The 119,083-nt window shown below is 39.0% G+C and overlaps 3 protein-coding genes across 9 annotated transcripts; 2 read left to right on the top strand and 1 right to left on the bottom strand.

Moving 5' to 3' along the window:
* Nucleotides 1-3,528: 3,528 nt before the first annotated feature.
* Nucleotides 3,529-6,693, top strand: LOC129731722 (uncharacterized). The gene is made up of 3 exons (XM_055691946.1): nucleotides 3,529-5,352; nucleotides 5,939-6,108; nucleotides 6,172-6,693. The coding sequence occupies exons 1-3, from the start codon at nucleotides 3,879-3,881 to the stop codon at nucleotides 6,295-6,297; spliced, it is 1,770 nt and encodes a 589-aa protein (XP_055547921.1). The 5' UTR covers nucleotides 3,529-3,878; the 3' UTR covers nucleotides 6,298-6,693.
* A 6,989-nt stretch (nucleotides 6,694-13,682) lies between these two features.
* LOC129727908 (ubiquitin-like protein 7) lies at nucleotides 13,683-15,152 on the top strand. The gene is made up of 2 exons (XM_055686185.1): nucleotides 13,683-13,982; nucleotides 14,037-15,152. Exons 1-2 carry the CDS (start codon nucleotides 13,838-13,840, stop codon nucleotides 15,038-15,040), a joined length of 1,149 nt encoding a protein of 382 aa, XP_055542160.1. The 5' UTR covers nucleotides 13,683-13,837; the 3' UTR covers nucleotides 15,041-15,152.
* A 4,090-nt stretch (nucleotides 15,153-19,242) lies between these two features.
* On the bottom strand, nucleotides 19,243-77,045 carry LOC129727359 (tyrosine-protein phosphatase 10D). 7 transcript variants are annotated; one of them, XM_055685133.1, is made up of 14 exons: nucleotides 76,079-77,045; nucleotides 28,623-29,148; nucleotides 28,129-28,173; nucleotides 26,773-27,873; nucleotides 25,552-25,983; nucleotides 24,054-25,487; nucleotides 23,958-23,975; nucleotides 23,629-23,866; nucleotides 23,373-23,559; nucleotides 23,057-23,314; nucleotides 22,733-22,991; nucleotides 22,552-22,671; nucleotides 20,011-20,823; nucleotides 19,243-19,801 (listed from the first exon to the last, which is right to left on the bottom strand). In XM_055685133.1, the coding sequence occupies exons 1-13, from the start codon at nucleotides 76,157-76,159 to the stop codon at nucleotides 20,411-20,413; spliced, it is 5,112 nt and encodes a 1,703-aa protein (XP_055541108.1). In that variant the 5' UTR covers nucleotides 76,160-77,045; the 3' UTR covers nucleotides 19,243-19,801; nucleotides 20,011-20,410. The 7 variants fall into 7 exon arrangements, with proteins under 7 accessions (XP_055541108.1, XP_055541112.1, XP_055541109.1 ...); XM_055685137.1 differs by lacking the exon at nucleotides 20,011-20,823; XM_055685134.1 differs by lacking the exon at nucleotides 23,958-23,975.
* Between the last annotated feature and the right edge of the window lie 42,038 nt (nucleotides 77,046-119,083).

Raw genomic sequence — 119,083 nt, 5'->3', positions numbered from 1 at the left:
GAAAATTCATTCCGTCCATTTTCGTCGAGCAGTTCATACTGGTGTTGGTACCGGGTGATGTGGGGCAAAGAGTACCAAAAAAAATCGCCAGTGTTACGTATGTTTAAGTATGTGGTATTATGTAATACAGAGAAGCATTAATCTAATGTAGCATACATAAACGTTTTGCACAACAGATCAAACATTACGAAATATTCACGTATGTGCAATTATTACAATGTCAATATAGATATGGAAGATGTAATGATTAGGATATGAATAAATATTTTGAAAATTGCACGATGAAAATTTTTAATATGAAAAATGTTGAGAAATAAAAATAAGCAAAACTTTGTTCAAAATAATCAAAAATTTTGGTTATTATTATCAAAAAAATGTCAATTATAAACAACAAAATTGATTATTTCCAACCAAATTTTGTTTTCTTAAAAAAACGCTTTGGGGCTTATACAGTAAGAATACCGTGTTTTTTATAAACCATAAAAAACACGGTATTTTAACTGTAAGCTTGCAAACGATTGCTGACATTACCATGTTTTAACAACGTTTTTTGTTGTTGAATCTACCACCGACAATAATTTTACCATGAAAAACATTGTCAGTGACTTCAAAATGTATGGGAAAAATGCCTGAAAAATTGATACATAACGACCCCCCTTTTTCATTGTAAAAATGGCAAAAACGATGTTTTTTATTGTTCTGGACAATGATATGTAATGTAAAATTGATGTATCTACAATGAAAAAGTAGGAGGGTGGTATTCAAGACACGACCGCATGACGTTGGACTACGGTATTCTTATATTCCATCAAAACAAATAATAGAGAGAATTGCAACTCTAGTATTTGCTGCAATTTTATCTAACAGTGCATTTCTGGATGCTGAGACGTTAAAACGTTATAAAAAATAATATATACTAAAAGAATGGATATTTTTTATTTAATCGCTGTCATTTCATACATATTCGAATCAACCCTTTGTTTGCTGCACTACCAAGACAATCATTTAATTGAGCGAATTGGTAAAATTTTCCTATCTAAGCAAAAAGCAAACTTTACGAAACTATCTGAAATTGGAGCCCAGAACGATTCAACCGAAAATTTTAAATTTGAAAATTGTTTGACATTTAATCGATAAAACTCATGCTAGGTTAGTTCCAGCCCAGCATATAACTTCATGTATTTGAAAAAAAAAACGTTTGGTTCAATAACTCAATATAGCAAGAGCTCAATCACACGTTTTTCGGTAGTTGTTATCAAGGTTTGGGCGAGTGACAGGAAAATATCTTAACTTCTTCAGTTGTGATTTAGAGCATTTCTAATTGTTTTGTTATTTTTCACGATAGCGACAAGTTTGTTTCTTTCTCTGTGTGCGAGAAACAAAATCAAAACCGCGCACCGAGAAACAAAAACGAAAATTTAATGAATGCTCATTGAGAAAACTTGCAACTCTTTTTACCAATAACTTATGATACTCAACAGAACCCGTTTTGATCTAAATCAAATTTCTAGTAAATAAGTGTTGATAATTCATAGGTAGTAATTTTTCCTCGATGAATAAAGACTGGCTGAAGAAGTTAAAATCGCTGCTGTAAAATCAAATTCACAACTGTGTTCGTTAAGACGTTTTAATATTTTCAATGACAATAATAATCTTTGATAAACACCCGCTATAGTTATTCACACACATGCTATAACTATCTAAACACGCGTTAAAACTATTCATACACACGCTGTAGCTATAGCTATCCATACACACGCTATTCCTTTCCATACATCCGATACAACTATCTATACACACGCATAAGCTATCCAACCATGTGCTATTACTATCCATACATACGCTATAACTAATCATTACACACGCAGCAGCTATCCACACACAAGCTATAACTATCCGTACACACGCTGAAGATATACACGCAATAGCCATAATATGCTACACATGCTAGTGTCTTACACACGCTATAGCTAGCCATACACACGCAACAGCGCCATCCCTATCATCGCAAATGTCATAGCAATACAGATGCACATACGCTATATGCGCACACTGCACACACACCCAACGTTTTCACCCAACGATATCTGAATTGGATTACCGCTGGTGGGGTCCAACTCAGATCGAAGGAGCACCGAACTTAATGAAGAAATGCAGCTTCCCACTACCTCCGCCGCTGCTGCCTGATACCACCGCTCTGGTTCTGCTGCAGCTCAGTTTGGCCGCTGGAATCAGCCACAGCTGCTGATTATACAAGACCGGCCTGGTGGCCTTCCACTTGTTAACTGATGAGGCCTTCCACTTGCTATGAGACGACACAGGCTATTATATAGCCCAAAGCAAAAATCCATCCGCGAGCAAACAAGAAGCGAGCTTGTGATTGGTTGAATGTGCACGACTTTTAACACAACTTTTAACTAGTTTAGTATCGAAAACATATTTAAATTATTATATGTCAATCTTGCGCAATATTTCCTCTATCAATCAAGCCATTGGTGTTTAGAATCTGTTCAGTGGTAATGATAAAAGAAGCATTTTAAAACGGTGTTGAAACACCTGTTGCAGCTACCGAAAGCGAGCTCGTTATTGGTTGAAAGCTGCTCGAGACTGTTTACAAAGTCAGATAGGTTGTATCCGTTAGTGTCGACTGTGCTTGTGAAGAGAGGTGGTGATTGGTTGCACGGTATGATTTAGACAATCGATGTGATTTATCAATTTTTCAATAGTGTATCTCGAACAATAGGTTATTTTTGTTACATAAATTCAACCGTAAAAGAATTTCTGATCGGTTGATGCCAAAACCTCGAAATTCTGAAAAGAAATGACTGATATATAAACGCTCAAAACCTGACCACTTTTCCCTGGTTTTCCCCGGTTGAATTACTAGATTTTCAAATTCAGGTGCCTAACTTCGATATAGACGTTAGTCCAACGTCAAAACATAGTTAAGTTATGGTATAACTATGTACAGTTACAGCAATTTTTAAGGTTTTTTTTATGTTTTGTTAATGTTATTTTTTTTTTTCGGGGTATCATATACGGAAGGCTGAATGTACGAAAGGTTGAGACTTTTGTAACTTAAATCATTATCATTGAAAAATTCGAACACATGAATAACAAATCACACGGTGACAAAGTTTAATGTTTGAGTAATAACTGGTTTGTGCAATGGACAGCATACATTTTAGAAAATCGAGTCGGCCGTAGGCTGCGAATGTTTTTTTTGGAATGAATTTGTGAATTTTCAGTCTTATGATTTTTCAGCTTTTCGTGTTTTTCAGCCTTATATAGCTTTCAGCCTTTCGTGATTCCCACGACCATCCGCTTGACAAAGCGGACTTTGTAACCTTGCGGCCACACAGCTCCCAAGAAACAAACCTTCCTCTTACTGTCAAGTATCTTTTCTTCTCTCTCTCTGTGACGTCATCGTTCAATGATCTATTACGACGATTACGACCTTTTGTCATGCTGCTCGTGAGGGTTTTATACTCAAGTTTACGTACAAGAAGAACAGCGTGTTCTCACATGTTTTGACAATCTACATGCCATTATCACGGCAGAGAAAATATTTTTCGTTCGTTTTGTGTTTTCTAAAATTTTGCTTTTCGCAATAGTTTTCTATGTTGCTAGACTGTAATCTATTCAAATTATCGCATTACAACCAATCAGAATGTCAACAATAGAATTGTATTATTTTTTTAATGCTCGTCCTCAGTTCTGTAACGAGAACACATTCTAGTTATGTAGAGGAAAGGACATAGGAGAAGTGATTAATTCAATTTGTGAAGTTATTAGTAATATAAAATTGACCAACTTATAAACTCATTATCTTACTTAACGAGGTATCGAATGTTATCACTAAAGTCCAACGTAATAAAATGTCAAGAAGCCCACCCAGCTTCATGGACGGGGTCCCGGTGAAGATATCGGAGAGTTTTAAACCTCCTCCGAAAATTAGCCTTCCACAAAGTGTGACCAATCGATTAGCTCAATTTGAAAATGGTGCTGACAGTGTTCGATATTCTCACACTTATGATTTTATGCTAGAAGAAACGGTATTAAAACGGATTACCGAATGGCGTGCTGCAAAGGAAAAAGAGCGATACGAAAGAGAAGAGCGACTTAGATTGAAAGAACAAGAACGGATACGTTTTATTGAAGAAGAGCAAAAGCGTAAGTTGAATCAAATTTCGTATCCTAATACAGATGACTTATCGAGTGCAAGCGATGAAGAAGAACATTCGGAAGAAAATGATGATTCGAATCCGTCAGGATCATCCGAAGAACATGTTCAAACGGTTGTGGCTGGTCAACATAGGCAGATGACCAATTTTGATTCTATTCTGATTCCCACGGTACTCCCAGATATGTCCGTAACAAAAACTAGTGACAAAACGATTGATCTTAATTCACACATTAGTTATAGCATTCCAAAAAAGACCAGTCTTATTAACAACAACAATAACAACAGCAGCAGTGGATATAATAAAATAAATTATTCGGATTTTGAAAACGATACATCAAGTCCGTTTGATAACATGGAGTTGAAAACAATAAACGATTTGGATATATTGGCACAGGTACTAAATTTAAACGTTTCCGATTCTTGTCCAGAAATGAAAACTGAAGAAGCTGTCAAAAATGAAATAGAAATCATGGACCGAAAGGTACACGTTCCTGAACCGAAGGCAACAATAGCAGAGCGTCCACAGTTAAACTATGATCAACAAGCACACTATCAGCATGTAGCCTATCCTACACCATTACAGCAACAGCAAACGTCCTCGTCGAATGATTACTATAGTGCGTTGAATAGTTACCACTACACATATGGGCAATATGGTCAATCTTCAATTGTCCCTTCCGTTTGTTACGCACCTACAACAGTCAATAGAACGTTGCTCAATCAATACCAGACAGTTACTAATACTTCCTATCAGTCAGGGCCACAGTCGCAATATCAACCCTACACTCAGAGCAGCGGATCCCCAGCAGCATATAACTATTACCCCTATACCAGTTTATCAGTAAGCTCTGCATCCCAGCCTACGTATGCTCCTTCGTTTCTTTACAACGCATATGCCCAACAAGTTTCATCTGGTGGGAGCTACAGCTATGCAATGCAACCAAAGACAGATGTGACAGTTTCAACTGCATCAATAGCTTATGGTGCTGGTAATGTCAGTGAGCATCCAACAGATGCATCGAGTTCAGCGGCAACGGCTATGAGTAAATCGAAATCCAAAAGCGTGCCCGATATCGTGCGTCAATTGGATGAAGAGGTGAAGGATTCTGCCCAGCGAAGAACAAGAAACAACAGCCAATCGATTGATGTACAGAAACAGGATAGTGGTAAGTGTGTTTTGCTTCCGTGAATATTGTTCTCAATAATAGATGCACCGAACAGAACATTATTGATCGAATGAGAACAAGATAAAATTTTAGGTTGTTTCATTCATTAAATTGTTCATATGCGAATATGAGTAAAAATTGTTCGAAATATTTCTGTCACATCCACTCTTGATTGATTGATTTCTTTTGAAGGGACTTCAACCCCAAACGGTCATTCGTCCCTAATCCACTCTTGAACCAATTCGTAACCTTTTTAATCGCTCAAAATAAACAAAATAAACTTGTTTTTGATGGAGACTGCACCGTAAATTCGTGCGCAAATCGTAGCACCTTTTTCTTTTGTTCCTATTTAAGTTCAGTTTTTTTTTTTTTTTTAAAGATTATCAAAAGTCATTACAACTATATTTGAAACTTATTTGAGTTGACAGTGAAAGGCCACACCCAAATTTTTACGCGTAAAGTAGGTTAGAAATATGCGCACGGTTGAATGCGATGGAAATCTTCAAATTTTAATTTTCATCCACACTTGCGTATGAGCAAATGATTAAAAATGTAACTAAATAGTCAATTTTTGTTTCTCTGTCAGGAATAAAATCGGAAAAATCATCTACCGTAACACCAATGGAGCAAGATTTCACAGTTTATAACCAGCTCTCGTTAGCGGAGCAAAACCTAGTCAAAAGTATAGGTTCAATGGGTTTTCCGTTGGAACGTGTTGCAGCTGTACTAAAGCGAATAGGTAGCGATGATAAAAAGGTATGCATTCCATTTTATGTTTTATCACATTTTATAATCAGTTTTTCTTTTTGTTTTTTCAAGATTGTGGAGCACCTAATACCGTTGAGTGAGCTGCTGGATCTTGGTTTTGAGGAAGCGAAAATATCAGAGGCGTTACTCAAGTTTGAAAATAACAAACACAAAGCGTTGGATTATCTAATATCGTAGTATCTGATTATCTTAGCACTCCGAATGCTGTGCACATAGAAAACGCATGTACGAAATTAACCTTGCCGAAAAATCCAAATAATTGCAAAATTATAATATAAAATGCTTGGCTTTGCTTTGTTGATGGCTTAGTCGCGAATAAAATCTATAAAGAAAAAAATCTTTAAAAATTGCGACATTTCAATAACGGATCTGAAAGCCGTAATATGTAATTAGTTCACTTTACATTATATATTATTACCGCGGATATTTTTTGTTACGGTCAGTGATGCTTGGTTTGAGAAAAATAAATATCTAGCTATTTTTGTATATACTATTCTCAATTTCTGAAGCGTGAAATATTAGGTGTATACGCAAAAGAAAAATTATCAGAAAATATGACCTTTTTCAATTTCATCCGGTTGTGTTGAATCGTTTTTTCTATTATATCCGATGTGAGCCGGTAACAATCAGTATTGTAACTTCAATCAATTGTACTTATCTCCCTTTTGTTGTCATTTTATCTGCCTTACAGTGCATGTAAGTCTGTCTTACAAAGTCTTATGCTTTTCGATGAGAATAATGTAATTCAATATGACGTCGTTAGTTTACTACGAGAGGAAAGTAGTTCTCTGTTGTGATCTTGAATATTATTTAATTTATCTATCAATAACCTGACTTCAATTGGAGTTGAGATTGTCATGAGTTAACATGAGATAAAAAAAAGAGGCTGATAGCAGGATATATTTCTAGAAAAAGATAGTATAACAGAAACAATTTGGCACATATTTCTTCGGACTACTAAATATGCTTGATAAATTTAAAAGTAAATATCGTATGCAATTGAAAACCCTAGATAAAAACTCGCAATTCAAATTACAAAAGCGTAAACATTATAGAATAAACTCGAAAATCAAAACACTTGAGCTTGAAAGAAGGAAGTGTTACAATCGTTGTTGCCAGAGACCGACCAATGTTGTTACGTCAATGTTTTAAAGTGCCTGTTTTGGCACTATAAAACTTCGATCAAACTAATTTTGTTACTTGGGGAGTTTACCTCTGCATCTCTAACGACTGTTACGGAAAGCCACGTACACCAGCGAAAAAAATGTCTGAACGTCTCACAGTGGTCGGAGGCCGGAAAAAACTTCGATTTTTCATGTCAATATTTTTGATGTTTTGCATTTTTCCGAAAATTCTCAAACTGTAAATGGCCTTTTCCCAAAGTTTTATGACAATCGCACTTCGAATGTTGCTATATCGGGCAATTTCGTAGTTTAGTAAGTTTGTAAATCGCTTTCAGTACTACAAGATGTATAAACTGCCGGTACCCGCATAACTGTCCCATAATGATTTTTGTCACTTTTGAGTTATCATCGGGAATCGACTTAATTGTTATCATATTTTCCGAAGAAAATCTGAAATTGATACTTTCGTATGGAAAAACATGGAAAAAATACCAAATTGTGTTTGTCCCATATTGAAAGTACCCGCATTACAGTACCACTGCATAGTGGTACAAACTGCGAACATATAATTTTGCTCCAGAGTATTGTATATCGGATAATTTTAGGCATATAGAAGTATATCATTCAATTAACTATACTTATGTTAAATCTAGAAAATCTATAACGAGCGTCTTAGCAGAGTGATTGAGATCAATCAAAGAAATAGTTATCGGTTTCCGTTATACTCTACTAAATTTTTTGGAAATAAATATTGAAATTCAGTCCGCAAATATATATTTCGACTGTGACGTACAGTCTTCCTCAGTGCTTTTGTGGACTTTGGGACCAGTCCACAAAAGCACTGAGGAAGACTGTACGTCACAGTCGAAATATATATTTGCGGACTGAATTTCAATATTTATTTCCAAAAAATTTAGTAGAGTATAACGGAAACCGATAACTATTTCTTTGATTGATATACTTATGTTGTTTTTCTGTAGTACAATCTACGTAGCAAGTGATACTGCCGGTTGCTGGTTGAATTTATTTGTGATGGGACAAAATATGTGAGTACTTTTGAAATTTACCCGCATATTTTGTAACGTAAAACCAGTTCCATCCATGGCTTTTTGCTCTCAACGTTGAACTTATGGTACCATGAAACTGTTCTGGTCATTGGTTTTGGATGTAATTGCTTAAAATAGCTGGAAATCAGAAAATTCACGGAGAATATTAAATCGCCGTTTTCTCAACGTGTTGTTTTTCATTATGGGACAGTTATCTAGGTACCGGCAGTAAAGAGAGGATAAATAGAATTGATAAGAAAAAAATTTATCATCTTTTATATTTCAAATGACGTTGAAATAAACTACCGTACGATCTCATAATTTTCCTTGAAAGAGCTCTAAGCTGTCGCAGAAAGATCTTGAATTGGTCAAATGGCTTAAAGACTAAAATAAAAAATTCAAAATGAAATAAATAGAATTGCACACTTAAAATTTTTTGCCGGGTCTCGGTAACTTATTGCCGAGAACGGCACCACTGAGTGCTTGGTTGAAAAAAAAAGAACAGCTGTCATATTTTTTCGTAAATTTACGTAAAAATTTTCGTTTTTCGATGAAGAACAAGTAAGGGAATCACCCCAATATTCATCTTAGCACCTATATTCTCGTCGCTTTTATTTCGCTCTTCTCACCGCTCTTAACTTCCGACTACTCGGCTGAATCGAGAGGTAGAATAAAACTACTTTTACTTAAGAAATAGTAAAATTTTACAGTAAATTGAACAAACAAAAGCAATAAAAGCAATATGTTATATTCATCTCATTGCTTTTATTTGTCCATTTGTTATATGAATGTGTTAAGATGAATATAAGAGCGGTTCCTCTATAACAATTTTAAGCATGACTGGAGCAAAAGAAACATCTGATTATGAGAAAGGCCTAACGGCACTCTAGGCGCATAAATTGCTATTTTCAACATTTTCCGACCTCAGAAATGAGTTCACCACCCCAAAATTGTAATAATATAAAATTTTCAATCATTTAAAAAAAAACATTTTGGTTTTTTCCGACTTTTGTTCAGAGACCTGCCACTGTGGCTGGCGTCTGTCTGTGGCTTAACTCTACTGCTCTTTTTTACCGAGCCTCGTTGAATATTCTATAATTACCTGACGTGGTCCCCGGGGTTATGTGGTTGGCTATGTCGGTTGGCTAGCTCTTCCACACGGTTGTGATATCGGGTTCGATTCCCGATCAAGTCGAGGATCTTTTCGAGCTGTAAATTTTCTCGACTCAGCACTGGGGCACATCGTTGTACTTATCCTACAACATGCAAAACGTGCGAAAACAATATCGATAACGAATTCTCTCAGCTAATCTAGTTGATCGAGACCGTATTAGCCCCCCAGGCTAGCGTGTGATATTTTGTTTTTACCTGGAGTGGTGTGCATTCTTTCAACTGTGTGTCGGGTAGATTATTCAAGATCCCCATGGTAGTGATCATTTGCCAATAAGTATTTCGATTATGAGCAGGCTCCAGTCTGTTACCACAGTCGAAGTAGAGTTTGATCTCACCCGGAATATTGATTGGGAAAAATTCTCGAACATGATATCCCAGGAGCTCGAAACAACCGACGAGCTTTCTCCATCAGACGAATACAACTTCCTTGCGACATTAGTTTTAGATAGCGCGTTGCAATCTCAGACGAGGCCCGCCCCTGAGAACAAGTTGAAAATTCGCCGCACAAACAATGGTGGGACAAAGAATGCACCGAGATGAAAAAAACTCTGAAAAGAGCATACCTAGCATTCAGGAAAGATCATTCCATTCAACTTTTTGATCAGTTTAGAGAGCTGGAACTGGAACAGGCTAAACTGCACAAACTGAAAAAAAGATCATACTGGCAAAATTTCATAAGCACGTTACCCAGAGATGCTTCTATGAGCTATCTCTGGAATACGGCTCGAAAAATGCGCAATAGGTCCGACAGTAATGAGGCTAATGAATACTCTGAACGTTGGATCTATGATTTCGCGAAAAAGGTATGCCCAGACGCTGTCCCATCACAGCAAAAATTCAGCGATACAACGGCTATTGAAGAACCAGAATTTACCATGTTGGAGTTTTCAATTGCCCTCGCGTCTTGCAAGAATAAGGCTCCAGGACCGGACAGGATCAAATTTAATTTGATGAAAAACCTGCCGGACTCGGCCAAGCTACGATTTCTTAAACTGTTTAATAAGCTTATCAGGAACAATATGATTCCGGAAGCTTGGAGACAGGTTAAGATTATCTCAATCAAAAAGCCAGACAAACCTGCCGCAGATCACCGCTCGTACAGGCCGATTGCGATGCTCTCATGCATACGCAAATTGCTTGAAAAAATGATCCTGCGTAGACTTGACAACTGGGCAGAAACAACTAACCAACTATCAGAGACCCAGTTCGGCTTTCGTAGGGGCAAGGGCCCTAACGATTGCCTGGCATTGCTAGCCACAGAAGCGGAAATGGCTCTTGGCAGCAAACAACAAATGACCTCGGTTTTCCTGGATATCACAGGCGCATTTGATTCAGTTTCAATCGAAATTCTTTCCGAGAAACTGCATCAGAGAGGATTCTCCCCTATATTAACAAACTTTTTGATCAACCTGCTGTCTGAAAAGCATTTACTTTTCAACCACGGTTCTTCAACAATAACACGAACAAGCTACATGGGTCTCCCCCAAGGCTCTTGTCTGAGTCCGCTGTTGTACAACTTCTACATCAGTGACATCGACACATGCTTGACGGACGGCTGTACAATGCGCCAGTTAGCTGACGACTGCGTTGTATCAGTCATGGCGACTCTAGCTGTAGACATGAAAAACAGCTTGCAAAATACGCTAGATAATCTGACCGGTTGGGCCAGTTGTCTTGGAATCGAATTCTCGCTTGAAAAAACGGAGATGGTAGTCTTTTCAAAAAAGCGACCACCTCCTCGCTTCGAGCTAGTTCTGTCCGGAATACCCATCACTCAGTCACCTAGCTTCAAGTATCTAGGAGTATGGTATGACTCTAAGTGCACATGGGAAAAACATATCAATTACCTGAAGCAAAGATGCCAACCGAGAATTAATTTTCTTCGGATGGTAACAGGAACATCATGGGGAGCGCATCCAGAGGATTTAATACGACTCTACCAAACCACTATTCTGCCCGTAATAGAATACGGCAGCATATGCTTCAGAGGAGTCGCAGCCTCACACATGCTGAAGCTAGAGAGGATACAATACCGTTGTTTGCGTATCGCTCTAGGCTGCATGCAATCGACACATACCATGTCTCTGGAGGTCATTGCGGGAGTACTACCACTCAAAGAGAGGCTATTCGAGTTGGCTCTTCGTTTCCTCATCAGATCGGAGATAGCAAACCCAATGATAATCGAGAACTATGAGAGGTGTTTTGAAGTTGTTCAGAAACCCTGTATGTCAGTATACCAGCGGTTCATGACCATGGAGATAAACCCTTCGGTTGTTGCTCCATCCCGTGAGATTTCAACATCGCTCAACAATTCTTCTGTTGTATTTGATTTGACGATGAAACTAGAAATCCATGGAATTCCCGAACACCTTAAACCAACAGTTGTGCCATTAATATTTTCGGCAAAATTCGGCCACCTCCCAGAACAGAACTCCTTTTTCACGGACGGATCTGTGATGGATGTACAATCCGGATATGGCGTTTTTAACACAGATCATCACATATCCCGCAAACTGGCACAGCCTTGCTCCATATATGTAGCTGAATTAGCTGCCATACACAATTCGCTGCGAATTATCGAGCTCAAGACACCAGGCAATTATTTCATCTTCTCGGACAGCCTCAGTTCTATCGAAGCTCTCCGATCGATTAAACCGGTCAAGCACCCGTCCTATTTCCTTCTAGAAATAAGACGGATATTAGAAGTGCTGGTTGATCGGTCTTTCATTATCCGCTTTGTGTGGGTCCCCTCTCATTGCTCAATCCCAGGCAATGAAGAAGCTGATTTATTAGCGAAAAGGGGTGCCATAGAAGGAGATATATTTGATAGACCGATCATCTATACCGAGTATTTTCACTTGCCTCGACAACTGGCCCTGGCAAACTGGCAGGAAAAATGGGATAAAGACGATCTTGGGCGATGGATGCACTCGATTTCGCCCAAAGTGTCTACAAAAGCTTGGTTCAAAGGGTTAGATTTAACTCGAGATTTCATTCGAGTTATTTCGCGCCTAATGTCCAATCACTATGTTGCAAACGCACACCTTTATCGAATAAACTTAGTCGATAGTAATCTGTGCGAATGTGGAGGGTACGAAGATATAGATCATATAGTCTTCGTATGCCCTAAGTACCACAGAGCAAGGACCAAGCTTATTGATTTACTCCGAAAACAGAGAGTGACATTTACAATGCAAGTACGGGATGCACTTGCTAGCCGCAACCCAGCGCTTGTAATACCTATTTATGACTTTTTAAGAGATATCAAGTATCGAGTTTGATTATCTCCTTGCTTCTTCTTCTTATTTTTCCAACACAACCTCCATAAAAAAGTTTCACACTAATTCTGTTCCTTTTTTTTTCTTTTATTGATCTTTTTAGAGACACATGAATCATCGCTTCTTTCTGAGAGACATGATCCACCAAACATAGATATAAGTTTTGATTTCTAAAGATATAAGGAACCATCACACCTTAACGAATAGTATTAAGAATTGATATTTACTCATACAGAGACTAACTTCATTTATTATTGTTATTGTTAGCCGTAGGTTTAAATGATATGTATTTTTAAATTGTATTTATAAAAGAGAAAAGATGAGAGGGTTTTTATGCCTGTTTGAGGAGGAGCAGTCGGGATACAGGCTCTACTCAAGCTGGCTTTTCCCTACTCCAAAAGATATTCGGCCCCGTTATGCTTTGCGGTTGGGCCTAAATAAATATTAGAGTTTAAAAAAAAAAACTGTGTGTCGGGTGTAACTTTTTTTAGCGTTCATCAATGATGATGAGAGGGAACCTGGGATTAAATCCATGCGTAAAACTTCCTCTGATTGGTCTGATTTGGTCTAGATTTTAACTCATGACCATTCGTTTGTCAAAGCAGACTCTGTAACCTTGAGGCTACAACATACAGCATAATTAACGGCAAAACTGTATTTTCAATGCCAGTTTAGTAATTTAATAGCAAGAATATAAAAAAATGTACATGAATGTTTCTCTGTTCAATAATTGCATCTGAATCAACTGCATCGTTTTATAGTAGGATTTGATGATTAGTTTTTTCTAGGAGTTCTAGTTCGACCAAACTTGATTCTATCGAAAATGAGTGGTATTTTATTTATTTTGGGCTTGAGATTGGAGAGCGTGTAAGTAGAGGTCAATAAAACCTAAATTTAGAGATTTAATTTTTTCGTGCAACTTTTTGTTTACGCAGCACACAGTTTGACATATTACTTGCAAAAATATGAAATAATGATGAAAAATTAGTAGGTAGGTTACGGGTAAAGAAAATTTGTTGTTCCTGAATTTTATTGTCGGCGAATTTGTTTCCAATAAAGTAGTGCAGTGCTGTAAAAGTGCACTACATCGAAGAAAATGTCATTTGTCTATTTGGGAGTGCATTTACCGTTTAAATCATACCGAAAAATAAAGCTGGACAACTTTGAAATTGAAAGCAAAACTGAACAGCTGCGTCAAGAAGCTGGTAAAGCAATTAATGATTTTCCAGCTGAGGAATTTGGTTTGTTTTTGATAACTTTATAATTGTGCCCAAAAACTAATTTGTTCGTTGCAGATTTTATTTATTGCGGTGATATACTGAGTGATGGGGACGTGCTAAAGGATAAAGGCGTACGAAATGGGTCAGTGATTCAGCTGATTCAGAAGAAAAAAGAATGCTCTTCGTTACCAGAAGTGCATAGTTTTACTGAAGCGGACGTGCAGGAAATTCTCGGTATTTGGAAAACTGTAGATTCATCGAACTTTCAGAAAGTTCGCCATCCGGAGTTTATGAAAAACGTACTTGATGCTAATCCAGCAATACGGAAGGATTTGTGGGCTTTATCCATTTTGAAAGATCCGATCCTATTATCGTCAATGCAACAACCAGAAACAATTCGTCGTGTTGCCGAAAAACATCATATCCTCATCGATGCATCCCGCTCAATTGTACAACTACTTAATTCAAAAATGATATCAAAATCTACAACATTCTCACCCACAATTGAAAGTGCAATAGATGATGCTTTATCCGATTCATCGTCTAGTGACGACAATACTTCTCCGACTACATCCACTGGTGTTCGTTCTGCTCGACGCATCACTGCTGATCAATTAGCTTCCGCTTTGGTTTTTGCCGGGTCTTCCTATAATTCATTGTCCAGTATCTCGCAACGAGACGCAGATAACCGAGAAAGTGCTGACCAAACGAATCAACCATCCACGTCCGGCAGCAACAACACTTCGAACCGTATTACACCGTCAATGTTCATGAACGCTTTATCCGAGGTGATCCAATCACAACGGCGTACCAACGAGCCAACAGAACCAATGGATACTTCGCCTCCTCCCGTGGCGTCTTCTGCACCAGCTGAAGCTGTATCGGACAACGATATGGGGTCGCAGACACAATCGCAGCATTCAACAATGGAAGCTAGTCTTAATCAATATAGAGCTGAGCTGGAGCAAATGAGAGAGATGGGTCTTACCGATACTGAGACTAACATTCAAGCACTAATTGTGTGCAACGGAAATGTGGAAGCAGCAGTCAATCTTGTGTTCAGTGGAATGACGTATTGAGTTGGTTGACCAGATATTTGTAAAAACATTTTCGATTGTACAACAAGTGAACTGTATGAGCGTATATTCAATGAAACAATAAAACTTTTTTAGTAAGAGTTTTCTGAGATTCCTCCTGATGGTACTATTTCTATGCTCAATGTCTCAATGGATTGAACCATATTCTCAGTAATTTTACAAAGGAATCACATATTTTGTAATTCTCAGTGACAACCAAAAAATAGTCAGTCACCGAAGTAATAATGAGAATTACTAGGATGCAAGATGTGATCTGACTGTGAGCATCATTCAATTTCTTGTCTCACTCAATTTAGCGATTCTCATAATGGTGACTGACTTTTCTATAGAGAGAGACTTACCCCTCTCTGGAGAACAACAACAACGGCATTAGTATCCATGAAGGGATAGAGCAGAGCTGGCGAACTGCAACCATAGACCGAGTGGAATTGAGACGACTCTTACGTATGGCAAAGGCCACACCACGGCTTGGGACTCTTTGGTAAAGTAAGTAATTCCACCGTTTTGATTTGGTCAACTCTGTATTCTTTATAGTCGCAACAAAGTGGCTCTGGGAATCCAAAATTTTCCTTGGTAGAAATTTTCGCTTCGCTTTTAAAAAGGTTTTTTAAATCGTAAAAAATAGTCCTTTACAAACGTACACTAAGGTCGCTTTTTACGCGGGGGATGCGTTCAAAATTTGTATGGGCCCGCGTAAAAAAAGACTTTTTTGAGTTGCAAATATAACAAAAAAAAACCGTCCGAAAACGTTCAAATCTCGTTTGAATATGATAGTGGCCAATCTAGAGACCAAAATGCAATATTTTAAATTTTGAGTATTTACACCAAAAACACCAAACTCGTGGCCTAAAACGGAAAACGTGATTGAAATGAGGTCGATATCTTGTACCGTTTTTGAATAATGGAGGAAAGCAACCCGCGTAAAAAAAACCGCGTAAAAAGCGACCTTACTGTATTACAATTGTTTTGTGCTGGAGGGCCATCCACATTCCAGGTGGACAGATTTTTGACGATTTTATCGAGTCATCAACAATGAACCCTGCAAGAAGTTGACAAACTTGCGTCCTGTTCCTGGCTTACTTCGTGTGTGTGTGGACCCGCTAGTACGCTTTCTAATGCGATAAAAGCACATCGAACAGGCTACTGGCTTTTGAACGCTCGATCAACAATTCTGCAGATTACGCGCAAGTGTTTTAGATGCTTCCGGATTAACCCAACAAACAAACTCAACTGGTGGGAAACTTGCCAACAAGAAGAAAGGAAAAGCTACACTCGAATAACGCTAATGATTTCCGAAGAGCCCATCACGAACTAAATGAGTTTTTTCAACAATTTCGAAATCAGCAGTATGTGGATGCCATTAAAGGTTATTTCTCGCATAAAATCGAGTGGCATTCCATTCCGCCGGACGCACCAGAATTCTCAATATACCTACAATATCCTTTTGCGCTACCAGATGTATAGATTACCCTGACATTCCGTACTATGCAGTAACACACGCCTTATGAAATCTGGAAAACAGTTAATAATATTCACAATGCGTTGATGTCTTCAAATGGTGAGTTGGCATAACCAACGAGCTTGTATAGTGCTGGGTAGGATGCGCCAACGCGTGATCGGGTGCCAGTCGATCAGTGCGAGGATGTGTAGCTTGCTGGTTTTTCAACTACAGCATCATCAACGTGGGCTGTCCACACGAAGGACGACGATAAAGAAGCGTTCTTTGCGCAGCTGGAGCAGGTGTGCGAAAGACACGAGAAGCTGAACAGTTCCCGCATAGGCTATGTGCCACAAACCGACATGTGCAGAGACCTGAACGGCAACCTTTTCACGAACAAGTGTAAGGTGATTGAAAGGTGGAATCAGTACTACGATAAGTACCTTCAATGGCGATGTAGCCAACGACAACGACGGAGTAGTAGCAGATCTCGGTGTGTGCGCAGATGATGACAGAATTCCGGCCCTTGACTTCCAAGAGGTTAAAGAGGAGATCGGCCTGCTGCAAAAAGAACAAAGCAATTGGAGCTGATCAACTCCCCAGCGAGCTGTTGAAAAACGGTGCTGAATCACTGAAGGAGTGGATGGAGGGTACATTGTGCCCTATCTATCTACGAAAAAGGGGACAAGTTGGATTGCTACAACTACCGTGCAATCACGCTGCTGAACGCCGCCTACAAAGTACTCTTTCAAATTCTGTGTCGTCGACTATAACGTTTGCGAGAGAGTTCGTGGGGCAATACCAGGCGGGATTTATGGGTGCCCGCGCCATAATGAACCAAATATTCGCGGTACGGCAGGTCCTACAGAAGTGCCGTGAATGTAATGTGCCCATACATCATTTGTTTATCGATTTTAAATCGACGTACGACACAATCAGTCGAGATCAGCTATGGCAGATTATGCAGGATTACAGTTTCCCGCATAAACTGACACGGTTGGTCAAGTCGACGATTGATCAGGTGATGTGCGTAGTTCGGGTTTCAGGGAAACTCTCGAGTCCTTTCGAATCTCGAAGAGGGTTATGGTATGGTGATGGATTATCGTGCTTGCTATTCAACAACGCTTTGGAAGGGGTGATATGTAGGGCTGGTATCGACACGAGTGGCACGATATTTAGAAGATCTTGTTCGGAAGTAGTAACGCCACCCATAACTTCAACCCTTATGACAACTAAAGATATCACAAACTCTCATCCGAAACCGTACGCGAGAACGAAGTAGCCGATTACCATCCCAGCCAGGCCAAAAGTGATTCATCCGATCATCATCAACTGCTAGCTGCCCGTGGGAGTGATAACGATCGCTGATAGGAGAGGATGGGAGCTGATACGAGATCATTCTCAACTCTAATTGGATCGGAAAACATCGCCGGAGAAGAACTCGGTTGCTGTTTGACCTATAAAGTTAATCTGATAAATCTTAGAGTCGAGTCACATTCCACCTCGCCAGCAGAACGGATCGCTGAAAAATTATTAAATTGAACCTAGTGTATTAGTCTGAGCTTGAAAATAAAATTAAAATAAGCATCCAGTAGTCTCCTTAAAATAAAGTGTTCTTAAATCTAATTAAAAGGCATGCATTTGCCTAGAAGCTAAATTAAAATAATAAAAGTGTTGTGATATAATACGGCGCGTTTGGTGATTTTATCGGACACTCTCCGAGTGGGACTTTGGATCTCGCTCAAACTGGATACTATTTTCCGCGTCTACCACCGAAACGAGTGTTGGGTTGGAGGCCCTCAACGCTATCGAAGAATTAACGGAAGGCAAAGGACCTGTACCCAACAGATCTGTTCAGCTCTTCGGCTTCCCCGATGACATCGATATTGTAACCCGTACATCAGAGTGAAGGCTGAAACCGGACGAAATGGACTGACCGTAAACGCATCGAAGACTATGTACATGAAAAGAAGAGGTTCCAGAGAAGACAGTATCAACCTCTCACCACGAATTCATATCAGCGGTGATGAAATCGAGGTGGTAGACGAGTTCGGGAGCCTGGGCTCACTGGTGACTGCTGACAACGACATCAGCAGAGAAATTTGTCGACTGCTGCAGCTCCGCTCGAATAAATTCCGCCGCCGCACGAAGTTGACCATCTACAAAACACTGATCAGACCGGTAGTTCTCTACGGCCACGAAATCTGGACCATGCTCGTGGAGGACCAACGCGCCTCTGGGATTTCGAACGAAAGGTGCTGCGTACCATCTGTGGTGGAGTGCAGATGGAAGATGGATCATGGCGGAGGCGGATGAACCACGAGTTGCATCAGCTGCTCTTAGAATCACTCATCGTTTAAACGGCGAAAATCGGGAGACTACGGTGGTCTGGGCATGTCTTTAGGATGTCGGATGACAACCCGGTTAAAATGGTTCTTGATAACGATCCGACTTAAACGAGGCGACGGGGCGAGCAGCGAACAAGGTGGACGACCTGCGGGGCCTCCGCAGACGACATGGCTGGCGAGCTGCAGCCATGGACCGAATTGAATGAAGATGACTTTTTCGAACAGCAAGGGACACTCCGGCCTAGGACTGACTGATAAGGTGAGTAAGCGTTGCTTCTGCGCTGCATTGTTCATTGACCTGAGTTGAAGAATGTTGTGAGTTGGAAAATTCCATGGAACTATTAAGTTTTATGAACTGAAAGGAACAGTTTCGGAACAAATGTTGAAGTAAAATTAGGTTTCAGCTGATATGATATTTTTATTGTAAGATTTAAAATATCGTGTAACTAAAATTGCCATGATACTTCTTACATTATGTACAACGAAAAAGAGTTAAAAGAGCTTGGTTTGAGTGTCCATTGCACATGCATAAATACAATAAAATTCACATTTTCTGCGCTTCGTTTTACTGTTTTGATTTCCGGTTACGTCAAAAACGTAAATTCTAAATTACATACATATATGTAGCGCATGTACTTTTCATATATCGACATTTAAAAGGTAGATTGCGTACTAGTACATTGACAACATTTCGTTTTTTTTCTACGAAAAAGCAAGAGGGTTTTTTCCTGATATTTACAATTCAAAAACTTTAGGTATGATTTTCCGAACTTTCGATGAGATTATGCTAGTTTAAATTTTGTGTACTTCTTTGTTCTGTCTATGACCGAATTTTTACTGACGAATGTTGTTAAGATTCTTCTTTGACTAAAGGACGTGATACTGTGTCACATCTTCGATGGCGTAAAACTGCTTTTCTTGGCCGTTACATTCCTGATTCAGCGATGCCCTCGTCATCTGTTGATATAAATATCCATAAATAACATTAGTTATTGATCGAATAATCTCGTCCACGAGCACATGGATGAATGTTAAAATTTATGTTGTTAATTTATGTTGCCACACCGGGAAGATAATTTAAAAGATGATGTAGACAACTAAACCACAGTTAGTAGGAGTTTATATTGAAAATGTTAGATAGTAATATAGGAAAATAGACTACCAACCCATTTCTCTTAGCTTTAAGTAAAGCTCATCGCTTACACCACCACCACAGAGATTGCTATCTTCGTCTACGATAACAATGATATCATCGTCCTGCTCATCTTCTTCGTCTTCTACGAAATTGTGCTTGTATCGAAAGCGTTCGCCGCCCGTTTCTGTGCTAAGATTGTTTCTTTCATTCTTTTTGTGCAGTAGCAGTTCCCTTTGTTCATTGGAATCGTCTTCTTCTTCTTCATCGGAATCGATGCCAACATCGATCTCCGTTTCATCGTCTTTGCGATCCTCCGCATCATCGCCGTCGATACGAATGATGTGCGCACTGTTCGCGTGACTATCTTCATTGATAGCGATAACAATACTGCTTCGACCGCTGCTTCTGTTATCGCTATCGTTTTCTAACTGTCATCTTTCTTCTTTCCAAAGCTTATTTCCAATTGACTGATCATTGCTATTATTTGTAATACCTTCTGGTTTGCAATCGACAGTTTCTATTAAATGGCAACTACCACCTTGGCTAGCATCCTGCCCCTGATCAGTTTTATCATCGACTGTCGGTAGCTGCTCTTCACTATTACTTTTATCGTGCGCTTGTACTTCAACGGCTATCACTTCTGCTTCTTGGCAATGAATTTCATCAATTTTGGCAACATCAGTCCTGCTGTTATTTGGTTGTGCTTCGGCTTGTGTACAATCGTTATGTTCGTTGTTATCTGCACCGTTGTCGAGCATGCTTGGGTCACTATAAACGACACCATCTTCATTTCGATCAGTTTCTATGAGCTGCCGATCTTCGGCGACTTCTTGATCACCAGGCGCTGATGTGTTTTCCGGGCAGCGGTACACGTTTAGTAGTGGACATGATGTAATTGTTCCCGTGGATCAAGTGCAGTTTTGTTAGCAGTTTGCAATGTTTTAGTTTCACAGTTTGTCCAACACCAAGTTTCAATGTTTGATAAATTTCATTGCATTTTTTGTTCCATGTGTGAAGGCGTGTTTAAATGAGAGGTAATTGAAAGAAAAGAAACACGAGTTTTACAATATTATGTTACATATACTTGTATACTCTCCTGGACAGTATACATTCAAAAATAATTCTATCGGTCATGCTTCAGTAAGCTTTGTCTTAGAATCGCTCAAAATGTGACTATCTTCCACTTGGTTTAGTGTACTTTCCTCGAAAACTTAGGGAGAAAAGAAAACAAAACTGCGTTCAGTATATTCACAGGATTGTCAACAAACAGCACAAGTTGCACACGGCTCGCACATTGCTAGATTAAGAGCATATGAGATGTTTTCATTAGCAGATTATGTACATAATAAAGTTGTATAGATGAGAATTAATCCCTGGTTAATTTTTTTGGAAAAAGGGGGCAGGGAAATGTTTTGTTTTCTCCTTTATTAGCACTGTCCTAGTAAATAGAGCTGCTTTTCATGTTTTTGGCTTAGTTCTACGTTCCCATACCACATGCATTTTAAGATTATTTTGCATTAAACCCCAGAGAATTTCGTTTTAAATTCTTTGAAAATTTGATGGACAAAATTTGCAATACAATACAGAAGCAATGAGCCAAAGCTTTTGACACGACATTTGGAACAAACTAAAATTGTAGAGACTATCGAATCACCCTATGTTTGCTTGAACTTTAAACGTTACTTGCAAATAACTGAATTATGAATAGTTTCTATGTATAAATTGATCGTGTTTTATTCACCACTTCCGTCAAGATGGTAAATGCCAATTCACAAAAAAAAAACAAAAAAAAATCTGTTGTAACCATTATTTTATCATTTCCTCTGTGTTTCAAATAAAAAGAAAAAGTGGAAGGTTCCAGTTTTCATTCTCACTGAGAAAACCCTGATTTTTATTTAGTTCAAAACAACAATGATTTGTAAACATCAATTTTATTTAGAATGTATTATGTAGTATGTGCAATGTTACTGTGCTGTTGAATACCTACGGCATGGATACGACTTTTAATTCTTAATAATTATATTTATCATGGATGTACAGCGTGTGAATAAATTTCTGTACGATTCTAACGGAGAGCACTGTTATGAGTGGTTCAATTGCAGCTAATTTCCGATTTTTTTTATTTTAGTGAAGTTTCCTGATACAACAAAAAAGTAATATCAAGCATAGGTGTTACTAAGATGCTCCTTGTTTGCATCTTGTTCACAGCGACTTTTAATTTTGTTGAAAGCAAAGTTTTTTCTAACGTAAGGTAATTTAACTTAGAATATATAAATTGTTTGATGCAGCTGGTTGATAAAAAACTGCAAGTTTACTAGATACGTAAATAAATAAATTGATCTTATTTTATCTGATAGTGCAAATCCTGAAATCGTATTGAGAAATAACAAAACAATAACTACAAATGTTAGTTAACACCCGTATATGATCGAGAAGCCACTAAACCAATCGAAAGCATTGTAATTAGTCTGAGAAATAGCAATTACCGAGCGTATTAAATTTACAGTATATACTAATAATTTGGAAGCCACCGTCATATTAGGAAAAACGGTAATATTAAACAACCGCTCACCTTCGTATCCCTGATTGTCATGGATTTCGCGCTCAGTTCCTTCCTTACCCTCTAATACCACCAGCAAACACTGATGAATGCAAATGTATTGCTGCTCTGTTTGCACCATCCAGACACGTTCTAACGGAGAGAAAACGATGTCATTTCGTAGAAGAAGACAATGAATTCCATCAACGTTTACCTTTTCGCATTGCCCATACAATACCGAAGATATCGACAAAATCCGATACCTGTATTTGTTGCAGTATTCTATCGAGTGTAATGAATGTCCCTGAGCGCCCAACTCCAGCACTACAATGTACAACGATTGGTCGCTGGTCAGGTCCGACGCGTTCGCGGAAAGCTCGCACAAATCGTGCGAGTGTTTGAGGAGGATTTGGCACACCGAAATCAGGCCATGTGGTGAAATGGAAGTGACGAATAATGCGCTGTGTGTCACCCTAGAAAAAAAAAACCCGTGATATATTTCGTGTTCAATTTAGATTTCCGATTAGCAAGAACATACTCTTGTCATCATGAATTCAGTGATGACCCAATCGGGATAATGACTGTCATTCAACAGCGTAACTTTGATGTCACCGTAGTACACTGGAACGGTATCATGAGGCCAGTAGTGGTCACATTTTTCGCGCCCCTTTTCGAAGGTTCGCGTTAACATAACGATCGCTCGTGAGTTGCTCTCCCAACACATGCGCCAGAAATCATCTCGTGTCGAGTGCAGTGGCCCTTGTGTAACGATAAACTCTCGAGGTGAGTTATGACCCTGCAGAAAAAGTAAGATGTATTCAAGGAATTCCGTAAATCGTAGATTTCAGTTATACCGGAACGTAGTTAGCATTAATATAGTCAGAACCTTCCTCGTCGTCCACCGGCTGTAATTTAAATCTAGAATGATCGTATGGTAAAATGTTGGTGAAACGGTTCTTAGGTCTATTGCACGGTAAATCCGCAAATGTGCATGGTTGGTCTCGACCCACATGTTTGAGTTCCTCGAATTCTTCGCTAAATCTACAAAGGAAAATAAAATAAGTCTAATTTTCTTTTCGTTATTCACCCTTTCAATTCCGCTCGACATGCCTAAAATCAGAATCGGCTGCCATGAGCCGGTAATGTTCGGCGAAATTTTTCACCAACACAGGACGGCTTGTTTCCATTGTGCTATCTGGTAGCGACATATTGTCATTGGCTCGTTGCTCCGTAGCTTTTTTGCGCCCCGTGTGTCGTCGACGGCGCAAAAACAGCAATGTACTAACCAGTAGAAGGATGATGAATAATGGGACTGTTATTGATACGATTAGCGATGTGTTGTCTTGTGCTGAAACGAAAAATCGAATCATTCAAATCGTTTGGTAAGTTTAATAGTATAAAAGATGAATGTTTTAATTTGGATTTTTTTGTTTTCTTACCGTCCACTGATAACAATCCTAGCATGGCAAAGACATGTTCAAATGACAAATATTAAAAAAAACATCAACCTGTTACGATGATGTTACCAAACTCACCTGTTCGAATTGAATAACTGTATGCTGTATCGGTAAACTTGTCTGGTGCAGTAAATGCTCGGACTTTAACCTTGTACGTTGTGCCAGATTTGAGCGGTCCATTACAGTACCCTGACTTGCGTGTATCACAATTTTCTGTTCCAATTGTAAAATCTTCTACCGAGCTATTCTTGAAAGGGTAATATGGCTCGATAACCTGATACGGGGGCCAAACGCTGTAGGATTGCACATCGTACCAACTAGGCATTTCCAGGCCGGAAGCATTTTTGCTGTCATCTTCTGCAATAATTATTGTGTAGGTAGTAACCACACCGTTTTGGTCGCTGAAGTAGTGTTTGCGGAATCGAATCTCAATGGTGGAGGCACTACTGCCAACTTCCGTAGGGACGACTTGGGTTTCAGGTTTTGGAGGCGCCAGGATAGGCATTTTCTGTTTCCACATTTGCTCTGGACCGTACCCGATGGTAGTTTTGGCTTGAATGCGGAATATGTATGTTTTACCCGGTAGTAATGTCTTGATTGTGCCACGTAGTTCGGTAGGTTTAAAATCTTTTGCTTGCGTATGTTGTGATCCATCTAATCCGTAAGTGATAGTGAATTGTCTAATAATTCCATTTTGCTCATTCGATGGAAGAGACCATTCGAACGTGATTTCGCTGGGCTGAATGTCTACGGGTGCAAATTTATCAACGCGTCCCGGTACCGATTCTTTGGTCTGGAAATTAGCAGAAACTGGAAGACTACTTCGTAATACGTTAGATTCGGTGCCGGACCGGACGACTACTGTGAATGTGTAGTTGCGATGGGGTTTAAGATCGGTGATTGTGATGTGATTGTTAACAGTGAGATTCTGCACGTAGTGGGAATCGTTCTTGAGGTATTGGATTTCGAATGCATTGTATTCACCCTTTGGAATATCCCATTTTAAAACAATATCGGTGTCGGTGATGTTACTGGCGTTGAGCTCAGTGATTGGGTCTGGGTACATCCGATCTTGTCTTTGGATCGGTTGACTTGCCACTCCACCACTTACCGTCCATACCGTGATGTTGTAGAGCCGTCCCGGTATGAGACCAGTAAAGGTTACTTTTCTATCTGTATCATTCGCAAGTTTCTCCTTGTCAGGAATGTTGACATCTCCCAAAGAAAACCTATAGAGGTCAAATTTGGACGATTGCTGAGGAGTGGGAGTGAAGCTCAGTGTAACGGTATCACGCATCTGTACATTATTAACGACCAGTACTTCGGACTGTATGAGTGGCATTGTGCGTGTTTGTAGTTTTGTGACATCACTCGTCAGACCATACGAAACCGTTTGAATTTTAAAGTTATACATCACACCCGACTTTAGGTCTCCTATAAGGATTCGTACGGTAGGTGGTTCTTCGATGGGCTTTTCGTCTTCATTTAGCCCGCTTCCTGGATAAGGAAAGACTAAAAATATACATTCATTCAATATGTTTTTTTAACGTAATATTTTCTTTCAGATACTACTTACTTGTATTGAGTTCTGACACATTGTTGCTAAAAACCTGATCCGGGAATTCTGTAGGCCACCAATGAATAATGTATGTTTCCACGCGTCCTTCAGGTCGTGGCCATTCGAGGGTTATGTTGTTAGAATCAACGAGTGGAGCAATGTTAGACACGGGATTTGGCCGTACAGTTTGATTGACCTGCTGGGGGTTTGGCGACTCCACACCATAACTGACGGTGTTTACCTGAATGGTATATTTTTCACCCGGTGTCATATCAGTCACGTCTGCATCCGTTGTTTTTACCGAAGGCAACCTTATCCATTGTTTTTCACTTTCTGTGCGATACCGAATCGAGTACTCGGTGAATTCGGACCGTTCTGGCGCTTTCCAGCGTACCAGAACCGAGTTGCTGGTTACTTTTTCTATTGTCATATCGCGCGGTGGGTTAGGATCTAAAATCAGTTTGTATATCAGTGTTTTTTTTTTGTTTCAAATAGAAATACTATTCATCTATCTAGTTTCTAATTGTATTTATCGTTTTACTTCAACAAAAAATCCGTGTAACATGTCGTAAAATCATGTAACAAATACTATTTGATTTTTTACTCCAAAAATAAATGATAAATCCTATCCGATTTTTAAAAATGTTAGAATCTAACGATTTTTAAATTTATCTTGTTCTAAAAATGTAAACTTTTCAACAAACTTCGAAAGCTTTTAACACCTTTCATAAAAGTTAAGTTTTTAAGAGATACAGTTAGGTAACATTATCAACAGGTTATCAAATTGCGGTGTCTGTTTTGACTATAGCTTTCAATCATGAAGAAAAACCAATTACACTAGGGTCGCTTTTTACTAGTTTTTTTTTCACGCGGTTTTTTGCGCGGCTATTTTCACGCGAATTCTGGAATTTACGCGTTTTTTTTAGGCGGATTCCGGAATTTACGCAATACTTTTTTCTTACGTAGAGATTTTTACGCGGTTTCCTTTTACACGGCACGTATCCCCCGCGTAAAAAGCGACTCTAGTGTACGCTTAAGTTGAAAATTACTAAGCTGCCTGTTTTCATCAAAGTCGATATTCAATAAATGCAAAGTTCCAAGTTTAGAAGATTTGTATTAGGTGCATTTGTCCAACTCATAATGAAACATAAAAAAAATGTTGCAGCCAATGTGATATGTAAAACAGCTGGTTTTAATTGTCATTTTAAATAATGTCTTTTCTGAGGTATTTATACTTACAAACTGCTTGAAAATAGGAATGCGGCTCGCTCCTTAGTCCGTGGCTAACAGCAAAAACTTTTACCTCATACCCAGCTCCGGGGTATAGGTTTGTAAACACTAGTCTAGATTCGGTGGTAAGTACTATTTTTCCATCGTTGGTATCGTTGCGGGTGTACGTAACTTCGTATTTCTCCTGACGTGAGTTAACATCGCTCTTCCAACTGATGTTCAGTCCTTCGCGTATCGATTTCAGATCTTCTATTATAGGCGACGATGGCCTCGTGACGACAAATATCACCGTTTCGTTAGACTCCATCTTTTTAGAGATGGCTTGCACAGTAACGGAATAATTACGGCCTGGTAATAATGATTCCAGCGCAAAGTTCGTTTTGTCTGTATTCATCGTGCTCGCATCACCATTGTTTGTTTCAAGTTCATGATAGCTGACTCTGTATTCATCTTGTGTGCTGGCATCATCTGGAGCCCAGGATATAGTGATGATTCCGGTTTTGCTGTCGGTGAAGGAGTATAGATTCTTCACCGGTAGCGGCTTGAGTGTGACCTCTCCTGAAGCCGGCCAGGAGGTGACTTTTCCTGACACGGTTTTTACAACTACTTGATAAGTTTTACCAGGGTCCAGATTATCTTTGAACTCAAGCCATGCCATATTCTCATTATCATTACGAATCACTGCCTGCTGGCGTCGGGTTGTGGCGATCGATACTTGATATTTGTCAAATTCACTGATACCCTTGGGGGCTTCCCACATTACTTTGAAGGAATTTTCCGTTATTGCCTTTTTGTCAAACGTTACGTTCATAGGTCGAAGAGGAACTGTCCGATATTGTGCAGTTGTGGGCAGTGAAATTTCATCTTCAGACATTGTTTGTACGGATATATTGTATGCTCGGCCTGGTACGAGTCCTTTGAAGGCTGCCTGTGCCGGTCCTGGTGGCTCGCCTTCCTTCTGAACGTACAACACGCTACCGAGTGCATCTGGAGGTTCGATAGAAACCTTGTAATGAGTGTAAATCCCGGCAGGATACGGCGGTTGCCATAACACAAGCAGCGTGGTTTCGTTTCGGAACCACACGATGAACTTTCCCGGTGTGTTGGGTTCTGGTAGAAAAATAATTATATTTATTAATTAAAATAGTGAAAAAAATATTTTTCGTGTTCTATTGGTTTGCGTTAATTATAAAATGAATGCTACATTTATTTGTACATGCATTAGCGCTTCCCAAGAGAACCATTATGTCATAAATGTGATATGTAACAATAAAAGCAGTCAGTAACGACAACACCAGCTCTCTCAGTAAATTAATGATTCTCGAGTGAATGCTGTTCGCTCAAACAAGTATCTTCGGGTGTTACCTCGTAGGATCTTTATTTCCAACAGATCCTTATGCCGGTAGCGTTCTACGAATTCCCAAGTGTGTTAATTTTACGGTTAGTCAACATGTGAGTAGTGCGATAAGCATTTATGAGTTAGGAAGAAAAGAAAGAAACACAAAAATTGCGGCTGAGTGAATCTGTTAACCATTGTCCATTTAATTTATGTTGTGTACACATTTATACGATATAAACAAATTTGTGCATATGCTATTCAATTGAAACATCCGCTTGCTGGCTGCTGACTTCCATAAGAGATCTATTTGACGGTCACTGATTCATCTTGTTCGCTGATTCTACCATCATCTCACGTATGCTTCAATGTTTTCTCTGCCACCACGCTCCAATATTTCGTATCAAATGCTATGTTTAATCAGATACAGTTTATTAGAGTTTAAGTTATGTTAGTTGAATTAAATCCTTCCACCTTGACGAAATTAAAAAACAAAATTTTAATTTCAAAAAATAAAACTTACTTGTGGTAAAGTTGCGGCTGGTGTACGCAACCGATTCTTTTCCATCGAAAACGGTGTACGCTTGCACCTGATAGGTTGCGCCTGGCGTAAGATCTCGTAGCGCATGCTGAAATTGATTGTCCTCGACGACAACCGTTTGATTGGTGGCAAAACTATCCGACAGCCCAAGGATTTTCAGCTTGAATGTCGAGTAGTTGCCCTGCGAAGGGGGGCTCCAACTTATGGTGGCAATTTTGCCTGAGCGAACCGCCACAGACAAATTCGACGGTGGATCCGGGGCGGTCGTTATTGACACCGTCCACGTGAGCCAGTCGTGGTGTGTCGAGTTGGTGTAGTACAACCAAAAGTTGTATCGCGTACCCGGCTGTCCGTTAGAGAACTGGATCTCGTCGCCCACGTCCCGCGATGCAATTGTTGCATTTGGTGCTGGATTACCCACCGGTGGGTAGTAATCGAGGCGGTAGTAAGAATCATCTAAGCCGAGATTTCCGGGAATCTCTATCACAAGGTCGGCACCGCTACAGATCTGGAACAAAATAAAAAAAAAAAACATAATATAATTATTGTAGAAAATTGATATGATTGACTGTTCACGCACGCAGACGAAAAAAAGATACACACTAGATAACAAACTTAGTTTGTTTCATAGCAGAAAAGCAGTCTAGTTTTGCAGTAGTATGAAGGCAGCTCAGTGCAACGGAATTGAGCTCTTCAAAACTCATTTGGTACTCTATATTCAACACGTTGATTGGCATATTTGAAAACGGAACTAACTTGATGGATGGTGCAAATTAAGTCTACATAATCAAGCCAATATGGCGCTCCAGTTTTCATTGATCTCGAAATCACTATTAATTCCAATCCAATAGTTTACCTGGTTTTGTACAGCACAGCAAATAAGCTGCATTAAATGAAGTTGAACCACAATTTGAAGATGAAAACATTTTCATATCCATAAAAACACAATTCAAACATTTAAAAATTTATCAACGCTGGCTGCAACTAGAAATGTTTTACTTTCTAAAGGGAGGCTAGTAGAGTTGTTCATTACTTGCTGCTACAAAAACCGTAACTACCGCTCGTCCACAAAGTATAAAACAAAATTGATCTAGGTTGCTGATGTGATCTTACGAGATTCAAGTATAAATTAGATAGGACTTAATACTCGCTGTACAAAAATATTTAGAAAATGGTATATTATCATCAAAAACACAATTTCAAATTTAGAAATTTATTAACGCTGGATACGACTAAAAATGTTTTGCTTAGGGGAAGGTTAGGAAGTAGTAGGAGAAGTGTTTAAAAGAATTCATCTATAGCGAATTTCTTTATTCCATCAGCTCACCTCGTTTTGACCTGGAAGCAACCTAACTGCTGTCAAAACCGTCAAAACCCTTCTTTATTCCCTCTATTTTGACCTATAGGTCTAAATACTACAGTATTGACTAGAGATCCTAGAGATACTCAGAGAGAGAGAGAGAGAGAGAGAGAGAGAGAGAGAGAGAGATAAGCGATGAAAAAAACCGCCAATTTGGCAACTAGGTTTCACATGTTAGAGGTGCCAGATCTTTTCTCAAAGCGCAATGTTGACTAAAAAATAACAGCAAGTTATAACAGAGGAATGGAAAAGTACTAGAAAACAAAAGATACGATGCAAGCAAAAACAGACATACTTGTTAACAAACTGAAATAAAACTGAATCACTGTAGAAATAGACTAAATTTCAGTAGGATTAGAAAGTATAATGACGTAAAAAATAATAATAAAAAAATGTAGCAGCGTGACAAAAAAACCAGGAAAAAAACAGGAAACAGTATAAAGATAGAAACAAAATAAAAAATAATAAAACACATATATTTTGCAAGCCCTGATCAATATATACAAAGTTAACTGAACTACAATGTAACAATTGAAAGTAATGAGACGTTTCAAATAATACCAGATATTTAATGAAAATTTAAAAATGAAGGAGCATGAGTATTAGGGTGGGGGAAAGTCATCGATTTTCCAGAACCAAGTTTTTTTTGGTTCTTTTTGGGGCCCCAAACAACCCCAAACTTACCGGAAGACGATTGGTTTTATCTCCGCTTGGTGCATTGCATTTCAAATTTATATGAAAATTTATATGGGAAAACCTACTTTTTCACATTTACCTTTCTTGAGAGCTCGATAATGCTCGAATAAGGCACTACATTATGTTAAAGTATAGTATTTTAGATGCCTAACAACTTTGCAGAGGACACTGAAGAGCTAGAATGTCCCTAAGAAGAGCTATAGCAGTTCAAAGTTGAGTATGTCGATTTATATGCAGAAAATCTTGTTTCCTGCCAACATTACCAATGTACCGGCGTCAGTAGGATTCCCATCAGAAGTAACCTATCGTTACGAGTTTGTACACTCAGCTGGATCAAGCAAACACATTTAGGTCAATATTCTAGGCGTAGAAAGAATCTACAACGTGTTTCAGAGGTTACTTTTGATGGAAATCTGACTGACGCCGGTACACTGGCAGTGTTGGCAGAAAAAATGATTTGCAACATAAATTTCGACATACTCAACTTTGAACAGCTCTAGTATTTTTTTGGGACACCCTAACTCTTTAGTGTCTTCGGCCAAATTGTAGTGTCTTTCGGCCAAACCTATCATTTGAAGTTATGAAACCTATGGTTTAAGCCATTTCGAGCTCTTTAGAATGGAAAATGCATAAAAGTTGTTTTTTCCATACAAATCTCCATATAAATTTGAAATGCAATGCACCAAGCGGAGACAAAACCAATCGACTTCTGATAAATTTAGGGTTGTTTGGAGCCCCAAATAGAACGAAAAAAACTTGGTTCTGGCTTTCTGCTATCAAGTTTCGTTTTTTCCATATAACGATTCCCCACCCAAATGAGTATACAACCGAGATAAAATTATTACAGAAAACGAAACGGTTGAACGGTTAAAAAAAAGTTCTAAAAATAGAAGATAATTGATCAGACATATACGTGAACAAATATATACGCTTAAGCAACAAATTACAGTAGAAATAAGTCGAATTAATTCCAAAGATTATCAGAAAAAGGAGAATAAGTAAACAGCGAATAAAAATATTTGAATATTTGAACAATAAAAAAAAAAAACAAATAATATGTAGTCGACAAAGTTAAATCACAGAGTTAAATTATTAAAAATTGTGGGGAGCTGGTGGACGCAAGTTTACAGAGTCCGCTTTGATAAGCAGATGGTCGTAAGTTCGAATCTTGTAGAAGCAGGCCAGACTTAGAATCGTGATATGTATATACGCATCACAACGTTGACCCTTCCCTACGAACAATCTTTGTCGTAACGCAGTGGTAGACGCGGTCTCCAAACAGCAGTCTCGCTAGAATATCCCTTTCCTCTTACCACCTGATTGTAAGGACGTGGCCGGCGCCGTTGACGGATGAAGATATATATATATATATATATATATATATATATATATATATATATATATATATATATATATATATATATATATATATATATATATATATATATATATATATATATATATATATATATATATATATATATATATATATATATATATATATATATATATATATATATCAGGCTCTCTACATGCTTCGGTCCTCCGTCGATGCTGCGAAGAAGGAGCACGCCGAGCTCAAGGCAAGAGCGGTGGCTGCAGAGAAGAATGCAACGGAGGTGACCGGAAGGGCGACGAAGTCGGTCCAAACGGACACCTGCACGTTTGCAGCGGTTTGCGCCTCCGGGTCAGCCGCAAAAAGAGCAAGGCAGTCTCCGGGGGAAGCCCCCGAGAACAGCAAGAAACGGTTGGTTGTGCTAAGCCCGCGAGATAGCACACCAACGGCCTCCAAGTCCGCCGAAAAGTCTGCCGAAGTGGCAGCTACGGGAAACCCTTGGGTTACCGTGGGAGGAAGGAAGCGCCAAAAAGACAGCAAGCGCAACGACGAGAAGGCGACAAATCGTCCAAAAATGGGAAAGAAGGCGCGAAGCAGGGGCGACGCCCTCATACTCAAGACGGAGGGGTCCAAGTACTCCGAAGTCTTGAAGAAAATGAGAGGCGAAACCCAGCTCAAGGATCTGGGAGCGGATGTGCGGACCATCCGTCGTTCTCGCACCGGCGAGATGATCCTTGAGCTCCGTAAGGATGCTAAAAACAAGGGCGCTGCCTACAAGACGGTAGCCGAGCAGGTCCTCGGGAAAGATGTGCAAATTCGGGCACTCACCTCAGAGGTGACTCTCCAGCTCAAAAACCTGGATGAAATCACCGAGAGGTGCGATATTGCACAGGCCCTCAAGGAGAAGTGCGGAGTGGAAGTAGCCACCGAGGTAATTCGCCTCCGAAAGGGTCCAGCGGGGACCCAGGTGGCCACTTTCCGGCTTGCATCGGCCGATGCAACTCTGGCCCTGAAGACAGCCAAACTTAAGGTTGGCTGGTCAGTATGTCCCCTGAGCATACTCCAGCAGCCGGACGTTTGCTTCAGGTGTTTCGAGGGAGGGACAAGTCCTGGACCTGCAAGGGGCCCGATAGGAGCCAGTTATGTAGGCGTTGTGGTGGTGCTGGCCATAAAGCTAAAGACTGCGGGGAGCCTCCCAAGTGCTTGGTATGTACTGGAAAACGGGACGCCAAGCACTTTATGGGAGGCCCACGGTGCCCAGCCGGTAAGGCGGCCACGAAACCACGGGCGTGAGAGTGACACAATTGAACCTGAACCATTGCTATGCGGCACAGCAGCTGCTATACCAAGCAGCGTCTGAGTCGCGGTCGGACATCGCAATCGTATCGGACCCCTACTGCATTCCTCCCGGAAACGGTAATTGGGTTGCAGATAAGTCCAGTACGGCGGCCAGATGCACGACCAGCAAGTTCCCGGTTCAGGAGGTTGTGTCAACCTCAAATGAAGGATACGCGGTTGCCAAGGTGGACGGAGTGTTCTACTGCAGTTGTTATGCTCCGCCGCGTTGGTCTATCGAAAGGTTCACCCAGATGGTCGATTTGTTATCTATGGAGCTGACGGGACTAACACCCTTAGTAGTGGCGGGCGACTTCAACGCTTGGGCTGTTGAGTGGGGAAGCCGCCGCACGAACCGGAGGGGTCAGATCTTGTTGGAAGCTTTGGCAAAGCTCAACCTAGATCTGGCCAACGTTGGAACCAAGTGTACATTCAGCAGAAATGGTGCGGAGTCGATCATCGACGTGACGTTCTCCAGCCCAGGACTGATCGTGAACTGGAGGGTAGACGATGGCTACACCTATAGTGACCACCAGTCGGTCTGCTATAGCGTAGTCCAGAACGTGAGGCGGCAGGCGACGGGTAGAGCCAATACTCCGACCGTCCGCGTGTGGAAGACATCGCATTTCGATGCCGAGGTATTTGCAGAAGCAATGAGAAGAGAGCGCGAGGGGGGCAGTTGGCTCCGCCCGAGTGCTGACCAATTAGTTGCCACATTATCGCGGGCGTGCGACGCCACCATGCCTAGGACCCGCCAACCTAGGAATGGTAAGTCACCGGTATACTGGTGGACCGACGCGATAGCGGACCTCCGTAGCGCGTGCCTCCGTGCAAGACGGATGTTGCAACGTGCACGTACCGATGCACAGAGGGTAGAGCGCCGTGTAGTATTCGGATCTGCAAGATCGGCACTTAAAAGTGCGATAAAGGCGAGCAAAAGGGCCTGCTTCGATAGGCTTTGCGCGAGTGCCAATACGAATCCGTGGGGCAACGCCTACAGAGTCGTAATGGCGAAGACCAAAGGCGTGTTGGCGCCGGCAGAGCGATCACCAGCGATGCTGGAGCGCATCATCGAGGGACTCTTTCCACGACACGAGCCAAATCCTTGGCCTCCGGTTGCTGAGTCTCACGTCCGACGTTCCAGTATCTCAGACACAGACCAGGGATGGTCGGCCAACCTGCCGGGCATCCAATCCGTGAGAGACGGCAGCCGTGCAGAGGTTGTGGAGGAGGTAAGGGTTACGAATGAGGAACTCATCGTGATCGCCAACTCCCTAAAGGTGAGCAAGGCACCGGGACCGGATGGAATCCCGAACTTGGCCATCAGGACGGCCATGAAAGTGGCCCCTGATCTATTTCGAACAGTCATGCAGAAGTGCCTGGATGACTGCCTCTTTCCGGACAGGTGGAAGCGACAGAGATTGGTGCTGTTGCCGAAGGCTGGGAAACCGCCAGGGGACCCATCGGCATACAGACCTATCTGTCTGCTGGACACTACGGGCAAGGTGCTTGAGAGGATTATCCTCAACAGACTGGTGAAGTACACAGAGGGTGTAAACGGTCTGGCAAGTAACCAGTTCGGCTTCCGGAAAGGTAGATCCACGTTGGATGCTATTCTCTCTGTCACCAAGACGGCAGAGGTAGCACTCCAGCGTAAGAGTTGGGGCATCCGCTATTGCGCAATCGTCACGCTTGACGTGAAGAATGCATTCAATAGCGTCAGTTGGGACTCCATAGCGCTCGCGCTTAGGAGCATCCACGTACCGGTGTCGTTGTACAAGATTTTGGAAAATTATTTCCAGAATCGGGTACTAGTTTACAACACGGAGGAGGGTCAGAAGTGCGTCCCAATCACCGCAGGGGTACCGCAAGGTTCCATCCTGGGCCCGGTGTTGTGGAATGTCATGTATGACGGAGTGTTGAAACTAAAGTTCCCTGTAGGGGTTGTGATCGTCGGTTTCGCAGACGACATCACGCTAGAGGTCTACGGCGAGTCGATCGAAGAGGTCGAGTTGACGGCCGCGCACTGCATACGCAAGTTCGAAGACTGGATGCACTCTAGGAAACTGGAGTTAGCGCACCATAAAACGGAGGTTACGGTTGTGAACAACCGCAAATTAGAGCAACAGGCGGTGGTCAGAGTCGGTGACTGCACCATTACCTCAAGGCGTTCCTTGAAGCTCTTGGGGGTTATGGTTGACGATAAGCTCACATTTAAGAGCCACGTCGACTATGCCTGTAAGAGGGCTTCAACGGCCTCTGCAGGACTATCTCGAATGATGTCCAATAGCTCAGCGGTATATGGCAGCAAGCGTAAACTTCTTGCCAGCGTGGTTTCGTCCATACTTAGGTATGGTGGGCCAGCGTGGTCCAAAGCGTTAGGTACCAACAGTCATCGTCGAAAACTGGAAAGTACCTACAGGCTCATGTGCCTGAGGGTTGTGAGCGCGTACCGTACAGTGTCATACGACGCAATCTGCGTCCTGTCCGGCATGATGCCTATCAGCATAGCCATTAAGGAGGACGTAGAATGCTTCGATCAACGTGACACAAGGGGTATACGAGGCACCAGAAGGTCATTCTCGATGATCAGATGGCAGCAGGAATGGTCCAATTCCGCAAAGGGTAGATGGACGCATCGACTTATTCCGGACGTATCCGGATGGGTCGGGAGGCGCCATGGAGAAGTTAACTTCCACTTGACACAGATTCTGTCAGGTCATGGTTGCTTCAGGCAGTATCTACACAGATTCGGGCATGCGGGGTCCCCCATGTGTCCCGAGTGCGCGGATGCGGAAGAAACTGCTGAGCATGTCTTCTTCGTGTGCCCTCGTTTTGTGCATGCGCGGAGCGACATGATGGTAGTGAGCGGGCCAGACACCACTCGGAGGATGTGTAAAGACCCAAACATTTGGAGGGCGGTTTGTACAGCCGCCTCTCAAATAGTTTTAGAATTGCAAAACAGGCGACAGGTTGACCACCGACACGCCAGTGTTAGCTAACGGCCAGTCTCCAGGTTAGTTAGCTAAGTTAGCAAAGAGATCTATAGAACCAAGAGGGTGCACAGAGCACAAAAGCCGCTCCCCGAAGCAATACCTAGCGGTGGTCCCGGGGAGTATTATGGGCTGGAGACTGGAGGGGTTTTAGTGGGTCCGGTCACTGATTCAAACCAACCCCACACTCCCTGAGGTTGGTCACCTCAGGGGTTTGGATGCAAATTTCCCCTCCACCTGAAACAAAAAAAAAAAAAAAAAAAAAAAAAAAAAAAAAAAATATATATATATATATATATATATATATATATATATATATATATATATATATATATATATATATATATATATATATATATATATATATATATATATATATATATATATATATATATATATATATATATATATATATATATGAGAACCTATTGACTGTGAACTGTGGAAAAGTCACTTAACACAGGATTACAAATATTTAGGCGAAAGAATTGAGAGCCTAGAGATTATTTACTTTTCAAGCCTGGTTTGATAGATCACTACAACCCAGTTAGTTCCTAGAGCAAAACGCATGCTAGAATTCAACCGTTTCTGCTATAATTTTTATGAACTATGCGTAATTAAAACTTCATGCAACACTGGAGTATTGCAGCGTAGAAAGGCGCCATTTTTTAATTACATACTAGTAAAGATTAAAATCAGTACAAACGCAGTTTCTATTACGTATGTAGGTTCGACGTCATTTCTTCGACAGCCATATAAACGATAATGATAAACACTCAAGCATTAAACAATCGTCGTGAATATTCAATGGTTGCAATGGAAATATGTTTTAATGTTAGATTTATTAGATACCATTAGCGGGAATTTAGTCTCTATTCCTAGTTATCATAGTCAGCCGTAATTTTAAACCCGAAATTGCATGTTTTCACCTTTATTTGTGGTCGGAAATCAATGCTAGGTCGAACAGGATCGTAAAATAATTGACTAAAAAAAGTTGAAATGAAGGTCAAGGTATTCAAGTGATCGCAAAATTTGAAGTCGCATGGTAAGGCGGAAAACGATTAACCTTGAACTATAAATATTCAGGTTCTCAAAGATCAGCTTCTGCAAACATATAAAAAATCAATTTCAATCGAAACCTATAAAATATCGATTTTTTTCTGTTCCGTTATTTAGTGTTTAATAAATAGATTGACAGAGCAAAGTTTCCACATTAAAACGTGGATCCCACGTTTTTTCTCTGGTCACATGTACGATTTTGAATGAGTAGCAATGTTATTAGATCACGATTACTAATAGACAAGTGAAGGAGGCATTTTTATGTCACAACGTCTGCCTGGCACATGTTAAATCTCCAATGAAAGTGAAATTGTGGATAATTGACATCCCGTGTACCAATGATCGACATAACGCACCAATTGTACCGCTATCTATGCAAATCAATGAAAATCAATAAAAAATGGATGCAATATTTTTACGCTAGAGTGAAAGTGCTTGGTAAGATTTCGCTGTTTCTCTGTTTTCGCTGTTTTTCACTCGCAACATTATGTACACCGGAGCTGTCGAAACAAAACAGAAACGATTGGTATACAACAGTACGCATTGTTTCCTTTTCATTCGTAAGTGACCGTAAAGATAAAGATGCAACATTTCGATTCCACCGATCGATGCTTGGTTGAATGGACGTTAGAGTAAAAAAAAAATGGGTATGGAATGGACCGACGGCTGATGGCGTCAGTGCATGACAACCCGGTCATATGTGCATTATTGTGTATTTATCAGAGTACGGCATTTTTTCGGAGGGTTGTATAAGATATGTGTCGTCTTCTCAGTGTTGATTGACGAATTGAACTGTTGTTGCATGCTATATATGTAATTGCAGTAGGTGGATCATCTTTTCGTCCACGAGATTTAATATATAAGTTAACGAGATGGGCACAAAGCAATTACGAAACGTTAGATATTAATGTGTCTTGATTTGATGAGTTGTTGATGAAGGTAAGGTGTGGAAATTGTTTATACTTGCAAGCTTTCATTGTCAGTAAGGTTGAAATAATGTGGGATCAAAATTGGATAACAATCACAAAACGAGGTCACATTGTGGTCCAGTTAGTTGAGGGATTATTTTCCAACTATCTTTGCTTCACACCAGCATAATTGAAAAAAAAGTGAAAGTAAAAGTTTTTTTTTTAATTTTTCGACTGTCACACAGGTGACGATAACCTTTACTTGGTGTTGCGTTTTCATTCCATTTCAACCTCTCTTGGAATAGATTGTAATCACTGTTGATACACTTTCAAAAGAAGAATGAAATGAATAATATTTATTTAATTTATTATGCGATACATTTGCATAGTCGACTGCATAAGAATTATAATTAGTTTATATGATCGACTTCACCAATTAAATTGTGAAAGTACAATGACACAAACAACACAAACAATTCATCATCATTTTTAATATAAGACTACCGTATTAATAATCAAGGAGCGCACCAACACGTCAAAATGCAGTGTACGAAACTTAACACAGTATAGAAAACATCATAAAATATTATGAAAATCTAGTTCTTCATGTGGAACTGTAAAATAATGACTCACTATTGTTTCGAAAACTTTTGAAACTGATGCTCACACGGAATCTTTTTTTGTTTTTTGGAGAACCAGCAGCATTAAAAATTGCTTCTGAACATCTGATTTCTATTTTTTGCGACTGGTTTATATAGCATAATATAGCAAATAAATCTGCATTTAAATTTTTTGCAATATCGATTTTGCATAAAATGACATGATTTTATTAAGCTATGATAATATAGTAGCGTAGAAAGCTGTCCACAAGCGGACATAGCTTATGATTAGCTTCCCACGTTAACATATTAATATAGTATCGTAAGAGAGGGGAGTCAAGTTGATTATTAGGTGAATCAATAGTCAACAGGCTTCTTACGATGATCGAGACTATATCATTGGTTTTAATGTGGGGAATTCAGTATGTTGAAAGGATGTGAAGGAGTCGAGGATAAATCCATACCAAAAATTTCCTTAACTTCATATTTGAGGAAAAAATTTTACTTGAGTTTAAAATTTTAAGCTTGAATAGTTTGCTAGTGCATGATCACTTTTACGTACATTACACGTTTCAAAACCATTAAAATTGAGAGTAATTTGTGTCATAAATGTAGTCAATATATCGCAATTATTCTTTTGATTATGTATTCTAAGATCCATAAAAAATGTTCGCCAAACATTCACTTCAAATAGTTTATATACAAACGGTTAACCACATCCTTGACAGTTGAATAAATGAATAGCCAGACACCATGAAAATATATTGTTGCCGTGAATTATGAATGTTTTAATTTGACTTCACAGCTGGTATAGCTTTGGACTTTGGTAGAGCAGTGAAGGGGATGGAAAACGAAGCTAGTGACACATGTAGCCAAAATGGGGGAACTGGTGAAATGTGTAGCAACACGCAACACGTAGCCGTAACCTAGTAACGAGGTTAGACATGCAAAACCGTTTTTTGTGGGAATGTGTGAACTCATATCAATATATTTTATCGGCATATGACTATAAGCAGAGATTGTACAGCGTCTTAAAATAATTGAAATTGAATTGAAATAATATTGGTTTGCACGAAATTTTCATTTTAGAAGACGGTTCTGCCCTGTTCTGCTCTACAGTTGACTAGGTGATACCGTCAAACCTGTTTTTGTGCCAGGGGAATTAGGAACGTACAGAAAAATCGAATAAAAAATCATTCGAAACTTCGCGAGTAGCTACATAAAACAATATTTCCGCTAGTCGGATATGTTCGTTTTTTATATACTGCACAAAAAATCACTCAAAAGAATCGCACAAATAAATAATAACAGGTTTGACTGTATGTCAAACTGTAAATGCATGTCTTTGAATCTATTTGGTGGGCAATATATAATTTTAGAAGAAATTGGCCAGGTGAACACCCGAAGAAAAAAATTAATATTACTGTTAGATAATATAATACATAATACATATTATTAATATATTATAATTCTCTAGATATAAAAAAATAACAAAAAAAAACACAAACTCGACTTCATTTGTACTCCAAATACGCAACCCAACGAATCTACCTCAGTGTCGTACAATCGAAGATTTCTTTATGATTTTGAGTTCTTTTGATGCAAAAATAACTGAAGAACAACGATTTGCGTACAGTTGATTGGTAGATTTAAGTTTATCTATTTTGACAATAGAAAAAAATTCCAAGTTTTTAGTCACCCGTTAGTGCCCAAATTAGTTTTTAGACCGACTACGAAAAAATTACTATGAAACTTTATAAACATTTTTTAAAAGTTCTTATTGAAACTATTTAGAGGTTTAACTGAAGACCGTCTAGAGGCGGCACTGGGCACTAAAGAGTTAAAGCTATTTTTCTTATAAAAAGTGTCGTGCATTTTTTTTTAATTCGCTGAGAATTTCTTTGAAAATCCCAACTAACAGTATATTTGCTAGTAATTAATTAACTCGAACGGGTAGAAATAATGTACCTCTTCTACCCAAATTTCACCAGTAAAACATCCTTGAAACAACGTGTTATGCAATGGCGGAGAAAACCGATTAAAAGTGCTAATTTGACGATTCCTCTACTTTCTTTTTCTTTCACGGTCAAAGGTGAAGATAACTAAAATTAATAAATGAAAACAGGTTTCGACTGTCTAATGGGAGTATCACATTCGCACGTTAGTTTAAATCTAGCACATTAGGCCTCTGAGCAAACTAACAGCATTCTTAGTATCAAATGACACAATTTGTAAATGGACGTTTCGTATTGACATTAATCTTACAACTCAAAATACTTCCATATTTCTTCAATTTCGGAAATTCTTGTTCCAGCTAGCTGAGAATGCATTCAATTTTTAGAAGAGAATGTTTTATAAATTTATTATTACGACTCCGATAATCAAATGTCATATTGAGATATGATATAGCTGGAAGCTTACTCTTCCAGAATACAAGCTTTAAATCGCAAGTAAAAAACCCAAATTAATCCACCTAGCACTGATTCAGCCTTACTCATGCAAACTTATTGTTTGTTTAAATAGATTTACACGAACACTTTAATTTTTAGAAAAAAATACACCTTCATAATATTTGCTGGATTTATTTATTACTTTAAATAACTAATTTTTGGTAGACAACACCTAAACTATAACGAACATTTTAAACATAACATTCAAACACATATGAACATACATTAACACATGCAAATAACATGAAATAATTATGTTTCAAATATATGACGCGAAATATTGTTTGATCGTGTTGTAATCGAAACGTCACTGTACTCATATTGAGGTTAGACTTGATTAAAACGAATTGATTGAAAATTATACAAAGACTTGATTATATATCATTCGATAAAATATCATTTTTTATTCGATTATTTACATTAGGATTTTTTTTCTATTTCAAATATGACAACTTTTGAACCATGTGTTCAATCATTATATTCATCAGTTAACCCTTAACTAGCCCGTTCATCTGATATCAGTATTGTTCAAATCGGTTATGTAGTTTCTGAGACAATGGAGTTTCGTGATTTTCACATTTTGATACATTACAGACGAAGTTACAGTCCGATTACAGTAAAATTCAATAGGGTGTTATGAGGCAGCTAGACCTTTCATTTGACACTAATTTTGTGGAAATCGGTTCAGCCATCTCTGAGAAAGCGAGTGAGTTTAAGTAGTCTTCGGAATGTGTTTCTTTTCAAAGCTGGATTTTACATTTTTGAACATAACAGGCAAAGTAAAAATCCGATTGCAAAACAAATCAATAGGGTCTTATGGGGCATGGGAACTCATATCAACATATTTTATTGGCATATGCCTATAAGAAGAGAATGTACAGCGTCTTAAAATAATTTTTTTTTGTTCACACAACATTTATTTGACACGGCACAATACAAATTAATGTTTTACGGAGCCAATTAAATCTAATGCCTTATGGTCTAGAATATCTTATAATCTAAAGGCAAATTTTTTACCCTCGCTGCCGACTACGAGCTGAAACTAAATCTAATACTAAAACTAACATGTTTTTTTTTGTTTCGCTGTTAAATTGGCACCTTGATGCTCTTCAAGTAGCTATAAACATGTAGCATGTATGGCAAGTTTCGCTGAGCGAGAATATCACGAACTGGCACATAGGGCTGTATTCCTCGGGCCCTGAGGGTATCCAAAAGTAGAGATCTGGCGCCGCAGAATTCAGCACACACCCGAACCACGTGTTCAATGTCTTGATACCCCAATCCACAAACGCAATGATTACTGCTCGCCAGCCCAATACGCAAGAGATGTGCATCTAGCCCGTAGTGGTTGGACATAATCCGAGACATCATGCGAATGAAATCTCGTCCTACATCCAACCCCCGAAACCAAGGTTTGGTGGAAACCTTGGGGATGATGCTGTGTAGCCACCTCCCCAGTTCTCCCTTATCCCACGAGGCCTGCCAGTTGACAAGTGTACTCTGACGTGAAAGTTTTAAAAATTCATTGTAGGCAATTGGTCTGTTATAAATATCACCGTTTGTTGCGCCCACCTTAGCCAAAGTGTCCGCTTTCTCATTGCCCGGAATGGAACAATGAGAAGGGACCCACACTAAGGTAATCTGAGTAGATTTTTCGGATAAAGCACTCAGATGTTCCCGTATTTTCCCCAGGAAATACGGAGAGTGCCTTACATCCTTCATCGATCGGAGAGCCTCAATAGAACTGAGACTGTCCGTAAAGATGAAGTAAAGTCCGTGGGCATTTTTTCAATAATCCCTAAGGTATATACGTACGTAAAGTATACAGAAACATCAAATTTGTTCCCATTACAGAGTTCATCCAACGGGATTTGGTTGCCATTGCGGTGGAAGTCCCGACAACCAACGGCACTCAAGAAGTGGTTGTTGCCTCCGCTTACTTCCCGGGGGACGAGGACGATATACCGCCATCCGAAGTCGCAGCACTTGTGCGATACTGCCGAAGCATCAACAAGCCACTCATCGTCGGCTGCGATGCCAACGTGCATCACACAGTCTGGGGCAGCTCGGATGTCAACACTCGAGGTAAGTACCTACTTGAATACCTTACTTCTAACAATGTTAATGTATGCAATGTGGGAAACGAGCCAACTTTCAGTAATGCTATTAGACAAGAGGTCCTAGATCTCACTCTATGTAGCGCCTCGATAACGGAGAAAGTCAAGAACTGGCATGTCTCTGATGAACCCAGTTTATCAGACCATAGACACATCAGATTTGACGTCGAGACTACTCCTCTGAGAAGAGAACATTTCAGGAATCCTAAGAAAACCAACTGGAACTCTTTTAAGGAACATTTGGTCAATTCGAGAACATCCTGCCACCAAAATATTAGAACTCCAGGTGAACTGGACATCGCAGCAAGTGACCTACAGCACAGGATCACGGAAGCTTTTATGTCAAACTGTCCGTTAACAAATCGAACAGTCTGCCGTGATGTGCCCTGGTGGAATGAAACTCTCAGCAACCTTCGTCGGGAAGCTAGACGCTTGTTCAACAGGGCTAAAATCACGTCCAACTGGGAAGCCTATAGAGCATCCCTTACAAAATACAACGCTGAGCTACGCAAAGCCAAAAGGAGGTCTAGAATTCGATTCTGTGAAGACATTCAGACTCCACCTGAGGCAACGCGACTGCAAAAAGCGATGTCCAAAGATCACACGAATGGTCTTGGGCAGTTGAAAAAGGAAGATGGTAGTCTGACTGTCACCACCAAGGAAACGCTGGATGTTCTTATGAACTTTCACTTTCCTGGATCGACAGCAATCTCCGGTTCGAACGTCGAAGAGTTACAGAGCCTCGAATCCAGACGCATAACGTCACGTGACTCCGCAGCGCTCGCGCGTAGAATTTTCACGGAGACTTCTATCAACTGGGCACTAAGCTCATTTGAGCCTATGAAGTCACCAGGACCGGATGGCATTCTACCAATCTTTCTACAAAAATCGGACGGAGTCGTTATGTCCGAACTCATCAGCCTCTTTCGAGCCAGTTTTACTATGGGACATATCCCGGTCAACTGGCGGAACGTTAAGGTGGTGTTTATACCAAAGCCGGGCAAAAAAGACAAAACATTGCCCAAAGCTTTCAGACCTATAAGTCTGACGTCAACTCTTCTCAAGTTGATGGAGAAAATTACGGACAACTACATCCGCAGTGAGTTTCTGAAGGAGTTACCCTTACACAAGCATCAATATGCTTATCAACAGGGTAAATCTACTGAAACCGCTTTGCCTTGCCTAGTGACGAAGATCGAGAAGTCCTTGAAATATAAAGAGACAGCGGTCTGCGCTTTTCTTGATATTGAGGGAGCTTTCGATAACACGTCCTTTGCATCAATTTACACGGCTCTACAAAATAAAAGAGTCGACGATACTACAATGAGCTGGATCCAAGCAATGCTTTCGAGCAGGAAGATCACAGCTGCATTGGGGGATACGTCTGTCACAGTAGGGGCAGTGAAAGGGTGTCCTCAAGGAGGAGTTCTCTCTCCACTGCTATGGTCACTGGTGGTAGACGTTCTCCTAACCAAGCTATCACAGCTGGGCTTCGAAGTCATTGGATATGCTGATGATATAGTCCTTATTGTTCGGGGAAAATGTGATGCAACTCTATCTAGTCGTATGCAAACGGCACTTAACACCACCTCTCAGTGGTGCTCAGAAGAAGGGCTGAACATTAACCCCGCTAAAACGGTCATTATACCATTTACAAAGCGAAGAATGCACACAATCATTCCTCCGCTACTGAATGGGGTAAGACTATGTTTCAGTAATGAGACCAAATATCTTGGAATCATTCTGGATAAGAAGCTGAACTGGACTGCTCACCTAGACTACGCTATCAAGAAGGCAACTTCAGCTATCTGGGCTTGCAGTACACTGTTTGGCAAGACCTGGGGGCTAAAACCACAATTAGCGCTCTGGTCTCACATCACCATTGCTCGGCCACGTATAACCTACGCAGCCCTCGCATGGTGGCCTAAAGTAAATGAAAAGACAGCTCAGGCGAAACTTACCAAAGTCCAACGATTGGCCTGTCTCTCAGTTACCAGTGCCCTGCGCACAACACCGACAGCAGCCTTGGAGGCCTTGCTTTGCTTACTTCCTCTACATCTCCATGTGAAGAAGGAAGCAGAGCTTGGCGCACTAAGGCTGCAAAGAAATACAACGATGCTCGAAGGTGACCTAACGGGTCACCTAAGCATCCTAAAGGAGTTTAAGCTGACACCTTTAGTAACAACAGTCTCGGACTGGATGGAAGCGAAGCTAAACATGGACGTTCCATATATAGTGATCGACACAGATCGCTCCATGTGGAACAATGGAGGGCCGAGTCTTCCATCGGGCACAATCCGCTTCTACACGGATGGCTCAAAAATCGGACCCCAGACTGGTTCAGGGATCTACGGACCAGGTATAAAGGCCACTATCTCAATGGGTAAGTGGCCAACCGTCTTTCAGGCGGAGGTATACGCAATATATATCTGTGCTATAACATGTCTACATCGCAAATATAGACATGCGAAAATCGGAATCTTTTCGGACAGTCAGGCGGCACTAAAGGCATTAAAGTCTGCTACATGTGTCTCCAGACTAGTCTGGGAGTGCATCGCAACACTCAGGGAACTCTCCCGCCTCAACAAAGTTATGCTACTTTGGGTACCCGGTCACTGCGGAATCGAGGGGAATGAACATGCCGACAGCCTCGCAAGACAAGGATCTGCTCAGCAGTTCATTGGACCGGAACCGTTTTTGGGTACTTCCACATCCGCCATTAAAGGCGAACTAAGTACATGGGAAAAGCTAAAGATAGCATCTCAATGGCAACATGCGCAGGGTTGCAGGCAAGCTAAACAGTTTATCTACCCTAACCCTACGGTTACCAAACGGCTACTTAGTTTAACTCGTAGTGAACTACGCATCATCACGGGATTTCTCACTGGACACTGTCCTGCTCTTTATCATTTAAAGAAAATCGGCAAAGTCCTAACCGACTATTGTCGCTTTTGCAACGCTGAACCTGAGAGCTCAGCGCATTTGCTTTGCTTTTGCGGGGCTCTTGCTTCATCGAGGTTTAACTTCTTTGGAAGTTACCTCTCAACTCCATACCAGGTATGGAGCACCAATCCCAAAACGGTCACAGGTTTCATCAACCATGTAGTTCCGGATTGGGGCACAGGCTTACAACCAACTAGCTCAACTCCATCAATGAGTTCGAGCATCTTGTAATCTGTGTAAAATAATCGGGACCAGCCACAAAAGACAAACATTCCTGTCGCAGTGGCGCTTTCTACCCAATGCCCTTCAGGCATACAAAAAAAAAAGGTATACTGAATTGCAGCCAATTCTGCGACGTCAACAGAAGCAGGATTATCGAGCTTGTAGGAGGCGGTAAAATTATTGTTGAAGATACCGAAGCCAGTGGACCCGTTGGGAAGTGATCCATCAGTATAAAACGCATTGTCACAGTTGATGTTTTATATTTGTTATAAAATATTTTAGGGATCTGCTGCACGCGTAAATGATCCGGGATTCCACGAGTTTCTTCCATCATGGATGTATCGAAAAACACAGTAGAAACAGAAGTATCTAATAAGTTGACACGATTGGAGGTGTATGAGGAAGGATTTATACTTTGAGACATGTGATTGAAATACGCAGTCATGAAACGGGTTTGAGAATCAAGTTCAACTAGCCTATCGAAATTTTCAATTACCAAGGGGTTCAAAACCTCACATTTGATGAGAATACGAGTAGTCAGATCCCAAAAGCGATCTTTTAATGGGAGAACGCCCGCCAAAACTTCCAAACTCATCGTATGGGTCGAATGCATGCAACCTAAGGCAATACGCAAACAACGATACTGCAATCGTTCCAGCTTGATCAAATGGGTGTTTGCAGCGGAGCGGAAGCAGAAACACCCGTACTCAAGCACCGACAATATCGTTGTTTGGTAAAGCCTTATGAGGTCTCCTGGGTGGGCGCCCCACCATGATCCAGTAATTGTCCGGAGAAAATTCACTCTTTGTTGACATTTTTTCATCAAATACCGAACGTGACATCCCCAGGTGCCTTTCGAATCGGACCAGACACCAAGATATTTAGATACCAAAACCTGAGAAATCGTTTCACCCATTAACTGTAAGCGGAGCTGAGCAGGCTCGCGCTTCCAAGAAAAAACTACTATCTCAGTCTTCTCCGGAGAGAATTCGATACCTAGCTGTAAAGCCCAAGCAGACAAATTGTCCAAGGTATCTTGCAATGGTCCTTGCAAATCGGCAGCTTTGGCTCCTGTAACAGAGACCACGCTGTCGTCTGCAAGTTGTCTTATCGTGCATAAATTTGCCAGACATGCGTCAATGTCATTCACATAAAAATTGTAAAGAAGGGGGCTTAAGCATGAGCCCTGGGGAAGACCCATGTAGCTAATACGAAAAGTTGCCAAATCGCCATGCGTAAAATGCATATGCTTTTCGGACAACAAATTATGCAAAAAATTGTTCAAAATTGGTGAAAATCATTGTCGGTGAAGTTTGCCCGAAAGAATGTCAATAGAAACGGAATCAAAAGCCCCCTTAATGTCCAAGAACACAGGTGCCATTTGTTCTTTGCGAGCATAGGCTAGCTGAATTTCTGTAGAAAGCAACGCAAGACAGTCATTCGTTCCTTTGGCACGGCGGAAGCCAAATTGAGTACCTGATAGTAGACCGTTTGATTCGACCCAATGGTCTAAACGACGGAGTATCATTTTCTCCATCAATTTCCGGATACAGGATAGCATTGCAATCGGCCTATAAGAGTTGTGATCAGAAGCTGGTTTTCCCGGTTTTTGGATGGCGATCACCTTCACTTGCCTCCAATCCTGCGGTACAATGTTTTGCTCCAGGAACTTATTGAACAAGTTCAACAAGCGCCTCTTGGCATTGCCGGGTAGATTCTTCAACAAGTTGAATTTGATTCTATCTAACCCAGGCGCGTTATTGTTACAGGACAGGAGCGCAACTGAAAATTCTGCCATCGTAAAAGGTTATTCTATCGCATCGTGGCCCGGAGACGTATCGCGAACGAAGTTTTGCGCAGGAACAGAGTCCGGACATACTTTCCTGGCAAAATCAAATATCCAACGACTTGAAGACTCCTCGCTTTCGTTGACCGTTATACGATTTCGCATCCTTCGGGCTGTGTTCCAAAGAGTGCTCATCGATGTCTCCCTCGACGTTTCGTTTACGAACCGGCGCCAATATCCACGTTTCTTTGCTCGGACCAAGCTTTTGAACTTGGTCTCAAGCTCCAAATACCGCTTAAAGTCGTCGGGTTGACCTTTCACCCAAAAGAAGGCCTTAAACGCGTCGGATTTTTCCGTGTAGACATCGGAGCACTCTTTGTCCCACCACGGAGGCCGTTCTTTTATCGTCACGCCGGGATATTTCTTCGTTTGGGCTTGCAACGCGGCGTCGAGAATCAAGCCCGCGAGGAGGTTGTATTCTTCAATGGTGGGTGATGTTGAATCGACTCGACAGCTTCTGATATCATTTCCTCGTATAATTTCCAATCGATATTCCGTGTGAGGTCAAACGGAATATCAACTGATCGCGTGCGAGTTTAACCATTATCAATTGAAATTTGAATAGGCAAATGATCGCTACCGTGGGGATCAAGGACTACCTTCCATATGCAATCCAACCGTAGCGATGTTGAACATAAAGATAAATCTAAAGCACTGGGGCGCGCTGGAGGTTTCGGAACGCGTGTCATATCTCCGTTGTTTAATATTGTCATGTCGAAGTCGTTGCAGAGGTTATAGATCAAAGAGGAACGGTTATCATTAGAAGGGGAACCCCAAGCCACGCCGTGAGAGTTAAAATCTCCCAAAATCAAACGTGGCGAGGGAAGAAGTTCTATTAAATCAAAGAGCAGCCGTTGCCCAACCTGTGCTCTGGGAGGAATATATATTGAGGCAATACAAAGCTCTTTACCTTGTATTGTCATTTGACATGCGACAGCTTCGACGCCTGGGACCGTGGGGAGGTTAATACGATAGAAGGAATAGCACTTCCTAATCCCTAAAAGTACTCCTCCGTAAGGGGTGTCTCGGTCGAGGCGAATTTTATTAAAATCATGGAAGCTAAGATCTACATTTGAAGTGAGCCAAGTTTCACAGAGGGAAAATGCATCGCATTTATGCTTATTAATCAAAACTTTAAATGAATCAATTTTGGGGATGTTACTTCTACAATTCCACTGTAAAATAGAGATAGAATCCTTCATCTCAGCCGATGAATAAGCCATCGAAGGATACGATCGCTGCAAGGAGGGGCCATTTAGCAGTCAACTGCTTCAAAAACGTTTTAACTGTTGGTAGAAATGCCAGCAGAAGACTTTTAAGAGGATCAGTTATGTTGAAGTTTTCAAAAATCCAGTCCACAATATCTGAAAACTTCAGCAGTCCAGATTCTGGCTGAATCTTGGACGAAAAAGAAGGAACAGTTGGGTTTTTTATGTTCCTGGAAGTGCCGGAAACTCCTTACTTGAATTCAGTTTTGCCAATCCCGGAGGAGTTTGCTTCGGATTTTCTACAGCACTTTTTTGTTTTTTAGTATCAGTCACTTCAGATGGAGACCTTCTCTGTCCTCTCCTAGGAAGCCTAGGAGAAGAAAGGTTTTTCCTCTTCCTAGATTTCCCGGGTTCAACAAAAGAAGATTCCCCAACTGAATCGTCAGAATCAGACTCATCGGATGGCAAGACCTCGAAGAGATTCGGGGAAACCAGTTTGGTGGCAGCGGCCTCTTTGAGCATTTCTGCGAAAGTGCGCTTAGAGCGCTCTTTCAGAGACCGCTTGATCTTGTCTTGGTGCTGTTTGTACGCGGGACATGCAGACAGCTCATGCGGTGTCTGTCCACAATAAAGGCACTTTTCAGCACCCTTATTACAGGCGTCATCCGCATGTTGCTCTCCGCACTTGCCAAAACGTGCTTTATTGCCACAGTGGGAGGCCGTATGGCCCAACTGTTTGCACTTGAGGCAATTCATTACCCGCGGTACAAACAAGCGCACGGGCAGACGCACCTTGTCCACGAGCACATAGCTCGGCAGAGCAGACCCGGCGAAAGTCACGCGAAAAGAGTCTGGAGGGGTGTAAGTTTTTACACCCTTGTCGAGCGATACTGAATGTAATTGCTTACATTCAAGTATCTTGGCAGGTTCAAGGCTAGAATCCTTGAAAAAGGCCTTTTCCAGCCTTCAACAGGTCCTCGACAGTCAGACTCGATTCGCTGACCACACCGTCAATCTCAACTACGCGGTACTCCCGCGTGAAGAGCTCACAAGCATCAATCTCGTTTGCTTGCTTGAGGTCGGACACCAAAACACGCAGCTTATTCGGGCGTACTTTGGTAATTTCAGTCACGGCTGTAAACCGTGCCAGATCTTTACATATTTGCATTGTGTTCAATGCTTTCACTTTCGGCCGGAAAAATACAGCCCCAATACCAACTTTGCCCTCCGGATACTGCTTAAGCCGATGGGTAGCTTCCTGCGGGGTTCCATTCTTAACCCTTGGAACTTTGTATCCGGTAGGGCTAGGCGGTAGAACGAGCGGGTTTTCATCCCCGCGTTCGTCGTCCATGTTAGACGCGTAAGCCACACACGCAAAATGCCAATCAACAAATAATATTGTAGAAAAAAAAAAACAAGAAAAAAAACTACTTATCTTCTGCAGCCGCTCTCCACCGCAATCAGCGCACGGGCGATGCCAATCTCCAGTCCTTCACACAAGAGTCCGCTAGCAAAAGCTGCAGCCGCTCCAGCCACACAGCAGCACCAGTACAGCCAAACAGCAGTACGCCGGATACTGGATCTCTCGCAGTAGCGACACAACGTACAGTCTGTGGCGTACGGTAGCAATAGGCGATGATGCGTTCTTTTGTCTTCAATAGACGACGGCAACGAGCAGCAATACAATGCACGGTGACCTTGAAGGCGATTAACTGGTCGGCACTATCGAGATCGAAATGAAATTGCGACCGAACACGACGAGAGCACAACTCGGAATGTCTTTAAATAATTGAAATTGAATTAAAATAATATTGGTTTGCACGAAATTTCGTTTTTCGTACAAAATTCGTACAAATAAAAAATAACAGGTTCGACTGTATGTCAAACTGTAAATGCATGTTTTTGAATTTATTTGGGGGGCAATATATAATTTTAAAAGAAATTGGCCAGGTGAACACCCGAAGAAAAAAATGAATATTACTGTTAGATAATACAATACATAATACATATTAATAATATGTATTATAATTCTCTAGATAAAAAAAAACACAAACGTTTTAAACAACCACTCGACTTCATTTGTACTCCAAATACGCAACCCAACGAATCTACCTCAGTGTCGTACAATCTAAGATTTCTTTGTGATTTTGAGTTCCTTTGGTGCAAGAATAACTGAATTCCAATTTTTTAGTCACCCGTTAGTGCCCAAATTAGTTTTTAGACGGACTTCGAAAAAATCACTATGAAGCTTCATAAACATTTTTTTAAGTTCTTATTGAAGCTATTTAGAGGTTTAACTGAAGACCGTCTAAAGGCGGCTTTGGGCACTAAAGAGTTAAAGCTATTCTTCTTATAAAAATTGTCGTGCATTTTTTTTTTTAATTCGCTGAGAATTTCTTTGAAATTAACTCGACCGGGTAGAAATAATGTACCTCTTCTACCCAAATTTCACCAGTAAAACATCCTTGAAACAACGAGTTATGCAATGGCGGAGAAAACCGATTAAAAGTGCTAATTTGACGATTCCTCTACTTTAACATCTTTCACGATCAAAGGTGAAGATAACTTAAATTAATAAATGAAAACAGGTTTCGACTGTCTAATGGGAGTATCACATTCGCACGGTAGTTTAAATCTAGCACATTATGCCTCTGAGCAAACTAACAGCTTTTTTAGTATCAAATGACACATTTTCAAATGTATTCCCTATTTCTTAAATTTCGGAAATCCTTGTTCCAGCTAGATAAGAATGGATTCAATTTTTAGAAAAGAATGTTTTATAAATTTATTATTACGACTCCGATAATCCAATGTCATATTGAAATATGATATAACTGGAAACTTACTCTTCCAGAATACAAGCTTGAAATCGCAAGTAAAAAAACCCAAATTAATCCACCTAGCAGTGATTCAGCCTTACTCATGCAAACTTATATGGGTCATTCCATACGAACTTATATGGGTCATTCCATACGAAAATAAACTTGAACACGACCATCACGGATTTGGCTCAAAGCTGGGGGAATTATTCCAATCCAATCTCGAGATATAGCATTTTTACGAAAAACTAATTACGAAATTTGAAACCATTTTTGTAAAAATGCTATATCTCGAGGTTGGCTCATATTACCACGGAGTGGCGTTTCTTATGTAAAATTTTCCGAGAAACACGATGAAACCTTCAAATTCAAAATAAACTCAGCTACATTTGCCGAAAAATGCAAATTTAGTTTCAAAATAGAAAAATAATCTATCTGGCAACACTTCCGGTCAAAAATAATATTTTTTCTGGATTCCTTGGTTTATTTTCTTCAAAATTCACTCATCACTATTTTTCGGGTGTCTTACGGCTAGAAACTATAAAATAAATTAATTACGAAATTTACAACTATTTTCGTAAAAATGTTATATCTCGAGATTGGCTCATATTTCCTCAGGATGACAGTTGTTTCTTACGTGAAATTTTCCAAGGAACACGATGAAATTATCAAATTTAAAATAAAAATGGCTGCATTTGCCGAAAAATGTAAATTTAGTTTTCAAATAAAAAAATAATCTATCTGGCAACACTTTCAGTCAAAAATTACACTCAAAAAAATAGGCACGTAAAATCCACCTGGAAAATCACGTAATAAATAAATAAATTTCACGTACGATTCACTGTCAATTCACGTAAATCGGTCAAACTATAATGTAAATATTTTGAGCGCGTTGGTATTTGTGTGTTTTGACTCTGTTAGTGTTAGTGCGACTGTGGTGTGACGTTTCCGACAACGGAATTTACGTGAATTTTTAGTATGCAAAAAAAGTCAATATGGCGTCCAAAAAACTCCCAAGTTGCTTCAGCTAGTTTTATATTGGAAAATACGCAATGTAAGTAGCCAGAATAATATTTAGATTAACAGGGGAAACATATACATTTTTCAAATTTTCAGTTAGTGAATTCTTTCCGGACGATTGGAATCGTCAACGGTCATTTTCGAGCGGAACACCTCCTGCCGGTTGAACGGTCGACATCTTCCAGGCCATTCCTGTTTATTTTCGGTTGGAATCTCGACTTTAAACAAGTAATTATTATTAGATTATATATAATAATATACTAAAATATTTGAAAATAAATTATATTTTTTATATGCGCTGTCTAGTCTATTTACTTAAAATTCACGTAGATTCCATCTGAATAACACGTAAAAAGTACGTGAAAATCATGTGGAGTTTATGCGTTCTGTTTATGGTTTCACCGAAATATCACGTAAAAAGGTACGTGAAAATCAGGTTATAATTACTTGACCAACAAGTAGACGTTTGACACTGAAGTTGACACTAACACACTAACACATGAACGGCTTTCGAGAAATCGGCAAAAGTTACGTGAAAAGAAGGTGGATGAGAATCAGTCACTTTTCCCGGTAAATTTTACGTGCATTTTTTTCAGAGTGTATATTTTTTTCGGATTCCTTGAATTATTTTCTTTAAAAATCATCTATCAGTATTTTGCGGACGTCCTACATCTATGAATTGTAAGAAAAAGAAAAACGGAATTTTGAACAAGAATTGCCTGACTTTGTCACAAAAAGGGGGGTCCCACAGAGCGGGGGTATTCCAATCGACACCAAAATTGGGATTTTTTCATAGTGAACCTAGATGAATATTTCTCCCAGCTTTGAGCCAAATCCGTGATGGTCGTGTCCAAGTGGCATGTACACTTCGTATGGAATGACCCATATCATTCACCCATATATCATTCGATAGAATATCGTTTCAGATTCGATTATTTACATTAGGATTTTTTTTCTATTTTAAATATGACAACTTTTGAACCACGTGTTCTATCATTACATTCATCATTTTGATACATTACAGACGAAGTTACAGTCCGATTACAGTAAAATTCAATACAGTGTTATGAGACAGCTAGACCTTTCAGTTGACACTAATTTTGTGGAAATCGGTTCAGCCATTTCTGAGAAAGTGAGTGAGTTTAAGTAGTCTTCGGAATGTGTTTTTTTTTTTTTCAAAGCTGGATTTCATATTTTTGAACATGACAGGCAAAGTAAAAATCCGATTGCAAAACAAATCAATAGGGTTTATGGATCAACTAGACCTTCCATATGACACTGATTCTATGAAAATCGATCCAGCCATCTCTGAGAAAAATGAGTGAGATTAAATAGTCTTCAGAACACGTTTCTTCACATAACTTTTGAACCACATGTCCAATCTCTATAAAATTCGAAAGTTAAGGGTTTTTAGGTAGCCCGTTCATTTAGAACCAATTTTGTTAAAATCGGTTGTGTAGTTTCTGAGACAACAAACCTTCGTGATTTTCACATTTTGTTAAATAAAACATACAAACCAAACATCCGATCAAAATCAAATTTAGGGTTTTATGGACCACCTAGACCTTTCATTTGAGAATAATTTTATGGAAATCGGTCCAGCCATCTCTGAGAAATTCGAGTGGGATTGAAAAGTTGCACAAACCAACAGAAAATGCTCAGTTCGTCGATATATGCCATTCTGCCCTTTGGAGCACTTTGATACCTTCTATTTTGCCAGTGATTGCTAAACCTTTCTAGGAGAAAGGCAAAAAGCACACAGCAAAATAGTCAAAAGCAAAGAATCACAAATCTTAAATCCAAAACACAAAATTCAAAATTTAAAATACAGAACCCACAATCTAAAATATAATTTCTCAAATCAACATTCCATAAACCTAAATATAAAATCCAGAATCTTGAAACCTAAATCCTAAATTTAAAGTTTGAATTCGAAATCAGAAACTTGAAATATAGTTGAAATATAAAGTAGGCACGGTATATTTTATACATTACGGACTGATGGTCAAACAACAACTGGCCATCATAACGACCCGTAAGTAAGTCTGATTATTTTCGATGGAGATCAATGCCTGCAGTTTTAGGTACAATTGAAGCCCTTTGGGTGACCAATTCCGAAATAGAGTGTTTATGGAAAAATGGTTTTCTTCGAAGGAATTTATTTTCAGAAATAACTTTTGAACCAGTTGATCAGTTTTCGATGTTTTTGGTTTTTGGTGATCATTTCGAGTTTTAGGAAAAAATACTGAATAATCAATTATGTGTACTTTTGAATGCAAAAATTTAAAAATTATCATAATTTTTATCATTTTTTTCAAATTGAGTTTACTCAAATGTAAACAATAACACTTTCTTTAATTTTCAGCATACATTGAGTCAAAATGAAGCTAACAGGTTGATTTTTATATTTACTCCTGAGGAAAAAATAGACAATGAAAATGGTGTATATTTTGATGAAAAAATTCAATAATTTCGGACAGGATTGATATATAACAAAGTTAGACTTCTAATTTCACCGAAAATGTTGGTCACCCTAATTTTTGATAACAAGAAAATAAGCTGCTCATCACTTGTAACAACTTTGCAGAAAATAGTTTTTCTCTAAAATGTTGCTATCGCACTCCAGATCGAAATCTACCCGTACATTCGGTTTCCGGACCATTGTGGAATGGTGAAGTATCAAAATTTGTCATTAAAAACGATAACAACCAACAAGTTTCGACATAGTTTGGACGTCTCCATGTTAAACATATTTTTATCATGCTTGTATGTCTTTTATCAAAAAATATATATCCACACGGTTTAACTTATTCTGGTGTGAACATAATTTAAATAGGTTGTGTTATCCGCCAGTCCCCGTGGCTGTCTTCATGTCTGCATCGCAGATACATAATTCAGTATGATACTAGTACGACCGGTTTTGAATTTTGCAGCCACCCGTGCCACTATTCGCCATCGTCATCCGTAACAGGCAATCAAAAACTACAAACGCGTTATGTGCAGCACAAAAAGTCAAGTGGCTGAGGTACCGTTGAAGCGAAAACATGTTAGTTCTCAGTCCCAGTGGCACACGACTGTGCCTGAGGACGGACCTGTTTGAAAACATATCCCAGCTTAGTCGGAAATACCTGTATCGCGGGGAGGTAGGAAGTGATAAAACGTATCCACTTATTTTTTTCTGAATTAGTCAAATTATTTTGTGAAAATAAATTGTACATTTGACGAGTATTTATATTAATAGCCTAAAATATTTATTGCTGCATTCGCAATCGAAGCACATTTTACTCCTACTTTCCCTCAGGTGTATCTGGAGGAAACAACCGGAAAAAATACGATACAAAAGTCATGTGACTGGAGTAGTCGCGGGTTTTCCGTCATGTGTTTTTTTTCTGTACCGTTTGTTAGGCAGAGAATTTCTTGTTTGATGTTCGACGTTATAACGTTGATTAACTATGACGGTATTGATATACAGGGTATTGTTCTCACAACTTGTGGATTGTTACCACCGAAAAATCAATCAGCAGTTATTTGTATTAGACGTTTCTCGCTACTCTAATGATTGTCTTCGTATAAGTAGAAGGTCTATTTTTAGAAAGTTGCATTTGGAAATTTCCACAGCTGAAGAACAGAACCACACAAAAATATCACCAACTAAGTAACAATATTATACCTGGAAAACGCCTTGATTTATATAATAGCGAATGAATGAATTTTCCACACGGCTTTATATTTATCATGTGAAGCCAGTATGTTGATTTATTTTAAAAAGTCATGCTTCTATTTCGTTTAGAATGATATTAAGAACTTTTAGCTAAGTATGAACATTTCTCGTCAAATTTTCAAACCTGAGGTTAAATGATACGGAATGTAAAATAAAACTTTTTTATTCAAAACAGTTTAATTGAACGGCTTACTTTCCTTTTATGGTAACTGTCATCGACAGAATTAGTTGTAAAATGAAACATGAATAAGTTGTAAAATGAAACATGAATAAAATAAATTACAGCAAACATTTGAAATAAATAAACAATTGCGAACAAAGATAATATTAGAAAATAACATATAATACAAACTTTTACTGATTGATAAAAATAGAGTAAAAAGATTGAACAACAGGGTGTATGACACTTTCATCAACATTTTTAATTCTCTTAAACCACGAAAATATTTTATATTATGAAAATTTTTTACAAAAAGATCGTTATTTTTTTCAATTTCTGCTGAACCATGGAATTTTTGCTTAAACTGATTATTTTCCTGATTACTGAGAAAATTTCACAGTAAATTCGCATGTTAACTTTGACTTTGAAATATGTATGGTAGGTGAAGTCCCAGTAAATTGGGGGAGATTTATTTGAGATTTTTAGGAAAAATAAATGAGCTTATTTATCAAAATTTCTGTTCATAGGTATACATGGTGCTACGTTCCGATTCGGAAGTATTGCGTTTATTATACAGAGGCTTTGCAGCCAACTATTCAGTGTACAGGACAATTGCGCTACTCAGACTAACAATCTCTCCCGAGGCAAGCCTCGCACCTACGACGGCTGACTTGCTAAGCCAATATCGTACCTCGAGACCAACTGGAAGGTTAACTATATTAGGGGTAGGTTAAACTATATCCGTGAAAAAATCGATAATACACACAAGCTGTGTCGATAGCAATAGCAATAAAATTCGGCTATGAAATCACCTTTTTCGTCATACCAATCTAAACAGGCAAAAACTTTCGCTCACAATCCATAGATTGTTTATTACACTAGTTGAAAGTGAATTGTGCGTTGTTGCGAATAAAGTAACCTTGTGAATAGTACAATCGTTTCAAACGATAAACGTTCGACAGTCACTAAAACATAGTATAGATTAAATTGTATCATTACTTGCTACAACAGAAACAAAACTTCTGTGGAGGCAGTGCAGTGCTTCGATTCCAATCGAGCTGTTACAAGCGGTTCCAATTTGAAATACTTTCACAAGGCTGTTTAATCTAGAGGGAAGCATTACAATCGAATGAAAAGTTAAGAATTTGCGAAGATTTTCTGGTAACATGACAGTGCATCGTAAAATAACAGTGGCGTCGGGTCCACCTGTGCAACATGTGCACTGCACAGGTACCCTATTCCCTAAGATACGAGCACATGCAATTTTCGAAATATTATAACCTATTAAAACAAGTAAGCATACTAGCGAAACCCTACAATTTAAAGCATCAAACACTTTGGTTTATTTTTTATATTTCATTTGAGGAATAAGAACTTGAATAAATGTTTGGTGCACATGTGATGAAATCAGCCACGCGACGCCTCTGTAAAATAAGACTAAACCCTAAATAATACGAAGTCTACCTGTATTCACTGAATACAGGTATCATTCTTAAAACAAATTTTACTATTGTTTTTATCGGAGAACGACTTGAAAAACATTCAACAATAATTGCGAGTTTGAGGAGGAAAGGGTTCGCATTGTCTTACTTGCGGGTGCTGCTACGCTACGATAAGGCTCTGTTTATCACGAGTATGGTACAAACGTGCTCGCAAACTATTCCAGCGGAAGTGTGCTGATTTAGAATACACATAGTAAACCAACTGTGAAGGTTACCTCTTCAATGCGTGGTTCAGTGAATATAGAACCAAGCACAAGTAGATACCTGTCTGCATGCTCCATAGTCAATTCGGTTGGGTTCAAGTGCATTGCATGTTCGAGCGGTATCATTGGAGGTAAAAAATTACAGAGCTTTTTTTCGTCATGAAGAATTACAAACTAAACGAATGATTTACTTGTTTCACCTATCCGATATCCATGCCTGAATGGACATTAACTCTCAACAAACTTGTTTATTGAACTAGTTAGAATTGAATGTTTTTTTATCACAATTGTTTTATTACAATTTGCGAAGAACAATTCAAAAACTACAAAGTGGTTTATATGAAGAATAAACGCGGTTTAAATACACCATTGACACTATTTTGTTCTTAGACAAAGCGAAATGCGATATCTCGTTCTCGAGTTCCTTTAAATGTTTTTTTTTTTTTTTTTTTTTTTTTTTAATAGGGGGGGGGGAATGTTTGTAATGATTTATTTATGTACTAATATCTATTCAGAATTAGTATTGTGTGTTCTGCCACAAATGGTGACATTTCAACACTATTATATATATGTATTTGTACGCTTTTTTATATTATTGAATGTTATTAGCTTTCGCAGTTAAGTTAATGTAATTGTAGGAAAATTATTAAACCTACTTGTCAAGGAAAAAAAGGAATAAAACAATACTTAAAATAAACTTAAAACTATCTTACTGACTATAAAGTGAGCTAATCGTTGCAATTGAGGATTGCGACGATTTTTGTCGGAATTTGTTGATAATTTGGCTTGACATATTTTCTAATGTTTTTTCATTAGTAAGCCTATGTAGCTCGTTCGTGCTAAACCAGGGAGGACGCTTCAAAATCATTTTCAAAAGTTTATTCTGAATCCTTTGAAGTGTCTTCTTCCTGGTTGTACAACAACTTGTCCAGATGGGAACTGCATATAACATTGCTAGCCTAAAAATTTGTTTGTAAATTAACAGTTTATTCTTGAGACAAAGTCTAGAATTCCTGTTGATAAGAGGATATAAACATTTGATATACTTATTGCACTTTGACTGGATATTTTCAATGTGCTCCTTGAAAGTAAGATTCTTATCATAAATTAGCCCTAAGTATTTAACTTGATCAGACCAATTTAAGACCACACCGTTCATCTTAATAACGTGGTTATGGGTGGGTTTGAGAAATGAAACTCTTGGCTTATGAGGAAAAATAATTAACTGTGTTTTAGAAGCATTAGGGGAAATCTTCCATTTCTGCAAGTATGAAGAAAATATATCTAAACTTTTTTGTAGCCGACTGCAAATAACACGAAGGCTTTTTCCTTTTGCGGAAATGCTTGTATCGTCACAAAACAGAGATTTCTCACAACCTGGTGGTAAATCAGGAAGATCAGAAGTAAAAATGTTATATAAGATTGGGCCCAAGATACTCCCCTGAGGTACACCAGCTCTAACAGGCAATTTATTAGATTTACCATTTAGATAGTTAACCTGAAGAGTGCGGTCAGTTAAATAACTTTGTATCATTTTTGTAAGGTAAAGCGGAAAACTGAAATTTGACATTTTAGCTATTATACCTTTATGCCAAACACTGTCGAATGCCTTTTCTATATCCAGAAGCGCAGCTCCAGTCGAATAGCCTTCAGATTTATTAGTTCGAATCATATATGTTACTCTAAGTAACTGATGAGTAGTGGAATGCCCATGGCGAAAACCAAACTGCTCATTTGCAAAAATTGAGTTCTCATTAATATGTGTTATTATTCTATTGAGAATTATTCTTTCAAAAAGTTTGCTAATAGAGGAAAGTAAACTAATTGGTCGATAACTTGATGCCTCAGCTGGATTCTTTTCGGGTTTTAAAATTGGAGTGACTTGGCATTTTTCCATTTCGTAGGAAAATGTGCTAGTGCAAAGCATCTGTTAAAAATTTTTACCAAGAAATTTAAAGAGTTTTCGGGATTTAAAGAGTGCTTTCATGTTTTTGAATTTTTTGAGAATAATTCGCACCTCATTCAAGTTTGTTTCCAATACCTCTTCAGAAAGAAATTCTTGGGTGGTGATCTGATCATACTTTTGGTTTACTTCATTTTCAATAGGACTTACTACGTTCAAATTGGAGTTATGAACGCTCTCAAACTGCTGAGCAAGTTTTTGAGATTTTTGTTCATTTGTTAGAAAAATGCAATCACCATCTTTAAGAACCGGAATGGGCTTCGAAGGTTTCTTAAGAACTTTCGAAAGTTTCCAGAAAAGTTTTAGTTGTTCAACTTCTCTCATGAAATTCTCATTTCGCAAGAGAGTGGATCTATGTTTAATTTCCTTTTGTAATTCTTGAAAAATAATTTTCAAAGCAGGATCACGAGATCTTTGTTATTGACGTCTCCGTATGTTCTTCAAACGTATAAGAAGTTGAAGTTCACTGTCAATAATTGGTGCATTAAATTTCACTCGAGCCTTAGGAACTGATAAATTCCGGGCATTGAGTATTAAGCTGCTAAATTTATCTAATGCTCTGTCAATGTCAGCACTATTTTGAAAAATAATATCATCATTCAAATTTTCTTCGATCGTAGAACGATATCTATCCCAATTAGTCTTGTGATAATTTAACACAGATCTAGTGGGATTTAAAATAGTTTCATGGGAAATAGAAAATGTTATGGGAAGATGATCAGAATCAAAGTCAGCATGAGTTAATAAATCACTGCATGAATGACTTTGATTTGTTAGTACCAAATCAATTGTAGGATTCCTAATAGAAGAATAACATGTAGGAACATTTGGAAATAAAACTGAATAAAATCCAGCCGAGCAATCATTAAACAATATTTTTCCATTGGAATTGCTTTGAGCATTATTCCAAGATCGATGTTTCGCATTAAATTCACCGATGATTAAAAATTTAGATTTATTTCTTGTGAGTTTTTGCAAATCTCCCTTGAAATAATTTTTTTCGCTCACCAGTGCATTGAAAAGGCAAATACACTGCGGCTATAAATAAAATGCCAATACTTGTTTCAATTTCAATTCCCAAACTCTCGATAACTTTGGTTTCAAGATGGGGTAAAACACGATGTTTTATTCGACGGTGGATAACTATTGCAACTCCACCACCGGCAACATCAATTCTATCAAACCTATGAACCATGTAATTTGGGTTCTTTTTTAGTTTAATATTTGGCTTTAAAAGCGTTTCAGTCACACCTGCAATATGCACATCGTGGACTGTTAAAAAATTGAAAAATTCATCCTCTTTCGCTTTTAAAGAGCGAGCATTCCAATTTAGAAAATTTACAGCATTATTTAAAATCATTGCTGAATTTCAATTTTATAACAATATTAGTAGTAAATTTTATACCTTCTTAAACAGCCTCGTACATCGAGTTGCAGTTCAACAAAACGGACATTAGCTGCAGCATGGATTGTTGTAGGTATTCAATCTTTTCTGGAGTTGGACTACCTAAATCAATACTGGCTGACTTTTCAGCACCAAACACGAATGGTTTGTTACTGTTTGAATTTGAAATTATTACCTGTAAGAACACTGGCATATGAACAGCCTGGTGTTGCCTGAACAGGATTTTTTGTCTGAAATTTGTTATCTGAATTTAAGTTATTACCTACAGACACACCTGCTAATGAAAGTGCTGGTGATGCCTGAACAGTATTGAATGTCTTTTGTATACCCACATTGACAACAGGTTGCTTAGAATTCCTACGTTGTCTGGAAGCAATAATTTTTGACCTTACAGGACAATTAAAGAAATTAGATTTGTGATTTCCCCCACAATTTACACATTTGAACCTATCAGTGGTCTCTTTCACGGGGCAGATATCTTTCGTGTGACCAGTCATCATCAAATCAAATCAACCAGTCAAATCATACATTTTGCTGCCATATGGCAGATTCAAGTTCCATGACCATAGGCTTGACAATTCCGACATTGAGTAAGATTATGGATTTCTCCATGTCTCTTGAAATTTTCCCACTTTATTCGCACGTTAAATAAAACACGTGCTTTTTCCAAACATTTCAAATTATTTACTTTAGTACGATCAAAATGTACTAAGTAATTTTCCTGGTGTATTCCAGTTTGATTAATTTTGGCATTTGCTTTTTGTTTCATCAAAATTACTTGGTTGGGAGCAAAACCAAGTGATTCTGACAAACATTCTTTAATTTCCTCAATAGTTTGGTCATTTGAAAGACCTTTCAAAACAGCCTTAAACGGTCTCTCGTTTTTGGCATCAAAAGAATAAAATTTATACATCTTTTCAGTCAAATACTGGAAAAGATGTTTATGGCCATCAAAAGATTCGGCCAAAATACGAATTTCGCCTTGGCGGCCAATTTGAAAATTAACTTTCACATTCGACAGAAACGATGAAAGCTCTGATCGAAATGCTTTAAAATTTGCTACATATACCACAATAGGTGGAACTTTAACCTTCTTCATAACGGCTTTATGCTCAGTATGAGAAGTTTGAATTTCTTGTTCCCCAACGAAAGAAAGAATATCATACCTGTTAGTCGAAATTTCAGTGTCACTTGGAGGAGATGCCTCACGTTTCCTTGAAGCCGCATCAAAGCGAGCTTTTTTATTTTTTCCAGGCATAACAAGAAAACTTCACTACACTTTCACTTCACTATAGAATTTAATTAGAAATATCTCAAACCAAATTTACTCACTAAACACTCGTTAACGTTAAAAACAAATTTATTACTTTACGTTTCAACAGGTAGTCTTTCAAGAAGATTGCCTGTTGAAAGCGAAAAACAAAATTTCAATATCTCTCGGTAGTCTAAGACTTAGCCTCGAGCTGTTGGTAAAATGCGACCGTACTGTAGGACAGTTCAAGTCGATCTCGTTCCTTTAAATGTTATTTTAGCTTCTGCGTACTCGTGAAACATAGCAATTCAAACAACTTGTGTCACAAAAAGCAATTCGATGGTTTTTTCAAATATTTTATGTTGCAAATATACAAGAGAAAACTCAATAACTTTTCATAGTTTTTTCGCATTATAATCGGAACATAGGCAAAATACATTTCATTAAAAAATGCTTATAATTAACAATTGTATCAAAATAAGCATTCATCGCTTGCTCGAATATGGCTACAAACAACTGGAGCTCATTCAACTCGGTTTTCGGGTGTGTTTCAAGTGCAGATCTTAGGAAAACGGCCGCTTCGTACTGCCTGTTTGTATTTCTACAAGAAATGGAAGATGCACTACCCGGTTTGTTTTATTCCATCATTCGCTGTTCGATTGTGCCTTTACCTTTTTTTTTTCAATAGTGATTATTGGAAACGAAAAACAGCACTCAGACGGTTGAGTTTAATTGGTTTCGTAAATTATGTAATTGTAGGCAGGGCAACTGCTTCAGTCTTGAAGTGGCTGCATACATTTGCATACTCAACTCAGTCTAAATTATTTTGTCTCGTGCCTCAAATAATCATTAACTACTCTATCTTGTGCAGGTTGAGTTTACACGAGAGCGGTCTTATTTATTTTTTAACTTATGGTGTTTTCACGGTACCCACAACAAATCTTTGGGGAGTTATTTTTCCAGTGCTTGTTTATTATTAACTATGTGATATAATTTTTGATTGTGTTTCAATATATACAGATAAATTGAACCTTTTCCGTGGCAAAAAACGTAATTTATTTTTTGTTCAACCACTTTACTTTGTTGATTCACACCTCTACAGAAATTCAAATAAATAAAAATTGAAAAAAATGCGGCTTCCGAGTTCTCAAATTGGACCTATACAAAAAAAAATTATTGCCATGCAAAATTTAAACTAATTTAGTCATATTCACATCCTGCTTTTTCTCACTTGAAATACTAGCATGGTTAGCTACATAACCAAAAAAAAAATTATAGGCTGGAAAGATTCCGCCTGATCGCTTTCAGAGACATTAAATGATAAGTACAACATTTTTAGTCGCGGTCTGATTCTCTGTTATAAATTCATGAAAAACTACGACTTTGTCGAAGACATCATTCCAATAGTTCTGCTATCTCTGAAACTCGGTTCTGCTCTTTTTATTGTAACCAGAATAACGGATTTTCAACAGCACATTGTCAGCCAATCGAATAGCATATACAACTGTAGTCTATTGTCTGTCCCGAAGAATGCTGTTCACATGACTACACAGGAATGCGATGAATGGTTGTTGTGGCTTTTCTATCACACTTGCTCTAAAATGAACACCGGCTGAATCAACACTATGGAGTTTCGAGGATAGACAAACAATGTTACATCCATGTTGAAATTATAATTGAATGATTTTGAGCTAATATATGGATTTAATTCCAAAGTAGAAGCACCAGCTTTCATTATGTTTAAATAATGTCACATTATAGATAAAGAAAAAAAAAGTAATGTCACATCACAAGTACTTGATTGAAATTGTAGAATCATAAGTTTAAGTGTCATTCCAACGAACGCAGAATCATAAGCAAAAGAAAAACAGTCTCTAAGGTAAATAAATTGCTCAAAGAAGCTATACAAGCTATAAAAAAAAAAATCTGTAGATTTGCGATAATGTTATTATCGTTTGTTTAAAATTGCCGTTGTACGTATAGCATAGCAATAATAAAAATTAGAAATATTATACATACATCCGGGATGTAACATCACCATAATTCTTTATGAAAATGCTTTTTCGAATTTCAAATTATTATAAATTGGTTTTTGAAAAATTAAACTACTTAACCAAAAATACGGTAGAAACAGTAAAAATTTTGTAAAGTTGCTAGAACCAAAGCAATCGCTCAAAACAATTAATATTACATATATTCGCGACCAGAGCTTATGTCTGTTTCAGCCTCTCACCCGTCTCGATGGTGAGCCATTGAAGTGCACCTATTATGCTTACACAACGATATTGTTCCCTCAAAAACAACAGCGTCGGCAGCGTTTATCACGAAGACGCGTACACACGTTTTCCACTTTCCACCGAGCTTCGTAGATATTTGTACCAACCCAACATAATAAAGCAGTCAAGTACTGAAACATGTCTGGCGTTCGTGTTTCCACATACCTACTAGTGTCAGTCAAAAGAAGCACCTATACGGTGATTAAACAAAACACATCTTTCATTCTGCACCACACACCCTGCTTCTTGCAGACACAGAAACAAAACAGATAGCCAATATGTGCGGTATGGTGGCCAAGAGGAAGATAGTGCAAAAGCTATTCCAAAATTTATCATTCGTAATTTCTTATATTTTTAATCACAGTAAATCATCAAACTTTGGTTAACTTAGAGACATTGTAATAACGAAAATGTCCCCCCTTTGGTGTCATCCTTTTGACTACACCTTTGTATATATTATATATGTTGAGTTAAAGTGAACGAGCTGTGCTGAGGTACAGATTTTTTTCTGAATGAAAAATGGAGGGAAAACCTCACCCTCAGTCGGTCTATTGTGCCCCGTACAACATGTAGTGGTGTAGCACTTTTCCTGTGCCATACGCGAGTAGCTTAAATACTGTGAACTAATATAAATCATCTATGAAGCGTTCAGCAGTTTATTTGATAGAGCAATGGATAATTAAATGATATTATCATTGTCTAGCTATTTTAGTAGTAGCACCCGTGTGCTTGTCTCCAAGCACCGGGAAACAATAGATGGACGTTCTATTTTCACATAATTAAATAGTAATCATGATAGGTGCAGTTTGATCAGTGCCAGAATCTATTGAATAAAAAACCGTACTACAGTTATACAGGCAAGTCTCTGTTTAAGCGTCACTAAGGACGGATACGCGACGAATAGGAGAAAATAATGATGAGCTCACAGTAGAATCAGCGTCGACAATTTGGTGCCTTCACAGTATTGAGCCGTTTGCTTGCATATTGCATTTGTACCAGATAGGTCATGTGTGCAGGCTAACAGGCTGCGGTGACAGCACTGTGAAATAAGGCAAAGAATTCCAAACTGCCCTTGAGCACATTGTTGCTGTGGGTTGCATAATGAACGAGAATGTGAAATTATCTTTGCCAAAGTTACGTAAGAGTATTCATCACAGACAATGTGCTGAATTCATTTTGATATTTCATTATTTTAGTTTTTGCTGCTATCAGAACCGTCTATTTAAAAGGCGAAAATGGTCTTTTTATTAAAAACAAACCATATTCCAAGCTGTGTTAGGAACCGAATGACTTTCAAACTGATTGTACAGATAATACGGAATGATTTATTTCTCTGGTCTTAGTCGATTTAAAATAGGGTTTACAATATTCCCGGGAATTGATTTCCCAGGAAACGGGAAAAAATATCATTTCCTGGGAATCGGGAATAAAAAGAAGTCTTAGCAAAAATGAGGTTTTAAATAGAGTTTATTAGTAAAAGGTAACAAAAAAACTGTTTACAATTTCATTCTCAAACACATAAAAAACAAGTTTAAAAAAGTACAAAACATATTCAAGTTAACATCGATCAATTTTTGTTGCAAATATTTGCAGTAGAAGAGGTTTAAGGGTCTTCATGTCGTCGAACAATCGCTGCAGATCCGCTGACAAGTTTCCGTTAAGCTCAAATAATGTAATTTCTTTCTGTGAAACTTTGCTCAAGTCCGCTAAATCACTTAATCATATTTTGGGTAAAATATTTCTTCGGGTTAATACTATGACTATAACACCTTAGCAAATATTCACTCAAAACATGTTGTGATTTTTTTGTTAAAAAATAAACTGCGTATCATATCTAGTTTTTGTTGACGGAACAATATTTCAAACCCTTTTGGAGTTTGTATCGCCATTGATTAGAGAGTAGGATTCCGAGTAAGAGTTGTGATACGGAACGTTATTTCGCTTTTCTGCATAAGGTTTCTGCATAAGGTTGTTGCAGGAAACCTGCCGAAGAAAACCATTACCGAAGCCGTTCGCTACCCTAGGTCAGTTTTCAAGCATTTGAATGCCTACGTAATAACATGCAATAATAAAAAATTATCCTGACTTTGAGTTCTGTTAAATGAGATATTTCAGGTCGCATTGATTTAATGGCTTCAAATTTTCACAATATTATGAACCACCCTATGCCGAATAAATGAACCACCCTAATGAAACATAAATTTTTTTTTCGGATGACACCAATTCTCGACGTTTCATGCGTTTTTAAGTCATTTGGCATCAAAAAAAAAATTTCGAAAACCGAAATTTCACATACCCCTCCCTTGGGTGATTTTTCGGTTTTCAAAAAAGCTAAACTTCAATCGCTTTGCGCCACCCCATTTTAAGTCCGATTGAGCTGAAATGTTGCACAGGGTGTTTTTTCGAGCAGGTGAACATTTTGTATGGGTTTGTTTTGAAATTCGAGATGACCATTTTGGCTGGCACCCTAGTGAATATAAATTGTATGAATTCAATCTTTGGTACAACTTAAAACCATCATCAAACCATTTGAGTTCAATTCATGTACATATAATATTCTCTTACTTCCATGAATGAATATCATTTTTCTAATAATACTGAGCTTAAATGGGCATGCAAAGACAGTTCTTGGGTGAATGTTACTATAAAAGTACCAAATAAATAATATAATATAATTTAATATGGTGGAATTATATCAAAATTTTTACAAAAAAAGTTGACTAAGCACCAAGTGATTGGCCATTGCATTTTTTTATCTAGTGCTAGGTTTGATCATCATCTACCGCAATTAGCACTACGCCTCTTACATTACAAATTTCTGGATTTTAGGGGATTTTACGTAAAATTTCAATTCTAGAATATAACATGACGTGCCGAGCAGTATCTCGGCGACTTACACATTTCCTGATGATAACGGATTCTACTGTGGTAATTTCTTTAGGTCTCTCTTAAATTTTTTAAGCTTTAAAATTTATGGGCTGGTTTGATTACGGCCTCTCTAGAATACTTTCTCCATCACAATACCTATACAGATCTGAAACCAGAAATACTACTCTTGATCAGCGCTTTATGTGTTTTGAAAAACCAATAAGTTTTCTGGTAGCACGGCACTAGGTCAAATGCACTCTACAGCTTTGTTACCTGATGCTACTGTAAAAAACGTAAACAAAATCGGTCGGTATGCAACTTAAAGTGCTGGTTGTACTTTTACAGTGAGATAATTAAAGGCAGTGAAGAGTGTGAATATATTGGGTATATCAATGTTTTATTAAAATACTTTTTAGATACGGTACAAGATTGTGCAGATCGTCGAAAGCGGTCTCAACTCAAAAGCATCTTCAATGGCACTTGTGATGTTGTCATGCCATTGTTGACAATTGACAGAAGGAGAATTTAGAATCTGAGAAGAGAATTTCTCTTGGTTTGCCGTTCGAAGTTGTCACTATTTTTAATCTTTTTCCCCTTATCAGCCATGATTGCAGCTCGCAATTGTAAAGAAATTGGCGATTTTATCAATGACCTCACGTAAGCCAACAATGGACCAAACTGTTTCAATGTTGATTCTAAAGTCCTCTTGTAAACTTGATAGTCTCTCGATACTATCTTAAGACAATGAGAAACCTTTTCAACAGGTTTTAATGTAGTTGTAAGGATTAGTTTAATCGTGCAGTTGTATCCCCAATAATAAACAGCGAATAACACATTAAAGAAAAACATGAATCTTAGGAGGCATCTGAAAACCTTTCTAAGACGATCTGAATTCGATTAATTTTGATGCAGTATGTTGCTGTGTAAAAACTGATGAGCTTCGGTACGACTCTAACAAAACTTTCTTGAAATATGTTTACGGCTTTGAAGTATAGAAATTGTTACTTGGGATATAAGCTAGGATGAAAAAATAAATGAGTTTTCCTTGCATAATGAGCATATTGTTGGTTCATAGATAAAAACTGGTGCTCAAAACGATAAACATAATTCGGGGAAAAGTAATCATGCGCATTCCATAGTCACTGCTTGAAACTATCATTAATCTCGCCATTTTTTTTAGATTGACTGCAAAAAAAACAACAATCGAACCATGAGTATTGAAGTCCAATCACCACAAATTACTATAATCACAATGCGTTCAACCGTTTGATATGTGCATTCACGGTTTAGATATTAGGATGTGTTAGCTGCTATAGTTTTCATACCATTAAACATAGAAAGAAGATGAAACTGCAAAATACCTATAAACCACCGATGCTTCAAGCAAGAGCAGTGCATATCTTGCACATGTTTAGCCACAAAATACATACTATGTTTTGTGCGCTAACGTACAGCATGATAAGCACATTCACGACATATGTCGTGGCAGAGTATTTTCATGAACCCTGTCTGAGGTAGAGAGAAGGAATAGAGATACATATAACGGACTTCATTTCTTTGTTGGATATTAGAATGTGCATAGACTAACAGCTAATATCTGGGTCACAAAAAATGCTGTTACCGAAAGCATAGAAAAAAAATAAATTTAAAACATGATTCTTCTTTTCTGAGATTTTACTACAAAATAAGTGTCATTATTTTTGTTCTAATTGATTTTGCAAAGAATATTCCACTGCTGCAGGTACATTCCAAAGCCGTTACGCAGTAACCAGTTGTATTATTTCGATAAAACTTCCATAAGTAAGAAACGAGTTTCGTTCGATTTTCAGAAAGACATGCGTGCCTGATCATTTGTGAATGTCAAGTCTTAGCATTAAAATTGGGACAGACTAGCTGTACGAAACAAAAAAAAAACACCAAACAGACCACCAAATGTCTATAAACTCAACTCAACCGACTACAAATAAGCGCACTGGACGTGTTTGTGTGTGTGCATATAACTCATCTGTGTAGCTTTTCGAATGGTGCAAAATATTAAGCAGCCTTCAATCCGATCGGTGGGCTGAACTGAACTCGGACGGCAGAGCTGCGCCGTGTGCGAAATTATTCGTATGGTACGGTCATGGCTTTCGATTTCTTGTGCAGGTGCGATGTTGAGTGAATAAATACAGCTCTGAACGTCAAAATTTGAGAACTTTACCTCTCACTTTCTTTTACCGAGGTGTTTCGATTCAAAATGCTGCTCCACAGATTTAAAAAAAATTCTTCCTCATGCACTGAGAGGCTGAATCTGTTGCATATCTGTTGCAGCAATAAAAATTTTCAATCATTTGCATACTCGATGAAAAGTGGAAATGACTTCAAAATCTGTCCAATAAGATAGAAAAGTGCAATTTGGATAAGCTGCCATTTTTGTCACACGCTGGTTTAGACCCACGTTTAAGTGTAAACCAGTACCTAAAAAGCATAAATCTGCTGGAAAAGTCAAATGAATAAAAATACTTACGTTAAACATAATAAAACACACATCAAGTTACTTAGTGAAAAATGTCAAGAACAGTCTGCAAACTTGCATGCGATTGCATTCTAGTTGGAAGACTATCGCACCGGACGTTGCGCTGTTAGAATATATAATTATGTTAATGAAGTTAGAGCACTAACGGTTCAGAAGTCGTAAGACAAAAAAATTGAAATCAGTTCGAACAGTAACGGCTGTCGACGGTTATCAGCAATGAGCAGAAAAGTTTACCTCTAAGTCGTAACATATAAGTTGAGCGCCGTGCCACACGTTCTATCGACTACTACTGATTGTTATCAGTAGTACGGGCCTACAACGCTGCGGGCTGTTAAGAAAGTGATAACGATGTGTGGCATTATTGATATATTTTTTCTAACGACTGAAGCTCAACAGATTAACAGCTGATTAGCTATAAGCTAATTAGAAGAGTCATGAATTACTTCAAGGTTAGTGAATTTTATCTTGATTCTTTGTGAAACCGAGTAAACTTTAAAATAGAATTCAAAAATTGAATTGGTTCAACTCTGAGGTTAAAAATGCATATATTTCTAAGCTCATCTCAAAAACGATTCGAAACCTACTTTTTGAGAGTGCGTATTTGTCATGTTTGATCAAGACTTATAAAGTTTATAGCCAAGGATGTTTTCATTCACCTACTCCTAAATACTTTCACAAAATTCCTCCGACTCCTGGAATCCAATTTTGATAAAAATTTCTATCCATAAACTGCATAACTGACTCATATATACCTACAATGTTGCTGAGATAAGTATTCCTCTATCTTTGGGAACAAGGAAACGATAACTTGCTAATGTAATTATTTTCAGTTCTAACTTTTCCTTTTTTCTGATTTCTGCATTTATTTGTAACAACCCCTCTCAACACATTTCCAAAATAGGAAAAAAATACTGCAGAATAACCTTAGGTTTCCGTAGTTAAAGTTGGAGTCCTATTTCTGAAAGAGATATACATAACACGCGACGCTAGACATAACGCCCAAATTTCTTCCTACAGCATTCGACCTACTTACTGTTTTCGCTTTATGTGCACTCCGGGGTGATAAAAATCACGTCGGAGTGTGGAAAAATACGAGTAAAATAGTTGTACTCCGACTGGAACCGTGAAAAGCCAGGAGCTTCACAAAAATGTGCGAATATGATTTGTTAAACAAACATAGTTTTATATTTCTTTATTCCAACTTGATATTGTAAGTGTTTCGATCATTCTATTCTACTACGTATGAGGTATTTGTCACCTAGAGATAATAATATTTGTTCTTTGTTGTAGATAAAAGTTTAAAAGTAATTTTAGTAAAAACGGAAAGGAAAATTGTTTGTTTGTTTAATCACATCATAGAAGTAATTAGTTAAGAGCCATTAAATTTTGTTCTTGCAGGCTGGAAACTCATTTGCGCAAACATTCAACATATTGAAGAAGGCCTTCAGTGATGCAACTCTATCGCAAAAAAGGTTTACAAATAGTACAAAAAGGCACCACTCAAAACTCAAAAGTATTATCTCATACTGCATTATTTCTTCGAGATTTCCAAAAACTCGGCGCATGTCATTCCGTAATCACCGTATTCGTCTGATTCAGCACCAATGATGAGTAGAACATACATCATGTTAGCACCATTCTCCAAACTCAAAACAACGCTCCATGGACACCATTTTTAGTCGATTGAGGTCATTTAACCCTTAAATGACGTTAAAAAATCATCTGAAAACATAAAATCTTTGTATAACAGGTTTACTGCTCTAAAACTAACCAATCTAACCTTATTTTAAAATATATTTTCAAAGACAGTCAGCACCAGTCGGGAATCTCGCCATGTTTTTTTTCGTTTCCGAGATTTTGACAGCAAAAATAAAAACAAAACAACATTGCGCATTTAAGGGTTGAAGTAAATCGAAAAAGGCACTGAAGGCTATTCTGGAATAAGATACTTTTGGCGTGCTTCGAATACTGGAAACAAATTTGGCATAAGTGCATTGCCTCCCCAGCTGGTCTCGAGGTACGATGCTGGCCTAACAAGCCAGTCGCCGTAGGTTCGAGTCTTGACTCGGGAGAGACTGGTGTGTCAGTAGGATCGTAGCGCTAGCCCCGCAATTGTCCTGTACATTTAACAGTTGGCTGCGAAGTCTGTGTATAGTAAACAGAAGGTCAAGTTCCGAATCGGAATGTAGCAACAAGACTTTGCTTTGCATTGCATCGGATGGGAAATATTTTAAATGGAACTAGTTTAGAAGATTAAATAAAGATTTTTTAATTAACAACAAAATTCATTTCAGCTTCGGATACTAATAATGCCATTTTTTTTAAATAACTCGCTGCATTTATCCCCGGAACACATTCAAATTATGATGAGTTTTTGGTCTACAACATGTGCTCTATTGTTTGTCGCTAGTGCTAAAATATTTACGAACCTAAAACTGATTTGTTTTACTTCTCGCTATCAAAAAAATCTTCATTTTTATCTATGGATAAATTATCAATATAAGATTTTCTGTCGCAAAGTATCATTTTAAGAAGTCTATAGCTTTAGCGATTTTAAAGATTGTTTTCTAGTAAACTCAAATAGTTAAAGACATCAAATTTTTTTTATAAAGTATCGGCTCTATTATCGTCAGGTTTGTCAAATTATCGTTAGGGAGGTAGATGATGTCCTAGAGCAGTAGAGGAGCGGTTCTCAACCTGGGGTACGCGTACCCCTGGGGGTCCCCGAAAGCCTTCAGGGGGTACGAAAAAAAAAATCAGTGATGGCGGACAAAGCAATTTTTCTCTATAATACTTCATTTGTTGGTCGATCTAGCCCCTAAAGATGACTGTAGCAATCCAACAAGCTACAGTTTAATTTGGAACCTTAACTAGACTACCACAATATGATCTACCATTACTCTTTCCCACTCGGCAAGAACATTCCAAGACAGGGGGTACAATCGATATGAAAAATATCGCCAAGGGGTACGCGGACAAAAAAAGGTTGAGAACCGCTGTCCCAGAGCGTAAATTTCGTGCAAAAAATTAGTTCTCTATGACTTCATTACCCCCCGGGTAATAATAGGACAAACCTGATGATAAGAGAGTCGATACCATACATATCATAAAAATAAGAAATATACCGTACTGCATCAAATTTCGAGCTATGATATAACTTCTTGCACTAAAAAATCATAAAAAATAAGTTTTCTCGTCGATCTTAAAGGTTTAAAACGTTGGTTATTTTATTTTTGATGCAATTAAGTGCTATTTACATAGATTCAAACATGTTTTGTTTATTAAAATAACGAGAATTCAGAACTCGGCTCTGATCCAAATTCCGAACACTTCAATGTAATCACTAAGGGATTGATAGGCAAACCGTCTCAATACTGACTGTCACTTTTTTAACGCTTACTGGTTCCCTGGAAGCGGTCCTACAGTGATGAGCTATACATCACTGGGTAAAGGACATTCCGAGGAACGAAATAGTATATAATAATCATACTTTTGATTACTCTAGCTATATAATAATGTGATTTTTATTTCAAAGTGTTTCTATTCCAAAGTGTTTGAGACTGTTCTAAGTTTGAGTCAAAACGGTACATGGTTATCAAATCAAAATACATATAAATAAGAAATATATATGTTTATCAAAAAACAAAAGCAGTCATTTGCAATCAACACTTTTCTAATGAAGTAATGCCGTGTTTTTCATTTGATTATTGATTGGCTAGATTATAGATATGACTAGACAAATATGTAGATGTTTTTTATTAGAGATGGTCGGGTTTGATGTTTTTCAAACCCGTACCCGACCCGAACCCGAATTTTTTTATCGGTCGAAACCCGAGCCCGACCCGAACCCGAATTTTTTTTATTCGTTCAAACCCGAACCCGACCCGAACCCGAAAATTTTATTTTTATGAAACCCGACCCCGACACGAACCCGAAATTGTGGAACCCGAACCCGAGATTCCATAGATTTTATAGTCGGGTTTCGGGTTTTCATACCCAAACCCGACCTGAACCCGAAATTTTCAAACCCGAACCCGAAATTTTTTTTTCACCAAACCCGAACCCGACACTTTCAAAAATTTTCAAACTCGAACCCGACCCGAACCCGTCGGGTACGGGTCGGGTTCGGGTTTTCAAACCATCTCTATTGTTTATGTCAAACTCAAGCCCAAAAATGCAAAGCACCTGCCATCATACCCAAAAATTGTCTTTCATCTATTGTCGTATGTACATCGTTTTTAAAGGCACATTAGAAACGGGCAAATATAGAAGTAAATTGTCGTTATACTTGTGCTGCTCTTTCTAACCGGAGACTAGAACTGACCATGTCGGATTGCATCATAAAGCGTTATTACCTACATCTGCCTATCGGAAGCTCGTCCACCTGCTAAGTGCTAACTAATGTCTTCCTCTATCGCGAAATCATTAGCTCCGCCGAAAAATTTCGCTGCCTCTATCGTTGTGATATTTCTATCGGCCGAGCGATATCATATAAGTAGACAATATAATCAGTCATACTGAAATTAAAATTCAATCGCAGCCACGTTCTATGAATGTAAATGACGACAGGCCAACCGGATTTTAGGCCTTTGTAGTGTAGTATGCGTGGAGTGAACAAAAAAAATCGCACTAAGTATAATGGATGAAGCCGAAATACTATACCTGTATCAAAGTTGAAATCAATGCTAGCGTGAGCGAGATGCATGATATTTTATATCCAAATATGGCAGCAGCAGAATACATGTTTATAAGTTTCTATATATAGATGACTGTATAGATGTGTGTATAAGCGGTGGAATGATTTTTCTCCGTTTTGTTTTCTATACTTCCACTTTCCTTCCCATCGATGACTTTTGTGATCATAAAAAACAGATTTCGGAGAATGGTTGTAAAGAATACAGTGCTATACACCTTGTAGCACTTGCATAGTGATACGCCGATGGCAAGTAGGGGGAAAATTGTGCTTCGCAAATAACACACAAAAAGGGATTCACTATTTACGTCGAAGACTTTTAGCTAACTGCACAAAATTTGCTCGAAAAATTGATCAAGTTTTAAAATTGCATTCGAAAAATTTTCACTTTTTTTCATTTTGCTAGTGATTGTGGTTCTCATTGTTTCACTTAATTCTCTTTTCTTGCTCACTACTTTTTTGCACAGTGCAATGCCTCTGCCATCACTCACTAAAAACACTAGCTAAATATTCAAGCTGTAGCTTGAAATTCGATGTTTCATTCATTTTCATCTGTTTCAATTTGCTGCTCACATTCGCCACCCATTTGCATCGTCGTTGTCGCCACGCAGAGCAAACTACCTCAAACTATCATCTTTCGCAATCTTCGGAACAACCCAATGACGATAGAGCTGAGTTGGGTATTAATTGAATCACGAATCCATAGGTATTTTCAATGCGCGAAAGCGATGGAACACACAAAAGCAGATTTTCAACTTTCTGAAGAATTTTGCAACTCATACAAAACAGTACTACACAATTTTTCGTTTTGTGGACATTGTTGAAATGAACAACGTTTGTGTGTGCAAGACTTCACCTTGCGCCCACACGGACGAACAGACGTTTTCGCGACCACGGACAGACGGAACGCGGATTAAGCTCAGCTCGGTTCTCTTGTTTCTCTCAGACTGAAGGCAATGCAAACGTTTGATGAAGTTGGGACCAAACGTCAAGTTTTCGTTTCCAGAGCGAGTGATTCCCAATCAGTGACCAGCTGAAACTCACTGTTCACTTATCTCACTATCATTGCGCGGGTGCAAGTAAACGCAAACATGAAACTGCGTGTATGCACGCAAGGCTGTGAATTGTGATAGTATTTATGTGAAATGAGCTATAAAACCGAATTCATTCTCAAGTGTACTATAAATTCGTATGTGTACGGGACCACCCACATAATACGTACAATGCTTATGTTGGGTTATGTTTTTGATATGTGTATGCACGCAAGGCTGTGAATTGTGATAGTATTTATGTGAAGTGAGCTATAAAACCGAATTCATTCTCAAGTGTACTATAAATTCGTATGTGTACGGGACCACCCACATAATACGTACAATGCTTATGTTTGGTTATGTTTTTGATTCACAACAAAACATATGGGTCATTCCATACGAGGTGTACATGCCACTTGGACACGACCATCACGGATTTGGCTCAAAGCTGGGGGAATTATTCATCTAGATTCACTATGAAAAAATCGCAATTTTGGTGTCGATTGGAATACCCCCCGCTCTGTGGGACCCCCCTCTTTGTGGCAAAGTCACGCAATTTTTGTTCAAAATTCCGTTTTTCTCTTGCTTACAATTCATAGATGAAGGACGTCCGCAAAATACTGATAGATGATTTCTAAAGAAAATAAACCAAGGAATCAAAAAAAAATATAATTTCTGACTGGAAGTGTTGCCAGATAGATTATTTTTGTATTTGAAAACTAAATTTACATTTTTCGGCAAATGCAGCCATTGTTATTTCAAATTTGATAATTTCATCGTGTTCCTTGGAAAATTTCACCTAAGAAACAACTATCATCCCGAGGTAATAGGAGCCAATCTCGAGATGTAACATTTTTACGAAAATAGTTGTAAATTTCGTAATTAATTAATTTTATAGTTTATAGCCATAAGACACCCGAAAAATAGTGATGAGTGAGTTTTGAAGAAAATAAACCAAGGAATCCAGAAAAAATATTATTTTTGACCGGGAGTGTTGCCAGATAGATTATTTTTCTATTTTAAAACTAAATTTGTATTTTTCAGCAAATGTCGCTGAGTTTATTTTAAATTTGAAGGTTTCATCGTGTTTCTCGGAAAATTTTACGTAAGGAACACTTATCACCCCGTGGTAATATGAGCCAATCTCGAGATATAGCATTTTTACGAAAAACTAATTACGAAATTTAAAACCATTTTTGTAAAAATGCTATATCTCGAGATTGGCTCATATTACCACGGGGTGATAAGTGTTCCTTATGTAAAATTTTCCGAGAAACACGATGAAACCTTCAAATTTAAAATAAACTCAGCTACATTTGCCGAAAAATACAAATTTTGTTTTGAAATAGAATAAATCTATCTGGCAATACTCCCGGTCAAAAATAATATTTTTTCTGGATTCTTTGGTTTATTTTCTTCAAAATTCACTCATCACTATTTTTCGGGTGTCTTACGGCTATAAACTATAAAATTAATTAATTACGAAATTTACAACTATTTTCGTAAAAATGTTATATCTCGAGATTGGCTCCTATTACCTCGGGATGATAGTTGTTTCTTACGTGAAATTTTCCAAGGAACACGATGAAATTATCAAATTTAAAATAAAAATGGCTGCATTTGCAGAAAAATGTAAATTTAGTTTTCAAATACAAAAATAATCTATCTGGCAACACTTACGCTCAAAGATTTTTTTTTTTTTATTCCTTGGTATAATTTGGGAATCGACCGTAATATTGATATCGGGGGATTTCGGCTAAGCCGTCTTTTAATTCTGAAACACTTATTTGATTCTGTCCAACGTTTTAACACCTCATCAGGGAAACTATATTTTGTTTAAATAAGTTAGATTTTAACAATTTTCTTTTTTTTTATACAAACATTGTCTACTTACAAATGCTAAGGTTCCTCGTCCTATGGCTTTTTAAAGCTTATAACTGTGTGTTTGGTGCAGTTGTGTGGTGGTGACATTGATAATTTGGCTAACTATGAGAAATTATGTGGTTTAGTCTGTTGTTTGTGGTTTTAAATTAAATATTTCTTACTGCTATTCTGTTTTGCTATTTTAAAAATCTGTGGTTGTTCTAACTGGCTACGTTCACTTTTGGCTATTGGGAATTAATATCTTGGCTATTTCTGTTTGTGCTATTTTTAGAGAGAGATGGACTTTTGTTTGACATCTGAGTTAGAAGGGAGGCATAAGCTGTGTTTAGACCAGCGATTTCCGTTCTCTTATTTACTACGTGTTGTGTGGTGTATATGTGACACATCTCTAAGAACGGGAGTGTGTTAACTGTTCTACTACGATCTACAATTGTGGTGTTGTCTAGGTTGAATTTGTGTTTGAAGTCAACGCAATGTTGTATGAGTGCAGTTTTCTCTCTCATCTCTTCTATTGTTGTTGTTGTGTGGTTTAATTTCTTTAAAAATCATCTATCAGTATTTTCATTCGCTTCTCTGCTTTCGCTGCGATAAAAAGCAAACGAGCATCGCTGCGTATAGATTTACCCGTACGAATCAGAACAATACTGCTTTGTGTGAATACGGTACGCGTGTTGCTAGTGTTTTTTTCTGCCGGTGTTTGGACAACAAAAACCATCAGCAGCCGTAGCAAATTCCCCGCGCCGCCGGGTGCTTCTCACCCCCTAGCGGTGTAGTAGACAGTGTATTGTGTGCAGATGGTACACGTGTTTTTTTTTGTGATTTCAGTACCAGTTCTGTAATACAAAAACCGCCCAGCAAACGGAACAAATTCCTCGCGCCGCCGGGCGCCGGCTAACCCCTAGCGCTGCTTCAGCCCGCTGAAGAAGATTCCTGATCGCGATTCATGCCAAGACGCTCAATCCGGATTAATCCAACTAGCAGCCAGGAGGGCGCGTAGGCAAAAGATTGAAACAGTCTGGTGAAGTATTGTTTTCATTATTATTGTTATTGTTTTTTTTTCAAATACCATTGTTTTTTTTTTATAATTCATCCAACTTATCTTGGAAAATTGTTTTTAAATTTAATATTCATTACTTGATTCCCCATATACGCATAATTATCGTTTGCGTGCGGTAGAGCAGAACGCTCCCGCTTAAAAAATGGACAACATGCAGGTGGAACTGATTTGAAAACGAATAGGGACGAGATTGAAATCTCCCCCATCAGTTCCCCTCTACCTTCCCCTGTACCATACCAGGGGTACCGGCAACACTGGTGATAGCTTACCCAGATGCTTCGAAAGGTCCGTTCATAGTTTTTTTTAGGCCCATAAAGAAGCCTCTTAACATTATACAAATCGGCAAGGACCGGGCGAAACAGTTTTCGGACGTAACCGAAATTACAAAGCTTAGCTAGCTTGAAGCAAGCAAATGCAATTGCTAGCTACGAGCTCTTCACGAGAGAGTACCGCGTGTACATCCTTGCCAAGGACGTGGAAATCGTCAATGTGGTTACCGAAGGAAGCCTCACGGTCGATGACATTTTGCGTCACGGGGTTGGCTGCTCCAAGAACCCCCCGATTCAAGATGTAAAGATACTGGATGTCAAGCAATTGCATTCAGTATCCATCGAAGAAGGGAAGAAGAAATTCCTCCCTTCGGATTCCTTCCGTGTAACATTCGCCGGATCTGCACTGCCGAACTACATCTCTTTGGACAGGGTTCGTCTGCCTGTACGCCTGTTCGTACCGCGGGTCATGCATTGCCAAAACTGCAAGCAGTTAGGTCATACAGCCACCTACTGCTGCAACAAGGCACGCTGCAGCAAGTGCGGAGGCAATCATGCTGAGTCCGCTTGCAGTGAGGATACTGAAAAGTGTTTTTACTGCGAGGGAACTTGGCATGACCTTTCGGCGCGTCCCGAGTACAAACAGCGCGAGGAAAAAAATTAAGCGTTCCCTCAAGGAACGATCGAAGCGCTCTTTTGCAGAAATGCTTAAGAGGGCTGAGCCACCCTCGACAGGAAACATGTTTTCCTTTTTGCCAACCGATGAGGGTACCTCTGACGATCCCGTCGAAGGGTGTTCTTATGCCGTGCCAGAAGAATCTAGGAAGAGGAGAATGATCAACTCTCCTTATCTTTCTCGCAAAGGCCGCAAGATAACCCCTAGCGGAATGACCAATAAGCCAACACAAAAAGTAAGCGGTGAAGAAAAACCGAAGCAAGTACCTCCCGGTTTCAATTTTAAATCAAACCAGGAGTACCCACCGCTTCCTGGGGTACCAAAAACCCCTCGTGCACCCATTTCTCGATCAAAAGATATAAAAGAAACAGGGTTCATAAAATTTTCTGATATTGGGGACTGGATATTTGAAACATTCAACATACAAGATCCCCTACAAAATATTCTTCTTGCCCTTCTTCCTACAGTGAAAACCTTTTTGAAGCAACTAGCAGCAACTTGGCACCTCATTTCAGCTATTATATCTTTCGATGACTAATACGGCGAAAGAGGTTAGGAATTTTATCACTGTATTACAGTGGAATTGCAAAAGTATCATCCCCAAATTCGATTTATTTTCTCATTTGATAAATACATACAATTGTGACGCATTCGCGCTCTGTGAAACCTTTCTCAATTCAAACGATCAACTCAATTTCTACGATTTTAACATTATTCGTCGAGATCGAGACTCACACGGTGGAGGGGTACTTTTAGGGATTAAAGAGTGCTATTCCTTCTTCAGAATCAACCTCCCCTCGATCTCGAGTATTGAAGTCCTTGCCATTCAAACCAATTTGAATGGAAAAGATCTTTGCCTTGTTTCACTATATATATACCTCCATCCGCGCGGATTGAACAGAAGCAACTTTCTGTTATAGCAGAATTGCTTCCCGCACCTTTTTTGATAATGGGAGATATTAACTCTCGCTGTTCGCAATGGGGGTCGCTGTACGACGACAACCGATCTTCGTTAATCTGTTCCTTAATCGATGACTTTAATATGACACTTTTGAATACTGGGGAAGCGACACGTGTACCTAATCCTCCAGCTCGTGAAAGCGTGCTTGACCTATCCCTTTGCTCGACATCACTAGCGTTAGATTGCCGGTGGAAAGTAATCAATGATCCCCACGGTAGTGATCACCTACCAAACGTTATCTCAATTGTTAATGGTTCAACTCCCCCGGACCCAATCAATATTCCATACGACCTTACTCGTAATATTGATTGGAATTCATCGAGTCTCACGAGGAACTTCCTCCGGAGGAAGAATACGCGTTCCTTTCTGGCTTGATCATCGACGCCGCGACTCAAGCTCAGACGAAACCGATACCGGGGGTAACGATTAGACAGCGTCCTCCCAAAAAGTGGTGGGACAAAGAGTGCTCTGAACTGTACGCGCAAAGGTCCTCGGTGTATTTATCCTTCCGAAAACACGGTACTCTTGATCTACTCCGAAAGTAAGATGTACTCGATAGGCAGATGACGAGTTTAATTAAAGCGAAAAAACGCGGATACTGGCGGCGGATTGTAAACGCGTTGTCAAGGGATACAGCGATGAGCACTCTTTGGGACACGGCCAGACGCATGCGGAATCGTAACGTTTCTAATGAGAGCGAGGAATATTCAGGCCGCTGGATACTCGACTTTGCCAAAAAGGTCTGCCCGGACTCTGTACCGGAACAGAAAACCTTTCGCGACGCGTTTTTAGTAGCTACGGAAAAGCCTCCATTTTCGATGTTGGAATTTTCGATGGCTCTCCCCTCGTGCAACAATAAAGCTCCAGGGTTGGATAGAATCAAATTCAACTTGTTGAAGAATCTACCCGACTCTGCAAAAAGACGCTTGTTGGACTTGTTCAACAAGTTTCTTGAGCTAAACATTGTTCCGCACGACTGGAGGGAGGTAAAAGTCATTGCTATTCAAAAACCCGGAAAACCTGCCTCTGATCACAATTCTCATAGGCCGATTGCTATGCTCTTTTGCCTCCGGAAATTAATGGAGAAAATGATCCTCTTACGGTTAGACAAATGGGTCGAAACAAATGGTTTACTTTCAGATACTCAATTTGGCTTTCGCCGGGGCAGAGGGACGAACGATTGCCTAGCGTTGCTTTCTACTGAAATTCAACTCGCCTTTGCTCGAAAAGAGCAAATGGCTTCTGCATTCTTGGATATTAAGGGGGCTTTTGACTCCGTCTCTGTAAAAGTTTTAAGCGAGAAACTTCACTCACAGGGACTTTCACCAAATTTGAATAACTTTTTGCTCAACTTGTTGTCAGAAAAGCATATGTATTTCTCACTTGGCGATTCGACAACTTCCCGAATTAGTTACATGGGCCTTCCCCAGGGCTCATATTTAAGCCCCCTTTTATATAATTTTTACGTCAATGACATCGATGAATGTCTTGCAAATTCATGCACGCTAAGGCAACTTGCAGACGATAGCGTTGTATCCATTACTGGTAGTGAAGCTAGCAATCTGCAAGATACCTTAGACAATTTGTCTGGATGGGCTCTTAAGCTGGGTATCGAATTCTCTCCGGAGAAAACTGAGCTGATCGTTTTTTCTAGGAAGCATAACCCAGCTCAGCTGCAGCTACTATTAACGGGTAAAACGATCGCTCAGGTTTTAGTCGCTAAATATCTCGGGTTCTGGTTCGACTCTAAATGCACCTGGGCTTGTCATATTACGTATCTGACACAAAAATGCCAACAGAGGATTAATTTTCTTCGTACGATTACCGGAACATGGTGGGGTGCCCACCCAGGAGACCTTCTAAGGTTATACCAAACAACGATATTGTCAGTTCTTGAGTACGGCTGTTTCTGCTTTCGCTCCGCCGCGAACACGCACATTATAAAACTAGAGAGAATACAATATCGTTGTTTGCGTATTGCCTTAGGTTGCATGCAGTCGACCCACACGATGGATCTTGAAGTGCTGGCGGGTATTCTTCCGTTGAAACATCGCTTTTGAAATCTCTCTAATCGGTTGCTAATTCGATGCACAATTATGAACCCATTAGTAATTGAAAATTTCGAGAGGTTGGTCGACCTTCAATCTCAATCCAGATTTATGACCGTATATTTTGACTATATGGCTCAAGATATTAACCCTTCTTCATACGTTTCTTTCAATGTCGCACTATTAGATACTTCTGACAATGCTATATTCTTCGACACCACCATGTAAGAAGACATTACTGGTATCCCGGATCAATTGCGACCCCAAGAGATCCCTAAGATTTTTTCCAATAAGTTTAAACATGTTAGTTATGATAAAAGGTTTTACACTGATGGATCTAATCTAGATAAGTCCACTGGCTTCGGTGTTTCTCACGAAAATTTTACCGCCTCCTACAAACTCGATGCTCCTGCTTTCGTGTACGTCGCAGAACTTGCTGCTATTTAGTACTCACTTGGGATCATCGAAACCTTGCCCATAGACCACTACTTCATCTTCACAGACAGTCTCAGTGCCGTTGAGGCTCGGCGATCAATGAAGACTGTGAAGCACACCCCGTATTTCCTGGGGACAATACGGCGGTTTTTAAGTGCTTTAACAGATAAAAATTACCGGGTTACCTTAGCGTGGGTCCCTTCTCATTGTTCCATTCCGGGCAATGAAAAGGCTGACGCTTTAGCTAAGGTGGGTGCTATTCATGGCGATATTTATGTAAGACCAATTGCTTATGATGAATTTTATAGCATTTTGCGTCAGAGAACACTCTACAGTTGGCAATTATCATGGAACTCAGATGAACTGGGACGGTGGCTACATTCCATTTTTCCTAAGGTATCGACGAAAGCATGGTTCAAGGGGTTGGATGTACACACTTAGATTTTATTGCCGAGAACTCAACAGCTGATAAATTCAGCGAACTGTTTCGGTAGCATTTGCATGAACTTCGGCAGGCGAGATGTCATTACTTGCTGGTACACGGTAAATCGATATATTTGCTGAATGTTCGTCGAAATATATAGCTGATATTTGTTAAAAAGTTCGCCGAGCTCGATCAGCTGTTGTAAAGTTTGCCGAGATGAGTTAAGTGTGTAGGTCGGGACTTCATTCGCGTGATGTCCAGACTTATGTCCAATCACTACACGTTAAACACGCATCTCTTTCGTATAGGGCTTGTAGACAGTAATCACTGCGTTTGTGGCGATGGCTGCCATGACATCGAGCATGTTGTTTGGTCGTGTACCGAATACTGTGGTGTTAGGTCCGAGCTTATAGATTCCTTTCGGGCCCGAGGAAAACAACCGAACGTACCCATTAGAGACATTCTGGGAAGCGGTGATCTCCAGTACATGACACAGCTATACGGGTTAAAAAAAATGCTGGAATTGAAATTTGATTTTTCTTATCTATTTGTTAGATTACATTTCCCGTTATAAACTGAATGAAAATGATACACCATGCTGGAGACACTAAATCGAAGACTCGGCATCTTTATGTTCACGCAGACACCTCAGACCAAAACTGCTCAAATGGAACATCACTGCTTAGCCATGTACAAATAAATAAATCGTATAACTCAATATAGTTAAAATCAAAATTGTAACTCCCCTCCTCTCACTTCAAATCCCCACTAGCTCGTAGTCAGCCGCGAGATATTAAAAATGTGCCTCCCTCTTTTCCCTGCTCATTTAAAATTAAAAAAAATGTTTTTTTTTTGTTAGGGAATTAGAATTACGTTGTCCATTGATGTGAACTTTTGTAATATATATCCCAGTCAATTGCTATACGTGTCCCCTTGCAAAATACAATGACCACTATTGTTGAGTGATCAGGTACCTGCACCGACACGCTCCCAGTCAGGTGAAATATGGTTTAGGAAGCCAATCACCTTCCCAGGATTCAAAGACCAAATCTCTTTGGGCTGTAAACAGCCACTGCCAAGAAACCTTGATCTGCGTTTAAATAATGCACCACAACTGCACAGCAGATGTTCCGATGTCTCGCTTTCCATATTACAAAAGCGACAGATATCATCCTGAACCCGGCCAATATTCTTTAAATGATATCTACTCGGACAGTGCCCCGTTACTAGGCCGACTTATGTACAAAGAGCTCTTTTGTTGAGCTCTAGGAGCTTTTTCGAATGATTCTCGTTTGGTGTGATAAATCTTTTAGATTGGGAACACTTTTTGACATCAAACCAATTGGTTATCACCTTTTGTTCCTCCCAGCGTTTAAAAAATGTACTTGGCTCAGTTAAACATAAATTGTATCGTGCCGTGTCAAATAAACTATTTTAAAACTAACTATTGAAGATCGTACCTCGCATGTGCCTTCAAGCGTAATGTCGAACAGGAAGCAGGAAAGACCATCGCCTTGTCGAGGCCTCTTGCGTGTTTCTAACGAGCTTGATAACACACCCGAAATCTTTACCTAGCTTGCACTGTACACCATCCATCGTGGCCTTAATCAGTGTTGTTAGTTTTTTGTCCATAACTTTCCATGGCTCTACACGATCGGTAGTGTGGTAAGCGACCTTAAAATCGATGAAAAGCTGGTGCGTGAGGGCATGATATTCGCGACACTTTTGGAGCATTTGCCGCAGCGTGAAGATTTGATTCGTTGTCTATCGTCCATTCGCAAAACCGGCTTGATAATTTCCCACAAACCGTCTAGCGGCGAGAGATGGCGAAAAATGATCAGGGAGAGCACTTTGTAGGTTGTGCTGAGAATCGTAATCGCTCGGTACACTATAAAAAAAAATCGACACTTTACTGCGAAGTGGATTCCACTTACATCTGTGCTAATAAATGAAACATTCCATATGTACGTGGCAGGGATGGGCGATACTAGCATCGATACCAGCGGTATCGATACTAGGGGTCGCGGTATCGAGTATTTTGGCATCGATACTCACCGCGACAAATGAGTACCAGTATCGATACTTTCTAAACGACGCTTTTCGAAAAAAAATGCAGGTCTAATCCGATACTATCGAAGCATCGGTAATCGATACTCCTTCAACCGATACTCCGATACCTGGTATCGAAGTTCATTGAAGTATCGCAATACCGAAGTATCGATACTTTTGTCAGTATCGCCCATCCCTAGTACGTGGAATACACTTGCGTTCCAGTTCACATCACAAAATCAAGTGTTTTACACATCAGTTTGCTATATCATGCACACCAAAATCAATCTTCTTACACATAGATTTGAATACTACAAGACGTCAAATGCCAAAACACGTCAAAATAGTGTGGATTCCAATAAAAATCGATATGGGGCGACAGGATAGAATTGGGTTCGTTTACTAGTATTCATATGTGAAAAGCCTTAGGGATGAGCGTGTGATTAATTTTCAGTGGAGTTCTCATATTCCATCTTGTTTCTCGATAATATTCTTTGACTCATGAACTGCTTAAAGTATTTGATAGGCACTCACAAATGTTGTGTCATAACCTCTTCATTTCAATAAGTCCTCAACAAATAGTCAACAATCGCTCGTTGGGTCGAATAGTGAAAAGTTATACTATATCCGCCAATTGCTTTTTGAAATTTGATATAGTGCCTGGCCTTGAGATATTAGGCTTCAAACTATGCGTTTTGAATTCAAATTGGCCGACAAAAGCGAAAAAATGTTGCCCTTAAGTTCAAAATAGTTGCCTTGAAAAGATTATAGCTTCTTAACCGTTCCTGTGAATTTTGGAGCCCCTAGTGCATGCAGGAGTGCGTCAAAATGTCGCACAGAAAGTGCTCTGCTTCGACTTACGAGAAAACTCATTTTAGTCTCTGAAAAAGTTATCTTTGCTAGTTGCATGAAAATTCATAGAAATGTTCAAAAGCTAATTATAATCTTTCATTTTTTACTAGTCTGAGCTCTATGGGAAAATCTGTGTTTACCAGTGTTATTGCAGGATGCCGTAGCTATATCGCAAATTTGTTAAAGTACCCCAAAAGTCTTTTTTACTCGGGGAATACGCAGCGCGTAAAAAACGCGTAAATCTCGAAACCCGCGTAAATTCTGAAATCCGCGTGAATTTTGAAATCCGCATAAAAAAACTTTTATTTGCTAAAGGTTTTTAATCATTTCTGTTGAATACTTTCAAAAAAGAATCAATATCACCTGCGATTTGGGCTGAAAATCAAGGTGGTGAGGAAAATTTTCAGACGTGTCATCTTCAAAAGCGTGACATCCGTGAGATTAATTATCAATTAGGTGGCGGTCGAGGTGAAACCTTCGAAAATTATATAAATTGGCTTCTAAGTGTATAATCTCAACCAATTTTTCAAAAATGGGTAGATTCAGTGCAGTTCGATTGTTTAGCTATATCAGTTTTTTATAATCATCTGAAAGAGCTGAAAAATTTTGAGCAAAACGTTATTTTCTAAAATTTTCTATCGTTGTCCTTCAATTTTTAAATCACGAATTAAAACTGCTCGAAATCGCTACAATGACAGTTCGCTCATACACCAACTATCATTGTAGCAGGGAAACCAGATGTGCAGATTTGTCTGCAAAATGCAGATTTTTAGAGTCCGTGTGCAGATTTTTATTGATTCGCAGATATTTACAGACTTTCAATAGTTTCCGCAGATTTTTGTCAGAGTCTCCTCATATTTACGCAGATTTTCTCAAAATGTGCGCAAATTTTTGCCCGCGTGAGCAAAATTTTTTCAAATCACGAAGATTTTTTTCAGATTTCAAGCAGATTTTTCCGGTTTTCCGAGCAGTTGCAGACATTTTTTAAAAACATCTGGTATCTCTGCATCGTAGCGATTTAGAGCGATTTTTATTTTTCATTTAAAAATCGAAGAGCAATGATATAAAATTGAAAAAAAGAATCACGTTTTGTTCAGAAAATTACACTCTTAGCTGATATATAAAAATCAGATATCCATGAATAGCTAAACAACCCAATTGAAAACGAACGTGCTAACTCTCACAATTTTTTGATAACAAGATGATTTCACTGCAACCTAGTGGGGGTGACACCTATGAGGTAAGGGGTTACACCCAACCTGGTCACCTGGTCACGCTACGCCACTGGAATCGAGATTAATTTTGTTCATTTAATAGACATTTTCCTTCCGATCTCACCCGAACACAAATGTATGTTTTGCATCATTTGACTTCTCTTTCGATGAAACTCGTATGCAATATTGAACGCTATATAAAACTGTGTTGAAGAGCGAAATTCTGGGCAATGTTTCGTACGAGTTCGAACCGGTTCAGGGGATTTCTGTTTTGTACGCAAACGGTTAGGGTGCTTCATGAGTACAATTCTATCGTGTGAGTAGAGTACTTATGCTATCTAGGCTGACCAGACGTGCCGTTTTGAACGGGACAGTACCGTTTTTTCGACTATTTTCAACCGTCCCGTCTTTTTGCCATTTTGTACCGTTTTCGGGTACTGCTTGAAAAAATCTTAAATAAAGCTTTGCATTGAAATTTTCCTAAATGTTGCCAAGCAGTAAATATTTTTTACTATTACTGAGCACTTTTTGTGCCTTCTTGACAGTACCGCACCACTGGAAGGGCATCCCTTATCGTGAACTGACGAAAAAGTCGCGATTGAAAGCTGAGGCCATGATAATTGTTAGTCAAAAGCTCGATCATCATGTGGCAAATTTCAGGAACTCATTGCAAAAAATCACACTCTTCAGGATCGGGTAAGTTTATCAAAGCAATGAATAACTGTTTGCATGATTTGGTTGGTGAAAATTTCCACAAATCATTTTAGTCTCTGAAAAAGTTATCTTTGCTAGTTGCATGAAAATTCATAGAAATGTTCAAAAGCTAATTATAATCTTTCATTTTTACTAGTCTGAGCTCTATGGGAAAATCTGTGTTTACCAGTGTTATTGCAGGATGCCGTAGCTATATCGCAAATTTGTTAAAGTACCCCAAAAGTCTTTTTTACTCGGGGAATACGCAGCGCGTAAAAAACGCGTAAATCTCGAAACCCGCGTAAATTCTGAAATCCGCGTGAATTTTGAAATCCGCATAAAAAAACTTTTATTTGCTAAAGGTTTTTAATCATTTCTGTTGAATACTTTCAAAAAAGAATCAATATCACCTGCGATTTGGGCTGAAAATCAAGGTGGTGAGGAAAATTTTCAGACGTGTCATCTTCAAAAGCGTGACATCCGTGAGATTAATTATCAATTAGGTGGCGGTCGAGGTGAAACCTTCGAAAATTATATAAATTGGCTCCTAAGTGTATAATCTCAACCAATTTTTCAAAAATAGGTAGATTCAGTGCAGTTCGATTGTTTAGCTATATCAATTTTTTATAATCATCTGAAAGAGCTGAAAAATTTTGAGCAAAACGTTATTTTCTAAAATTTTCTATCGTTGTCCTTCAATTTTTAAATCACGAATTAAAACTGCTCGAAATCGCTACAATGACAGTTCGCTCATACACCAACTATCATTGTAGCAGGGAAACCAGATGTGCAGATTTGTCTGCAAAATGCAGATTTTTAGAGTCCGTGTGCAGATTTTTATTGATTCGCATATATTTACAGACTTTCAATAGTTTCCGCAGATTTTTGTCAGAGTCTCCTCATATTTACGCAGATTTTCTCAAAATGTGCGCAAATTTTTGCCCGCGTGAGCAAAATTTTTTCAAATCACGAAGATTTTTTTCAGATTTCAAGCAGATTTTTCCGGTTTTCCGAGCAGTTGCAGACATTTTTTAAAAACATCTGGTATCTCTGCATCGTAGCGATTTAGAGCGATTTTTATTTTTCATTTAAAAATCGAAGAGCAATGATATAAAATTGAAAAAAAGAATCACGTTTTGTTCAGAAAATTACACTCTTAGCTGATATATAAAAATCAGATATCCATGAATAGCTAAACAACCCAATTGAAAACGAACGTGCTAACTCTCACAATTTTTGATAACAAGATGATTTCACTGCAACCTAGTGGGGGTGACACCTATGAGGTAAGGGGTTACACCCAACCTGGTCACCTGGTCACGCTACGCCACTGGAATCGAGATTAATTTTGTTCATTTAATAGACATTTTCCTTCCGATCTCACCCGAACACAAATGTATGTTTTGCATCATTTGACTTCTCTTTCGATGAAACTCGTATGCAATATTGAACGCTATATAAAACTGTGTTGAAGAGCGAAATTCTGGGCAATGTTTCGTACGAGTTCGAACCGGTTCAGGGGATTTCTGTTTTGTACGCAAACGGTTAGGGTGCTTCATGAGTACAATTCTATCGTGTGAGTAGAGTACTTATGCTATCTAGGCTGACCAGACGTGCCGTTTTGAACGGGACAGTACCGTTTTTTCGACTATTTTCAACCGTCCCGTCTTTTTGCCATTTTGTACCGTTTTCGGGTACTACTTGAAAAAATCTTAAATAAAGCTTTGCATTGAAATTTTCCTAAATGTTGCCAAGCAGTAAATATTTTTTACTATTACTGAGCACTTTTTGTGCCTTCTTGACAGTACCGCACCACTGGAAGGGCATCCCTTATCGTGAACTGACGAAAAAGTCGCGATTGAAAGCTGAGGCCATGATAATTGTTAGTCAAAATCTCGATCATCATGTGGCAAATTTCAGGAACTCATTGCAAAAAATCACACTCTTCAGGATCGGGTAAGTTTATCAAAGCAATGAATAACTGTTTGCATGATTTGGTTGGTGAAAATTTCCACAAATCAATTTTATCATGTGTCCCGTTTTTTCAACCCATTTGTCCCGTTTTTATCCCGAGAAAATCTGGTCAGCCTACATAAAACCTACATAAAACATATTCATAGTTAGTGGTCCCCGTGGTTCTGTGGTTAGCGATGTCGGTCGGCTAGCTCTCCCACACGGTTGTGATATCGGGTTCGATCCCCGATCAGGTCGAGGAACTATTCGAGCTGGAAATTTTCTCGACTCAGCACTGGGGCACGGTGTATCGTTGTACTTATCCTACAACATGCAAAATGTGCCGAAAACAATATCGATAACGAAATCGCTCAACTAATCTAGTTGATCGAGACCGCATTAGCCCCCAGGCTAGCGTGCGATATATATATAAAAAAAATGAACATGCACAACTAATTGTTTTCAATGCTTAATTACTCATTACCGTTTTTCATACAACTGTATTGGAGTTATATATGATTCTTGCAGGTAGCAGTAAAACGTTACGAGTCTTCTTTAGGTTTGTATTTTAAGTTATCAGTTATCAGATCTTATCACACAATTCCCAAAAGAAGTGTTTTATTCTTTTTATGACGAGCATCTTAATTGTACCGATTATTCAATATGTGCCATAAAATGTGTGCCGACTGTGAAAACGAGAGCAGCTCGATGTTAAATATCCGATTATTTAATGCATTGTCCAGTATAGACGTTAGTGATTTTATTCCTCAAGCGACGAATGACTATTAATACCAATGCTGTATGATGTTGCCAAGCTTTTTGCAATTTTTACAACATATAGTTCTCTCTTACAGCGATTCTAACTGCAACGCCCGATAACACAACGATGAAGATTGGATGGTAGGCATAAATCACTCATGTGTAAATCTGCAATAGTGACGACATGCGAACGCTCATGTTACAAATTGCATTACTATGAGGTAGGATGACATGACAAACGTGCGCAAGTTTTATTTGTCGTTTTTTTTTGCAATCGTTAACCTATAAACATAGGTGTGTTGAAAATTACGATCAATGTAAACGGAAAGCAACAATTGGTAAAACCAATGAAGTGTCGTTATGTAATTATCTTCGTGAGGATGATACTATTATTTCAGCAGCAGCGGAAGATTGCTTATTTGATGTCTAGTGAAAAAGCATCTATTTATTAAGTCAAAAAGCATAAAGTGAATATATAAGAGCAACAACTTTTGACTTTTTATGAATTGTGATGAACGGTTGAGTTGTTGAATTATTTAAAATCGCTCATCGTGACCTCCATTTTTTCTTATATATTAAAGAAAAGTAACAATTATGTGATTTTGATAATTTTTCTCGCATGCCTACTTTTTGCGAAAATTAGTGAATCAGTGTAAGCTTGATTGATCCGAGTATTAATTTGCCATAAAATTGAGAAAAGTGCTTTGAACGACTTGATTTGCTTCGCTATATCAAAAATAGATACTCGTGTCCATCGCATTGTGGTCAGTTCGGTTCAATTTACAGCCTTAGCTTTGCGAAATGACACACACAGAGAGACCGCTTTGAGGCACGTGTTCCCGAAGTCCGATTGAGATGAAATTTTTAAGCCCCTACTTCTAAACGAAATTCGAAAAGTCGTTTTCCATTGTCACCCTAATGTACCAGTACTGTTTGTATTAGATATACAAGAAAGTTTGAGTTAATGCTTACTTCAACGACCGCACATTTCTCAGTTGCTCCCCCGTGATGGATATGAGCTAGTGAAATTGCATGTAAAACATCCTAACGAGGGCTAATTTGGGATTAGTTTACCATCTTCAATGTACAACAATACAGTAGCGTCTGCTTTGTATAGATCGGTAACGGTGCCGGCTACGTTCTTATGGTCGGTTAGGAAAGGAAAAAAGGAAGTGTTACAATCTGCATCTTTAACGACTATAGCAGAAAGGAAGGTTACTTTGTCACCATACCCCTGAAGTCCATCATAGCGATAGCTCTGCAGTTGTTCTGTATACTATAAGTGTAGACTGCAAGATCTGTTTCCAATAAACAAAGTGATCAAGTTCCGACAATGGAATGTTAGTACCTGAGCATTTTGCTTTTGTGCAAACCGAGCAGTTTCCATGTAAGTCCACAATCAATTCTATTATCCAAAATTTTCTGCTGCAGTCATGCTACATAGTTGAGAAGCTAGTGGTAAATATCTAAATATTCCTTCAACAGGGTGGAGTTCCAATTGTAAATCAATCTAGCCGACACGAAACAACTGTTGATTTGAGAAGACACAAATATTGTTATTTATCAATGGTCATAGTTGAAGCAAATGCATTTTTTAATTGCGCTTGAATGCGTGATGGTGACTACGCCTATATAACACTATTACATGAATTGTTTTCTGCGCTTCGTAAAATAAGTGTTTACCCACAGACGCGCTTTCGGCGATCAAAAATCTGTCAGCTGATGATTTGTCACATCTTGGAGGCTGGGAATCATTTTGGCTTAATTGTGTACGTTGTCGTAACTATATACAGTGAACAATGCTTAGATGTTGCAAAATTAATTCATATCAACTGCATGAAATCTGACGGAGGCCGCGTGGACCTCTACCGGCGCTGTAGTTTTGTTTGAAGAACTAAAAGGCTACAGAAAATGTTTCAGTGATTACGACAGCTCTTTGACCTTGACCGCTTGCATGATACTGGAAGCGAATATAAACTAAAGTAATTCAACTCATTGTTTAGGTATGTTCGTTCAACTTTTATTGTGGTTGAGCTTACATGCCTGATGGAAGCGTGTGGACCATGCGAAAATGCACGCGTTTGTTAATTTATATTGGACTGGGATTATGGGTACAGTGTTTGGTTTCAATGTGTCGGTTCTCAAACTCAATTACATGAGCGAGTACAGCACATAAGACGCCTGCATAACTTCTGAGATTTCATTTGAAATCATATCATTTATAACATGAGGACACAAAATGAATTGAAGTTTTTCTGCTTCGTCACAGCAACACGCTGCAATTCATCTGTAGGTTTTTTTTTTATTTTTTGTGAAAATTTATTTCGGCTGCGGTCATCATAGCAATTAACTCCTTCGTTGGACGTTGATCTCTCAATTACCACTAAATCAGCCAGCAATGTTCACTTCGTCACTATTGTAGCCCTTCTGTACCACGATAGGGTTTTACTGCACTATAGCTACTTTATTGCCCCGTCATCAAGGCTGGTATTTTTTGCTGGCAATATAGAAACAAAAAAAAGTCTGGAGTACCTACTTTCTTTTTTTTCTGTTTTATGTCAATCGGTATGATTAAAAAAATGTTTAATACATTTAACCATTATTTTGTAGACGTTTTATTGCGCAATGCAATTATTTATTGATAGAAAAAATGTAACATCTTTTTTTCTTTTCCTAGTTTTAATAACGGGTGTTTTATTTCCCAAAATATCCTTCCATTTGGTCTCGAGAAACGATATATAACAATAATGTAAAAAGAATGGCTGAGCTCATGACGGATATCTTACTGCTCAATACTCAATTTTGGATTATTATGTGCATTTTTTTGAGAAACGGTTAGGAGAGATTTTTTGAGAAATGAATATTAGACACGATTTAAATCATTACTACATATCGGAATTGGCTGTTGTACAAGATCTAGATAGTATTGAAAGTGTGAACTAAATGCTAAGAATATCTTTGAAAAATACTTTTTCCTTCGAAGTTTTCACTTCATATCTGTTTTTTTACGAGCGTCAGCATAAATCGTGAAGAATGTGTTGACCGAGAGGAATTTTGTGAAAACGAGAAAAATGAAACCATGCTTGGCACTATTCATCTTCCATTTAATCAACGATAGATAGAAATGGTAGAAGTCATATTTCGTAAAAATATTTCATAAATGCTTGTCCATCTAATTGATTTCGCTGGTAAGTTACGAGAAATTGAGACGACCTTCAAAATTTGAATGTCAAAAGTTTAGTTCTATCTTTGGCAGGTTTATTTTTATTTTCGTAGACATTTGGTTTTCTTCGCCGATTGAAAAGCTAGATAAAGGAAGCATACTTCATTGCGTAATTGCTAAGAGTATGCATGGGAAATCTAGACGCCATCAATTTTTACATTCTTCGAAGCATATTTCTCGTAAAATAGTTTCGAACTCTCAAGTAGATCACTTTATTTTAACTATTGAAAGATCGTTTTGCTTTGCATAAAATGTCGAAAAATGAGCTTTTCAATCAACATTAAACTATGAGCTGAATTCGACATCTGGCATTTGAGCTGTATGTTAATAAAACGGATAGTCTGTCGTAATGTACCCTGGTGAAACGAAATCCTTAGCAACCTTCGCCGGGAAGTTCGGTGCTCGTTCAACAGCGATTTAATCCTATAAAGCATCAGTGCGTCTTGAGCTGCCCGACAGATCAGACGTATTTTCGGTTGCTTGTGGACTGGTCTTTGACTGCCTATAGCTTCAAGGTTTGTGTTTTGTCAGTGTGTCTTTTAAAGATTACCTGGAAGTTAACTTACATCAGTCTTTCTCAAGACTATTTATTTCTTTCTTTCTCGATACTTGCAATTTTATATTATTTTTGAACTTTTTTCGTATCACCTGAAATGGCAGGACGAAAAAAGAAACCACGCATCGCTACGGGGAGGAAAAGAGAGGCATCTCTTTCTGACACTAGCTTATGCAGTGAAAATTTATATGATATTCTGCCTGAGCAAGAAGCCGGCGAAATTGAAATGTTCGAAAGTAAAACTATTCAAAATGAAATTTCTGTAAAAAAGGAGAAAGTTCCACCTATTGTGGTAACTATTGCTTCTGAATTTAATATTTTTTAAAGAGAACTTTCTACGTTTCTCTCCGACGTCAAAGTTACTTATCAAATTGGCCGAAGAGGCGAATGCCGTTTACTGGCCCAAACATTGAAAGATTGGAATCGTCTTATTCAGTATTTAACTGAAAAGATGTATAAATTTTTTACATATGATACGAAGAGCGCCAAGCCGTTCAAGGTCGTATTGAAAGGTCTTACCAGCGATCAAACCGTTGATGAGATCAAAATTACTTTGACAGAATTACTTGGTATAGCCCCTACCCAAGTTATTCTGATGAAACAAAAATCACGAGGCGAAAACAGTCAGCGAACTGGAATTTCCCTTGTAAATTATTTATTTCATTTTAACCGCAGTGAGGTTAATAACTTGAAATTTTTTTGAAAAGCACATGCTTTATATAACGTGCGTGTAAAATGGGAATTATATCGAAAGTTTGGCGGAGGTGAAAAGCATATCACCCAATGCCGTGTTTGCCAACGCTATGGCCATGGTTCAAAATTTTGTAACATGGACCAAAAATGCCTCATTTGTGGAGACTCTTCTCACAAAAAGGACACATGTCCTGTGAAAGAGAGAAACAATTTTCGCTGTGCGGATTGTAACGGCAACCATATGTCGAATTTTTATCAATACCCAGCCCGTTTAGCAATTGTTAAGGCAAGGCAAGGTAAACAAAATTCAAAACAAACTTCAAAACAAAATTCTCCAAGCGTACCAGTGACGCATAGTTTACCTACTCCTTTGCATACCCGTTTAACTTATGCACAGGTTACAGGTTGTTCGAACATTATACCGCCTAGTGTTGGTAGTTCGAAAATGACCGTTAATATGGGTAAACAAAACACGCTAGAAAATAATTGTACACCTATTACTCCAGCTAATATTGCTGCCGAAAATAGTTTTTCTAATGTCAACTGCCTGGGGCCTATTACGGCAGGTAAACTTTCTTTTTTGCAACAGGCGATGTTCGATCTTATGGACGCCATGTTGCAGGCAAAATCAATGTTTGAAGCCATTCAAATAGGCACAAATTTTACTATTAAAATTGTTTCTAATTTAAAATTTAGCAATGATTTTAAATAAAACAATTAAAATATTAAATTGGAATGCTCGCTCATTGAAGGCCAATGAGAATGAGCTTTTTAATTTTTTAACAGTTAATAATGTGCATATTGCATTTATTACTGAAACATTTTTGAAATATTGAGAGAAATTGCAATAATGAGCTTGATTTGCAAAACGAAGTGAATATTGATTCCGCTTTGGAAGCATTAAAATGTGCAATTGTTGATGCCAGGAATTATTCTGTTCCAAAGGCTCAAATGAAATTTGATTCACCAATAATTGACGAAAATCTTCAACTTCTAATTCGTTTGAAAAATGTCCGCAGACGTCAATATCAACGTTCTCGTGACCCTGTTTTTAAAACTATTCATAAAGATTTACAGAAAGAGATTAAATATAGATTTACTCTTCTGAGAAATCAAAATTTTGAGACTAAAGTTGAAAAATTGAAACCATATTCAAAACCTTTTTGGAAGCTGTCGAAGATTCTTAAGAAACCTTCAAAGCCTATTCCAGTTTTAAAAGATGGTGAACGTTTTCTTGTATCCAATGAACAAAAGGCTCAAAGACTTGCTCAGCAGTTTGAGAGTGTTCATAACTCAAAATTGAATTTTGTGAGTCCAATTGAAAATGAAGTCACACGTCAATTTGATTTAATTTCTTCCCAGAATTTTTTACCTGCAGAAATAATTGAAACTAACTTGAATGAGATTAAATCAATTATTAAAAATTTCAAAAATATGAAAGCACCTGGTGACGATGGAATCTTTAATATACTAATCAAACATCTCCCTGAGAGCACAATGGAATTTTTAGTGAAAATTTTCAATTGCTGCTTCAAAATTGCATATTTTCCCAAATTATGGAAAAATGCAAAAATTACTCCAATTTTAAAATCGGATAAGAACCCAGCTGAAGTTTCAGGTTATCGACCAATCAGTTTGCTTTCTTCAATAAGTAAACTGTTTGAGAGAATTATTCTTAACAGAATGATGTCACACATCAACGAAAATTCAATTTTTGCAAATGAACAGTTTGGATTTCGCCATGGGCATTCCACAACTCATCAATTGCTCAGAGTTACTGATATGATACGAGCTAACAAATCTGAAGGTTATTCCACTGGAGCTGCTCTTTTAGACATAGAAAAAGCATTCGACAGTGTTTGGCATAAAGGTTTGATTGCGAAATTGCAAACTTTTAATTTTCCAATTTTCCTAATCAAAATTTTAAAAAATTATCTTACTGATCGAACTCTGCAGGTTGTCTATCAGAATTCAAAATCTGATAGTTTTCCTGTCAGAGCAGGTGTACCTCAAGGTTCAGTCTTGGGTCCAGTCCTGTACAACATATTCACTTCAGATCTTCCTGATTTTCCTCCAGGATGTACAAAGTCATTGTTCTGCGATGACACAAGCATTTCCGTAAAAGGAAAAAGTCTTCGTGCCATATACAGTCGATTGCAGAAAAGTTTAGATATTTTTTCTTCCTACTTGCAAAAGTGGAAAATCTCTCCCAATGCTTCTAAAACTCAAATGATAATTTTTCCGCATAAGCCTAGGGCTTCTTTCCTCAAGCCAAACAATAATCACGTTGTCAAGATGAATGGGGTTATTTTAAGTTGGTCCGACAAGGTTAAGTACTTGGGACTAATTAATTATAAAAAAACTTATTTTCAAAGAGCACATTGAGAGTATACAAGCCAAGTGCATCAAATATACGAGATGTTTATATCCTCTCATTAACAGGAATTCTAAACTTTGTTTAAAGAACAAACTTTTGATTTACAAACAAATTTTTAGACCAGCAATGCTTTATGCTGTACCGATCTGGTCAAGTTGCTGTTCAACAAGGAAGAAAACGCTCCAGAGGATTAAGAATAAAATTCTGAAAATGATTTTGAAGCGTCCTCCTTGGTTTGGTACACTCGAATTACATAGACTTACTGGTGTTGAACCATTATAAGCTATGTCAAATAAAATTATTAACAATTTTCGACAAAAATCGTTGCAATCCTCAATTGCTACGATAAGCTCTTTTTATAGCCATTAAGTTAGTTGTGAGTTTACTTCCCCTTTTCTGACAAGTAGGTTTAAATCCCTACGAATGATAAGTCCTAATTGCGAAAGCAAACAAATCCTAACAATTAAAATTACAAATTTATAACAGTGTTGAGAAGTCACCATTTGTGATTGGACACACATACTCATTATTTACTAATATTTATCATAAATACTTAAGCTACTAACAAATCCCCCCTTAAAAAAAAAAAAAAAAAAAAAACAATTGAAGTCACCCCTGATATACCAGTTCAATTTGTCAATTTGTCCTATAAAGCATGCCTTACTAAATGTAACGCTGAGCCGCAAAGCCAAAAAAATTAAAGTCCGATTCTGCGAGGACATTCAGACTATGTCTGAGGCAACGCGATTGCAAAAAGCGATGTCTAAAGATCATACCAATGATCTTGGGCAACTGAAAAATTAGGAAAGTTAAGATGACTTTTATAACAAAGCTGGGTAAAAAAAGACAAAACTTTGCCTGAAATATTCAGTCCTCTTAAATTGATGAAAAAAAAACGCAGATAACTATTTCCACAGTGAGTTTCTAAAGGACATACTCTTGCATAAGTATCAATATATACATATCAGCATGCTCATTGACGTTGATCGAAAAATTGTTACGATATAAAGAATCAGCAGTCAGCGCTTTTCTTGAAATTGGAGGAGTTCTCGATACGTCCTTTGCATCTATCCACACAGTTCTACAAAATGAAGGAATCAACAATACTATAATGAGCTGGATTTAAGTAACAATATTGAGCAGGAAAATCACAGTTATATCGGGAGATACATTTGTCACAGTAGAGGTGATCAAAGAGTATCCTCAAAGAGGAGTTTTTAACCACCTGCTATGGTTACAAGTGACTGATGTTGAGCCAATCCATTGCATAAAGTCGATAAGCATCTACAACCTCAAGCAAATAAAAATCGCTAAAAAACACAGCGCGTACGAAATCGCAGTGATCAGTATTACCACTGTCAACTGATTGAAACTGGAAGTAATTTAATTTTCAGCTCGTTCGTGCTGAAATTGATATTCACAGCTTTCAATTTCAACTGATAATTTGTTGCTGACAGTGAACATTTGCAGCCCTGGTTTGAATACTTCGTACAGCTCGTAATTCATGCGCCTGTGCCACCCACCATTTTTTAGTTTGCCTCCGAGTATTGATTGCAAGATTCTACGCTCGAAAACCCCAAGCGCTAGTCGATCGGCCTCCTTCCACGTCCACGATTCATGTCCGTAGAGCGCCACCGGCAAAATCAGAGTCCTATAGAGCGCAAATTTCGTACGGATCTGTGGGCTACGGAACCTAAGCTGGCTACGCAATCCGTAGTAAGTCCCGTATGGATGCGGTATATTTTTCCAAATCTGTATCATATTTTCAGTTCGCTCCCCTTGCTGCACACATTGTCTGCCTTAATGAACCGTAATAAGCCCTATTCGCTGCCGCAATCCGTCTTTTCACCTCACGACTAACCTCGTCACATCACATCACTTCGAAAGTATCCCTATCTATCTCCACCGCAGAACCAACACCCGCAGAACTACCACGCCCTCTGCCAGCTATCATGTATTTCGTTTTGGCAGCGTTTCTCAACTGCTGTACGGTTAAAAACAATTATATCAATATCGTCCGCGAAGCCTAGAAGCATGTGAGACTTCGTGATGATGATGCCGCTTCTTACTGTTTCGTATGCCTTCAAGTCAATAAACAGATGATGTGTCTGAAAGTAGTGTTCTCGAAACTTTCCGAGAAGCTTTTTCAAAATATACATCTGGTCCGTTGTAGATCGTCCAACTCGAAAACCGCATTGGTATTCTTCAACGAAGGCTTCCTGCTACGGCCTGAGTCGCTGGAACAGGATACGAGAGAGAATTTTATAAGCTGAATTGAGGAGGGTTATGCCTCGAATTACTACAGTTGAGTCTATATCCCTTCTTGTAGTTGTTCCTCAGACCATACCCTTAGGATAATCTGGTGAATTGCACTACACTGCCGCTTGCTTTCGACTTCGAAAAGTTCGACCGGGCAGCTCTGTTGTTCTTTAGATCTTTGCAAGCATTCTTCACCTCGTCCAATGTTGGTGAGTCCGCAGTTTGTCCGCCCTCCCAAGTTTCTATCATGTTCTCCTCGACGACTCTCCTACCTTCCTCACCATTCAACACTACTTCAAAATGTTGCTCCAACGCCTGGCCACCTGCGATTTATCGATAATCAGGTTCCCCTCCCTGTCCCTGTCTCATTTCGTCACACGATTAGCTGCTACTTACGTGTTGGCGTAGGCCCGGTTCTTCTCTTCCGTCACCTCTAGACACTCAGCATCGAACTCTATGCGTGGTTGCTGTTGTCATGCCAATCACTTCTCGCGATGTTTCGCTGACCGCATCATGGATGTGTCTATCGTGTCTATCAGCTTTCGGAGTATATTTTGCAGCAACTTCTTCCGCCGATAACCTCTGGATGTCCAGACGTATCTTTCTCGCCAATCTCGATTTATTCGTTGGGTTACCGGGTGCAAATCTTGCCTACCACGAGATAGTGATCCGAGTCGATGTTTGGCCCTCGAAAGGACCGCACATCTATGACGTCTGGAAAGTACCGGCCGTCGAACAGCATATGGTCGATCTAGGAGCAGGCGTCTCTATTGGTGTCTCCAAGCGTGCTTCCGAATGTTCAGACGTGCAAATGGGTACCGTAAACTGGGGTGACTTTGATCACCGGGGTGACTATGATCACTGTACCTCTTTTTTGAAAATGTGGTAAAAAAGCGCTCGTAATGCTTGGAATTTGTCGTAATCCTCATTGATTGTGTGGATATATGTTCGAATTGCTACTATTCATGCATTTCCTGCTATTTAAAGAGTGTTTTTCATGCTAAAATATTAATTGAAAATAAAGTGTATTTTTGACGATTTTTGTTGCATACAAACAATCGGTTCAAGCAGATTCAAAACAACAAGTTGCAATACGTAATTTTTTTTATTTTGTTCCCAGATTAGTTCTTAAGATGAACAAATATTATAACAATAAATTTCATTGTTATTTTTGCAAGTTTTTCCTCGAAGGCAATGTTGAGTCCCAATATTCTCCACAGCGTATTACATATTTCTTCTTAACAAAAACCCAAGACGTGAAGTAACATGCAAATTTCATAAGTCATATTCCTCGTGGACTAGTTTTTGATGATTTTAGACCACCTTCTCTCTCAGTGAATATTCATTCATATATATTCTGAAAAATTTTGTATGAATCTTGGACATTCGCCATTATAAACTGTTCATGTAGAATGTGAATAGCCTCCAAATTGCTTCCCATATTTATAAACTCGTTTAAGTCGTTTAAGGCTGTTCAATTGAGTGAAAGTAGCAAAGCATTACTTTAAATTCATCGAAACAATGAAGTGCTCAAAGTCACCCCGGAATGATGATTGGTGTAAAATTTTTAGAGCATATTATAAAAAATTGTTTTCAGTATATTCTGAAAATATTCGAGATACAATCAAAAAAGTGATCAAAGTCACCCCAGTTTACGGTACTACAGATGACCATGCCCCTGGCCGCGGCGAAGTTCATCAACCTCACGTCGTTGTCGTTAGTGGTAGAGTGAAGGCTTTCGATACAAATAACGGGACGAAAGAACTCCTCTCGTTCGACTTATGCGTTCGTATCTCCAATGACGATCTTTATATCGTGTTGTGGGCACTCTCTATACGTTTTTTTCAAGTAGCTCATAGAACTCCTTCTTTACGTCATCGGTTTTATCGTTTGTCGGCGCGTACACGTCAATAAGGCTGTAATTGAAGAATCTGCCGTTGAATACGCATAGATGATCATTAATAGGCCTCCACCTAATGACATGCTTCATTTGGTTTCCGAAAAGCGCGGAACCGACGCCCCGTTGCGCTCTTTCGCCGCAGATGTGGTACTTGAAAGAAGTGCCGTTTTTAGGTCAACGCACCTCTTGTATGGATGCCTTCCGTAGCTCTCTGGCCAAGATGCCCGCGCGTGTCGGTTCAAGCAGAATTCTAACATTCCAAGTGCCAAGTTTCCAGTCGTTGTCCTTTTTCGTTTGCCTAGGTCTATACCGATTGTTCCGATTCTATCATTCTCTGGATTGTTTGTAGTATGTTTATTTCAACATGCTGCCTTAGTAGGGCTGCGATGTCTAGTCTCGCGACGGGACTGCCGTCTTGGGTGTAGCTGGCGAGACATTGCATTTCATAGATCAGTCGTCCGCTCCAGATCAGTCGCTCTTTGAGCCGTTTCTAACCTGGGGAACAGACGCTCAGGCAAGCTGCTCTCAAAGAAGAACAACTCCACCTTCTCTGTCAGCATACGACCAAGTTTCCACCAGTTCACCGATCTTCCCTTGGTTGCTCGTATGCCAGTCGGTACCACATGTGGAGGTAGAAATAGGAGTTGCTGGGCATTATGCTATAGACCACACTGGGGTCTATATTATGCCAACTTCTACGGGTGTACTGCTGGTACGCACTGCCTAGCCATTTACCAACTACCGCAGTTAGGCTATGAAGTCATTAATTATGCTTATGTAGTAGTCATCATTGTTTAGGGAAAATGTGATGCAATTCTATCAAGTCATATGCAAACGAATCTTAACACCAGCTCTCAGTGCCACTTAGAAGAAAAGTCAAACATGAACCACGGTGAAATTCTGGATTCTGGAGCTGAACTGGCCTGCTCAACTAGCGATCTGGGTTTGCAGCACAATATTTGATCAACCCAGGAGGTTAAAACCACAGTTAGCATGCTGGTCACCATTTCTCTGTCATAAATGACCTACCTACTAAGTTTCGTATGGAGGTCTATGGTAAATGAAACGATAGCTCTTGCAGAACTCAACAAAGTTTAACGTTTTACAGTTACCAGTGCTGGTGATATCATATGGCATCACCTGACATTCAAACTTTGACAGTTTAAAGATCGGTTTGACGTAGAAATACGTCTCTCAGGAAGTTCGGCTACACACTCGGCTACATAGCGATGTAAAATGAAAATCTAAAACTGGAATAAGTGGAAAATATGTCCAATTTCAAGTGCTAATAAATTGGTTAGTTCTAGATGGATTTCCTTCGTTCTTGCAGCAATAGATTGGAAAATCTTCTAAGATTCCTCCCAAATGCAGAAAATTGTAATTTTGTTATTTGAACTATTGTACTATTGAAAATTCTTAAGCCTTTTCAAAACGCAAAATTCGACCTTTGATTGGTCATTCTTCAGCATGGTCGAGAGAATTATAGACCTAGTAATTTGAAATGTGTGCTATTTGGCTTAAATAAGAGCCTGTTTCAGCCGAAACTGCTCAGCTCATATTAGTTATAGACAGCGACAACAGTAGTCCTCACTTAGCAGATCAGCAGCAGTGCAGTGGATACCAATGGCAGCGGATAATATTTTATCCGATCTTGAGTTAAACAGCAAATTATCCTTTTCAGGATGAAATAAAAACCTAATTGCAGAGTTGATAATTTCTCTTGGATTGATTAACACCATTAAATGTTGGTACAGTTATAAATTTGACTTCATCTTAATGTCTCAGAACGAACTGTATTATCTTTTCCTTCAGTAATAAGCACAACACACGAACAGTTATCGTATAATCAGACCTTGAAAATAATCAAGCCCCAACTATGACGAGCAAATATGTTTTTGAAAATGGTCAATCTTTGTTGAAGCCCAAAATTCGATTAATCCGATTGGTCGTTAATATGATTGCTTCCCAAGCACCGTGACAGAATTATAGACCTACTAATTCGGAATGTACTATTTGGCCTATATAAGAGCCTGTTTCAGCCGAAACTACTCATATTAGTTCTAGACAGCGACTACAACAATCCTTACTTAACAGCAGCAGCTGTGGCATTGGATAGCATCAGCAGCAGTAGTGGTATTAGCAGCGATATTTGGGCAAGCTGGTGCAGCGGCACTTCCTCTAGTAGAGATGGTCGGGTTTGGCTTTTTTCAAACCCGTGCCCGACCCGTACCTGATTTCTTTTCGGTTGAAACCCGAATCCGATTTTTTTTTTCCGATTAAACCCGAACCCGACCCGAACCCGAAATTTTTTTTTTGGGAAACCCGAACCCAACCCGAATCCGAAACTGTGATACCCGAGCCCGACCCGAACTCGGGATTTTTTTTCGGAGGTCGATTTTTTATGCCAATTCGAGGCTGCCCTGAAGGTTTAAGCTTCGAATGGTATTAAAATGCTAGTGATTTTTACAGTTGCATGAAATTAGATCATTATCTCAACAATATGCTTATTTGATATAGTCTGGTTTCGGGTTTTCAAATCCAAACCCGACATTTTTCAAACCCGAACCCTACCCGAACTCGATAGTTCTACTTCAACCTTGCGGTCGTGGCTTTGCATACAACCCTTGTGATTTTTTTGAGTTAAAACTGATTTTTTTGAGCCAAAACTCTCCGTGTTTTGGCAACATGCTCATGGTTCAGCCTTTTTGTTTTCCAAAGGCTTCTGTGTTTAACTCGTAGTGAACTACTTAAAAAAATGGTATTTTTGAAAATATAAATAAATACTAGTGTTTAGTGATTGTTACATCAAGGCAACCAGTGAAAAGTGGAAGACATCAGAGTGGAAAATTTTATTATTCTTTGTCCAACCTCGAATATAAATAGATGTTCTTTAGTAAAAACTCTTTAGTTCATTTAAACCTTTGGACATATCATTTTGGCGACGAGGATCTCAAGAATCCACGAACATGGCAGAAGATAGAGTTGATCAGCAGCCGCAACCGGGAATTCAAGATATGATTCTCAAGATGGCCCAACTTTTACAGCAGATGGCGGCCCAGCAGCAGCAGCCTCAGTTTCAAACCCCGAAGCAGATTTCGGAGCCCCTCTCATCGAACATCACCGAGTTTGTCTTCGATTTAGAAAACGGATTTACGTTCGGACGCTGGCTTAACCGCTACCAGGACCCGTTCGAGAACGATGCAGGCCAGCTGAATGATGCGGCGGAGGTACGTCTGCTTCTCCAGAAGCTGGACACCCATTCGCACAGCCGCTATCTCAACTACGTCCTGTCAAAGCTTCCCAAGGACGTGAAGTTTGAAGACACAGTCAAGATTTTCAATAAAATCTTCGGGCATCAAACGTCAATGTTCCAGAAGCGGTTCATGTGTCTTTTCACGATTGTTGTTAACCCTCTGCCGATGAACACTCAGCAAGCAGAGAGCACTCAATCGCTGTTCAACCATTGTTGACCTCAGCCAGGTTTTCACCCGACGTAATGTACGGAACGGGCCTTCGGCTTGTAGGTCCATAAGATCCAGCTCTTCCAAGTTCTTACGGTCTGCTCTCATGCTGCTGTATGTTGATACCAAACTTCCACCTTTCCAACGAAATTGTCAACTTCGTAAAAAATCACGAAACTTTCGGTTTTGCGCTTGAACTCTTCCAACGACATGCGTATTACGTTAGCGGGATGCAGCAAAGACAACGCGTAGGCAGGTGCACTATCTTCACCGGACCGTGTTTCCAGTGAGGTTACAAGAGAGTCGAGGTAAGGAATTGTCACAGCTCGGTTCCAATACTTCAAGCTAGTTTATGCAGGCGGATATGCCCGGTACTTTTGCCGCTGCAAGGGCCTTGGTGAATCAACTGAAAAACCTGTGCAATTCCACGCAACATAGGGCAAGCATTTCAATCAATTATTTTTGATCTGGCTTATACTTTACACAGTTGTTTCTATGGGCTAAGATGTCGTTTTGTGCTAATAGTTATTTAAAACTCCCCCCTGCCCCCCTCTGGCTACGCCTATGTTCGGAAGTTGCCTACTACTTAATTTCATAACTTCATGAATAGGAACATCTGTGTACAGTAATCGGGGCCAGTTCTAAAAGACAACCATTACTGTCAAAGTGACACTTTTTCTCCATCTCCTTTCGGCTTAAAAACAAAAAAAAAGGTTTGAAATGTCGTTAACTCGAAATTGGTGATTTTACCGCAAATTTTGCAGAAAAGCTTCAGGTTTTGTAACAAGGGAACTAATAATGTATCGAAAAATAAGTCCTCTTAGCACACAATCAACAACAAAATATATTTTCAAAGAAAAAGATGATGTTTTTTTTTAATATTAAGTTGAGCTTTCAATAATGTGTTACATTTAACGCGCACGGAGTAGCTTCAATGAATAAAGGAAGAAAAATTACATTTTGTTCCTAATCGAAATAAGAGAAAAGTAGTAAATCGTCAGCCTATAACCATTGTACATTTTTTTGGTAAGTTGGTATAAAACAGAAACTATGCCAAGAACACCCTTTGTTTTATGTAGTAGCGCAGCTTGCGTACTACAATGTGATTGCCTATTTGAAGTAAAAGGTGCTACCTAAGACCGATTCCAAAATATGTCTTTCCTTTACATTAGTGAGACATATGAAGAGAAACCGAAATTGAAGGCGGAGTCCAACGCTCCCATGTTTCCTATGGCATATGAGCCTCCCCTGTGAAAGTAAAAACAACGATCTGGAATTCAACGGCAAAAACCGTAGTAGTATGGATGACCGATCTGGCTTTCATGTTGAGAACAACGTGGTTGTCATCAATTGTTTGCTGCTGTACGGCCTCGATACGTTATGAAATTCGATCTGCGATGGGGAAGCTTGAACCGCACAGGAGACTGCAAGAAGCAGACGCGGTACACAATGAGTGACGTAGCAATAGCCATTGAGTGTGGTCAAGGAAATATTTCATAATTTTTTTCTCTATCATGTCGTGGGGAAGCTGTTGCTAATGTTTATGGATGTCGATTCAGATCAGACAATATTCACTGCTTTGTTGAGTTTTTAGTCTGTCACATTCAAAATGCTGCACACTTCATGTTACAAAATAGACGGAAAATGTAATGATTATCATCTGTAACGGATATGAAATAGTTTTAACGGTTATTCATCACACAATTTATGGGATTTCCGATATGTTTAGTACATGAAAATGTTATTCTTTAAAACTTTCTCCCATATCAATTGTATTCACTATTCACTATTAGTCTCGAAAAGTAATTAGAAGTAAATTTAATTATGTTCATTGTTCCAAAACATCAAGTATAACCGGATGTTAATCATGATCGTTACTTCGTTAGAACAAAAATACTGCTTGTTTTGATGCATAATCAACATAATACATATAATAATTTCTGTCAAACTCCACGAGATTATGTGCTATTGTGACATAATTCTGATGTCATGTGTACATTAATTGCCACATTTAATTGCATATGCAAAAGCATACGAGTTTTATCTAACAACATAATCTAATTATGTCATCAAAGCATACCTTATACGTGCATGGGAGAAATCAACCAAATTATAAGTTGCTCCGCTTGCGGTTGTTTGCAAATAAAAGAAAGAATGCCGCAAACTGAAATGTGAGAGAAACAAACGGAAACGTTTTGTCGAAAAACATTAGCAGCAAAAGCATTACAATAACGACCCGGTACCCCGATGCACACCTTTCTATAGTTTGATTTTTCAATATATATACTTTCTTAAAGCAGATTATTTTCCTTCCTCCCTTTTTAACGCCTGACATAATAACTAGACTTCTTAGACACCGGGGGTGCACCTGATGAGCATAACCGAAACTTTGCCGATCTGCAGCTAAATGGCTTTGCCAGACGATATATTGTTTCGGTTTGTGAAGAATTCGCAGACAGAAAGGCTCAAATGCAACAATGTACAATATGCAATTAACGGTTATATAGGGGAATTCGGGAAGGTGACTTCATTGATGAAAGAAGTTTTATCTTATTAAAGATTTTTGCATATTTAAATATTTTTGACAACTACATTTTTTGTTCACGAACCCATTTTTGTGTTATGTATTTGCTTTAGGTTTGAGGTTTCACTATACCCCGTATACCCTGTTAGTGGCCCACTGTGCGCATTTGCGTGCATTATGAATTTGAACATCAGTCATGATCGAAGAGAAGGCGATGAAAGAGGCAAATAAATACTCCTGCATTGATGATGATGATGCAATTTTAAAAAGTGTAACAAATTCAATAGAAAATATGTAAAAGCCAAAGAAATTTGCCACGACCAAAAATTGTTCAATGGCCATGCCTCAATTCCTATGCTAAAAGGGGACGTGCAATGAGTCAATAAAGTATGAAATTTCCTGACACTCGTCACTTTATACAACGCGCAACAGTGTGACCGCGGCCGTTGGATACGGCCGCAAGTGCTCAGTGCAAAATCACTTGGAAGTCGGAGAAATAATGAATCCAATGCAGGCTTTTGTACTACCGGTCAGTCTCTGCACGGCACTGCTGGTCATATCATAACATTAATTTTAGCAGTCTGCACCGGAGAAAGCGCTGAAATGGTTCAATTAAATCGATTGAATCGTTGGCAGGCGGATGTCAGTAGTAACTATCAGAATAACGAAAAGACCTCTGAGTCTGGCTGTAAAAAAAGTTTTATGGATATTGGGATGCCTCAATAGTGATCTAACAGTAACCTGTATATATGTCCCAAATTAATAGTAAAATCAGGCAAAATGTTCCCTTCAACTTAATTAATGATGCTGTGGTATAGGTGCAATAATTAACGATCATCAACAATTATACCATTTGTTAGCTTTTGCAGTATTTGATTGCGATACACAACTACAGTGAATAATAAATCTTCTATTTATATAAAAGATAAGTTTTGATGTATGTTTGTATGTTTTTTTTTCATGCATAACTATTGAATGCCTGAACCGATTTCAACCAAGGAAGCTTGTTTTTTTCAATCAAATAATCCTATTTGTACGGGTAGATTAAGCTTGTGTTCATTACAAAACGTGAAATTGTGGTTTGTTTACATATAGCACACGGGCCCTTTTTACATGTTTGGCTAGAAATATTGATGTTCGACGCTATTTTTATTTCCAAGCTGGTGATTTTCGGTTTCATGAAAGCTGGGTAAATTTGAGGATAACGCCAATGAATCATCATTGTTTTCATTGATGACTATATGGTTATAGGTACTAACTAGGAATTTTCAAAGCGGGTAATGCTGCTGTTTGCGAATAGAAATGGAAATAAAAATGAAGAAGTATTTGAACGATTGTTTGATAACAGGATCTCGACGTTTATAAATTGCATTACTTTTTGCCGCTGATATTTCATAACAAACGTTGAATAACTTTCTTCCATTCTCCCAAGTTAGAAATCATTTTTCAGCTTAAAAATTATGTGGTACATGAAAACTTACCTTTTTCACAAACGACGTAAACCACCTGGTGAGCAAAATGATCTGAAAATACGCAAAAATTGAATCGATCATGTTTGACTTGAATAAAACTTTGTGCACGTATTTGACTTAGCAGACGGATTATTTTTCACAGATAGCAACTTTATTCAGACTAGAAAATAATTTTCTTAAAGGGGGCATGCATTTTGGCAAGTTTGGGTTTTATGCAAAGCATTTGAACTCAGAACCCGTTAGTTGTATAACTCTCTGAGAATGAGTTGTAGGAAACTAAGAATTCATCAAAAAAAAAAAAAAAAAAAAAAAAAAAAAAAATATATTTATATATATATATATATATATATATATATATATATATATATATATATATATATATATATATATATATATATATATATATATATATATATATATATATATATATATATATATATATATATATATATATATATATATATATATATATATATATATATATATATATATATATATATATATATATATATATACACAGTAATTTTTTTTGATTAATTGACACTAAATTTTAATTCCACAACGGAAAATTTTTTAATTTTTTTAAAGAAACCCGAAGTTATAACGCAGCTTTTGATAAAAAGGTCAGGGACACTATGCCGATTAAACAAACCATTTTGGGTTTTTTTTTCTTTAGAACCTTTTAACTTTATTATTTCTTATTTCTTATGATTAGACAACCACCAATGTGTAGCTAATATTTTGAAAATATTTTTTCAAATGCCAGTATTTTTCACGGTGGAGAGACAAAACTATTACATACAACCTTGCGAAAGACGTCACACCGATCTCTATACTTACTTTACTTTACTTTATTGGCTAACGGACCGTTCACCGAATCCCGAACAAATTTGAGATGTCCAGTTTCCTTTGTCTTGGAGAGCCGTTCTCCAGGCTCCTCGTACACCAGCAGATCGTGCATCTTCTTCCACCGCGCACATCCACCGCGTGCGATGCCTACCACGGAGCTGACGGCCTCTTCCTGGTTCTCTACTGAAGATAGTTTTGGCGGCTCTCTCGTCAGGCATTCTGGCTACATGTTCAGCCCACTGAAGCCTGCCCCGCTGTATTACCTTCACTATATCAGCATGTTTGTATACACAACTTCGTGTTTGTGTCACAACTCGTGATTCATGCGTCTGCGCCACACTCCATCTTCCAATTTACCGCAAAGTATCGACGCTCAAAAACTCCGAGCACCCGTCGATCAGCTTCCTTCAGCGTCCATGCTTCATGTCCGTAAAGGGCCATCGAAAGTGTCAGCGTCCTATACAGCGCTATTTTTGCGCGAGTTTGTAAACTACGAGACCTTAGCTGGCTACGCAGTTTGTAGAAGGCCCTGTTTGCAGCTGCAACTCGTCGTTTCACTTCACGGCTCATATCGTTGTCACATGTCACAAGCGTACCAAGATAAACGAATTCATCAACCACTTCAAATCGTTCCCCACCTATCTCCACCTCAGCACCAGCACCACGGGAACTCCCACGTTCCCTGCCACCTACCATGTACTTGGTTTTGGTAGAGTTAATGACAAGTCCCAATCTCGCAGCTTCTCTCTTGAAAGGCCCGATCCCTAAATAACATTCAAAAAGATCATTTTTTTCTAGTCGACCATGCAGAAATAGTTTCAAAAAAAAAAAAAAAACGGAAAGCTTTAAGACTATTTTTGAAAATTCACCACTTATACGGTGGGTCCAGATCCTCCGGAGAGTTACTGGGTGGCCACCTTAATCCATATCCTAGCAAAAGACCATTTTACTTCTAGTTGAACGAATGGATAAGATCACGAAATATTCAGTGTTGAATATTTCAGACACATCCCCTTTTGTCCACAGCGTATTCTGGTTGCCGCCTTTGTTTCATATAATAAAAGTTTTAAGTATGTTTTTTCCATTGAAGTTTGTCCATTAGGGCGTCCCAAAAAAATTGATGTTGAAAACAGTTAGGGTACTCAGCCCAAAATTGGAAGATAATGTTATTTATAGCTTTTTTGTAGAACATTTCGACTATCTAAAAAATTGTCTTGTACCAAAAAAACTCTAAACCATTGCACTGTGTTTTATTTTACCATTTGTGCGATTTATGAAAAAACACTAAAACTTACAATTTTCGTTCTAACTTTTTCCACAGATTTTTCCGAATTTTCAAACCTTCTACTAAATTATCAGCCATCCAAAAATGCATTTGCTTTCTGAACATTGTTTTTTTATCTCCAAAAATAAACAGTTATTTGACATATTTGTAAAAATGCATAGTTTTCCATCACATATAAAAATGCCAATATCTCAGCCCCCCGATAAGATATCAAGGATCTTTTTTATGTAAGTTTTCGCCATAAATCCCGCTTTTCAGAAAAAAATTCAGTTCTTGATCAAAAAATTTTTTATTCGTGGTTTGAAGGATTTTATCTAAAAAATAATTTTTCTATTATGTTTATTGGGCTCCGTGAGTCAAATAACTGAATGCGATGCTGAACTGAACCATGAAAAATATTCAAAAACAAACCCAAAAAAAAATAAAAAAATATATGGAAAAATGAGGGAATCGAACAGAATTGAAAAAAGTTCAAGAGTGGTTTTGTAGCTTAAAAAAATCATTTTTTCATAAATCACGTTTAGGCAACCTGAAAACAGTTTTTTAGAAAGTCGAAATGTTCTACAAAAATGCTATAAATAACATCATCTTTCATTCCGCGTCGAGCACTCGACAGAAACGGACGTGCAAAGTGGTCGTTCTATTACAATCCGGTCCGTGTATAGCAAAACAAAAGAGTGTATTATTCGCGCTAAAGGCCAACTAGATTGTGAGTCGTGTCGCTACGTTCTGTACCCGGCTCGCAACTTTGGCTGTATTGGTGCAAAATACCAGCTGCAGTTTTGATCTGTGCACAGTGAATAGATCTTTCTAATTCAAGGCCATCAGTTGACAGTCGAGTCGTGTCGCTGTGCTGAGTGATCTCACACCCGGCTCACTGCTGGTGGCTGTATTGGTGCTGCTGTACTGGTGCTGCTGTACTGGTGCTGCTGGCTGCTTTGGGTGCAGCTTCGAACGATCGGACAACCACTGCTGGAAGGAAGAAGTAAATAGGTACGTGTTCTTGTCGGCGCTAGTGCGCTACATTTAGCGCGATGGATATAGATCCCTCGCCTCCCGTGCCACCATCCCCGAACCCCCCTGACCCTGACCCTTCTGTTACCCTCTCCCCTGTTCATTCTCCAGTCCCCCCTCGCCCCAGGCTTTACCCGGACGGATCTCAACAGGGCTTCGTCCAAAGGCAGGAGTGAATTCAAAGCGATTAAACATACTGCAAATTTCTAAAGACCTGACGAAGGGGTACAAGGCCGTGACCGAAATTTCCAAGGTCCAACCTAACAAGCTCCGTGTCGTGGTCAGTGATCTGGCACAGGCCAATGCTATCGCTTGCTCTGAACTCTTCACACGCGAGTATCGCGTTTACATACCCGCACGAGACGTGGAGATCGACGGTGTCATAACCGATTCGAGTCTGTCTGTCGAGTGTATCCTAAAAAGCGCAACCGGTTGCTTCAAAAATACCGAAACACAGGCGAAGATTTTGGATTGTATGCAATTGCGGTCCATGTCTCTCGTCGGCGGTAAAAAAGTTTACACTCCGTCAGACTCGTTTCGCGTTACGTTTGCCGGATCTGCACTCCCTAGCCACGTCTCGATCGACCGAGTTCGTCTGCCTGTGCGATTGTATGTACCCCGTGTTATGAATTGCACCAATTGCAAGCAGTTAGGCCACACAGCCGCCTACTGCTGCAATAAGGCACGATGTAGCAAGTGTGGGGAGACTCATGCGGAAGATTCTTGCAGTGTTAATGCTGAAAAATGTATTCACTATGGGGAAAACCAGCATGAGCTCTCCACATGCCCGGTGTACATGCAGCGCAGAGATAAAATCAAGCGGTCACTTAAGGAACGTTCAAAGCGTTCTTATGCTGAGATGCTGAAGAAGACCGTGACCACTTCTACCATAACATCGAACCCCTTTGATCTGTTGTCCTCTGATGAAACCGATTCTGACGATTCATCAGCGGGAACATCTTATGCCAATCCTGGGGAGTCTAGGAAGAGGAAAAATATTTCTTCTCCTAAACTTCCCCGTAAAGGTCCTAAGATTTCCCAAAGTGTAATGAAAAGTACGAACAAACCAAACAGTGCTGCGGAAAAACCGAAGCAAACTCCTCCTGGGCTTGCAAATTTAAAGTCCCAGAAGGAGCTCCCAGCACTGCCAGGAACATCTAAAACCCCAGTTGTTCCTTTTGCACACCCATTTGATGAAACAAACTCTGGATTAGTGAAATTTTCTGACATTGTGGTCTGGATTTTTGAAAATTTCAATGTACCCGATCCAATTAAAATTTTTCCTACAGAATTCCTCCCAACAGTTAGATCATTTCTGAAGCAGTTGACTGCCCAATGGCCCCTCCTTGCAGCGATTGTATCCTTCGATGCCTAATTCAACTGCGTATATGAAGGATTCTATTTCTGTCTTACAGTGGAATTGTAGAAGTATTTTACCAAAAAATGATGCGTTTAAAGTTTTGATAGATAAAAACAAATGCGATGCATTTTCCCTTTGTGAAACTTGGCTTACTTCAAATATTGATCTCAACTTCCATGATTTTAATATTATTCGCCTTGATCGAGACACCCCATATGGAGGAGTACTTTTAGGGATTAATAAGTGCTTTCTTTCTATCGTATTAACCTCCCCTCGATTCCAGGCATCGAAGTTGTCGCATGTCAAATGACAATACAAGGTAAAGAGCTTTGTATTGCTTCAATATATATTCCTCCCAGAGCACAGGCAACGGCTGCTCTTTGATTTAATAGGACTTCTTCCCTCACCACGTTTGATTTTGGGAGACTTCAACTCTCATGGTGTGGCTTGGGGTTCCCCTTACAATGATAACCGCTCCTCTTCAATCTATAACCTTGGCGATGAATTCGACATGACTATTTTAAACAACGGTGAAATGACACGTATCCCGAAACCTCCAGCGCGCCCAAGCGCTTTGGATCTATCCTTATGTTCGACGTCGCTACGGTTGGATTGCACATGGAAGGTAATCCTCGATCCTCACGGTAGCGACCATCTGCCTATTCTTATTTCAATTACCAACGGGTCAACTCGCATGCGACCAATTGACATTCCGTATGACCTCACACGGAATGTCGATTGGAAGTTATACGAGGAAATGATTTCAAAAGCGGTCGAGTCGATTCAACATCATCCACCACTTGAAGAATACAACCTCCTCGCTGGCTTGATTCTCGACATCGCGTTGCAAGCCCAAACGAAGAAATATCCCGGCGTAACGATCAAAGAACGGCCTCCCACTCCGTGGTGGGACCAAGAGTGCTCCGATGTCTACACGCAAAGATCCGACGCGTTTTTGGCCTTCCAGAAGGGAGGTATACCTGGCGACTATTTACGGTATTTGGAGCTTGATACCAAGCTTAAAAGTTTGGCTAAAGCGTCGGTTCGTGAACGAGACGTCGAGGGAGACATTGATGAGCACTCTTTGGAACACAGCCCGAAGAATGCGGAATCGCGTAACGGTCAACGAAAGCGAGGAGTCTTCAAGTCAGTGGATATTTGATTTTGCCAGGAAAGTATGTCCGGACTCTGTTCCTGAGCAAAACATTGTTCGCGATGCGTCTCCGTGCCACGACGCGATAGAATCACCTTTTACGATGGCAGAATTTTCAGTTGCCCTCCTGTCCTGTAACAATAACGCGCCTGGGTTAGATAGAATCAAATTCAACTTGTTGAAGAATCTACTCGGCAATGCCAAGAGGCGCTTGTTGAACTTGTTCAATAAGTTCCTGGAGCAAAACATTGTACCGCAGGATTGGAGGCAAGTGAAGGTGATCGCCATCCAAAAACCAGGGAAACCAGCGTCTGATCACAACTCTTATAGGCCGATTGCAATGCTATCCTGTATCCGGAAATTGATGGAAAAAATGATACTCCGTCGTTTAGACCATTGGGTCGAATCAAATGGTCTACTATCAGATACTCAATTTGGCTTCCGCCGTGCCAAAGGGACGAATGATTGTCTTGCGTTGCTTTCAACAGATATTCAGCTGGCGTATGCTCGCAAAGAACAAATGGCGTCTGCGTTCTTGGACATTAAGGGGGCTTTTGATTCCGTTTCTATTGACATTCTTTCGGGTAAACTTCACCGACAAGGATATTCTCCAAGTTTGAACAATTTTTGCATAATTTGTTGTCCGAAAAGCACATGCATTTTACGCACGGCGATTTGGCAACTTTTCGCATTAGCTACATGGGTCTTCCCCAGGGCTCATGTTTAAGCCCCCTTCTTTACAACTTTTATGTAAATGACATCGACGAATGTCTGGCAAATTCATGCACGATAAGACAACTTGCAGACGACAGTGTAATCTCTGTAACAGGAGCCAAAGCTGCCGATTTGCAAGGACCATTGCAAGATACCTTGGACAATTTGTCTGCTTGGGCTTTACAGCTAGGTATCGAATTCTCTCCGGAGAAGACTGAGATAGTAGTTTTTTCTAGGAAGCATGAACCTGCTCAGCTTCAAACACAATTAATGGGTAAAACGATTTCTCAGGTTTTGGCACACAAATATCTTGGTGTCTGGTTCGATTCTAAAGGCACCTGGGGTTGTCACGTGAGGTATCTGATGAAAAAATGTCAACAAAGAGTGAATTTTCTTCGTACAATAACCGGACAATGGTGGGGAGCCCACCCAGGAGACCTTAAAAGGCTTTACCAAACAACGATACTGTCTGTTATTGAGTACGGGTGTTTCTGCTTCCGCTCCGCAGCAAACACACATTTGATCAAACTGGAGCGAATACAATATCGTTGTTCGCGTATCGCCTTGGGTTGCATGCAATCGACCCATACAATGAGTTTGGAGATCTTAACTGGAGTACTACCATTGAAAAACCGCTTCTGGAGCCTGTCTTCTCGTATTCTAATCAAATGTGAGGTCTTGAACCGTCCCGTAATTGAAAATTTTGAAAGGTTAATCGAACTTAATTCTCAAACCCGTTTTATGACATTGTATTTCAATCACATGTCCCAAAATATTAACCCTTCTTCGAATATTCCAAATCGTGTCGACTTATCAAGTACTTCTGATTCTACTGTGTTTTTCGATATATCCATGATAAAATACGGGAACATCTGAGTGCTTTATCCGAAAAATCTACTCAGATTACCTTAGCGTGGGTCCCTTCTCACTGCTCGATACCGGGCAATGAGAAAGCGGACTCTTTGGCTAAGGTGGGCGCAACAAACGGTGATATTTATGAAAGACCAATTGCCTTTAATGAATTTTTCGCATTTGTACGTCAGAATACGATCATCAGTTGGCAAAATTCTTGGACCAAGGGGGAACTGGGAAGGTGGTTACATTCCATAATCCCCAAGGTATCGACGAACCCGTGGTTCAAGGGGTTGGATGTAGGTCGGGATTTCATTTGCGTGATGTCCCGGCTTATGTCCAATCACTATAGATTTGACGCGCATCTCCGTCGTGTTGGGCTCGGGGAGAGTGGTATCTGTGCTTGTGGTGAAGGTTACCACGACATAGAGCACGTTGTTTGGTCATGCCCTGTACACCGTGACGCCAGGTCTAGATTAATAGCTTCCCTGCAGGCCGAAGGTAGGCAGTCGGCTGTTCCTGTTCGTGATGTCTTGGCGAGCCGTGACCTATCCTACATGTCCCTTATATACGTTTTCCTGAAATCCATCCACGCCCCAGTTTAGTCCTATCCCCTTCCGCCTACATCCAACCAAACGACAAGAACACGTTAAGACCCCGGATCCGGAAACAGCAATCAGACCCGCACGATACTCTCAAGGCCCGATGGAAACAACCCAATATGCCAGTCGGTAATATCTTGGCCCAGCAGGGGAACAAATTTAATATGCTGCTTACCTTTGGCAATGAAAACCATCAAACAGCACATTGAATTGTATTTGTGCCGTGTCAAATAAACCATAGATGAAGAAAAAAAAACATCATCTTTCAATTTAGGGCTAAGCACTTTGACTTTTCAAACATCGATTTTTTCTGCGACACACTATTGTGCATGTTTTTTAACTAAATTTTATTCTGTTTTCATGCACCGTGTTTTG

The sequence above is a fragment of the Wyeomyia smithii genome, chromosome 3 (genome assembly GCF_029784165.1).
Source record: "Wyeomyia smithii strain HCP4-BCI-WySm-NY-G18 chromosome 3, ASM2978416v1, whole genome shotgun sequence".
NCBI classification, from domain to species: domain Eukaryota; kingdom Metazoa; phylum Arthropoda; class Insecta; order Diptera; family Culicidae; genus Wyeomyia; species Wyeomyia smithii.
This window is presented reverse-complemented; position numbering and strand designations above follow the sequence as displayed.

Excerpts from the sequence above, each read along its gene's own strand:
- LOC129731722 (XM_055691946.1), top strand. The coding sequence starts at position 3,879 with ATGTCAAGAAGCCCACCCAGCTTCATGGACGGGGTCCCGGTGAAGATA. Across the intron at positions 5,353-5,938 it reads TGTACAGAAACAGGATAGTG|GAATAAAATCGGAAAAATCA; the intron begins GTAAGTGTGTTT and ends TTTCTCTGTCAG. Across the intron at positions 6,109-6,171 it reads TAGGTAGCGATGATAAAAAG|ATTGTGGAGCACCTAATACC; the intron begins GTATGCATTCCA and ends TGTTTTTTCAAG.
- LOC129727908 (XM_055686185.1), top strand. The coding sequence starts at position 13,838 with ATGTCATTTGTCTATTTGGGAGTGCATTTACCGTTTAAATCATACCGA. Across the intron at positions 13,983-14,036 it reads TTTTCCAGCTGAGGAATTTG|ATTTTATTTATTGCGGTGAT; the intron begins GTTTGTTTTTGA and ends TGTTCGTTGCAG.
- LOC129727359 (XM_055685133.1), bottom strand. The coding sequence starts at position 76,159 with ATGTATTCTGCTGCTGCCATATTTGGATATAAAATATCATGCATCTCG. Across the intron at positions 29,149-76,078 it reads TGATTTCAACTTTGATACAG|ATCTGTAGCGGTGCCGACCT; the intron begins GTATAGTATTTC and ends ATTTTGTTCCAG. Across the intron at positions 28,174-28,622 it reads CAGCCGCAACTTTACCACAA|AACGCTACCGGCATAAGGAT; the intron begins GTAAGTTTTATT and ends GGGAATTCGTAG.